This window comes from Vigna unguiculata, chromosome 6 (genome assembly GCF_037176805.1).
Source record: "Vigna unguiculata cultivar grain cowpea cultivar isolate G323 ecotype 2 chromosome 6, ASM3717680v1, whole genome shotgun sequence".
In the NCBI taxonomy this organism is placed as follows: domain Eukaryota; kingdom Viridiplantae; phylum Streptophyta; class Magnoliopsida; order Fabales; family Fabaceae; genus Vigna; species Vigna unguiculata.
In genome coordinates, this window is record NC_140797.1 from 42655805 (window position 1) to 42798864 (window position 143060).

The window sequence follows — 143060 nt, forward strand, 5'->3', positions numbered from 1 at the left end:
AATACTACCACAAACTGACATATGACACTAGTATTAACACGTGGCACAATTGTAACTTGACACGTAGACAATTTTTTGAAATTAAAAAAATAAATAAAAAAAATCAGGAGCTGACATGTGACATGTACGGTTCAATAACATTAACTATTTAAACACCGTTAGTGAAAAGGACCAAATTAACCATAATTTGACGAAAATGAAGATCTAGTTGAACACAAAACGAAAATAGAGATTAAATTGAATAAAAACAATAAAAATAGGGATCAAATATATATTTAAGCCTAGTTTTTTTATGGGGTAAATTCTGGTGTCTTATAATAATTCTATAATCATGAATAATTTAAATCAAAATCATAAAAGACTTATTTTTCAATATCATAGCTATCTAATGAAAAAATATTTAATATTAATAAAGAACCTCATCAAATTAAAAATTAGTGAAACAACAAAACAAAGAATAATGGATTGGGTATATACGTCCACCGTTTATCCTCACTAACTTTTTCTTATTTTGGCTTTTGTCCACCTCGCGCGCTAGGTTTCTATCTTATAAGCAACTCCATGGAGCAGTGAGACATCAAGAAGAAACCAAGAAATTGCTTAATTGCAAGACAATGGTGTGAAAATCATAGAAATAAAGACACCAGCACGCCACAATGATTCTGAAGTTGGTACTGCATTTCATCGTTTTGGTAATATGGAGCGTAGGTGTAGAGGTATCAGCACAAGATCACCCATCCGTAGCAAAGCCTGGTTGCGATTCGCAATGTGGAGATGTTCAAATTCCTTTTCCATTTGGAATGAAGAATTCAGAATGCTACGCAGAGAAGTGGTTTGAAATAGAATGCAGAAACAGTGCCACATATCATCAAACACCTTACCTCAAGTCAATAGGAGTGGAAGTGACATCCATTGATGTGGGAGGAGGCACGGTTACTATCAACCATCCCATATACCGTAGTAACTGCGGAACCAAACATTCTCCGCCAGTCAACTACTCGCTCAAAGGAAGCCCTTTCGTGTATTCCCAGAAATACAACAAATTTGTTGCCGCAGGTTGCAATATTATTGGTTATTTGCAGGTAAACGGATCAGAAGGCAGTGGTTGCGTCTCCATCTGCGACCAGGACTACACGGTGGATGATATCGGGAAGACGGACCTTTCAAAGGCCGGTTGTAATGGGAAGTGGTGCTGTGCGAATTCCCTGCCACCGTTTCTAACGGAATACAGGGGTGGAATAAAAGGTTTGAAGGAGAATGAAAGGGGTGATGAATGCAGTTACGCCATGATTCTACAGCAAAATCATAACTTATACCTATACTATTTTACTCATTCTCCCCAATCCTACTTCTTTTCTGTGTCTGGAGCGGTGAAGGATCTAGATTTGGTCCCTGCTGTGCTTGAATGGGAGATTCTCAACGATTTCAGCCTTAAACTTCCTGCTGCAAATCTCTCTCGCTGTTTTGACACTAATATTACTTCTTCACTCCATAAACGTTCAGGCCAGAGATGTTCCTGCACCACCGGTCCGGGTAATGCATACCTTCAAGGAGGTTGTGTAGGTAAATATATAATTAAGGTTAAAATACTATTATTATTACACTTAAAATATAGGTTAAAATATCTTTTTAGTATTAATTTTTGTCAAGTTTTGTCAAATAAGTTCTAATTTTTGTTTTGTGTTCAAATATGTCCTAATTTTTGTCAATTTTGTTCAATTGGATCTTTTTTGCTAACACCGTTTAAATCATTAACGGCCATGAACAGTAACTGCCACGTGTCACTTTGTGGTTTTTTTGAATTTTTTTTAAATGTCCATGTGTCAACCGTGTCAAAGTCAGTGTTCTATATTCAATTAAGTCCCTATATTTGTTATTTTTGTTCAATTTAGTCCCAATTTTTGTTAACATGAACCAATTTGGTCCCTATCCAAATTCAAACCAAATTTAATTTTTATATTAAAATTCAGATTTTTTATTAAATATTTTTATATAATACATTAAAATTCACATCATTATAACTTTGATATAAATATTAAATTTGGTCACATCTTCGATAGGGACAAAATTGGTCAATTTTAAACAAAATTGGGACCAAATTGAACAAAAATAACAAATATAGAAACCAAATTGAATATAGAACATTGACTTTGACACGTGACACACTACTAGGTTGACATGTGAACATTTAAAAAAATTAAAAATTAAAAAAAAAATCACGAAATGATATGTGACCGTCATTGTTCATGTCCGTTAATGATTTAAACTGTGTTAATAGGACTCAATTAAACAAAATTGACAAAAAATTGAAACCTATTTGAAGAAAAAATCAAAATTAGAACTTATATGACAAAACTTGACAAAGATTAAGACCAAAAAGACATGTTAACCTAATATATATATATATATATATATATATATATATATATATATATATATATATATATATATATATATATATATATATATATATATATATATATATATATTTCAGGTGTACCGAATAACATTATTATAAATATTTTAAACTTTATTCCTCACATTTCAGCCCCTTCTTATTCGGACTACAGCATTGAATCAATAAGTCCCGTAACAATATCTGCTGTCATAAAAGGTATGTATGAACTATGAAGTGGTTAATCATTTATATGATTTTTTCTTAATTAGAGACATGGATTATTTTCGTATTAATGATAGGTTTGGTAAAGAAGACAAAACAGTGAAAGGAAAAACCAAAGAGTGAAATAAAATTATAATTTTATTTCAAAATAAAAAATAATATAAAGGTATTATTTATTGTTGATATTTTTATTCTTATTATTATAAAAGGTAAATTTGTTAAGAAAATAGTTATGTCAATAATATAGTCTATTATTGTTGATATTTTTATTCACACTTTCGGTTTTGTTGAGGGAAAGTTTTATTTTTTTATTTCATTTCGTCGTTATTTTTCAACATTTATATATTTTCTTTTATCAAAGCACTCCTTCTTTCTTTTTCTTTCCTTTTTTTCACTTTGTTTTTCTTTCACACTGTATTTAGATCTACAAGTATATTATTCACACGCGGAAGTAAAAATAGAACAAGTATGAAAATCAATCAATTAAAAAACATAAAACAAAAAAAATATTATAACGTTAAAATTTATTCACTAATTTAAAAAATTGTCTTCAAAATATTGTAATAGATTATTATATATAATCGATCATTTGAGAAATAATTATTATTATTTTAATAATTATATCATTAATATATTATAATAAAATGAATAGTTAAAATAATCAATAAAATCAAATAAATTTTATATTTTGTTAATGTACGTTGTACATTATAATAAAATAAATAATTAAAATAATTTAAAACAAAATAAAATAATTTAAAATATGATATCCTATAAATTTAATAACTTTATATTTATTAAAATTTTATAATAATATTTTAATTTAATTTATTTTTTTAAAAATATTATATATATATATATATATATATATAAATTATTTTAGAAATTTATTCCATAAATTATTTTCTATATATATATAAATTTATTTTATCATACTAATTAAATCTATTATAATTTTTTTATTTATTTGCTTTTAATTTTTTTTTTCTTCAATCAACCACTTTCGACCTCTATTTGTTTTCGAGTCCAAACAAAACATAAAAAATGAATACATCGATATATCAAGTTTAATATATGAATAATGTGTACTACCAATCTATTAAAAGATATATTTAATTTATCACTAATTTTAGTAAACTTATTATAACAGGATGACAATCGGGGTGGAACGAGATGAGTTGTTATTTCATATTCATCTTTATAGAAAAATTTGGTTCATTCACATACCTAAACTCAATATGTAGGTATCAAATTTTTATTTTATCTCATCCCCACCAGGTAACAGATATATAATTATATCTGTATCTGTTTTCTTACCAATTCAATATTAATTAATTAATTTTTATAAAATAATAAAAAATTATAGTAAAGGAAATCTAATATTATAAGATATTCAATATTAAGATAAAGTTATTTCATCGATATCAAATATTTAGAAAGAAATTATAATATTATAAATTTCAAATTAGAATACCAAATAAAATCTTATGAGAACCAAAATATTTATTAAATTTACAAAGATCAATGAGACCTAATTGGTAAAATTTAAAAATATTTTTAAAAAAAATATAAAAGGAAAACAAATATTCAAATTAAAATATATTTTAAATGTTTGTATACTTCTATTTTTATATTCTAATGAATATATTCTTTTTATACAGGCTATAATACATCACTTGATCAAAATCACGCAAAAAATAAAGATTAAACTAATAATAATAAAATTTTAAGGCAATTATATTAAAATTTTATATTATAGTAAATAAAATTTATTTATACAATTATAGGGACAAAATTATAATATGATAAAGAGTAAGAAAATAAAAAAATAATTATATAAAACATATCAAAATAGTATTCTACATGATAAAAGAAAACAAAAAAACAAAAAAATTAAAATATTACCATATGTGTGTCTTAGAACGAGTTGGATAATACTCACGTAGTGAGTTGATTTGTCATCCCTAAATATATACATTTAAAGTTATAACTAGACTAAAACTTGAATACCTTTTTTTTTCATTTTTTTTCATTTTATTTTGAATTTAAGGTTCTTCCATATGTATTAAAAAAAATAAAATAGCAAATAACTTAATGAATACATTGTTTACTAAATATCTTACTATTTTATTTATTTATTTATTCTTGGTGTTAGTGTGTATTCAATGGTTTTTCTCACATCCTGCCTGATTTTTTGGTAAAAATAAAAAGATTATATTAGTGCAAATATTTACTTAGGATAATATTGAAATTAAGTCGTACTTATTACATATAAAGAACTAAACTATAGTGAAATAAAAAAATCCTCAAAGAAAACCTACATTACATATAAAAATGAAATTGGTAGTATTTGTTAGTGTGTTGCATTAAGTTTGAAACCATAGTCGAAAATAAATAAAATACAACATAAGCTTTATTTGTTAAAATTGACGTCAAAATTGAATGTGTGGTAAGTAATCATATTCTCCGATCATTTGAAAGGTCATATTTTTAATATTAGTAAATTAAAAGAAAAACAAACACATGAAGTAATTTCATTATATATTGTTGTAGGAAATAAGGTGGTCGAAGACCTTAAATTCACATATTGTAAGCTCCATTAATGTAGTGAGAAAAATTTGTCGATCTTTATATCCTGTATATATGATGAAAAGTCTTATTTTAATGTATTGATGTTGTAAAATATGTAGGACTTTCTACAAGTTTAGGATCCATTATTTTACTCATTGTTTTATGGCGAGTGTTCAAGGCTACAAAATTAATAATAGTACAGAAGTACAGAGAAAAATTGTTCAAAAGAAATGGAGGATTGTTGTTACAACAAATATTGTCTTCTGGTAAAGTTAATGTGGATAAAGTTAAACTCTTTAGCTTAAAAGAATTGGAGATGGCGACGGATAACTTCAATATAAATAGAGTACTCGGAAAAGGAGGTCAAGCTACTGTTTACAAAGGCATGTTGGTAGATGGAACGATTGTTGCAGTGAAAAAATTTAAGATCGAAGGAAAGATCGAAGAATTCATCAATGAATTTGTTATTCTTTCACAAATTAATCATAGAAATGTGGTCAAGTTGTTAGGAAGTTGTTTGGAGACTAAAATTCCTTTGCTTGTTTATGAATTCATTCCTAATGGTAATCTTTTTGAGTACTTGCATCAACAAAATGAAGATTTGCCAATGACATGGGAGATGCGTTTGAGAATTGCCACTGAAGTTGCAGGAGCCTTGTTTTACTTACACTCTGCTGCTTCTCAGCCTATTTATCATAAAGATATCAAGTCAACAAATATACTATTGGATGAAAAGTATAGGGCAAAAGTAGCAGATTTTGGTACATCAAGAGTTATTTCAATTGATGTTACTCACCTTACTACAGTAGTTCAAGGAACATTTGGATACTTGGACCCTGAATTTTTTCGAACTAGTAAATTCACAGAAAAAAGTGATGTCTACAGTTTTGGAGTAGTTCTTGTTGAACTCTTAACGGGACAAAAGCCGATTACCCTTCTAAGTCCAGAGGAAGCCAGAAGTTTAGCTTTATATTTCATTACATGTGTGGAGGAAAATTGTGTGTTTGATATTATTGATGAAAAAGTGATGAAGGAAGGGGAGAGAGATCATATCATGAAAGTTATCAATCTTGCAAGTAGATGTTTAGAGTTAAATGGAAAGAGACGACCAACTATGAAGGAAATCACATTAGAATTAGAAGGTATTCGAAAAGTGGAAAATGTACTTAATGCACAAGAAGGACATAATGAACTTGTTAGAAGTGAAGAGTATCAATCTTGGGATGATAATTCTACTATTTCAGAAATAAGGTCAACTTTTAATCTTAGTAGCGGAACACCGAGCACGGAAGATATTCATATTTTTACCATATAACAATAAGTGTTCTTAATTTTTGTGCTAAATAAAATCATTTTGGTTGAATAATAAGTATATAACCTTCAAAAATTGTAACCATTAAAATGTTGATGGTTATACTTTAACATTGTAATGATAGGTTGCAAATGTGGTTATTGATAATTGTTCATGTGTATATTAGATTATGTATAAAGTATAATACAATTGTAAATATGCACTGATATTTATTTGTAGTTGTTGTATTCATTGGTAAGATGATGAGGCTGTTGAGTTCATAAAGGTATGTAAAGGAATTGAGGGCATTCAACTATTTGATTATGAAGACTATCACATATGGGATATATTCTTGGTGGTTGTGGTTCCCAACATTTTTTTTTTATAGCATAGATGATGTTGCTCATTCCTTTGACTAGAAGGACGTAGTGAACTAAGAGTGGTTAAGGATTGGATTTTACAAAATTTAGTATGAATCCAATCTAGATCCAATAAAATATATTGAATTTAAAATGGTAGATGATTAGATTATATGCCACTTCTTGTTTAAACCAGAGACAATTAGGAACATATTGAGTTTGTTAAACTATTAAATGAATGATACAATCTTCAAGTTGTCCTGTTCTAAAGAGTTAGCTTGCCATACAGATGTACATACTTCCATATACTTGTCCTAAACTTTCTTGCTTTCTCATACAACTTTGTGTTGCAGCAACAACCCTGTTTCTGAGTAATTGCTGGTATTGATCCAAAGTTGAAAGAAGTTCCCCAAAATTTAAAATTGAGCTAAATTAACTCTACTAAATAATAGAACTAAATTATCAAAATATGTTTAAAATAAAATATTATCTTAAAATATAAATTGCTTTATTCAAATATATATATATATATATAATATTTTAATTACACCTCAAATAAACAATTTAAATAAAAAAATTATAAATAATTTAAATATAATGTATTTTAATTTTTTAGAATTATAGACCTTCCTTATCCGAATATAATATATAACCATTCATCTACTTTCCCTTGCATTTATCGTCTTCACATAATTAAATAAATATTTTTGTATTTACTCTGTTTTGAAAAGTCAGATGAGATGCTCTGAGACCTTTCGTGGAAGCTGCGATATAAAGTGAATCAGAGCTCATGCACTCAATCAAAGCAAAAGTCGGGAGTGCCATTTTCGCTTTAAATATAGAATTCGACGTAGATTTTGGAGTCAACCAACGCGTATGGTTATTTTCCAACCACGACTTCAAATGCACTAGAATGCAAGTTCACACTGAACAGATAATTTTGTTGTTAGATAGCACATGGAACAACATTCACACTATAATACAAATTCTCAAATTAAATCAGGTTAATGATGATACCACATGTACATTCTCAAATTAGTTTTATCTGATAAATGGTTGGTATCTTATATAATTCTATAATTATGAATAATTTAAATTAAAATTATAAAAGACATATTTTTCAATATAATAATTGCTATCCTAGTAAAAAATAATTAATTTTATAAAGAACCTCAACAAATTTAAAATTTAATCAAACAACTATTTTTTTTATTTAAGATTTAATAACATACGGATTGGGTTTGTTGGGTTCACCTTTCTCTTCACTGTCTTTTTCATATTTTGGTTTTTCTACCTCACGCGCTCTGTTTCTATCTTATTTGCAACACTCCATGGAGCAGTGAGTCATTAAGAAGAAACAAAGAAATTGCTTAACTGTCATGTGAAAATCATAATATAAACACCCATCTTGGTAGAAGCTGGAGGCCTGCAAACACCCCTCTTGAATCTTGAACCAGCCAACAAACGACGATGATTCTGAAATTGGTAAACCATTTCATGATTTTGATAATATGGTTTATACATGTAGAGGTATCTGCACAAGATGACCTACATGTAGCAAAGCCTGGCTGTGATTCGCAGTGTGGAGATCTTCAAATTCCCTTTCCCTTTGGAATGAAGAGTTCAGAATGCTACGCAGGGAAATGGTTTGAAATAGAATGCAGAAACACTTCCACATATCAAGCACCTTACCTCAAGTCAATAGGAGGGGAAGTAACATCCATTGATGTGGAAGGAGGCACGGTTACTATCAACAATCCCATTAACCGTAATAACTGCGGAACCAAACATTCTCCGGCGGTGAACCAGTCGTTGGAAGGAAGCCCTTTTGTGTATTCGCAGGAACACAACAAATTTGTTGCCGCAGGTTGCAATATTATTGTTTTTTTGCAGGTAAATGGGACAGAAAGTAGTGGTTGTGTGTCGATCTGCGACGAGGACTTGAAGGTGGATGATATTGGAAAAATGGAGCTTAAAAACAGTGATTGTAATGGGAAGAACTGCTGTCAGAATTCCCTGCCACCGTATCTTAAGGAATACAGCACCCAAGTAAAAGGTTTGAAGGAGAATGTAACGGATGGTGAGTGCAGTTACGCCATGGTTATACAGCAAAATCTGAACTCATTCGACTACCTAAGCTATCCTTACTATGCTCCCAAAAGCTACTATTTTCCTGTGGATGGTGAGATGAAGAATTTAGATGTGGTCCCTGTGGTGCTTGAATGGGAGATTGTGAACAATATGAACCTTAATCTCCCAACACTTTCTCAGTGTTATGACACTAATGTTACTTCTTCACGGTATAAACGCTCAGGTCAGAGATGTTCCTGCTTAGGCGGTTCCGGTTTCGGTTCCAACCCCTACCTTGAGGGAGGTTGTTCGGGTAAATATATAATTTCAACCCTACTTAATTATTATTATTATTATTATACTTATTACTTTACTAGTTAAAAAGTTTCTTTTTTGTATCATAAACCACTAGGCCTCTAAGGCTCTAATTTTCTTTTACATGCTTAAAAGCCAAAATGAAAACAATAATTTTAAAAAAATATATAAGATTACTAAAACAATCTTAATTTTCTTTATATATATTTCCTGGTTCCGACATATTTATATAAAATTTACTATCTTATTTAAATTAAAGACATTTTGAGAATAAAAATTTAATATTTATTTAAAATTGAGAATATCATAGTTAAAATATCTGAGAATATCCATATATTCTAAAAAAATTATAAGAAAACGAACCAGCCATTTTCTTTTTTAAGTAATATATAATCATGCTGTAGTTAATTCAAAAAATTACAACTCGTTTTCTTTCTTTTTTCTTTTCATTTTTATCCTATTTCTTACATTTTTTACTGAATAACATTATATAAATATTTTAAACTTTATTTTTCACATTTCAGCCGATTATTCGGTCTACCAGAATTCGCCAAGTCACCTAACAATATCCGTCATAAAAGGTATGTATGAAGTATGAAGTTGTTTATAATTTATATGATTCTTTTCTTAATTAGGAATATTGATTATCTTTACATTTATAATAATGATGGGTTTGGTACATAAGTGAAAGAAAAAAAAGAGAGTGATAGAATATGTTTGAAAAGATATATATGATAAAAAAATAGAAACAAAGATTTTATGTTAAAAAATAAAAAATAATACAAGAGTATTCTTTATTATTAATATTTTGACACTTATTAAATGAGTTAAACCCAATCCGAACGTAATTATTACCAAGCTCAAGAAATTTGAGTATGACTTAACCCAGACGGATGGGTTAACAATGACTCAATTAAAAAAAAATTACAACTTTTTTTCTTCTTTAATCAAACATTATTTTTAATATGTATCAAAATTCAAAAAGTCAAAGCCTTTTTTTTTTTTTGCATTTTAGACATCAAATAAATCATTCATCTCAAAAACTAATTCATAATTTTAATTAAATTCTAAATAATTTAAAAAATTATGGGTAAGATGATGTGATATTAGAATTTATGGGAGGTGCGAGAAGTGCAAAGGTAAGTGTAGGAAAATGAAGTCAATTAAGGGAGATATGTGTTCTTTTCTTTTTTATGTTCAGGTTAACTTACCAACTCGGCTCACCGTTCAACTTGGGTGAATCCAATTTTTAGTGGCCAGACTCATATTTAATTCATTTTGATAACTCTAGCTCTCATTACATACAATATATTATAATAATTTGCATTTGATATATATATATATATATATATATATATATATATATATATATATATATGTATATATATAGGGTTAAATATGCTTTTGGTCTCTCAAGTTTTAGTGAAATTTGAAATTAGTTTCTCATCAAAAATTTTGACCAATTTAATCTTTTATCTTTATAAATGTGTGGATTTAGTCCTTTTAATCAAATTTTGTTAAGTTTATTTAAAGTTTGAACGCGTTTTATGATAATATTTGAATTAGTATTGAAGCAAAAATGGATCAAACGATGTAAACAATTCAAATACTATCATAAAATGCACTTAAATTGTTAGATAAACTTAACAAAATCTGGTTAAAAGGACTAAATTCACACATATCTAAAGATGAAGGACTAAATTGGTCAAAAGTTTCGAAGAGACTAATTTCAAACTTCACTTAAACTTAAGGGACAAAAACATATTTAACCCATATATATATATATATATATATATATATATATATATATATATATATATATATGTATATATATGTATATATATATATATATATATATATGTATATATATGTATATATATATACATATATATACATATATATATATATACATATATATACATATATATATACATATATATATATATATATACATATATATATATATATATATATATATTTTGTCAAATACAAAAATAATTTCTTCCTCATTGAGTATTATATATGTCATCAATAAATCACAAGTTACATGCAATAATCCTTGATTCTACCCAACCTCAAACACAAGCAGTAGATTATGGTCATTAATTCTTCGCTCTATTTTCTACCTCACATAGCTTACCTTAAAGTATAACTACATAATTATCTAATAACATTTCAATTTCATTTTGATAGAAGTTAGAAACACACAACAAAAATGGATTAACTTTCATTTGAGAAAAAGATTCTTACTTGAGTGGAAATAGACTCAAGATTGTTTTTTTACTTTATTTTGGCTAAAAAAAAAAACTCTCGCTTGATTTTGTCTAAGGGAAAGTTGTATGGCTAACACTCTCGCTTGAGTGAAAAACTCACCACCTCAGGTCACATTATCACCATCACATTTTCACAGCAAAAATACTTCGCATGAGCGAAAATTTCACCACTTTGGGACATTTTGCATTGAAATATTTTTCGCTTCAACAAATAAGACTTTGCTTGAGCAAAAAAGACTTTACTTGAACATAAATTGGCTCGAGACAAACCCTCCAGGGAGGAAACATGAATTTTTACCCCAACAAGGAAGTTTGCTACTCCTTGTATCATCAACAAACGATTAAACAATTGCTTAAACATAAAAAATAGTACAAAATCATGGTTTCAAACAAACATTACATGTTACAATTACTACAACAATTGCATATCATACATTCTAGTTATTATTTTTAAATGTTAAAATAGTTTGAGTTGTATAGATTCATTTATATATATGAATGAAAGACTATAAGATTTTTCCGTGTGTTAGTTTAATCTTAATTGTTAGGCTTTATAAATGTTTGAATACTTATTTTAAAGTATTGATGTTTTAAAATATGTAGGAATTTCTATAAGCTTTGGATCTATCATTTTACTTCTGATTTTATGGTGGGTGTTCAAGGTTACAAAAAAAACCATAGTGAAGAAATGGAGAGAAAAATTCTTCAAAAAAAATGGTGGATTATTGTTACAACAAAGATTGTCCTCTGGTGAAATAAATGTGGATAAAGTTAAACTCTTCAGCTTAAAAGAATTGCAGAAGGCCACTGATAACTTCAATGCAAATAGAGTACTTGGAAAAGGCGGTCAAGCTACTGTTTATAAAGGCATGTTAATAGATGGAACGATTATTGCAGTGAAAAAATTTAAGGTCCAAGGAAAGATTGAAGAATTTATTAATGAATTCGTCATCCTTTCACAAATTAACCACAGGAACGTGGTTAAGTTGTTAGGAAGTTGTTTGGAGACTAAAATTCCTTTGCTTGTCTATGAATTCATTCCTAATGGTAATCTTTTTGAGTACTTGCATCAACAAAATGAGGATCTGCCAATGACATGGGAGATGCGTTTGAGAATTGCCACTGAAGTTGCAGGAGCCTTGTTTTACTTGCACTCTGCTGCTTCTCAGCCTATTTATCATAAAGATATCAAGTCAACAAATATACTATTGGATGAAAAGTATAGGGCAAAAGTAGCAGACTTTGGTACATCAAGAATGATTTCTATTGATGTTACTCACCTTACTACAGTAGTTCAAGGAACATTTGGATACTTGGACCCTGAATTTTTTCAAACTAGTCAATTCACAGAAAAAAGTGATGTCTACAGCTTTGGAGTTGTTCTTGTTGAACTTTTAACTGGGCAAAAGCCAATAACCCTCCTAAGTCAAGAGGAAGCCAAAAGTTTAGCTTCATATTTCATCATGTGTGTGGAGGAAAATTGTGTGTTTGATATTATTGATGAAAGAGTGATGAAAGAAGGGGAAAAAGATCATATTATGAAAGTTGTCAACCTTGCAAGTCAATGTTTAAAGCTGAATGGAAAGAGGCGACCAACTATGAGAGAAATCACCTTGGAATTAGAGGGTATTCGAAAATTGGTAAAGGAGTCTAATGCACAAGAGTTACATAATGAGTTTGTTAGAAGCGAAGACTATCAATCTTGGGATGATAATTCTATTATATCAGAAATAATATCAACTTTTGATCTAAGTAGCAGAACAACAATCTTGAAAGATGTTCACATTGTTACCATATGATCAGTAAGTATTCTTATTTTTGTGTTAAGTAAAGTACCGAAAAACAGAACAGAAAAAAAAAACACACTCCTAATTTTAAGGTTTTGTTTGTACTATAAAATTGTGTATGTAACATATATTTTTGTATGTATTATAATGTTTTATTTTTGTATGTATTATAATGTTTTGTACGTAATATATATTTTTTTACATTTAAAATTACATACATAATATATGTAAATATTGTTTTTATTATAAAAAATAGTTATAAAATCTAAATGACAAAATAATAAAATGATTTTCAGAGTATAATCTATTTGATATATAATAGATAAAATATTAAAAAATTATAATAATTCATATATTTATTTATATCATGAATAAAGACATTTACTATTACAACAGAATACATCAAAATCATAGTTTTTTTAACAAAATCTAATCGATAATCTCTATCCCAATCAACCCAGTAATACACAAAATCTTACTAACATAGTACGTACCCAAATATAAACCTGAACCCATAGGATATGCTCCCTCTCCTCTGTCCTTCCAAATCCAATCAACGTCGCTATAAAGCTTTTTTTTTTTTTTCCTATTTGTCTTATAGTCAATTGAGGATAAAATATACTCATTCAATAGAATAAGTACAAGAGTACACGTAAAACTTATTGTTGTCCTAATTATATTTTTGTTAGTCATTTTGTAATTTTTAATGCATATAAATAAATCATATTCAATCTTTAAGCAAGTCACATTAGAACTAGAATGTATTCGAAAATTAGATGAAAAATGTAATGCATAATAAAAACATGATGAACGTGTTAAAAGTGATGATTATCAATCTGAGACGATACTTATACCATCTTAGAAATCAGGTCATTGATGGGTTATGTTTAATATATTATGGGTTATATTCATAGTCATGGCATGGTTATGGTCATTGAGAGATTGTGATCGGCATATATGGTTATATGACTTTAGTTTTACACATATAAAATCTTAGACACTACTTTTACACCAAAACCTTAAGGCAATGTTGTTATGAATCTTTATTCTTATATAGTGTTTAATTTTGTCTTTTCTATCCAATGTGGAACATTGACTTACATTTAGACTATTTCCAACAGTGGCATTGATGTGAAAATGATAGTAATATAAACACCCATCTTGGTATGAAGTTGGATCCATTTCATCTGCCAGCCAACAAACGACGATGATTCTGAATTGGTACTGCATTTTATCGTTTTGGTAATATGGAGAGTAGGTGTAGAGGTATCAGCACAAGATTACCCATCCGTAGCAAAGCCTGGTTGCGATTCGCGATGTGGAGATCTTCTAATTCCCTTTCCGTTTGGAATGAAGAGTTCGGAATGCTACGCAGAGAAGTGGTTTGAAATAGAATGCAGAAACACTTCCAAATATCAAGCACCATACCTCAAATCAATAGGAATGGGAGTGACATCCATTGATATCGAAGGAGGCACGGTTACTATCAACCATCCCGTTTACCGTAATAACTGCGGAACCAAACATTCTCCGCCGGTCAACCTCACGCTGGAAGGAAGCCCTTTCGTATATTCCCAGGAACAGAACAAATTTGTTGCCGCAGGTTGCAATATTATTGCTTTTTTGCAGGAAAATGGGACAGAACGTAGTGGTTGTGTGTCGTGTTAGAATTAATTGACGAATTAATTCTATTAGTGACTCATTTGAAATATTATGATGGGCCCAATTGTGATTTAATAAAATATAAAGATTTATTGGTTATTATTATGGAATTGATTATTATTATTGTGATTTAATAAAATATAAAGACTTATTGATGGACGTTGATTTAAAAAAGGAATTGGGGTTCTGTCTCTGGCCATAAGGTTCTTTTTCACTGTAACCCATCAAGAACGTGTGAGAAGAGAAAGAAAGGCAAAGAGATAGATTGGGAAGCGGTGGTTGAAAGCACACAAGATTACAAATTGAAGAATGCATATTCACAGGATCTCTCATGGATCAAGGTTAATGCTTTATCATGATTTATCGTGTGAGAATTATAAATCTTAAAGATCCTTAATTAGTTTTACATGTGATATCAGAGCCTGATTGTAGGATTTATGATTCTCCTATTATGTGATGTTTCTCTTTATGATGTTTTCTCCTAATTTAATTTTATGAATGATGATATTACTATTAAAATATTGTATCCACTGCTGCCATTTATCAGTATGCGTGCTTTACTGTAATGGTTTTTATCTTATTTTTGGCATTGAATAAAAAAAAAAAACCCTGTTACGTATGAAAGTGGTTGTTACGTGTGAAAGTCTTATCTTTCATTGATTGAAATGTTGTGTGAACGTGTACGAGTTGGATTTTTACGTGGATTGCAAACCGCTGATTGCAAGCTTCCATGAGGTGTGCGGTTGTGAATTTAAAAGTTATTTTCACTTTTACGTTTTGAGTTTTGAAATCCTATTAAGTTAATTGAATTTGAGAGCAATATTTTTATTAGTTTATGTCACCAATAAAATTAATATTAATTATTTTATTTATATAAATAATTAATTATTTTATTTTATTTTGCAATAATATTTATGTTTGTTATTGTTAAATTAAAACTAATGAGTATGCTATATAAAGTTTATAGCAATTAAATGTGTATTTATTTATTTGAAATTAAGTATGATAAATTTTGCTAGTCACCAAAGTGGCCAAAATTTTAAAGTTTATATGATTTCAAATTATTAATGTTTTTTATTTTAATTACCCATAGTATGGATGCTAAATTATGAATAATTAAATTTATGGGTTAATTAAAATTCATTAATTATAAGACATTTAAGGATCGCCCAAAGGTTGATTAATTGTTCTCATAATTAATGAACATGATTGTAGATAATTTTGTATGCGTCACTAGTTTTATTTATATACCCAAAGGTAGTAGGTGATTCTAGTTGATACATATTTTAATTATCAATAATGTTATAATATGATTAGCATCATTATGCTTATGTTTGTATATTAGTGGATCTCCCAAAGGAGAACATTAGTATGCATAGAATGATTGTTTATATCTGAATCTGTTTTTACGTTTAGTTTTATGACTCAAAGCATTAATGTTAGGCATGTGTTAATTGCAGTCTCTGTTCCGGTATCTTTACACGCGCTTGCTTCGTCTGTTCCAGTCTTTAATGGGTTGAATTTCCCTGACTGGAGTGAGCAAGTCCAATTTCACTTAGGTGTGTTGGATCTTGATCTAGCTCTTCTAGTTGAAAAGCCGTGCTATCACGGATGCTAGTAGCAATGAAGAGAAAACCCATTATAAAGTCTGGGTAAGATCAAACAGACTTAGCTTAATGTTTATGAGAATGAGCATAGCAAGTAATATAAAGTCAGCTCTTCCCAAAACTGATGACGCAAAAGAATTTATGAAATTTGTGGAAGAGCGCTCCCAAACTGCTGATAAGTCTCTCGCTGGGACCCTGATGAGTACGTTGACCACTATGAAGTTTGACGGTTCGCGTACTATGCATGAGCATGTGATCGAGATGCAAATATCGCAGCAAGACTTAAGTCTTTAGGAATGGTAGTGGATGAAGGTTTTCTCGTGTAGTTCATTCTGAACTCATTACCGTCTGAGTATGGTCCGTTCCAGATGAACTACAACACCATGAAAGACAAATGGAATGTACATGAATTGCACAGTATGCTAGTTCAGGAGGAGACCCGACTGAAGAACTTAGGAAGCCACTCTATTCAATATGTGAAGAATCAAGGAGCTGTTGGAAAGAAAGTTGCTAAGAAACATGGAAAGGGTAAAGGACCACTGAAGATTGACGAGTCCTCAACCAAAATCCAGAAGAAAAATGACAAATGTCATTTCTGCGGGAAGTCTGGACATTTCCAGAAGGACTGCATAAAGCGTAAGGCTTGGTTCGAAAAGAAAGGTGAGCATAATGCTTATGTATGTTTTGAATCAAACTTAACTGAAGTTCCCCATAATACGTGGTGGATTGATTCTGGATGTACGACTCATGTTTCTAATGTGATGCAGGGATTTCTTACAACCCGAACCATAAACCCAAATGAGAAGTTTGTCTTCATGGGCAATAAAGAGAAAGTTCCAGTGGAAGCGGTCGGGACTTATCGTCTAATCCTCGACACTGGATATCACTTAGACCTTATGGATACTTTTTATGTACCTAGTATCACTAGGAATTTAATTTCTTTGTCTAAGCTTGATATTGTTGGATATTCTTTTAAGTTTGGGAATGGTTGTTTCAGTTTGTTTAAGCGTACTTTTATGATTGGATCTGGTACACTTTATGATGGTTTATATAAATTGAATTTGGATAATTTATATGCTGAAACTCTTATGACTGTGCATCACAATGTTGGCACTAAACGTAGTTTAGTGGATGAACGATCTGCTTTCTTGTGGCATAAACGTTTGGGACATATTTCCAAAGAAAGAATGCAAAGATTAGTAAAGAATGAAATCCTTCCGGATTTAGGTTTTACTGATCTGAATGTGTGTGTGGATTGTATTAAAGGCAAACAAACTAAACACACAAAGAAAGGAGCCACGAGAAGCACTCAGCTTCTTGAAATCATACACACCGATATATGTGGTCCGTTTGATGTAAATTCTTTCAATAAAGAGAAGTATTTCATCACCTTTATTGATGATTTTTCGCGTTATGGACGTGTCTATCTACTGCATGAGAAATCTCAGTCAGTAAATGCCTTGGAAGTTTATATAAATGAAGTGGAAAGGCAATTAGACAGAAAGGTGAAAATCGTAAGGTCTGATAGAGGTGGTGAGTATTATGGAAGATATGATGAAAGTGGACAACACCCTGGTCCGTTTGCTAAGTTCCTTGAGAAACGTGGTATTTGTGCTCAATACACAATGTCAGGCACACCACAACAAAATGGTGTATCAGAAAGGCGTAATCGAACCTTAATGGATATGGTTAGGAGTATGTTAAGTAATTCATGTTTACCCGTATCATTGTGGATGTATGCTTTAAAGACTGCCATGTATTTGTTGAACAGGGTTCCTAGTAAAGCTGTTCAAAAGACTCCTTTTGAGTTATGGACGAATAGGAAACTCAGTTTGAGACACCTGCATGTTTGGGGTTGTCAGGCAGAAGTAAGAATATACAATCCGCAAGAAAAGAAACTGGATGAAAGAACAATCAGTGGATTTTTCATTGGTTATCCAGAAAAATCAAAGGGGTATATGTTTTACTGTCCTACCCATAGTACAAGAATCGTTGAAACTGGAAATGCTCGGTTCATTGAAAATGGCGAAACCAATGGGAGTGAAGCTTCACGAAATGTGGAGATTAAGGAAGTTAGAGTACAAGTTCCTATAACTAGTACTTCTTTATCGAGAGTTGTTGTTCCACATGTTGTAGAAACTCACAACAATCAAGAAGAACAACAAATTAATGATCCCGAGGTTAACAATGAACCAATAGTAGAACAACCACAAGAAATAGTATTAAGAAGATCTCACAGAGATAGAAAGTCTGCTATTTCGAATGATTATGTGGTTTATCTACAAGAGTCAGAAAATGACTTAAGTATTGATAATGATCCAATTTCTTTTTCAGAAGCCATTAATGGTGATAATTCTGATAAGTGGTTAGATGCCATGAAAGATGAGCTTAAATCAATGGCACATAATGACGTATGGGACCTTGTGGAATTGCCAGAAGGATGCAAGAGAGTTGGGTGTAAATGGGTCTTTAAGACTAAGCGTGACTCTCAAGGCAATATTGAACGTTACAAGGCCCGTCTTGTTGCCAAAGGTTTTACTCAGAAAGATGGCATTGACTATAAGGAAACATTTTCGCCTGTTTCTAAGAAAGATTCTTTTAGAATTATCATGGCATTAGTAGCTCATTATGATCTTGAGTTGCATCAAATGGATGTTAAAACTGCTTTTCTGAATGGGGATTTAGAAGAGGATGTCTATATGGACCAACCGGTGGGGTTCGCTGAAGAAGGAAAGGAGCACATGGTGTGTAAACTTAAGAGATCGATATATGGACTTAAACAAGCTTCTCGGCAATGGTATCTTAAGTTCAATGATACTATTGTGTCCTTTGGATTTAAGGAAAACACCGTTGATCGGTGTATATATCTGAAGGTCAGTGGGAGTAAGTTTATATTTCTGATTCTGTATGTTGATGATATCTTGCTTGCGACTAATGATCTTGGTCTATTAAGTGAGACTAAGATGTTTCTCTCTAATAACTTTGAAATGAAAGATATGGGTGAGGCATACTATGTGATAGGAATATAAATATTCCGTGACAGATCACAAGGACTGTTAGGTTTGTCTCAGAATGCATATATTAATAAAGTTTTAGAGAGATTCAGAATGGATAAATGTTCAGCACCTCCTGTTCCAATACAGAAAGGAGACAAGTTTAGTCTCATGCAATGTCCAAAGAATGATTTGGAACGGAAACAGATGGAAAATATCCCTTATGCATCTGTTGTTGGGAGTTTGATGTATGCTCAAACCTGTACGAGGCCAGATATTAGCTTTGCAGTTGGTATGCTTGGTAGATACCAAAGTAATCCAGGTCTGGAGCATTGGAAAGCTGCAAAGAAAGTTTTAAGATACCTACAAGGAACAAAGAATCACATGCTTACTTATAGAAAATCTGATCACCTTGAGGTGATAGGTTATACAGATTCAGACATTGCCGGTTGTGTGGATACAAGAAAGTCTACATTTGGTTATGTGTATCTTTTAGCCGGAGGAGCGATTTCATGGAAAAGTGCGAAGCAGTCTGTCATTGTTGCATCCACCATGGAAGCTGAATTTGTGGCATGCTTTGAGGCCACAGTTCAGGCTAATTGGTTGCAGAACTTTATTTCAGGACTTGGAGTAGTCGACAGTATTTCCAAGCCGCTGAAAATTTATTGTGATAATTCTGCAGCAGTCTTCTTTTCTAAAAACGACAAGTATTCTAAAGGTGCTAAACATATGGAGTTGAAATACTTTGTCGTTAAAGAAGAAGTTCAGAAACGTAAAGTGTCAATAGAACATATTAGCACAGATCTTATGATTGCTGACCCTTTAACAAAAGGGTTACCGCCCAAATTGTATGCTGGTCATGTAAAGAATATGGGCATTATGTCTACTAGTGAATGTTAAATGTTGAATGTTAATGTTTTGAATGTTTATGTGACACTTTGAGCTCCCTAATGTATAAATTTCTGAAATCTGTGTTTTCTTCTTTATATTTATGCATGCAAATTATGATGAAGAAAACAAATTATGTTATGTTATTGTTTTGTAAAATGACATTATGTTTGAACCCATTATGGACTTCTCGTTTTTAAGGTCATATTAAGGAGAAAGGGATGATATAGTAGTACATGGAAGGGATCATGTCGATCAAATGATGTGTGACCGCCATGACTCTTATTATTTCTGTATCTTTAATTATGAATAATGATGAAACCAATTTATGCAAGGTCTTTTATTGCGCATTATGTTTATGTATTAAATCACATAATGTTATGACATCATATAAGTCAAGTGGGAGAATGTTAGAATTAATTGACGAATTAATTCTATTAGTGACTCATTTGAAATATTATGATGGGCCCAATTGTGATTTAATAAAATATAAAGACTTATTGGTTATTATTATGGGAAGTGATAATAAAATAAAGATAAAGATAAAATAAAAACCAACTTGATGGACGTTGGTTTAAAAAAGGAATTGGGGTTCTGTCTCTGGCCATAAGGTTCTTTTTCACTGTAACCCATCAAGAACGTGTGAGAAGAGAAAGAAAGGCAAAGAGATAGATTGGGAAGCGGTGGTTGAAGAGCACACAAGATTACAAATTGAAGAACGCATATTCACAGGATCTCTCATGGATCAAGGTTAGTGCTTTATCATGATTTATCGTGTGAGAATTATAAATCTTAAAGATCCTTAATTAGTTTTACATGTTGATCTGCGTCGAGGACTTGAAGGTGGATGATATCGGGACGCTGGAGCTTGAAAACAATTGTAATGGGAAGTCCTGCTGCCAGAATTCCCTGCCACCGTATCTTAAGGAATATAGCACTAAAGTAAAAGGTTTGAAGGAGAAGGAAAGGGATGATGAGTGCAGTTACGCCATGGTTGTACAGCAATATGTAACCCAAAACCCATCCTACTCCTGGTCAGATTGTCCTTATTGTCCTTATTATCCTTATGTGAATGGAGCGGTGAAGGATTTACATTTGGTCCCTGCTGTGCTTGAATGGGAGATTCTAAACAATTTCAGCCTTAAACTTCCTGCGGCAGATCGCTCTGAGTGTTTTGACACTAATATTACTTCTTCACTCTATAAACGTTCAGGCCAGAGATGTTCTTGCTTAAGCGGTCCCGGTAATCCCTATGTTGAGGGAGGTTGTTCAAGTAAGTATATAATTTCAACCCTACCTATTTATTCGGAGAGCGTTAAATTTTTTATAACTTTTTCTTATAATATAATATATTATTTTTTAAGTGATTTTGAAATATTAAAAATAAATAATAAATAATAAATAATTATTTAAAAATTATCATCTAAAATTATAAAAGAAAATTATCAAAATTTATTAGTCAAAAATTATTTTTCTATTTCTTTTATTATAACACTATTATTTACTGCAGTTAAAAAGCTTCTTCTTTTGTATGAGAACAATATTTCATTAAAAAAATATAATTATCAAAATATTGTGGCTAAACGTAAAATATTGTAAGGAGATAAAACAGAACAACAATTAGAAAAGTTAATATTCTTTTATATAACAAAATATATATATATATATATATATATATATATATATATATATATATATATCTTGAAATCTATACTATTATATAAAGACTTTTATTTAAATTTATTTTTTTTAAATAAATTAACTCTATAATATAATAAAGAGAAGAGAACACTCATACATACTAGTATTAAATATTATGAATGTATTTTCTTTTGGAAAATTATCTTTCACAAAAATATTTTAGACAAACGTAATAAGGATCTCGTAAATAGAATTAAAATAAATTAATATTTTATTTTTTATCAAAATAAAATAATAAAATAATATTTTTTATTTAAATAGATAATTTGGCAAAGTTTAATCATTACTATTTATTTTTTTAAAACGGCTGTTATTTGCTGTTTTTTTATTTATCTTTTATTATCATTATTATTAGACCTTTTATCAGCATTTCCACTGGATAAGATTATTTTAAATATTCTAAACTTCTTCTATTTTCAGAAAATCATTCAGATTCGTACAATCATTCACAATCAGACAGTCCTTCACATTCAGACTACTGGGATAGGCATAAAGAAACAATAATTTGATGTCATTAAAGGTATGCATGATGGTGACGGATTCACTTATTTATTTTATCATAACTTTGCTCAATTTCTAACTGATTATTTTGTATGGAGCGTAATACTTTAACTTTTTTTTCTTTTTTATCCACTTTTAATCTACCACTTCAATTACTATTAGATCATCACATCATATTATTAAATAAAATAAGAAAAAACATCTAATAATAATTAAAATAATAAGTTAAAAGTGTGTAAAAAAAATGGATTAAAATATATTTTTTATTTTTTATATTTTTCTAAAGTTGATCATTCATACATGAAAATAAATAAATTATATAAATATTTTTGAAAAAAATAAGTCACTAAATCTGTTTTTATAAACTATGAAGTGGTTAATAATTTATATGATTATTTTCTTAGGAACATTGATTATCTTCTCCGTTTGGTAAAGAAGACAAAACAGAGGGAAAACAAAATTAAATACATGAGAAAAAAAAAATAAAAAACAGAGAATTTTCATTAAAAATTTATATAAAGCTATTCTTTATTACAAAACATTTTTATTTTTATTATTATAAAAAGTCAATTTGTTAAGAAAAAAATTATGTCAATAATATAGTCTATTATATATATATATATATATATATATATATATATATATATATATATATATATATATATATATATTATTTAACTAATATTTCACACTTTTTTCTTTTTTTCGGTAAAATTTACTTTTATTTCATTTCATATTTTTTTATCAGCACTTCACTTCATCATTATTTTTCAATTTTTATTTTAATTTCGTTTATCAAATCATCCTTTCTCTTATTTGCATCTTTTTTTTTCAATTTATTTTACTTTAATACTATATTTGGATCTATAAGTATATTATTCCCACGGAAGTAAATATACAAAAAAGTGTAAAAATCAATAAATATAAAAATATAAAACACAAAAATATTTATAATGTTAAACTTTATTGATTAATATAACAAATTTGTCATGAAAATAAAGTAATAGATTATACTAATATAATTGATTGTGTTATGAATAATAATTATTATTTTAATAATGAAATTGTTAATATATTATGTTATAAAAAACGAATGGTTAAAATAAAAAATTGAAATAATCAATAAAATCAAATAAATTTAATATTTTATATATTCTGTGTAAATAATTTTTTAATATATTTTTACTTTGAAATATACTTTTTATTAGAGTTTTGTAATAATATTTTATTTTAATTTATATTTTCGGAAGATATTTGATTATATTAAATTACTTTTAAAATTTTATTCTATAAATCATTTTTTAAATATATTTTTATATAACAATAGTTATTTTTCATATTAATCAAATTTATTATAAACTCTCAACTTATTTACTTTTACTTTTTTCTCTAATTAAAACAATATTGTTTTGTATTTTTTATTTTTCATTGCATATAAAATAGATATTGGTAAAAGTTTAACGTTATTTAAGAATAAAGTGTGCTTTCATTATCTAATAAAAATATATATTTAATTTATCATTAAATGTAATAAACTTATTAGCTGAAATGCATATTCATTTAAAGTTATATCTAGATTAAAATTGAATACTCATTTTATTTTATTTTTATGATTTAAGGTTTTTTCATGCGTATTAAGAAAGAATGAAATAACATTTAATTATAATTTTATTTATTTATTCTTAGTGTATTCAAGGGTTTTTCTTACATTCAACTTGATTGGTTTTTGTTCTCGTTGATTTTTCTAACCGATATAAAACATCTTCATTGTACTGGGAAGGTTAAAAAAAGAAATTAAATTATCAAAGGAAAACTAATCCAAATCAAGATAAAGCACCAAGCAATCAGGACCATTACACCTCTGTCGTAGAACAATAAGAAAAAAAAAAAAAAACAAGTAACTTGCCCGCTTCTTTGGCATAGAAAAGTCAAAAAATGATTTCCTAGCTCCTTTTGGGTTAAAACACCATAATCATCCAACTTCCAATCAGTAATATCAGTTGTGTTGTTGCAAGGTGGCTTTAAAAGAGGAAAATGAACAAAGCCTATAGAGAATTTAAATATTTTTGCACAAATGTAAAACAATAAAAATATAAAGGTAAAAGAAAACATGCACAAAACTTATTGATTCACCTTTAAGGACTATGTCCAATCTCATAAGTAACACGTTTAAGATATTCACTAATCAAATATCTCAATTTGATCACAATATGAGTATAGTAGTCTCTCCAAACATTACAAGTATCAACCGCTCCAAATATCATGAGTGTCAACCTTTCTAAATATAACCTTCTCAATATTTCCTTGAAATTAAGAACTCCCAAATGGAATAATAAGAAACATTCTCAAAGTAAGAGAGTACAATCAAAGAGCACGGGGTAAAACTTCACTTTGTGAAGAATATTACAATGATTAATCTCTCTACCTATTTCCCTCAATTATCTTTTTTGTAGATTTGACTCTAGTAATTTTAGCATTAGTGTATGTTGTTCATTCTCTTTGTGTTCGTTTAACCTAAATTGTTTAAAATGCTCAAAGTTACGAGTTATTTTAATGTATTGATGTGATAAAATTTATAGGAGTTTTTGGGAGCTTGGGATCTATCATTTTACTCTTTATTTTATGGCGAGTATTCAAAGTTACAAAAGAATTCGTGGAGAAGGAATATAGAAAAAGATTCTTCAAAAGAAATGGAGGTTTATTGCTACAACAAATTTTATCTTCTAATAAAGCTAGTGTAGATAAAGTCAAGCTCTTTAGCTTAATGGAATTGGAAAAGGCCACTAATGACTTCAATACTAATAGAGTACTCGGAAAAGGAGGTCAAGCTACTGTTTACAAAGGCATGTTAATAGACGGAACAATTATTGCAGTGAAAAAATTTAAAGTCCAAGGAAGGATTGAAGAATTCATCAATGAATTTGTCATCCTTTCACAAATTAACCATAGAAATGTGGTCAAGTTGTTAGGAAGTTGTTTGGAGACTAAGATTCCATTGCTTGTTTATGAATTCATTCCTAATGGTAACCTTTTTGAGTTCTTGCATCAACAAAATGAGGATTTGCCATTGACATGGGACATGCATTTGAGAATTGCCGCTGAAGTTGCCGGAGCCTTATTTTACTTGCATTCTGCTGCTTCTCAGCCTATTTATCATAAAGATATCAAGTCAACAAACATACTATTGGATGAAAAGTATAGGGCAAAAGTAGCAGACTTTGGTACATCAAGAATGATCTCCATGGATGTCACTCACCTTACTACAGTAGTTCAAGGAACATTTGGATACTTGGACCCTGAATTTTTTCAAACTAGTCAATTCACAGAAAAAAGTGATGTCTACAGTTTTGGAGTAGTTCTTGTTGAACTCTTAACAGGGCAAAAACCAATAACCCTCCTAACTCCAGAGGAAGCCAAAAGCTTAGCTTCATATTTCATCAAATGTGTTGAAGAAAATTGTGTGTTTGATATTATTGATGAAAGAGTGATGAAGGAAGGGAAAAAAGATCGTATCATGGAAGTTGTCAATCTTGCAAGTAGATGTTTAAAGTTGAATGGAAAGAGACGACCAACTATGAAAGAACTCACATTAGAATTAGAAGTTATCCGAAAATTAGAAAAAAAGTCCAATGCAGAAGAAGATCATAATGAACTTGTTATAAGTGAAGATTATCAATATTGGGATGATAATTCTACTATCTTAGAAATTAAGTCAGTTTTTGATCTAAGTAGTAGAACACCAATCTTAGAAGATATTCATAGTCATACCATATAAGAGGTAAGTACTCCTTATTTTCGTATTAAATAAAATCATTTTGGTTAAGTAACAAGTAACCTTCAACGTTTTGAAGCATTAAAATTTTGAAGGTTATATACTTGAACATTGTAATGATATGTTGTCCAATGTGGTTATTGAGAAGTATTTATGTGTATATTAGGTTGTATATGATGTAAATCACAATTGCATGTATGCAATAATGTTTGTTTGAGGTTGTTATGTTCATTGGTCATATAGTAAGGATATTAAGTTCATGAAGGTTTGTAAAGGAAATTAGGGAGTTTGACTCTTTGATTATGGAGACTATGATGTGTATGGAAGGATGTAACAAACATCCTTACTCATTTGTCGTTCTAGCTGTGAGAAGGTTTCTTCATTTCTTGTTGGAATTTACAAGTTTCTTCCTTCCTTTGACTATAGGTATTGTTTTTCTTTTTTTTTATATATATCTTTTTAATGTAGAATTATGATATATGGACAATTTATTATTTTCATATTTATATATTTGTGAAATTACAATATGCTCTTCATTATTATATAATGATATTCGAAGAGGAAAGACAGAACAAATTATTAATTTATATATTTTTTGTAGATGGAAAGGAAATTAATAATTTTATATATTTTGTAGATGGAAAAGGAAAGGTTTGTGGTTAAACGAAGTGATTGTGTGGTGGTTGTTCTTACAAGTTCTGTTGATTTAGGGGAGATGAAGTTTGGTAAGAGTGATTATGAATTCATAAATCAAAATAGCTTTCGAGAAAAAATCTATATTTGTCACACTTTGATTAGTATCTATACGAGAGAAGTGGGAATGCTTTGGTAAGGCTTGTACTTCTTTGGTGTCATGACTCATGAGGGAGATAAAAGAAAGAGTTGTCACAATAAAGTGTGATTACATTAGATCTAACACATTTTTTTATTTCCTTTCTTGAAAAAGAAAACAAAATTATACATGTTTTACTAAATTGAAAATTTTAAAAACTAATTATTTAAAATAATATATACAAAACGCTTCCTTAGCTCCATAAGCACATAAAATAAAATTTACACTCATTTAACTCTAATTTTCTAATATTTACCTTCAAATTTCAATAACATGAGAGAAAAAGGGTATTAGAAACTTTTTTTACAATGTTATTCTCATCGAATAATTTAACTGTTCATTATATTGGATGTTTTTCAATTATGTTTTCCTTATTTATAAATGTTATTGGTTCTCAGGTAAGAGAAAGAAAATAATGCCTAAAAAAATAAGAAGGTTGATTTAATGGTAAAAATTAAAAAGAATGGTGAAAAAGGTTGTCCGTTCAACACTCCACAAATATTTGGAAGAGGTTGTGATCACAGATGAAAATTATACTTACAATAATATGTTTTGCTTGGTTTGAACAACTGTCATCCATTCTTGGTGTGTTATCCTTATCAAGAATTCACGTTCTTGTTTTTCATTGTCATTGAACAACATACATCCATATTTACTTCTAGCATATTAACCGAAACTCGCTCTGGCCACAAGCCAATCAAAAAACCCGCCTAAAGGTAAGGTTAATGCGCGTGCCTTCAGCTTTTGCACGCTTGGGCACAGAGTGAATCCAATCTCTTTGGGTGTGACCTCTCATTACCAAAAGTGATCCATGCTTAAGTCTAAATGTATGCTGATCAGCGTCATGGCCACCCTTCTTTAATCTCTTGCTGGCAGGTTCATCACTTCCATCTGAAGATCCACAACAAATGATAACAAGTTCAGGCACACACAGGAAGAAAGACAGAAACTCTGAAAGTGTAGTATAACTCTAACAACAAAAGAATTCATACCACATGATTTTTTACATGGCTTCTTCTTCAGAACAAAGTCACGTTCACATCCAAAAGTTAGAGACGCAATTTCAGGAGTTGGTCCATAAAGCTTCTCATCATCAGAATGCCAACCAACATAGTCATTACCACCATTGTACCTATTTAAGAGCAAGCTATTAAAACTACTTCCAGGAAGAGCTTTATGGACCTTCAGAAGTAAGCAGAAAGAAACATTAAGTAACACAACAAACATTGGCCAGAAAGACATAAGTCAAATATATTGTCATTAATAGCAGAATAGATGGAGAACAACGTTGATTGAAAAACATTCTTACAGCATCCAACATGTCTTTAAGTGGTGGATAATCATCCCAAGAATATGCATGCGGCTGATATCCACTGTAAGTCAACTCCGTCAAACCTTGAGTTGCAACATAACATGTGTCTCGAGGCTGTAGAGAATTACATTACATTACATGGCATTAGGATCTTTTGGTTCATCTATCCTATCCATATACAAGAGAGTAATCTCTAAGTTATGATTCGTCTTATGTCAGGACTTAAGAACAAGTGAGAAGAACTCAACCCCAAAAACTACTTCCTTAGATGCAAGAGTCTCAAGGTTTAAGTACCACATCAAATAGTTCATCCTATTCAATATGAGACTCCTAACATCTTCACTCTTCGGTTACAAGAATGTGTATGAGGGAATTCATTGGTTGAAATCATTTGTATATCCCATATTAACATTGAGATTGAAGCCAAATAGTAAGTACATGATCAGGGAACTTGAAATTGCATTTGGTATACCTTTTGGAAAAATATTTGTTTTGTAAAAAGGTTAGGCTAATAAAATTGAGTGTGTTTGTAATTTCTTCAAATTCATTTTGGAGTATTTTGATGATTATACTCTGAAGCAGTAAACTTAGTGTAAATTTCTTCAATTCAATCTAATAACTACTTGTTATCACTTCTAATGAACCCGACATCTGGAGACCAAATCAATTTTACGCTAAACAATAAGACATATTTTCTTACTACGATCATGTATGGTGAGAAGCAAAGGTGATTTTGATGCTTTCCACCTCAAAATCATAGGTTCTACATAAATTCAAGGTTTAGTCACTCATGTGAACTTATAGTTACAAAAACGGTCCCTTTAGATACTTAATTTTCTTTCTTTTAACCTCTGCAGCATCACTAAAAGAGATTCAAAATTGTACGAGCAGAAATTAAATATGTGGTGTTGCCATCAATAGGGATTAAAAAGAAAAGATTTTGAAACTATTATACCAAATCAGAAAGTTAAACCTATATAAAAAAAATGAACATTGGTTACATTTGCTGCCTAAGAACAGGGGCATATTTTCAAACTAAATTGATAGTTAATAGCTTCTTCATTTTTATTGTAAAGGATAAACAACAAAAGATGGGATTTTTGTGGAATCCGATGTTCCAGGACGGGTAGAATTGGAAAGAAATGTGGGGATGATATGAACCTGAAGGAAGGATTTTCCGAAGACGCGAATGGTGGGTCTGGTCCATGGAATGTGTTTGTCGAGGTATTGGAACCATTTCCATGACTGATCGGAGGGTATTAACCTCTGAATGTATACGACGTCGCTTCCATTTCCGAGATCCACCATTTCCCTTTTCACACTCTCCTTAGGGTTCTCATTGGGCACCGCCTTCAGCTTCAACACATTCATCGTTGAGCGCAAAATGTTCACAGACTCTTCGCATTCTAATTGATAGAATAGAATTGCAAACTGTGTTGGTAAATTGCGTATTTATACTTCCTTAGTTACCAACACTTCTTTTTGGCGGTGGGAATGTATTTATGTATATTAATTATTTTTCTTTCTGATTTTTTGACTTCTGTACCAAATTTTTTATAACGAAAATGACAAGTGACAAATATAATAAGTGACAAATATAATGTATTTTTAAATGTATTAAAATTTGAATAATATATAAGATATATTAAAGTATAAATATAAATATAATGAAAATGTTTAATTATTAATTTATAAACAAATTTTTCATTCTTAAAGTTTTTCTTAATTTTGTGAATTTATTAAAATTTTTTAATTTATTAAATATTGAAAATTTTATCATAATTTAAAAAAAAAAAAGTAGATTGGTTCGCAAGCCCGCACTTATATGGGACGGGCCAGATTTTTCAGTCCCTGTTAAAAATGTGGAATGAATTAGCCAAACTCACATTTTACAAGTCAAGTGCGAGCAGGACCGTCCGTATTATTATCCCTACTTCTTTTGTTATTATTTAAGCATAATTCTAAACATGTTTCTAATTATTTTATTTTAAATTAATTTTAATATATTATCTTTTTAGTTTTTATGCATTATGTTTATAAAAAAAAATTATCTTGAGTGTAGTACTCCAATATTTATAAAGAAGATAATTTTTTTATACACAAATTTTATTTTCATTTTATCTTTCATAATTTAATTATTAACTATTTTTTAAAAAATATAATTTTTAAGTGATTCTTTTAAAAAGTAATCACTATTTTTGAAATATTTGATATAAAATTGTCACAAGATTTTCACTTTCTTTTATTTTCTGTTATATTTGTAATCGTTAACAGTATTTCTTATTATTTGCCGTTGTTTTTCTCTTATATATCAATTTAATTAATTTACAGATGTTTAAAAAAATATTTGTATTATTTATAAACGTAGTCTAAAAAATATATTTTTAGTACATTAAGTCTCTCTCCCTCTATATATATGTATGAGGAGATTTTAAATATTTTCTAACATTTCTATTATTCGTAGAAATATATGAAAAAGTATAAAGTACGAAGGAAACTTATTAGTTAAGAAATTACACTAGCATTTTAGAGAATAAATTATTCACAGAAGTACACGGGATAATATCTTTTTAAACATTGAATAGAGAATATATTAAGAGTGAGATTGGGTAATAAAAAGGATGAAATATATAAAATGGGACCATAAAAATGTATTAGGAGAACAACACCAATGAGATCTGAGCCTAATTACATAAGACACTAACATCACTCTCAACCCAAAACCTTAAGACAATGGATTTATGGGTCTTGATTTTTATATAGTGCTCTACTTTCTCATTTCTGGTCAATATGGGACTTAGACTCACACTTGGATTCCTAACAATCTCCCCCTCAAGAACCACATTAGTATTAACCATCGGCTCTGATACCACTTGTTAGATTTTACAGAGGGAGTTTCACTGGGAAGAACAACACTAATGAGATCTGAGCCTAACTACATAAAACACTGACACCACTCTCAACCCAAAACCTTAAGACAATGGGTTTATGGATCTTGATTTTTAGACTCACATGAATGTGTTTATAGAATTTTTCACTCTATTTCACATGAATGTTTTTATGTTTTAATTTAAATCAAATAGTTTTTTTACTATAGTATTCGAATGTAGAGCACTTAATGAAGAAAAAAGTAAGTTTTAATGTACAAACATACTTATTAGATACTTTTTGGTAGAGATAATAATTATAAGATTTGACCTCGAATAAACCACTAGGCTGATCTAGGTTAATTAAAAAAATGGTATCAACATTATTCTTTATTCTTCATAAATGCAAGGAACTTTTACATCAAGAACAATGCTATCATCAAATATAATTTCATTTTCTTTCTACTTCTTAATATATGATCATTTTCAGTATGCTAACTAGTAATCTTCAAAACTGGTTGAATAAAAGCACAAATAGAAAGATCACTATTATTGCTATATAATTACAAAAGAGGTTGATAATATTGTCTTAGTTAACCAATAATGAAATTTTGTTAGCAAAACATTTTCATGTTTTGGCTAAACAAGTCTGCATCTTGATTCTTTATTCCTGAAACTGTTCTTCACAGTCATCTGAGTACTCTTATGGATTAAAAAAATGAAATCTGACCCCAGAAAACTCTCTTACTGTCTGTACTGTTACTGCTACTGGAATTCACAGCTAAATTATGATCCTTTGATTATTGAATAGTCTATTATCACATGTATAAGAGGATGCAGAAACTAGTAAGCAGAACCAACTTCTCTTTTCTTAACTTCACTGAAAATCAATACAATAATACATCAAAACTCACGGAATACCCAATGAATGATCATTGCTAAAATAAGGGCTAGTTTCTACTTTTGGGGGTAGGGTATGTAATACATGGTAACAAACTTAGCACACCATAAAGCAGAAGCCATAAATCACCACATGTTGATTTGAAAATGCAGCTTCTAGAGGCTTTTATCTATCAATGACATCTTTTTTTTTTTTCATTTTTGGGTAGAAATTCATCTATGCAGAAGTTAATCAAAAGCAAGACTCAGCTACACACAAAATGTTACAATTGTGATCTGGTTAGAGATTTTCACTTCGAACAATTGCAATTTCTGCACTATGTTTTAGGAGTAATAGGTGTGGCCAGCTTGATGATCAATTCTAGTTCCCCAGACTCTACTCCACGAAGCCTTAACCAAACATTCTGCACAACCTCACCATTAACACAATTGATGCTGCTTTCACGGACAAGACAGTTTTCAGTATCAGGTATGACCTTCCTTAAGGTTGTCTCACCAGAGGACACTCGTAAGATGTCTCTTAATCTGGCTGCAGACACTAAGGGTTGAAGGTTGAGGAAAGCATTTCCCATTTTGTCATCAGCCTTCAACAGATCTTTATCAAACACTTCCTATAAAAAAAAGGAAAAAGCAAATCAGTTATACAATAACAAAAGCTAATAAACAGTAGTGCGCTGTATTCAAAGATGATAAAATATGTCTTAGATTCTTATCTTTGGTCAAAATTTATTTTAGAAACGATCTTGGTTTTCATGATGTCCTTAATCCATAATATGGGACATTATACCAGAACAAGGACAAAATTTGCCAATACAATGACAGAACAAAAATCGTTGTTTATAAAGTATAGAACTAAAGCTATATTTAGCCAAAATCTGCTGTTTGAAAAACATTACCAGAAAAATCACCAATGTATTTCACAGACACTCACTAGAGTATCTTCCTTGCAAAATAGACTACAAACTAGAGATTGAAGAAAAGAAGAATGAAGGGGTATACTCAATGTTATGGAACTTACCAAATTCAGAACTCCCAAGGGTTCTGTAAGAGTGAAATTAAGCTCTTCATTCCAAACAGGATTCAAGCAGCTGTTAATTACCTTGGTCTTTGCAGTCTGGTATAGTTTAGTAACATTTTGGGGTTAAATATGGTACATAATTTAATGTTGACAGAAACAAGCTGAAAATGAAACTGACATGTCAATCCTATTTACCTGGTTCCCTAGTTTCAGCACAACATAGGGATCACTGGTCTTGAAATCACGGATCACCAACCTTTTCCCTTGCACAACAATGACTTTTAGCAGCCCCAATTGTTCACTCATCATTTATACTCCTGCAAACAAGTTAAAACATTAATCAGAGAAGGTCTAAACCAAAGTACAAAGTATGCAGTTTCAATACTCATCATTCATTTAGGAAACAAAAACCAGAAAATGGTGGAAAATACTTCCCTTTTACAAAGAATTGCAACTTATCAACCCCAAGACAAAAATAGAAACACGTTAGTCTCATTTTTCTTTTAACCCAAATAGCCAAAAGGAAAAAGATAGAAGGGAAAAGTTAAAAAAATGAAAGTCTGATTTTTCTTTTTCCTTTCTGTTAGTAAGTTTTTTGCAGCAAAATTACCAGGAAAAGAAATCCAACGTAAGCATAATGAGAAATGAACCCAACAGAAGAATAGAATAAACCAAGTTGAAGAAGGGGGCTTTGTGGATAGAAAAATAGTTACTTTACTTCCTTTTTCTGGAAGAAAGATACTTTTCTTACCTACCCATATCAAAAGTTGAGTTTTTTCAAGTATCTAAATATTCCAAATTTGCTGTAGTAATAATAAAAGCATTTTGAGAGCAGAGAAGGAGAAGTACCGACAACAAAAACTAACAGTAACAGATCATTGAACCGAATGAGAAAAAGCAAGCGAGGAATGAAGGGTGAATTCCTCAGTAAATCCCCATTAAACAAAAGAAAGAATCATAGGAGAAGGATCCCGATCTCAAAGCCAAGTGAAGTGGGTTTGGCATTTGGCTCACTGATCCAACTCACACAAAAGAAAAAGGAAAAGGATGTATCCCTTTGGGGGAGTCAAAAGCAGAAAACAAAAGAAAGAAAGACATGAATGATGTTGGAACTTACCAATGGATAAGTGTGTGTGTGTGTGTGAGGTGGTTTGGTTTGGGAAGTGTGTTAATATATTATTTGTGTGTTGTGTTGGTGTGATTTGTGAATGAGCAAAAAGAGAAGATGATGAGACTTAAAGACAGTGGAACAACCTCTTCACCGGTAGCTACAGGTGGGTTAATGAGAAGGGTATCTGAAGACAGGAAAATGTGAGAATCACACCTGTCGGTCAAAGGATATGATTACGCATTATTAAAAGATCCACTGTGTTGGCCGCAGGATTGACCAGGCCTGGTCTTCTTCTTATATCCCACTTTCAAACTTTAGTAGATTTAAGAATTTTTTTAGTTTTAATGTTTTCTATTTTGTCCTCACCTCAAACATTTATGTGAGACTCCTCCTGACATATCTTTGGAGACAAAAGTACAAAAATTATTTTAAAATTTCAATTAAACCTACAAATCTTATGATGTATTTAAAACGTTTAAATTTAAAGAGTGATATTATAATACAACACGATTTCCCATGTTTTAGTTTTATTTAATTGTTAGGAAAGTATACTGTAGAAGTGCGTGCGCGTTTGTGACTTGGTTCAGTGCTGACTCTGACCACGCTCTCTTATTTCTTTCTTTACGTTACTCACTCGGACACTCTCAACGCGTGCGCCACAATGCTTGCTTTTCGCACAGTTCATTCATACTCTTCTCGATGATCCTTTGCCACCGTCACCATTAAACAAATCAAATTATAAATTACGCAACTTATCACGCATACCACCACCCTCTATTCTTCTTCTGTGAGAATTTCAACCATTTTTTTTAATGGTGTTTTACCAATACCATGTAACCTTAACCGAGTCCTAGTATTTTTTTAATAACATGAGTAGAAAGGTTATGGAAAGGGATGCGATACTTAGCGGTTTCCGAGTTTAAAAGTGAGTATAGACAATTTCAAAACTCGTTAGAGTGATGATGCCACTGCGTGTGATCAATGAAAAGAAATTATTAAGTAATTCGACATTTCTATACTAAGTATTATTATTATTATTTTAAATTAAAAATATTGCTTAAAAGTTAGTTGAAACCATTCCAAAACTATCTTCTTTGTTTTTCAAAAAGTGACTTAAGTTTTCGATATACAAGTAAAATCTCACTTTTCATTCGAAATATTATCATGCGAAAGATGTAAATAACATAAATCATTCATAGCCTCGAGATTTACTTACGCAAAACGGTACCTAGATTTACTAAACAGTGAGCATGGAAAACATATGATCAAAGGTATATTGTCAAACAAAACAGATACATACATTGCATCATAAGCCAAAATACCAAGTTAAGTCGGTGTGGGTGTGAAACTGGTTTCAGTTCACAAAATAAAAAACCGCAGGTTCATAAACCATGTGCAACAAAAACAAGAAGAGCGCAAGATTAGATAATCTCTGTGACGGATGCTAAGACTACATAAGTATGAAGAAACTAGAGTTACAAATACAATTATCCCCACGTATAGCTGTACATGTTGGCCCACTCAATGAAAAATCAATTGTGTTGGAGGGATGGAAACATCCTCATGAATCATATGCTAAACCTATCACCTACACTAATAATAAAAGGTCATTTAGCATAACATAGCCCTAAGAAACCCTAAAACACCACCTTTTTTTGTTTCTTTTTTCTAAACGTGGGGATGACAACTGTTATATTACATCTACAAGTGGATGCAAGAAACGCATAGAATATCTATTAGTGTGTCAATAAAATGGCAGTCATCATCCACACCTATACTTGCACTGAAACACACTAAATGCTGCCACAGTACTACTGCCACTGAAATGTTCAGAGATTTGTGCTACAACTGACAAACTGCTCACCGTTTTTGCCCTGAGCTTTTCTTTCCCGAAGGACGCCTCCATTTGCTCTGCATAAGCCATTCTTAGTGATTAGCTTAAAAATAAAATGTGCAAGATTTTTATCAGGTGAATAAAACTAGGCGCGGCAATTCTACAAAGGATGAGTAATTTACCAGGGGCTCGTCATCAGAAACTTCAGCGATTTTGGCACTATCAGGACTCGCTGACTCTATAGGTGATTTTTCCACTTCTCTAGGACTACTTTCCCCATTGCTGTCATTTTGGTTCCCTTCAGAACCTGATTCTTCTCCAATATCATTTTCTCTCAAAGCTCCTCTTGATTCATTGGCATCTATCTCTTTTGAACTACTTTCTGCACCATTATTTGGATCTCCTTGTGGGACACTCTCTTTAGAAAGCCTCCCAACATATTCCTGCTTCTCTTGATCTGATTCTTTCTTATTACTTGAGCTCTTCTCTTTCTTGGGTTTCTTTCCACGTAAAACTGATTTTGGTTTCTTGCTAATTTTCTTCCTTTTAGTTATTATTACACCAGATCCTTCGGCCTGTTCCGCTTCAGAACCACCTAGAATAGAAAATCAAACAAAATTTATAAAGAGAGCAGACAATTAATTATATTCATAGTTTGAAACTCCAAGCATAATAGTCATTTCCCAAGGTAATTGGAAAATTAAGAATTAAACATTTCACAAAAACAAGAATTCTCACAGATCATATCACATGATACATAGGTTAAGAATATTTAAGTTAAAATCTATTTTAGATTCAAAATCCCAAAGCAAAAAAAAATGAATGCAACTTAAGACTACGTTAAGAATATAAAACGGAAAGCTTTTATTAGGAAAGAAAAAGTTTATTACACAGTTAAATGAATTTGGTTGATTTAACAAAATTCATAACTAAATGAATTTGGTTACTAACATCTTCCGAGCTTTGTTCCTCTTAATCATCAAAGTGCCTAGACAAAGATTAGCTACTTCAAGTCAAAAAACATTATTTTACGAATTACAGATTTCTTTTCATGGGTACGTACGATAGATAAGAGGGAGAATCCCTGGCCAGACATTAAATTACTGTCTTGTGATCTGGTGGTAACAGGTTCTAGTCGAAGGAATAGACTCTTACAAGGGTAAGGCTGTTTTCATTTTGAGCCTTCCCTGACTTCCAAAATGTTGGGAGCATCGTGTACTAGGCTTCCCCTTTCTGGGTATAGCGGATAAAAGATAATGAGTTTTCACAAACTCCGCTGCATTCACAACACAATTATTTTCCTAACCGACAAAGATTGCTGTATCATTTGATCGGAATTAGGTAGAACACATTTCCTTTTGAGATCAAGACTGTCTATTATCTGAATGAATCTAAACCCAGATAGTTGACCCGTATTTTTTAAAGGAAATTATGAAATTATTATTATAGTAACAGACAGCAGTTGGTCAACAGCAAGCATACCACCTAGGTAAGACATGTAAACATGTTTAACATACCAATCACCTAATTCTACAGAAAACAGATGATTTAGAGCAAGCATGAAGATATATAACCTGCTAGGGGATGAGAGAGTAGTAGTTAAGTTTATATTGTATAAATGTTTTTTTAATTTCACAAAGTTGCATTGAAACAGAACTACCGGGTTTCTGCAGGTCCTGAAGCGTTAAATCCAGATCCAGTACACAAATATCACATCTAATCAATCAGGTGATGTAAAGGAAAAAAATATGTGCATCAAACCTTCTACATTGCATTACCTGAGTTAATCTCAGCTTTAGATATAACAGTATCTTCAGGGTTTGTTAACTCAGAGCTCTCTTTAGCATCCTCACGATGGAAATCAATTTTTGAGGCACCCTTTTGTCCATGTTTTACTTGCTTGCTAGGAGATTTACCATTAACTCTAAACAGCATACGATACAAGTTATAATGATAGAACATTTAATAAAATCACAAATGTACAATAGAATCTCATTTTTCTACTAACATTTGTTTTGTCTTTTTACTTTCTGAAGTACTAGAACTTCTCTGCTTCTTCCCAGTAGACCTATAAAATAATTGAGAAAAATAACCCACAAAAGATGGCAGCACATTCAGAATGGGATACAAGACGTCCAATGAAACTAGAAAAAATAAAACACGACACACTTCAATTCAATTTTTCCAAAATAGTGGAAATTTTTATATTGAGATTTACAGTGAAACATATTCCTCCAAATAACATTAAACTAAAACTAATTTGTAAAAGGGATACTTACACTTCGCGGGAAGATATAGTTTTTGACAGTTTTGGCTTCTGGAAAAAACAATGTAAAATTGTATCAAACTTCAAAGATATTTGATATCTTAGGGGAAACAGAAGAACAGCAGAAATGTCAGAGAAAGAATGAAGGCAAATGGAAAAATGGAGACCTTATTAGGTTTGCCACCCTTGTCAACAAGCTCCCATCGCTCCTTTTCCAAACTGAGCACTTCTACATCCCCATCTTCATATAATATCTTCCACATGACATGCCACAGCACAATAATGTCAGAATTGTAAATTATAGGCAGAATATTTGCACCAATTCAGAATGTAAGCTTACCACATGTTTCCTCTTTGAAGAATCATAAGACTTAACAGTGCCTTCATAAAATCTGCAGTATATCAATACATCAACATGAAACTTTAATTAGAAATCCTAGGAAGACGATAAGACATTGGGAATTTAAAAAATTTGTTTCTAGGATCAAACTAAAGAAAACATACAAAAAACAGATTAGATGTTATAAAGCAGTACACGGATAATTAATCGACAGCCAGTCAGAAATATTTAAAAGCAATTAATCTGTACAGAAGCAATCTGAAAAACTTGATAACTAGGCAAAGTAATAAAAGTGCAGTAAAAAGAAGTTAAACCCGTGAGTCATCTTTGGAGGATGTTGTCAAAAAGCTTTAGACATAACTAACAATGTATATACAATTTTTTTTCACATTTGTCTTAGATTGATAAAAACGGTGGCATCAATATACCATTTTACTACTACGACTGATCTCTCAAGATTTAATTTAAGAACTTACTTCTTATCCAAAGGCCACCAAACTTTAATTCTGCAGCCAATTAGATCTTCAGCGTCACTTTCACCTTCCTTTGTTGTGCACTATAGGAAAAAAATCAAATCAAATTAAACTAATATCCAAGAGACTCACGGGAACACACATTATAGCATGGCATAGACACACTACTTGAAAACAACAACATTGACAGCAATAGAGGTGGAGAAATTTACCTTAGCCAATCCTCCAATACTTTTTCTTTTCAGCTTTTTAGCAGATCCTGTGGATGACTTGAATTTGTCACCTTTAGACTTGTCAGTTGGCTTTGAATTATCAGGACTCTGCAAGAGGAAGCAAATAAACAAAAGTCTGCAACATGATAAATTCAACTTTAAGATCCTATAGTAGTACAAATCTGTCTGACACTAAGATTTTACCTTCAAATCATGCTCTTTAGATTTGTCATCATGATAGCTCTTGGGAGCCTTAGCTTTTGCTTGTATTGACGGCTCATTGCCTTTAACCTTTTTTCTCTTAATTGCTTTGCTATCTGTATCGGGGTTAAATTCTGCACCCGATAGCAACTTCACTCTAGAAGAGTCTTCCCCTGAACCTCTCGGTGGAGCCTTTGATGGGGTACTACTCGACCTTGATTTTCCATGGGTAAAGGAAGACCGTTTACGTTTAGGCACTGGAACCGGGGTTAAGTCTTCTCCTTTTCGCTTTTTAATTGTTGCCCGCTCTGGATCCTTCTGCAACTTCTTACTCAATGAATTTTCATGACCGTTACTAGATTCAAAATTAGTGGATAATCCCAAGTTATCTATGTTAATTTGTCTGACCACATTTAGGATATCGATATCGTTTTCAGCCTTTTTTGTTTCAGCTGGCACAGCCTTTTTCTTTTCAGCTGGCACAGCCTTTTTCTTTTCAGCTAGCACAGCCTTTTTCTTTTTAACTCTTTTGCCCTTGGTTCCCTGAGATTTTATGTCCTTTATTATTTTTCCAAGGGACATTTCTTTTCCATCTTTTTCACCGTCCTTGGAAGTGTCATCCTCAGCTAATTGAGATGAAACCTGACATATGGAAGAAACACTGTCACTTAATAAGACATCAGAAGCACTAAAAGTTTCTTTTTAACATTACCACTTGCACCAAACATACCATTTCTAATTCAAGTGATTCAAAGTGAGCCAAGACACTTTCATCAGCCAACCAGGATTTCTCTTTGCTCACCTGCCAAATGAAATTACACTAATAACCGTTTCTTTTTAATTAATAGAAATAAACCAAGATCTTACATATATTTTCAAATCGGTCAATGAAATACAAATTCGTGTTCCATGTACAATGTTAGAATCTTATACATATTTTAGAATCCTGTAGATATAATAATTGATGAGATTAGGAACAAAAAGATTGATTCTACATTTATGCTATTAGCCTAAAATAAGGTAATTAAATATTCTGTAATTACGATCACTCTGGTATAAATTGAATAGCTCTGTTGTGGTGTAGACACACATAATTGACCATATGCCTTTTTGGTTTCTCTTATCTCGACATACAATATAAAGCTTATAAAAACCTCTTACAAAATAAACCTTAAATCTCAATCTCACAAAAATTGACCTATAAGGTGAGATTTGCATCCATATATACTATAATTTGGTCACATATTTAGTCGATTTGAGATCTCTAATATAACTACATTTACGTTCCATCAAACAATAAGATGTTATCAGCTATGTAATCACAGGGAAGTGCCTTCTAAATGGAGGAAATGTATACATCAAATCTCTAGCATCACAAAAGACAAAAGTTTAATTAAATAAAAAGATCAAGCAAGTACCTTGTGCTAGGCACAAATAACAACAAAACTTACAACTTAAAACACAGACATTCAAAATGTTTTACAAAGATTAAAAGCTAATGAGGTTATATGATGCAAGCAATTGGCAATAGCAATGTTACAAATCAATCTCATTTAACAAAAGTATCTTTAAGAATTATCAACTATTTGGGATGCATTTTGTAACACTTGCCAATTTAGCATACCAGAAGGAAACTGTAAAATTTGACAAGAAAGAAGAATACCATGGGGCCACTTTCCTTCTCACATGCTTTGTATAGCATTGGTGGTAGAGAAACTGAATGAGACAACGCTTGTAAATCAACATCCTTCGCTACTAGACGATTAGTAATTGCTAACCCAAGGTCACATATGGCGTGCGAATTCTGGCCATTCATTGATCACAAATGTAAGATTACAGTCTCATTACCTTGACATTAGCAATTTTTATCTATATTGTGAAAAAAGATAATTTAGCCTCAACCTTTGATTTTGATGCATCAACCACATCTTCGGATTGCTTAATACTCCAAAAGATAGAAGTAATGGTAGATATAATTTCCTTCTCATTGTTAATAGCTACTTCTGACTTGACGTCATCATCTCTTTGCACTAGCATTGATAGTATCAAGTGTAGCTGCCTGAAAATTCAGGACAGAATGAAAATTCTGTAAGAATGAGAGTTCTCTACATGTCCCATATTTTGAAATTGTATAAACCAAATTAGTAAGTAGATAAATTGAAGTGTTACAGCCAAACAAAAAAGCTATTCATACAGACCGAACATGTTGAGGGCGTTCAAACTGGGCAAATATTTTATAAATTAACACAGGGAACTCATGATTTACTGCACGCTCAAAAGTGAGATTTAAAATTATTCCAAACTATGATTTATCTGAGTTTTTCCATAAACTGCAACAAAAACAAACTTTCAAGGAAAGTATGTTATATTATTTTAATCTGCATACAACTCCAATAAGCATTATTAGTAATACAAATCATAACATCAGTATACAGCACACTAAGGGTGCGTTTGGGACAGCCACAAAAAAATTCAATAATTGATAATAACTATAATCGACTATTGTTATAATCAATTTTTTCTTTGGACAAGTTTGCTTAAAAGTTTATTTTTAAGATAATTAATCTTGCTTGGATGCAACAAAAAAAATCAGCTATTAAAATGAAGAAAAAAAAAACATGAATGAAATTGAAAGAGAAAAATAATTTCTGGAAAATAATAAATACGCTACAATTTTCAAAATCATAAAACCATCTTATTTTTTTGGAAAGAAAAAAAAAACAAAACTACAATTTAAGCTATTAACATACAGCTGAAATATGAAAGCAAAGTCAACCTACCCTACCCACCCCCACAGCCGAGGTGAAGAAACAAACATGATTATTTCTAAAAATTAAGTAGTCCCAAAACATAGGCTAAATATTTTTCCAAAGTGATTTAGGTCTAACTTAACCTTAAACAAGCTTGTAAAACAGGGACTACCCTCATTTATACACTGTATTTTGACATATCTCTAGTTAATATGGGACTTGGGTTTTTCCCTATACACCCTCTCACGTCCAGCATTACTGGGCTTGGTATATGGATAAAGCTGAAGATCTCACATTGACTAGAAATATGACTAAACTATAATACATAATTGAGTGCAAACCTCATCTTACAAACCAGTTTTATGAGGTTGAACTGGACTTAAAGTCTGTTTTCTAAGATGTATCAAAGTTTATCCTAACACATTTGTGGAGCCTATCACACCACCCACTATCAAACCACCCACAAATATTTAGCATACCATGTTCTAGATGTCCAATCCAAGACGTGTTAGAAATCTCACATTAACTAGAGATATAATCAAATTATAATATATAAGTGAGTCCAAACTTCACCTTGCAAACCTGTTTTGTAAGGTTGAATCAAACTTAAAGTTTACTTTCTAAGAGATAACAAGGTGAGTGGCCCTTTCAATAGATCTTGGATAAAATTTGATATCATCTTATAATGTAGTTTAGGTCTAAATTTATCCTACAAAACTGGCTAGCAAGAGAAGAATTGTCCTCACTTATTGACACTACCTCTAGTTAATGTACGACTTAGGTTTTCTCCGATAAATACGTATCCAGTTCAGATATGTCGAACATGGATGAAATAGTACCTGTATAGATTATCGTATGCTTCAACAGTCTTACAGTCATCAATATTGGGGCAGGATATGTTAGCAAGGGCATGAACTAGGTATGCAAGGATGTATTCAGGGTAAGTTGTCAAGGAATTTGCATCTGATTGTCCAGAAAGCTGCCAAGCCCTGGTTTGGTGATGCATGTGAATAATGTCATTCAGGTTCTGCTTGTCCTGCATTAACAAGCACAAGTCATCATTAAGACAAAATTGACATCAAAGCAAGTAAATATTGCAATTGCAAAAAGGAATGAGTCAAACAAAATATTACCTCTGCAAACTCCTCTGGCTTGGAATCCTTGGATCCAAATATGTTGAATATAAAAGCACATGCATATTTGGTATCTAAAAGGTTGTCCTTTATATATTGATGAACTTTGCTTAAGAAAACCTTCTTAGCTTGAGGGAAGCCAATCTATCAGACCGAAAAGAAGATAGAGAAGCAGTTATTTATACATTGAAATGAAATTTTCAACAAACCAATTCAGCCTACATTTAATTTTGTCTTGGCAATAAATGTGGAGAACAAATCAAAATGCTACATAAGATATTAACTATACAGAAGGAAGAACATACCTCTGTTACTCTTAGAGTTAAGTGGAAAATATCAACAGGTATCTTGTGATCCCAGAGCCTTGATAAACGAAGGACTGCCTTTGCAGAAGCAAGCCGCAAATGGGCCTTATCAACTGAGCTGCAAGAGGGCATAAATGAGAACGAAGTGGCATCTAAGCCACAGAACCATTTGAAATGAAAAAGAGAAAAACTGAAAATTCTCAGATAAGTTAACCAAAACATCTAGCTCTGTGAAGCTGATATACCTTGACTGTAGTTCCTTTGATATTTCACCATAAGACAGTATGTTTCTCAGGATACCCAGAAGACCATCTATACCAGGACGAACATGAGCATCTTTGGCTGGCAAGTAGCTTTTCACTAGGGTTTTGATGCCATATATCTGCAGTAAAGAAAGAAGGAAAAAAGGGTCAATATGAAAACCTACTAGAACTATCCAATGAATCAAATTATAGAATACAGATACCATCCAAAGCATCTAAAGAATCAGAATAGAATATCGTCCTACCTTCAAAACACAAAGATCGCTTCTATCGTCCCAAGATATTCTTGAGTGATCTTCTTTCTGAAACCATGATAAAAGCATTTAAATAGAAACTAATTACTTCCATAATTTTATTTTAAAGGAGCACACATGGAATTTGAAAGGCTTACACTATCACTTTTCAGAATCTTGTTGATTATAAATGCTTCAATTTCACTTTCTCTAGTTTCGAATACAGGCATTGCAGTCTGTGCTATACACCCCAGAGACTGTAATACTGCAGGTAGATGTGTTTTCTCTTCCAGCATATCTACAAGTCTCTGCATATAAGGTGAGAACAATCAAAATATATAAAAAATCACAAATACAGGGAAAATGACCTACTTCCTTTGAGACCCAAATTACTTTACACCCTTCTTTGTTGGAAAACTACCTCTAACTCCCATACTTTAAATATTGTTCTAGAACTTCGACACCTTCACTTTCTAAAAAATCACACATAGACACCCCTTACTTTCTATGTACAGACCATATAGACCCCTTTAAAAATGACAAAGCCCAGGAGCTAGGTGTAATTTTTCAAACAAGAAGGGTTTACATGTAATTAACACTAATTGGAGGTCAGCATAATTATCCTGTAACAAATAATTTAAATAAACCTTGTACAGAACAGAAAGAGACTTGAGGCCATCGTCCTTTGTAATTGCAGCCAGAGCGTGAACAGCATACTTGGCTTGTATTTGACTTCCTTCTAAACATAATCTCTCCAACATAAGGTCTACAGAACTGCTTGAAACAAGGAGCAATAGGAATGTTATAAATGAAAATGGATATAAAAGAGTCATCAAATTTAACAGTATAGTCTCCCAATAAGGTCTACAAAATTGCATGGTACAAGGAATAATAAGAATATTATAAAAGAAAGTGGATCTAAGAGTTATAAAATTAAAAGTGACACCTTGATGTAACTGCGAGCTGTTCACGAATAGTACCACCAGCCTTTGCCAAAACATTCAGAACACCCTCTTTAATCATATCACTATTATCCTTAAGTAAATTCACCAGCTCCACCTCAGTGCCACTAAAAAGATATGGACAGAATCTAGAAATTATCTGCATCTCATCATTAGTCAACCAGAAAGTTAGTGTTAGAGATATGATTTGATTAGAAAACGAGATTCCAGTATTTTAATTTTCCTGTCCAAGATGACTGAAAACATGATATTGCTTGATGACAAAATCATGCAAGCATAAGAAATAATAGAAAGGGGCACAGCGAAAACACAAGCATCCAAACTGACAACGCTGTTTTAAAATATTGATAAATCATTATTCGGACTTCTAACAGCTTATGTATAAGAGATGAATATGCTTCTTGATGCCTCTATAAAAAGACGCACAAACCTTGCCACACCATTCCCACAATCTAAATTCTAATCATAAAGTATTCGTTTCTTCACCAGTTTGAGCTTAAAGGGATTCTATATGTGAAACTATGTTAGAAATATCAAGAAACTTAAGTTCCAGGGCTGAAGTAATCATCCACTGGCAAATACATAAAGCTTTGCAATCTGGAAAAGCTATATAAAAGTTTAGGATTTATTTCTTTGCCACCCCTACCCTCCCTACTGCAATGAACTAAAGTGAAAATTGTTTAGCATATCCAATACACAATATAAATATCGAAAAAACAAGTGCAAAAAGTCAATAAACCTAGAAAGGGCATATTCTTACCACTAGTATGTTCATACAATATTGTACATGCTGATCATTCTCTGAGGATTTATTTGTGATGATTTCTGAAAGAACAGCCTTCACATGCTCCTTGTTGAAAAGTAAATAGGAACACTTTATATAAAGGGTATTCAGAAATTCATAGAGCTCATGATTTTCACCGAGTATTTTAAGGAAATGATCCTGGAGATAAAAAGCAAATAAATAGCTATCATCAGTAAATAACAAACTACAAATTACAGTTCCTTTCTTTCTATTATAGAAAAATAAATAAATAAAAGAGCAGTTAGTCCAAACCATAATGAGATATTACCATTTGGATGTTCAAATACTACTCTCCTAAGTCCTAATAGACTCCCAAAGTTAAGAGCTCATTGAAATTACAATCTATGTAGTTCATCCAATTGGCCCCTTCTTAAAAAAGTTCATACAAGTAACAGAAACAAAGTTATAGAGACACGGTGAAATGCATTAGCAACAAGTTCTGAAGCTTATAAATCTATCCCACAGGATTTGGGTCAAAGACAAATTCCCATGCAGTTGCAGCTATAACTACCCCAATCAGTATGTCTAAACCATATCTACAAGTTTTAGATTATATTACCCTATATTCACGAGTTTGATGGAAGCTAGTATTTGGATCAACAAGATCTGTCAAAATTTTCCAGAGATTAGGATCTTGTAATTGATCAAGAATCTGGAAACTCTCTTCTGCCTTTGTTGGGTCAGCAAATGAACGAGACATTACACGGAAACAGAACACGATCTTTTTTTGGACCTCAGGAATGTCTTTCCCCTGCATTTAAATGAGATCAAGCCCATTTTCACATCAAATATCCTCTGAAAGTTCATCTTTCCAACATCCACAGTAACATACCTGATTAGTCTGCCTCAGAGCTAAATACTTCCGCATTTCTTCCTGTAATCTGGTACCAAGTTGCACCATGAAAAGTAAAAATTTGAGACACCAGGCGGAATATAAGCCATTCAGTGGTAAAAAAAATGTACCTTTGTTTTTGTTCAAGTATCTTTTCAAGAGCCTTGGCCTCCACTTTATCAAATCTAGAGAAAATCCCAACCCAATGTTTAACTATATCATTGATTGAAAAATCTGATGGAAACAAGGATTCACAAAGAATTGACTCAATTATATCCCATCTGCAGAATGAAAAGTTAACAAAAGAAATATCAATAACTAACATTTTATTCCTAAGGCAAAAAAATAACAAGAAAATTAAAGCATATGGAAAAGAAAGAAACAAGCTTAGAGGCTACAATAGTTTAGACAACCATAACTTTCCAGTTTGTAAAAGTATGTTGATACTGGAAGAAAAAATATCAGAAGCAGAAAAATACATAAATCAAAGCAATGAACAACTGGAAAGTCATTGATCTAGTACACCAAAGCCTTTCTGAATGATAGGTTATCTATAAGGAGGGGCCATTTGAAATTTTACAACTATTTCAATCTTGATATTCTCTAGATAAAAATAGAGATTTTAAATTTCATGCACAGTCATTGTACAATATTTTGCACCATAAACCAATATTTTATTAGTAGCCTGTTTAATGAGTTTGACTATGTTAAGAATTGCTAGAGAAGTTAAAGTTATTAATGACTTACAATTTTATTTTATTTTTTTGTAAGCAAACTTACAAAAAATTGTTATATGGGTAGTGAATCAAAATTAAATTAAAAAATGTATTCATAAAGAAAAACATAGCATGCTAATACTAACAAAAACATATATTAAAAATGATCTTCAGTTATTTACTCCAAGATACTCATATCTAAAAATGATCTTCACCATGTAAGAAAAGAAGCTGCCATTAGTGGTGTTACAACCAGTTTTAAAAGACTTCTACTTTCTCAATAATCTGAGGTGTTAGCTAAAGAGTATGTAGCTTCAGATGAAGAGTGCATTCAAACTTACAACTAGAAATTAATTTTAAGAAACTAATTGGTCTGTCCTTATTCTATTCTCAATAACAGTAGTGGATTGTGCTCCCATTAACATCATATGAAAATGTAAAAAGCCTTCATACAAAAAATAAATAAATTACCACAAGGCAAATAATGACAGAGATATAACATAACCAAATATCTTATGCAGCATCAGTGTTTCACCTGAAATCTTTGTCATAGAAACATCGAATGATCTTCCCTGGAATCCAGTCATATTCACTGGGATTAGCTGTGTTGGAACTATTCTCACAAAAAACTCGATATATCTCAGTCAATCTTTCCATAGTATACTTTTTAACAAGTAGCTGGAAATGTAAAGCCAGACAAGGATTTAGATGTGGTAAGTTAAATAATCAGAATTTAGAGAGAATGTTAGGCAATGGGTAATTTAGATCAGAGAGGTATACATACAGATTTATCACAAAGCCTCTCAGCGACAAGTTTCACAGTTTCATGAGGGACTGCATTTAGGGTATGGCATGCTACATCACAGATAACACCCACAACTTGCTTTCGAAATTCATCATCAGAATCCAGCAGTCGATCAGAAAGGGCAGCTAAAAAGGTGTACCCAAATGAATTTAGAAGATATAAAAAAAAATATAAAAATCTGGGACTGAATATCTTGTACATGCATCCAATGGACTCACAGATAATTTGAGGAGCTTCAGCCCTTAAAGGATTTGACAGCAGACAACTCTTTACATGCTCAAGGACAGACATGCGAACCACAAAATCTCTATCAGTCAATCTCTTTAAAAACTCTGAAAATGTAGTCTGAAGTGCTTCAGCAATGGAGGATCCAGGAAGAGCAATTATATCCCCAACCAAGTTCACTGCTTTCAAACGAGTTTCCAGCTTGTCAGTCTGCAAATGTTCAATTACAAATGAGAATCCGGCATCAAATGTGAATATCAGTCAAAAGTATAACAATCTATGACACACTAAATTTGATAGGGAATAAAAAGATGCAAAAGAGACTCTTAGCAATGGTGAGATCTTTTTCCTAGTCCTGTTCGTTTTCATTCAAACAATAAAATCACCCCTTTCCATTCTCTGTTTTCTGTCTTGGGTTCTTGTCAGAAACTCAAATTCTAAAGCACAGCTATTTACAAAGCATAACATGATATCATTAAATTTACATAATGAAACTTCTTTACAGTAGCATCAAGGTCGTTTTAATGGAAATAATTTAGAAACCACGTAGAGCATCACAAAAATCAATAAATCAGTATTCACCATTAGCTCTCTTGTGACATAAGGAAAAACTTCATATAGGATCTGAGGAGCCCAGCAATAGAGATCATAGATAACTTCATGGTATTGAACTTGACTGTTCATTTCCTGGCTGTCTTCTGATATGAATGATAGTAAAAATTGTTGGATACTCGGTTCAAGTTTTTCCATGCATTGCTGTATGATATTCATGGAAAGCTTCCTCGCAGCTCCAGAAACATCCTGGAATAAACAAAATTCAGACAATCATGTTCACTATATAGTATTAAAGATGATACATAAGACAACATTCATTCTCTAAGTGCATCAGCTACTTCCTATAACAGGAAAAGAAATTATATAAGAAAAAGTACTCACTCTTTTGTCACGGCCTAGTGTAGACAGTAGAATAGACAAAAGATCCGGATGTACATCCTCACTTTCTTCTAAAAGAACAGCCATTATAGTTTGCATGGATGACAGAACATTCTCTGGATGATCATCTCTGTGCATGAAATAAAGTACACAGGTATCATTCATTGATCTAAAGAGAATTTTTAATCAAGAAAAGTACTATGGAAATGTGACATTTGAAAAGTACTACTTAAGAACTTCAAAGTTAACATCACACAACACAGAAGTACTACTCAATAAATATGCTTGATAAATCAAAATTAGACAATACAAAGAATTGGTAGAATAATTAGTAATAGATAAAAAAACAGTCATCATCAAATAAAGAAGCAATCAATCTAAGTACACAAATACTAGTGTTATACATAGCATAGTTGTAGGTAATATCCCACATAAAATATCCCAATGTAATGTAAAATATCCCACAGCAAGCAATAGAATGAGAGATATTAGTTTCACTACTTCAGAATTACAATATTTGCTTCTCCATTCCAAAACATCACATTCAAAGTATACAAATATTTCAGTTTCTGCATATCTAATCATCTTAAATTCATTTTCTCTTTTCTTTTATCAGAAATAGAACAGAACCTTTCAGGGAAATATAACTCTTTGTAATGAGCTCACACCTTCAACTAAGTAAAAGACTTTGTGATTGTTAGATATTCTTTAGATATTGTTTGATATTGTTAAGATATTGTTAGATATTTTTAATCACAATATCAAACAATATCTTCTATTTACTCTATTTATTTTTAGTTACTCTTTTTAGTAGTACATCTCTCTATTATAAATAGATTACTCTATGTGTGATTTATACACAAAGGAGATTAATCTCAAACTCTATTTTCTCTATATTCAACAGTGATAAACCAACCTGGCAACTGCAAAGAAAGTACTGAACATTTCATTCACTAGATCATCACATTCAAGATCCAGCATTACAACACAGGATCTATATTTTGCCAGAGTCTCCAGTATAGCAACTCTCCGATCAAAGGATGGGCCACTTGTATCACTCAGACCACTAAAAGTGCCCACAATCAACTGAAATATATCCTGCAAAGTGATATAATGATGATTAGGATGAAGGAGACTATGTTCCCAACTACATTTGCCTTCTTGTTTGACTAAAAGTAAAGGGGTACTTCAAATTATTTTTTCAGATAACCAGAATAAATGAAAGATACCTTTAGAACATCATCACTGTAAGGAGCTTCAGGTGCGGTGATTCGAGTAATCTCACAAACACATATTGCAACTAGAAGCTTGACATCACTATCCTCGTGTTTTAGCAGTTCTGGCTTAACAATTGCATTAAAAAAGGGCTTCATTGACTCCAATGCCGAAGCTGATGGTGATTGATCCAAGTCAGTAAGGCATGATGCAGCTTGCTGCAGATAGAACCACATTTTGTTTAGGGAGGTTAGTAGTTGCCAATAAAAAAATATTGCTTTTGGAAAAGCAAATTTTAATGCAGCACAGCAGTAACATAAGTAAAGAATAATGGAAATTTGCAGCACACATTTGATCATTTTGGCCTGCATTATATGCCTGTGAACTAGTTTTAATTGTCAAGAGAAAACTTGATTTTCTGTTTTTTTTTTGGTGATACCACACATTCATTATGCCGTAGGAAAATAGAAAATCCATAACATAGAGATACTATGACCCACTGAGAAGTCCATACTTTTCAACACCTTACAGTAATGTTGATCAGAAAGAAAGAAATTTCTATAAAAACTTAAAAAAAACGTATTATTTGTTATGATTAGAGAGTAGATCCAGAATTAGAAGAGTAGCTTGGTAAGAAAGAATTGGATTGAGACTGTGTCATATGTCCATAAGACCTACCTAAAGTGAGCCTTAATACGTTTGTTAACTTTCTCTCTTCACGTTGTGATTGCTTTATCAACAAGGACCTAGGATTTTGAGACTAAACTACTATTACTAGTCACTAACCATATGGTTACCAACTAACAGGAACAGCACACACATTGAACCACATCAAGCCTTATCCATATACTGCCTTAAAAGGATCCTCAGGTTTTTCCAAGAAGATAACATTTAAGGAACTACAGATCTAATAGCCTTCCTAAGCAAAACACCGAATTTACTGCCATCATGTTGTGTTGGGAACCAGTCAATATGTTTGATACAGTACATGTAAACTAGTTAGATCTTAAGATTGATACTAATATCATTCAGCAAGTGTGATGCTACATCTTCCTAATTCAATGCTTTAGGTGAGGGAGGAGGGTATCCTTCTTAATTTATCTCATACTCCAACTCTAGTAAACAACACTTTCAACCTTAAATACACTTGAAATGGAACTTCAACCATAATTCATTCATACATGCCAAATTCCATCACGTTAATTAGAATAAACCAGGCCTCAGTAAAGTAAGCAATTTGAATAAGTATCTTCGTTTTAACTTCTAATCCCACCATCTTGGTGAAAATTTGCATATTCAGTAGCTTCATCTTTTTCCACTAATCCATCCAAAATATCCACAGATTTATTAAACTTATCTACAGCACAAGACAAAACCAACTTAACAAACACAGAAAATAGACCTAAAGCCCCTTCAAAAACCATTCACAAACTAACCGGACTCAAAAGCCACTCTAGAAACACGCTTCAAATAACCAAAGTCCTACATAAAACACACTCAATCTCCCAATTGTTCCTCTCAATTTCAAAAGACCAACTACCAAAACCCAAATCCTCAACTAATTACAAACCACCTACACGAAGAACCACAAAAACGGAGACCTATACACGCATTTGAACTCAATTCACTCGTTCAAACAGACAAATCAACTTAACCGAGAATACGTGTCACAGTTTTCCTGACCTGAACTCCCCAAACAGAAAATAACGAACATAACTAACCACAAAAAACAAAAAAGAGTTCGAAATTTCCGTAAAAAAAACGAAATTCTCGAAGCTGGCCTAAACCAATTTCGAAACGAAGCAGCGAGAAACTCGGAGACACACACCTGCAAGAGCTCGATGAGAGCGTCATGGGAGGAGGGAAGAGATTCGAGCTTGGATCCCAGCTCCTCGAGCAGAAGGTGTGGCTTCTGAGCCATGTTACGCAAAACGACGTCGTTTCAGCTACTAGCGTGCAGTTTCATAGAGTTTGGACTAGGCTAAGAGCCGAGGGAAGAAGAAGAAAGTGAAGGAAGCAGTGTGAAAATAAGAAAAAGAGAAGGGTTTGCCCCGCTTCTCTCTCTATCTTGTTTTTGTGTTGCGTTGTGAAGTTCGATTTTCGAACAGCGAAGCCAAATCCAAATCTAAGCCAAACTTCACGCGCTGACTTTTTTACCTTTTTGTTTTGCAGTTGTGACCTCTGATTTTACTCGTATTTCCGAAACCTCCCGTTTCTGCCCCGCGCGTCTTGCAATTGCGCCCCTCTCATAATTGGTCTTCTTTGAGAAAGTACGTAAATAACACAAGGGACAATTTTAATGAAGTTAACCTTTTTTTTCCGAAATAGAAGTGTGATTGAGAAGTAGTGTTTTTAGTTGCCGTCACTCGCATACTGTACTCAGTTTTCGGAACATGCATTTATCAGACAATGTTAAACCGTGAACAATCTTAATTACTGCGAAAACCTTTTTAAAAATATTGCTGTCAAAATACCACGAATCTTCTTTTAAATTTTTAAATTTATTTTTTTTAAAACTAAACATTTAAGAAATTGCATTTTTGTTAAATGAATAAAGATGTAAAATCTAAGCTTGGGATTGTGTTTAGATTTTTTCTGAAAAACACATTTTTTAGCAAAAATAAATTTCTTCCCACTTTATTTATGACACTTTTAGTGTTTATGAAAAACTTTTGACAAATAAATTATACAAAATTCTGAGTTATGAATTCCTTTCGAGGTTTCTTCGTACACTTTTCGAATTTATAACTCTCTTAATATGTTAATGTCTAAATCTCCTTCAATTTCTCTCGTAACAAAGTCTACATCTTTTGTCATCCCCGTAGAAATTGTTTGGGTAACTATTGAAATTAAGACGAATCATCTCCAAACACACAATTCTAAATATATAATGCCATATGTACTAATTTATAATATTTAAAGAGTTTATTTGAGATTTCCTAAAAAAAAAACATTTAATTTCTTTAACAAAAAAAAACACTGCACTTTTTAAATGTTTATTGAAAGTTTTTTGAAAAGTAAAAGTCAATAATAGCTTGAAAACACATTTGTGATGATTTTATATAATTAGGAGGTGATTATTTATTGTTGAGAAGAGTAAGTCCGTCCTCACATTTGAAGATGATTTGTGTTGATTTCCTATAACGTACACATGACATTACCAATTTATCCTTTTTTTTTTCTCAAGCCAATGCATGTACAAAGATTCTATGCATAAATATAACCTGTGTCCTTGCTGTAACTTTATAATTAGTAATGACAAAATTAATTAATTTATAATATTACTAATTTTAGTTCAATATTTATTTAAAATTATATTTTTATTAACTTTAAATTAATTTTATCTAAATAAATTTTATTTTCTATTATTTTAATTATATGGGTAAAAGAGTAGTAGTCTTAAATTTTAATCTATTGATATTTTTTTTTAATCTGTTATATTCATGGAATCGTTTACAAACTTTTATAAAACTTCTCTTTAATAATAACAAAAAAAAAATCATAATTTTTTTTATAAAATAAAATGAAAACTAGATTGATGACAAATGAAAAGAGTGGAAAATCATATTCAATAAACTCAATAAATATTAAAATCAAAATACCAATTTATTATTTAATAAAATGTTAAAAAGACATGTTACTTTTTTTTTTAATATTAGGAGTGACAAACGAAACATTATTCGGTAGATAATACAATAGACAAATTATTTTTAACTCATAAGCTTGTTTTGCCAAACCAAGTTAAATCTTTCGATCCATTTGTAGAATTTTTTAATTTTAAATAAAAATATTTTACCGTGCTAGTTTTTTATATTTATACATATATATTATAATTTAAATATGAATACTTCATAATTAAAGTTTTAAAATTAAGTATAATAAAATAATTTAATATATAAAATATAAAATAATGATAATAATTTAATTAATTTAATTTAAAATAATAAAAATTTATAAATTAACAAGAAAAGTTAAAACGTTCATTCATTATTAGAAGTGATAAAATGGGTTGGACTTGACGGAGTTTAGGCTATTCAAAATGGGACAAGTCAGGTTGAAAATTTCAAGCTCATCAATTTGATGAATCAAAATACAGGTCAGTCATGTCTGGATAGTTGACCTATTTCTTTTAAATTAAAAATTAAAAATTAATTTAAAAAATTATTTTGTCTACATTACTTATTTATATTATTTAAATGTGTAAATATATAATAGTATTTTAATTTAAATCATTAACACTTACCAATTAAGTTTCAATTATTAGTTATAATAGAGTAATTTAATATGTAAAATTTAATAATTATTTTAATTTATCTAATTAAAAATATTAATTAATCAATTAAAAAATATTTTATATGACTAAATATGTTTTTAATATTTATTTACATGCATATACAAAACACTTTAAAAAATAAAAAAAAATAGAAAACAAATTAAATAAAAAAGTGACAGACCATCCTGTATGGACTAGGTTATTACCAATAATTCAATTTTGTACGAGTAAGCTCAACCCATTAACCTAACTTGTTTTTTATGAACCAATGACAAGTTAAGTTGAAACAAGTAGAACTCATTCGTTTTGTAATTCTTATTCATCATTCATTTACAACCAATCAAGATATCTTCATCCCGTTTTCATCCATCCTTTAGGTTGTGTTCCTACGGGATAGTGGATATAGGAGAGAGTGGAAATATGAATTTGTGTAGATTTAAGTAGATGATTTTTTGTGTTTTTTTTTAGTGGATTTAGAGAATATAGTAAATGGATTTGGAAATAAATTTTATGAAAGTTAGTGAGAGATTTTATTAATGTGATAGATAAAATAAAAAATTATAGTAGATAAAATTTGATAATTACTAAAATACCCTTAATATAAAAATATATTAAATAATTTTTAAATTAGTTAAAAATATTACATTTTAAAAACAATCATTTACATAACTAATAAAGATTAATACACAAATAAATAATTATATTATTATAATTACTTTTAAATAATTATTATTATTTAAAATTAGTAGTTAATAACTAATATTATTATTATTATATATATTATTTATTATATATATTATTAATAATTTATTAAACATATATTATTAATTATTATATATAAATTATTATTTATTATTATAAATATACATTATTAATTTTAATAATTATTATATATAAATATATTATTTATTATTGTTACTTTATTATATATATAGACGTAACGGTTCCATAACATATATTATATATGTTATGTAACCGGTTATATATATATATATATATATATATATATATATATATATATATATATATATATATATATAAAATAAAATAATAATAATAATAATAATAATATGTTTTTTAATTATAATTTAAGAATAATATAATTTGTAATTATTAATATTTAAATATTATGAAAGAAAAAAATATAAGAGATGGTTAAAATGGTAAAGTTAACTATTATTTTTGTAAATCTTTGTACGGATGGTGATTTTATTCAATTCCTCAAATTTGTCGTGTATATGTTTCTAACTCAGTATAATTGAATATGAAAAGTAACGAGAATTCATCTATACAAATCAGTGAATTTGTAAAATCAGTGCAAACGAACACTATCTTAGAGTTGATTAAACAAACTCTTTTTACTTCCTTTAAAAATTATATTTAATGCTGGGAAATAATATTTATATTCATTATTTTCTAAGTTGATTATAATTTATTGAAAGAACATTTTTGCTCACATACAACTCTTTGATTTCTTAGGTTTCGAATTTCTGCATTTTACCATTTTTAAACTAGCTTTCTTATTTGAAAGTCCGTTCCTCAAACTATTTCTTAAACCATTGCTTTGCTTAGAATATATCATCAGTGTAAAATTACGTATTTACGGTGTCTTTTTCAAAATGGTTATTAATAATAGTTGTTGAAACTAGTGTGGTGATATTTTAAAATAAATTGATAAACAATATTTTTTCTCTCCAAAAATTGTTGTAACCTCCGAGTATTTTTACTTTTTGACGGTTGCATGTTTTATTCAAACATTTTAGTGCTTTCCAGGAATTCTTGCACTCTTTGAACATTTTTGTTGTCTGAAAGTCAATTTCAAGCATTTTTCTTATAGCAGTTACAGTGTATTCCAAGAAAAGTATGAATTTAAATTATAGTTCGAATTGTTGCTGTCTAATTTAATGTCCATCATATTCTTTTGAAAAGAAAAATTCTACATTTATTTTTATAGTTATTTATCGCTAATATTATAATTAGTCAATAATATTTTAAATAACATAATATCATATTTAAATTATTGTTTTAATTAATTACAGTATACATACACACACTTATATATAAATAATAAATCAAGTACTGTTTATAAGAGTACAATTGATAATAAAATATATAAAAATTATAAAAAGAAACTCATCATTAATTATTATAGTATTAACACAGGCGCTATCGCGATTGTGTGTATGTATTTTTTAGAATGCGTGATATTATATTAGTAGGTAATAATATTATAATGTTATTAAGTTAATATATATTTTAAAATTATATTTATTAAAAATAAAGTGAAATATATCAGAACAGATAAAGGAATAACCATTGATAGATAAAGAAGAAGAGAAAAAGCAGAGACATCTGATTTTATAAAAAATTTGTAAAAGTAACAGTCAATTTTTTTAAATTTAATAAATTATTATATTTAAAGGGTAAAATCGGTATTTTGAAAAGTGGACAAAAAAAGGGGAATCCCCTTGTATATTGTTATAGATAAAGGTTCATGAAAATATTTATTTTAACAATTAATTTAACACAATTTTTAATAATATCTACTTTTTTATTAATCATCACAATGTCTAATTTACATTTATTTACATCATAAAAATATCTATTTTTTTAATTTTTTATTATCATAATATATATATATATATATATATATATATATATATATAAATTACTAATTAATATTAACAAATTTTCGAAAACCCTTACAAAGCAAGTGTATTAACTCAAAGACAGTTTATTATTTTCGAAAGAAGTAAAACTACGAACAAATAACTGACCAAATTAAAGGGAGCAGTTCCGCCGAGAGCGTCTCCAACAAATCCCTAATCCAAACAATGCCGGAATCACCTGGCGGCGGAGACGCCGACGCTCCACCGCAGACAACGGAATTGGAAAGGCCTCAAACTGACGAAAACGCCGCCGGAAAAACCGACGCGGATCCTCCGGTGCTCTCGAAGAACGCACAGAAGAAGCTAGCCAAGCAGCAGAGGTTCGAGGCGAAAAAGGCGGAGAAGAAAGCCGCAGCGAAGGAGCAGAAGCGAAGAGACGTAGAGAGAAAGCGCAAGGAGTGGGAAGAGAGCCTCGCCGGCGTCTCCGAAGAGGAGAGAGCGAAGCTGTTGGAGTCTCGAAAGACCCTCCGCAAGGAGAGAATGGAGAAGAGGTCACTGGAGAAAGAGACCAAGAGAGAGAGACTAACTGTAGCGAGAGAACAAGGTCAAAACGTCGTCGTCGATCTCCAGTTTTCTCACCTCATGAACCCTAACGAAATCCACAGCCTCGTTCAGCAGGTTCGTTCCACAACTCAAAATACTCGATTTCACCTTGAGAAGGTTTGAATAAACAATTCGTAATCACATTGTGAAGGTTTTTAGACTCTCTGCGGCTGCAATAGCGGTGCATTTATCCGTCATTTCTCGCAATAACAACGATAGGTAGTCGCAACTGCAATGTAGATACTGTTTGAATAAGCTTCTGTCTGTAACAGGAAGAAATTGAAATTAAACTTTGCATAAATCCGTAATAAGCTAAGAAAATAGAGCTTCTAGAAAATAGTTTAAGCATGAGTATTTTCTTCTTTTTTTTTTTCCTTCGTAGAGGTTTGCGTAAACAGAATCTCAAGCTGAACTTTGTAGTTTTGACTAAGGCGTGTTTGGATGAGCTTTTTCAACAGAATTAGAAGAAACAAAATAAGCTGAATAAAATGAAATTGGTGTCCTCAACTTAAAATTAGTTTGTAGACAAGGTACTAATTTGGATAAACTCTCTCATATGTCTTCAATCTTTTTTTTTTAACTTTTGCGTAAACTAATTTTAATCTGTGAAGAAGATAATTTTATTTTTATTGAAAATTTTCTCTCTTATATAAGTCCTTATGATTCTTAACGAATAATGGATCTGTTAATGGTGCTGTTATTGAACTTACAGGTTATGTATTGTTATGCTGTGAATGGAAGGTGCGCTTCCCCTGCGCATCTTTGGCTCACTGGCTGCGACGGGGAAATGGATAGTGCATTGAAGCGGATTCCGGGGTTTGATAAATGGATAATTGAGAAGGAGAACAGGTCTTACATTGAAGCCTTGTGTGATCGAAAGGAGGATTTGGTTTATCTCACTGCGGATTCAGAAATTGTTCTTGAAGAACTTGATTTGAAGAAGATTTATATTATTGGCGGGTTGGTGGATAGGAACCGGTGGAAGGGCATAACGTTGAAGAAAGCACAAGAGCAAGGAATACAAACGGCTAAACTCCCCATAGGAAATTTCATGAAGATGTCTAGCTCTCAGGTATTATTCTTCTCATGGTAAATAGTAAATACTATACCATTTCGCTTTGAGAATGATAACTTCTGTTGCTTTAGTTCCTGAAAGCTTTTGTTCTGTGAATCTCTACGAATTAGTCTTTGGGGATGAGATTAATATCTTAGTCATTTAACTGGGTAGATTACACCTGTTAATAGGTTGAGGTTTTGGGTAGTAATTTATGAGACATTATATATAGCATAGAAAGGGATTTTCTATGATTAGAATCAATAGACATCTTATGGCATTGCACTTTGTTTTTCTTTACTTTCCCTCTGTTGAGTTGATCCTGATGTTTGGGTGGGATCTTTTACCCGGCATAGTCTTCTAATATCAGACAAGTGACAACACTGTAGTCTTCTACTTAGAATATGCAAATTTCCTTTTGTATGATAATTCATCTTATTTCTCGGACGAGCCTTCAGGTTCTTACTGTGAATCAAGTGGTAGAAATATTACTCAAGTTCTTGGAGACAAGGGACTGGAAAACATCTTTCTTTGCCGTTATCCCTCAACGGAAAAGATGTCAATCCGATTCAGAAGGAAATGCAGAAGACACGGTAGAGGAAGAACAGGAACTAAACGATGGTCTAACGGCAAGTAAAAAAAAATGTGTTGAGGAGTTCCCTTCTATAAGTTAGAATTGTCTCTGGCTCAAAGCATCCTTACGAACCTGTTGATCTTCTTCTGGAAAGCCAACATCAAAAACAGAAACTTCAAATCAGAGCTTCACATGCAATCTTAATACTGACAGGGATTTGGCATAATTTTTGTATGCCTTGTAACGATCTGTAACTAGTATCCCCGATGATGTTGAAATGGAATGATTCTTTTTGAATGTTGCTCCTAGGGTTTTGGATTCATTCACAATTATATTTACATTCCTTTTTTTTACCACGTCACTTGTTCTCTCCTTTACTCCTTTCATCTCTCGGGTTACACTCGTTCGTTATAACTTTTGGAAACACATTCAACATTCGACGGCTGAGTAATGTTTTATTTTTTACATATGGCAATTTAAGGTTCGAATGTGATTATATGTGGAACCTTATTTTCGGTAAAAGATGTGTCTTTAAATATCTATTACATATTAAGGAAAGAAGATACCATCAAAATTATTATACTATCCATTTTCTTTTATTGATAAGTGTCACAAAATTTATTTTTTTCGTCATTTTAAAATTGTATAACAAAAAGATCCTAATTTAAATCCTATAAAAACTAATTAAAAACTAATTTATTTTTATTTTTTCATTTATTTACGATTTCAAATATAATACTAATTATAAGTAATATTATTATTTGTAATATTTTTATAATTATTATTAGTATTTGTAATATTTTTATAAGTATTATTATTATTTATAATTATTAATAATATTATTGTTATAAATATTATTTGTAGTGACAATAGTAAAATTATAAACAATATTAATATTATAATAATAATAATAATAATTATTATTATTATTATTATATTATGTTATTATTATATATTATTATCATTGGTATTATTAACATTATTATTATATATTATTATTATGAGTAAAGAAGTAATTAGAAAAAATATTAACTATAATATACACGAAAATTAATACTTAAGTTAGTAGTGAAATTATTAGTATTATTACTATTATATTATGTTATTATGAAAATTATTAACATTATTAGTAATAGTAAAATTATTACTGTTATTATTATTGTTATTAATATTATAAGTATATTATTAATCATATTAATATATTATATATTAATATTATAATTATATATGATTGTTGTTATTATCAAATTTATTGATAATATTAGTAGTAGTAAAAATATTAGTATAGTATTACTTATAATATCAATATATAATATATTAATCTTTTTATATATTATGAAAACAAAAAACTAGAAAAATTTATTATTATTAATAACATTATTATTAATATTATTATTTTTATTATTATTTATTGTTATTAGTACTATACTTATCGTAAATAATATTAATATTATTACTATTATTTCAATTTTGACACAAGATTATATTTTAATTATTTACATTTTTATTATTTGGATTGTAGTATTTAGATACACATTTTACTCTTATATACTACGAGATTATATTTTAATTACTTGCATATTTATTTCTTTTGTTGGTGGTTTGTCTTTTCATTTGAATAATTAGTTGAATTTGAAAAAGTAGTAAATAAATTTATTTTTATTTTTTCATTTATTTACGATTTCAATTATAATATTAATTATAAGTAATATTATTATTTATAATATTTTTATAAATATTATTATTATTTGTAATTATCAATAATATTATTATTATAAATATTATTTGTAATGATAGTAGTAAAATTATAACCAATATTAATATTATAATAATTATTATTATTTTTATTATTATATGTTACTATTATATATTATTATTATCGGTATTATTAACATTATTATTATATATTATTATTATTATCAGTATAGAAGTAATTAAAAAAATTATTAACTATAATATACGAAAATTAATACTTAAATTAGTAGTGAAATTATTAGTATTACTATTAGTATTATTACTATTATATTTTGTTATTGTGAAAATTATTAACATTATTAGTAATAGTAAAATTATTAGTGTTATTATGAGTGTTATTATTATTATTAGTATTATTAACCATATTAATATATAATATATTATTATTATGATTATATTTGATTGTTGTTATTATTAAATTTATTGATAATATTAGTAGTAGTAAAAATTTTAGTATAGTATTACTTATAATATCAACATATAATGTATTAATCTTTTTATATATTATGAAAAAAAAACTAGAAAAATTTATTATTATTAATAACATTATTATTATTAGTTTTAATGATATTATTATTAATAAAATTAGGGTTAAATATGTTTTTGGTCCCTCATGTTTCAGCGAAATTTGGAATTAGTCCCTCATCAAAACTTTTGACCAATTTAGTCATTCATCTTTCAAAATGCGTGAATTTAGTCCTTTTAACCAAATTTCGTTAAGTTTATCTGACGTTTCGAGTGCATTTCATGATAGTATTTAAGTTAACATTGAAGCAAAAATGTGTCAAACAGTATAAATAATTTAAATACTATCATGAAATGCGCTTGAAATGTCAGATAAACTTAACAAAATTTGGTTAAAAGGACTAAATTCACGCATTTTGGAGGATGAAGGACTAAATTGGTCAAAAGTTTTGATGAGGGACTAAACCCAAATTTCGCTTAAACTTGAGGGACCAAAAACATATTTAACCCATAAAATTATTACTATTATTTACTGTTATTAGTACTATACTTATCATAAATAATATTTGTATTATTGTTATTATTTCAATTTTGAAACAAGATTATATTTTAATTACTTACATTTTTATTATTTGAATTATAATAGTTAGATACACATTTTACTTTTATAAACTATGAAATTATATTTTAATTACTCGTATTTTTATTTGCTTAGTTGTTGGTTTGTCTTTACATTTGAGTAATTAGTTGAATCCAAACAAGTAGTTACTAAAATTAGTAAAATAATAAAACTAAAATGTATTTTTTTATTACAAATAATCATTTAAGTTTAAAAAATAATAATTAGTATTAGTATTAATATTAATATAATTATTATTATTATTATTTGTATTTTTATTTTAAATAATATTAGTGTTATTATTATTATACTAATATCAATCTTAGTGTTATTATTTGAATTATAGTATTTAGATACACATTTTATTTGTATTTACTATGGATTATATATTAATTACTTGCATTTTTATTGATTTTGTTTTTGATTTATCTTTACATCCAAGTAATTAGCTGAATTAAAAAAAGTAGTTACTAAAATTAATAAAATAATAGAACTAAAGAGTATTTTTTTTATTATCAATAATCATTTAAATTTAAAAAATAATAATTAAGAGAATATAATTATAAAAACAAAATAGGAGATCATGTATCTCTATATACGTAGTTGTGTATTATTATTATTATTATTATCAATACGGGATATTATTATTATAGGTAGACACCCATCTTATTTTTACTTATTATAGGATCATGTTTCAATTACTTGCACTTTTTTGTTCGTTTTGTTGTTGATTTATCATTACATCGGAGTAATTAAATAAAAAAAATAGGTACTAAAATTAGTAAAATAATAAAACTGAAAACATAATTTTTTTTATTATAAATAATTAGTTAAATTTAAAAAATAATAATTACAAGGATAAAATTGTAAAAACAAAAGAAGACACCAAAGATATATATCTTTTCATATATATATATATATATAGTTGTTCTATTATTATTATTATTATTATTATTATTATTATTATTATTATTATTATTATTTGTATCATTACGGATAATAATCTAGAGTATTAGTATTATTTTATTATTATTATTATTATTATTATTATTATTATTAAGATTATAGTTAGACATATAATTTACTTTTATTTATCTAGCATCATATTTCAATTATTTGAATTTTTTATTTATTTTGTTGTTGATATATCTCTTTATATAGTTATAGATTATTGTTGTTAACATTAACATCAGTATTAATATTCACATTAATATTCTTTTTAACATAAATTCATAATTATTGTTGACAAAAAGAATAACAAACTTTGACAAAGGTAAAAAATATATCTTTAGAATATTAAATATATCTTAAAATTCGACAGGAAATTACTAAATTTTCTACTGATTTTCATTTTATTTTTTTCACATGATTTTCATGCAAAAATCATTAGAAAATTATTTATTATTTAATTTTATTTTATTCAAAGTTTTAATTCACAACAAATTTATATTCTTTTAAAATTTTTCTATAAATTATATTTGTTAAAAGGTTACCATAATTATAATATCAACAATATTTTAATACATGGAAAAATAAATATTCTCTTAAAAAATTTTATTTAAAAATTAATTACACATTTTTTTATAAATAATAAATATAATATCAATTATATTATTAAAAAAAACAAAATAAAAAAAGACTTGTGCGTATGCACGGGTCAGAGACTAGTTGTTAGATATTGTTAATCATAATATCAAATAATATCTTCTATTTATATTATTTATTTTTAGTTACTCTTTTTAGTTGTATCTCTCTATTATAAATAGATTATCTTATGTGTGGTTTATACACCAGGAAGATTAATTTCAAATCTTATTTTCTCTATATTCAATATGGTATAAGAGTCCTAAACGATTCATGATTGAAAAGAGATTTTTGCAGTAGTTTCTTTTTCCTGAATCTTTATCCTTACGTCCTAAGTCTTTTTTGTAATTTTTTGGGTTTCTCCTTATTGCAATTTTGTTTTCTACTTTGAGGCGTTGGATGATTAGGCTTTATTCTACCTCCCTTTATGAATTCTTCCGCTTCTTTTACTACTTTCACTTCTGTTAGTGTCGTGTCTGATCCTTCTGTCCACACTAACTATGTTAATTTGCACTTATCTATTGACAAGTTAATTGGCCCTAATTATGCCACATGGTCATCAGACGTTAGATTATGGCTTAAGAGTCAGAAGTATCTTGATCATCTTGCCCCGAAAGCACCTACTCTAACTCCTGCTGAGGATGATCGTTGGGACATAATTGATGCTCAATTATGTGTGGTTCTCAAGGATACTCTTGATCCTTCTTTAAAGCAGGATTTTTGTTCCTACGAAACATGTGCTCAAATATGGGAGCATGCCAAGTTATTATACACCAATGATACTCAACGTCTCTATGGTGTATGTTCTGAATTTGCAGATCTTATTGCCTCTAAACATCAAGACTCTATGACTGATTATATTGGCAAAATTCATGTTCTTTTTCATGAGTTCAATGAGTTATTGCCTCCTTCCCCTGACCCTGCCACAGAGATCACGCAACGATCAAAGTTCTTCATGTTAGGGGCATTACACGGACTTGCTGATAAATATTCACATATTCGTGATCAGATTTTGGATTCCTCGGTTGTCCCCACCTTGACTTCAATCCACTCTACTCTTTTGCGTGTACCAGAAAAATCCAACACTGATGCACCTGCTCTTGTTGATGATTCTTCTGCATTGGCATATCACCATGATGACCGGACTCGTCCTCGCAAACTAAGAAAAGGACGTCCTAAGTGTAAACATTGTGGCAAACTAGGTCACAAGATTGACAAGTGTTATGCATTACATGAGTGTGAACATTGTGGCAAGTCAGGTCACAAGATTGACAAGTGTTATGCATTACATGATCGCCCTCCTCGATTTGCTGTCGTTGTTCAAACAAATCTTTTTCCACCTTCGTCTGCTGTGGATCCTCCTTCTTCTGTTTCATCCGATACATCTGCTATGTTCAACAAATTTCTCAAATTGTATAAGGATCAACAGACATTCCTCTAGTTCCATTGCGTCTGGCGCGCACAGGTGCATATTTTGCTTGGCAGACCCAATCTTCTTCTCGTGGTCCTAGGATTTTAAAAAATAATCTCAAACACGATTTTCTCTGTATATTTCAACAATTATAACATAGAATATTTATGGAAATTATTAAAGAGTATCAACAATTATTAAAGTATATCTCATTAATCATAAAAAAATTCGCACAAACATTGAATCTTAAAACGGTACCTGTTAGAAAATAGTAGTTACTATATATATGATTATAATAAGGAAAATAATTTTTTTGACAAAATTAACAAAGTTTCTTTCAATAAAATTAAATAGATTAATTTGTTATTTTTTAATCAAAATAAAATAATAAAATAGTATTTTTTATATTTAATTAGAAAGTTTGTCAAAAAGATTTTGTGAAATTATCATTCTCTGTAGAATAAATGTATAACCAATTTAAGTTAATGGTCCTTCCCCTCTTTCACATATACATATAATCCCATGCATTCGATCCATATCAATCAATTTTAATTAGAGTTGATAAACAGAAAAAAAAAAAAGGTTTCGCCTTTTTCAATTGTTTCCTTTCGTACAATTTTTTTGTTATAGCGTTACCTCAGACCAAATAACTATATAACAAAAACAAATTTACTATGTAAGTGCAGTGTCTCCTGTAGAAAACAAAAGTATAGACGAGCTTGGAAGGAGATGCGTCACGACAGATGCGGAGAGAACAGAGTTTTTGCAATGGTGTTCATGTTGTTGCCGTTAGTATTCTCAGTATTCATGTTCCCTAACTTGATGGCTGCAGAAGATCAAGGAGTAGCGTTTGCCATGAAAAATCGGTGAAGTTGTGAAAGATGAAATAATTTTGAAATTCAATAAATTCCAAATTCCAAACTTTATCGTGTCATGTACGTATGCTAATTACGTTTAAATCACTCCTAAATATAATTTATATTTATGGAGAATATTAGGGAATATTATAAATTATTAAGGATATTTCATTAATCATAAAAAAAAAAATTGAACAAACATTGAATCTTAAAATTTTAGATTGAGTCATAGTAATTTTAAAACTGCCATCAATTGTTAATACTATCTAACATCTCAATATTTTTCTTTCTTCGTGATAAAATACATTCATCTATTAATTAAAATTGAGGGAAGATATGAATCTTGTTTTAGAATGATAGTTGCATATCGTTATGTCTTGGTAAATTTATAGAGGTTGATAACATATTAAATTTTATAATATTTTATAATAAATATGTGCTTAAGTCCGGATTTTGATCTCAAGACTTACTTGTGGATTTATGAAATTTGAAAAGTCATATTACAATATAAAATATTAGAAGTCATATAATTACATAATGAAATATGATTAGTGTTGATAATTTTAGAGATTGTGAAAAGATATGACATATAAGATATATAATAGACATCGTATATATGTTATTAGAGAATCTTGTTTATTTTATTTTATTCATATACTTTTTTTTTCTCTGTTTTATATATTTATCTTAGAATTTTCTCTTTCTAAATACGGATTTAGACGAAAATAGATTTAAATGAGTAAGGACTTAAGTGAAGGTTAGTTGTACACTATTTCTAGTACAAAAATATTATTATGATGGGTTCATAATTTTAAAAAATATTAATATTCATATATATATATATATATATATATATAATTTTTTTTAATATCTCAATTCATAAAAAAATTTGGAGTCAGTTATACAATCACACTCTTTAAATTTGCACCTAGAAGTAATGTTGTATGAGATTTATAATTAATTGTTATTAGCATTTTATACAATGAGCCCAGCAAATAATAAATATTTATCTTTTGCACTAAAATTTATAATAAAAACACATTTTTAATATATAAAGTATATATGGCATAATTAAAATTTAAAGTAATAAGTAAACTCTTTCGAGTTTACAAATTTTATCTTAGATTCAAGATAAAAAAAAAAGGTTTATATCACGATATAAGTTATTTGTAGTAACTATTAATAATTTTCCTTTAAATATGTGTTATTGAAATTCAATTCAAAAATACAAAAAATATAATAATCAAAGATAATAACTTCTAAATTCAAAACAATTATTTTAAAATTTTTAAAAGCATTTGTTAAAAACGATTATTCTTGCTTTATATATATGTAAAATAAAATATATAAAAATAACGTGATCAACAACTCTTAAAAAATAAACAAAATTTTTTCCGTTGGAAGCACTAAATTTTTTTCCATTTTATTTATTATGGAATTAGTAATTAAGCTTTTAATATTGGCATAGAAATGTATAGTGGAGAGTTGAGACTGTTAGTCGCATCCCTTCATAGCAAACACCAAACATTGCAATGGCATCGCCAACCGCTCTTATCATCTCATCTTTTACCCAATCGCCACCACCAATAAACTTCATCTCTCAAACTCTATATATAGGTCACAACACGCAAACTTTGCGTACACTGTTACGTTGTTTCTTTTGATTTCACCAACCTTATTTGAGAACATAGTCTGCAGAGGAGTTTGTGTTGTTTTTTGAGAGGAAAATGAAGCAACCTGAAGTATGGGGTCATGGTTCAGTTCTGATATTTCTGATCATTGTTGGCATTCTTCTGGTTGGTCCACTTGTGATGGGTACTCCTACACCACCAGGAATTCCTTTGCTTATGCTGTTTCCAATCCTTATTATAGCCCTTTTCATATTTCTTGTGGTCACCTCCAACTGAGTACTACTGCATCATCATGCCTCCAACTGCGTAATCTTTTGTGTGCTTGAAGACATTTGTTCCGTTCCATACTAAGTGCATATATAGTTACTTTTCTGTCGATTAGTTTTCTGGTGTACGTGCTTCTTTTCTTAATTTACTCATGTTTGTATCATTTTCTGTATTTTGTTTAGTGTATAATTAAATGAACCTTTTTATCTAAATTCTGATAGATTTTCAATTTAATACCCTCGTTGGTTTTATTGTGGTGGCAATCATTCTACGTGCAGTTCCACGAGAGGAACCAAGCCCTAGAAAGATTTTTCATCCCCGTTTGAATTTGATCTTTTTTACCTATCTTCGGTTTTATCATTCTAATTGCATATAAATGTAAGAGAGATAGGGATGAGGATGGTTCGAGGAAAACAAAAGATGAAATTGAGAAAATGATAAGTAGGAAAAATCAGTTATTTTTATTATGAGTAGGAAAAAGTAAGAACAAAAGCTTTGTGGTTGGTTTTCTGCATTTGATAATAATACTCTGAGATTACGAGAACCACGCTGGTTAGGAAGAAACAGCAAAGAGACATTTAACAATGTTTATTTTGAGTTCCCCTTTTTTGTTTACTTAATTAAATCTAATTATACAAGACAAAATTTTTGTTTTCCAATTCTATTTTCTTGAGGACAATAATATTATAATTTTCATTTTTTCTACTTTCATTATTTTACTTTCTGACGAACATGACTTAATGTGAATTATTAATCAATGTACTGTTAACTGTTATCTTTTTTCTTGAAAGAATTAATGATTCACACTAAATCATCTCAGAAATAAAAAATGAGAGTAAAAAAATGCCATGAAAATGATAATATAATTTTTCTTTCTATAATGAGTTGTCCTGGAGTTCATCTTGTTTTGAGAATAATAGTATTGTACGTTTATTTTTGTTTATTTTAAAAAATATATAACAGGATTTCCCCTGATTTTGAGGTCTAATTTCCACAGCATAAAGTAAATAATTTAAAAAAAATCTAAAAAAATTGCAACAAGTAAATGATTATTGTAAATGATTATTAATAAATTAATTTTTTCTCGAAATTGAGTGTTTCAAATGTTTTTCTTTTATTTTCTTTTAATAAGTATTTATTTTTCTTAAAATTTTGTGTTTCAAAGCGGTTGATTGTGTGTATAATTCCTTCACCATATGTTTGGTAAAATGGGCTGGCTTGGTACAAGCCCTCTATGTTTTTTGTTTTGTTTTATTTATTATTGGGCCTAAACAGTCTTTAAATTTCTAACTCCACCTCACGTTCTTCCGCAATATTTCCAATGTAACCGTTTTCATTTCAAAATCCATTCCAAAATTAAAGAAGATGGTTCAAGAAATTTAAAGTGTAAAAAAAACATACTGCTTAATGTTATTAGTAGTAGGACTAGGAACCTAAAATTTTTAGATTACTTAGACGGCTTACTAAATAAATAAAATAACAATTTTAAATCATTGTTTTTCGTCTACACTATAAGAAAAATCTTTAATTAACAACCGGTGACAGAAAATTTTTAGTTATTATAATCATCAATTTAGATATCAATTTACAAAATAAAAAATTATTAATTACTAAAATAGTCACCATTATGAATACAAAATTATAATTTGTTTCTAAAATTTAACTATCAAGCTTTTTGATTATCAAATGAATTAGTTTATAAATAGGTCACTGACTACTAAGGTTTTGGCTATTAAAGAATTTTATTTCTAAATTAGTCTCACCAATTTAACAACTAATTATAATATTTTATTCATAATATTGACTATTTTAATAACTAATAATCTTTTATTTTATAAATTGATATCTAAATTATAGTATTATAATAATTAAAATTAGTTATTATTTAAAAATTTTCTTCATATTAATAAATTGCATTCTCTATTTCTATAACTTGTTTAATTATTACATTTTTTATTATAAAAAGTAGTGAGTTACAGGGCACTCACCCACAGAAGAAAAAAAAAACTTTCATTCTCTACCACTCTTACTCTTTCCCGATCACATCACAACCATTCCATAGTTTCTTAGATTCCCCGCCTCACAAAACTCACCAAACAAAAATTTCATATACCACTTACACTATCAAGACATGCCATTATATTGAGAAAAATATATCGAGGGCCAGTTTAATCATTTCATATATACATTCAAAATTAAATCATGACATATGTATAACTTTTTAATAATTCTCGGTACCTTTCTACTATTTTTCACTTGCATCTCTCTCTTATGTCAAATAAAAAAAAATATTTAAAAATATTACAAACCGATAATATTAAATTTGAATTTAAAAACTAACACTTCATATCTCTTATCTTATCATTATTTTCATTCTAATACAAGTCTCATCTACCAACCTTAGATATATTTTGGAGTATCAATTACTTTACATCGTGATTATATTATACAAGATCTTCTCCTTAATTCTCGTATGATGCATTTGTCTCTATATTTAGAATTATTAATATAAAATTTTGTGAAATTCTCTAAATTAATAAGCACATCTTTAGCAGTATAGGAAAGTGAGAAAAGAAGAGTGGAAAATCAGTTATTGCAACAAAGGAAAGTAACTGTATTTAACAAAAGAAGAGAAAGAAAGATAGCATGGAGGAAGAAGATAAGAGTCTCCAACTCCATAACAACAACAACAACAACAACATAACTTTGAGCAAGATAGCTCAGTATTATTTATGTATTCCTGTGAACCTTTATTATATAGTATATCCATGTAAGTATTATGCAGTAACTTTGAGCAAGCACCTTGGTACAGAATCAGTTGTTATCGCAACTGAAGGTCTGGTTATTATGACCACATTCGTTTAATAGTAGCACCACCTGAGCGTTAAGATCTACGGGTATACCTACCACCACGGTTCTGGCTATGGCGCAAATACACACAGTGCCATTAGCCTCCACAAGACCACGAACCACGGGGCAGCACTCGTTTGTCTCACCCGAACTCAAAACGTTAGCGCACAAACCCACCTCTGGACACTCTTGTGCTTGTGGTGGTGGTGGTGGTGGTGGTGGTGAGTGTTCTTGTGCTGGTGGTGGTGGTGGTGACGGTGGTGGTGGTGAGGGGTGTTCTTGTGGTGGTGGTGATGGGTGTTCTTGTGGTGGTGGTGGTGGTGGTGATGTATAAGTATGGGTGTGGGAGCTAGCCATGGAAAACAGAAAAAGGATGAGGCTGAGGAGAAGGGCAACGGATGCAATACTCTTGGAACCCATTTTCCGAATACTTTCTTTCTCTTGCTTTTGCTTGTTGTAGAAATCTGAACTTCGCAACACATTTATATAGGCCAAGGAGATCTCTTACTTTCCCACCCAAATGAGTTAATTTATGAAATTATTTAATTAATTGACTTGACTTAGACACACATATATGTAGCTCTAAATATCAAATTTGTTACCACCATATGAAACAAGACAACTGTAACTTCTTTACTTTAACGGACCATGGACCATGCTTATCCTGGGAAAACCGGTGTGCTTATTTTTTTTTTTGGTTAAATATGTATTTTTTTCTAAATTTCAATAAAAATAAAAATTAATCTTTTTATTTTTTATTTTTTTAATTTAGTTTTCAATTTTAAAATGTCAAAATTTAAATTTATTTAACATTTCAAATGTCAAATAAATTTAATAAAATTTAGTTAAAAATAATTAAATTCATACACCTTTAAAGTCGAGAGATTAAACTTAATCAAAGTTTAAAAAATAGACTAAATACTAAAATTATATTTCATATTTTTTTTATTAATGTAATTATATTGGGAGAAAATAGAAATTTTATAAAATATTTAATATGTACACTATCTTTCTGCATATTATAGTTCATTATTCTAATTCTCAAATTTGAATTAGTTAAAATAAGGAGGATACGAGGCAAAATACCTCCAGATTAAAGTAAAATATTTAATGCTCTCCTTAACAATAATCTTTTATATGAAAATATGATTAATCATCATATAATATAGTTTTTTCATTTTTAATTATATTTTTATTTACAAAATTCAAATATACACTTGAAATATCTAATCGTAATCCACTCGAACAAAGAATATATATGATATTCTGATTGAAGTTTGAATTTATAACTAATTCTACGTTTACGTATGGGACCATGATGATACGTTAATTAATAAGTTTTGCAAGTAATATAGTAATTTAAAGTTTGATTAATTTAGGCCAGGTTGAGAAAAAGAACAATGAAAAAAGTTATTGTTCCAAATATATTGATACAACTGTATTTCAGCAAAAATAATTTAATCAAATTTGCATAAATCAATACTATGATTGGATTTCGTTGTTAAAATTTTAATTTCCAAAATATAAATTACAAAATAAAGCAAATAGTCTTACTTTCTTGCAGTTAAACCTAAAAATCTATAATTTTGAAAATTTTAAATAAATCCCTACACATTAACCATGAATTGGTAACTCTGCCGAATCATATATGTTTTCATCGGAAACTGTAAGGAGTGTTTAAGATGAATTATTTTTTCTAAGAATCGCAATAATTATATTATTATACTTTAATATTACTTTTTACAAATATTTTTTAATTTTTTATATGATTACTCTTTGATATAAAATTATAAATTGTAGATATGATGTGACCCTTCAATTACGTTTTTATTTACTTTTTTAAAATTTTCTCTCGTTTGTTATGTTGAGTGTAATGTGAATAGGATTTTTTTATGGTAATTCCTGTTAAGAGTAGTAGAAGAAAATACATGAAAGGGTTTTTTTTTTTTTTTTTATCTTAATATTATTCAGTCATGCAGGTTGAGATTCTTGATGCTATTTGTTATTGAGGTGACCAGGGATGTCAACGAGGCAGGTAGAGTACTGGTAATAACTTTCATGTACTTTATTCATCGGATAAATATTTATTCCGTACCTGTATCTATATTTATACAAGTACCCGCATACTTTTTTAATATTCACGGATATTCATGGGTATCCGCGAATATTTATGAAAGAAAATTTTAATATTTAATAGCAAATTTTAACCATAAATTCAAATAAAAATACAATACATAATATTTATAAATTTCAAACAAAGTAAAAATGATTCATTTAAATAGTGTTGGATGGCAATTTACAAATAACTGGAGATTTTTCAAAACCAATTGATAAAAAAATAATTCATTCAAAATCAATATGTTAATATTTCAATAATTTTTTTTTATAATTTAAATTAGAGTATAACGGGTATGAATATCCACGAGTACGGATATTATGATACCGGTAGTATGCACACCGTTAACAAGCGGGTATAAAAAATACTCGTACCCGTTATCTGTGAATATCCATTTTCAATATTTATTTCCTATCCGTTGTAGATTTTGTCCGTATATACTCGTGGATACAGATTTTTTTGACATTCCTAGTGGTCAAATATTAAAACCTTTTATTGTTGGAAATAAATTTTATAGTGAAATTTCTTTTAAAAACCCTAATATTATTCTTTAGTGTTATAATAATAGATGGAATTGCTGCGTTGACATAATTAAATATTTGTATTTTAACTTTTTCCATATTTTTAGAAGAGGATAAATGTGCAGATAATTTAGTCAATTTGGAAACCAATATGAAGCAAGATTCTCATCAATTAATTTGCCTTCTTTATTACACATGACTGTTTTTAAGAATAAGTATGGGTTAAGTGAATATAGATTATTTAATAGATATCTCCATGACGCATTTTATTTTTTAGATATTATGACTCATTTTTATCGGAATATCATATTAATGATGTTATTTTGAATGATTTTTTTTCCTACAAGAAACTAACACTTTTAATTATAAAGACCTTATATTCAAAGTATTTTTGCATACATATCTCTTCAAAATTTATATTAAATATAGTTAATATTTTAATTAATTAATTATTTAATAAATATTAATTTAGTTTCTTTTATTTCTAGTTGATGTTTAAAATTTTCAATAAAAATAAGAGACTTATATGTATTTTTTTTTAAATAACATGACGTGTAAGAAACGCATAAAATTAAAAGAAGATATAATATAAAGATTTGTCCACAAAAATAAGATAAATATATGCATATTTTGAATAAATAACAAGTATCGTCGTATTAAAAATGTATAAAATAAGAATATAAAATTTATTTTTAAAAATAAAAAATAGTTTACGTAAGCATAATTACATTTATCTCCTTAATAAACAAGTTTTGTTTATCTTCTAAGAGCAATTGATTACTAAAAGTTTACGCACCATTCTCAGATTTTATTTTTAAGAATATTATTTATATGATTATCCCATAAAAATAAAGAGAAGTATATGCATTTATTTTCCAAATAACAAGTACTACGAGTAAACGAATAAAATTAAAAAGATAAACAGACATATTTTTAATAAAATTCATGTATAATAAATGTTAACTAACTAAAATAAAGTTAATATAAAATGAATTTTAATTAATATTTATTTTTTATATTTACTGTATAAAATACTATATAATTCTACAATATTAAAAGAATTACAATACCTGCCATAGGCGAATTATATTTAAATTGCATTTTCTTAAAAAAATTTATTGAAATGCATAAAGACTTTGTGATATGATAACGACTGCCAGAAACCATTTAAATTATGTTGTCTCTTCATCTTTTATGATATCATGCGGAACCCTAGTGTTTGACTAATTGTTTTAATTAAGTGTCCATTAATGCAATTTTTTTAACATAGAAAATATAACATTCAACACAATTAATATATTTCTAGTGTAATTTTTTTTAAATGATAATTATTTTCTTGTTCTTTTATACATTTGTAAACTAAACTTATCATATTATTTTTTTTTTTTTGAAAAAAATCATTTCATTTCGTTTATCTATTTAGAGCTTCAGCCTATTATGGATTATATATTTTAAAATATATCGTTAATTGATAAATATCATTGTAAATAAGAGATAAATCATTATATAAGTCATTAGAAATTTGAAAATATTTTGTAATGCAAGAATATGAATTATATATTAATATAATAGATACACCAAATGCATATTTAGCCTTTTTTTTTCTTATTCCATGTAACAAATCGACGTGTAATAAATGAGATAAGCGTAATTTTATGTGAAAATATAACTAGTACAATGAATGTTAACTAATTTAAAAAAGGTTAATATAACTGTAGATTTATAAAATAATGACAGAATTGATTTAAAATACTTGATTTTGGATGATTATGTTTCATATTTCTTCCTTGCAATATTTTAAGGGAAAGCATGAGATGGATTATGATGTCAAAGGCTACAAAAATTCAAGCCGGGTTCACCTTTTATCTAAAAAATCTTCATAATAATTTACTTTATATATATATATATATATATATATATATATATATATATATATTCACATTTTTTATTTTTTATTTTTCATAAGTTAAGATTAATAAAAAATAAAAAAATTATTAAAATAGTTTTTAAATGTAAAATTAAAAAAATAAAATATATAAATAAAATAAATTTTTAAAATAATGATTAAAGACAAAAGGTTTTCAAAATAATGTTTAAAGATAAATTATTTATAAAATAATAATTAAAAATAAAATTGAAATAAAAAAATACAAAAAATTATCATCTTATATATTGTTATAAATACTATATATATATATATATATATATATATATATATATATACTTTTTATATTTGTTGTACATTTAACATATCAAACGTAATTATGAAAAATATAAATTACATCTATTAAAATATCTAACATAAGTTTATATTTATGTTAACAGAAAAATGTTCTTTAAAAAATACTAAATTTAACAATATATGATAGAAAAGAGAAAAGAAAAAAGGAGAGAAAATTCATTTAAACTTTTTTTCTTTTAGTTTGAGTGACTTAATCTTTGCACCGCACTACTAAATTAAAAAAAAGAAATCTCAATCCAAACCTTCATAAAAAAATTATTTCGAAATTTCTTTCATTTCAACATCAAACTACAATTTAAATAATAAAATCCATGTTGATTGATCAACTAGATAAATGCTTAAATGATAATAATTATTATATTTGTCCGGTCTAATAAATATGTCAAATAATATGATGCACCACAATCCTATACAAACACATCTTATCACATTCTATACTTAATTAAATAATTAAATACATAAAATAATAACTTAAATCTCACATAATATTTCCATATTTCATAATTAAGTAAATAATTAAAATAAATAAAAAAACATTTATTTTAAATCAATTAATTTATTATTACATCATATATGAAAATTAAATAAAATACTTAATTTAAATAAATCCACATTCTCAAACAAGTCATCTTTCTGTATTTTCTTTATTCTAATTTTTTCTAGATCTTACAAACTCTACTAAATTCGGCTAGCGCCAACTCGGTTATACTTTGACCAATTTTTTTTGTCGATGTTAACTCGACCAAATTTTGCCAAAATTTTTTCGATATTGACTCGACCAAATTTTGCCAAATTTCGGTCGAGGTCAATTCGGCCAAATTCGGCCAACTTTCAGACAGAGTCATCTCGGTCGAATTTATCTTGGCATCGACTAAGTCATATTTGACCAAAATTTCGGTCAAGGTTGATTCAATCGAATTCGGGCAGGGTTGACTCTGTCTCATTTGACCATATTTTGACCAAGGTCAACTAATCGATCCTGCTCCCTCTGAATCAAGTCAAGTCGACCCTGGCCAAAATTTGGTCGTACATGACTAAGACAACCACAACTGAATTTCGGTCGAGTTCGCCCCGACCGAATTTGGTTGAGTTGGCTCTAGCCAAATATTTGGTAGAACTTAGTTGAATTCGGTTGAGTCGGTTCTAACCGAAATTTGGTCGAATTCGACCATGTCAATTCATACTAAATTTCAATCAAGTCCACCCCAACTAAAATTTGACCTAATTCGACCGAGTAAGTCCTGGTCGATTATTAACCAAGTCGACCTCGACCTTTTTTCATCTTGAACAATGAGAAATTTCATAAATGGTGGAATTTCAATTTCTTTTTTTAGTGAATTTTAAATTTTACTATTTTAATTATTTGAAATATTTTCTTAAAATTCATCAATTTTAATTTTCTCGTAATCTCTTCATCCAAATAAGTCATTTCACTTCAAAAAATTTCAAAAATTTAAAATAAATAAATTACTCTCTTAAAAAATTTCAAAAAATAAATAAATAAATCTATCTCTATATTTTAATCCTCATGAACATGAAGGTCTGTCAAAATCATCTTGCCACAAAAAGACTTACTTCAAGTCTCCGATAATACTTTTATATTTACATTTAGTTACCACTTGAACATTACCTTCAAAACTAGTTAGCATTCAAGTGATATATGAAAGGAAAAAACATCAAAAAGAGCATATTGCAGCTGTCATTTCTCAAATAAATAATAATAATAATATGAAATCTTAGAAACATATATGAAGTCGTCGAAACAACCATATGTAAACAATAGAATTAAATGTCAGGGATCTTAAATAAAAAAAAATTAAATGCTCAAAAATACGTAATATTGTATTAAATGCACACATTAAAAACCTGAGTTCATTGTACTCTTCAAATTTATTTTAACTTTAAAATATTAGTCAAACGATAGTTAGGCATAAACATAATTTATAATAGAATATTTTTTCACTTGCCTGAGATGAGAACATGTCCAAGTGAGTACCGCGTAGTAAGTAGTGTAGTTATGTATTATTTATCCCGTTCAGAAAAAAATTAAGAATATATATATATATATATATATATATATATATATATATATATTTTTTTTTTTTGACGGAACATCACATGGTATATTATTTATATTAAGTTTATATTATGAAAAATAATAATAAAAAATTTAATGGAAATATTGATTTATAAAATAGGTTAGAATTTTGTTTTTGCTATAAGTTATTATGAAAGTGTGTAAAGAGAAAAAAAACGAAAAGATAGATTGAGAGACAAGAGGTTAGAGAACACATAGATTAAAATTAAAATATACATTTTTGCATGATCTCTCACATATCAAGATTAGTATCTTATAATGATTTATGTATGTTAGATTTATGATTCTTCTTAGGATATTTATTCAAATTAGTATAAACCCTAATTATGAATTTAAATATTCTTTGATGAGATCGGTATGAACCTTAATTATAATTTTTATCAAATTAGTATAACCCTTAATTATGAAATTTAAGAATTTTGTGTCTTTTTGCCTATGGTAAATTTTTTAAAGTTTTGAATTTATATAGGAGAGGTGATAAATTTATATTAGAAAGATTGTGATAAAGAATAAAAAAATTGATTCTTTTTTTGAAGGAGAAGGTTTGTGATAAAGATGAAAAAAAATTACATCTACGTTAACTAAACTTGAGAAATTGCATGAGAACCATTCAAGACAATGAAAAACAAATCTCTAAAGTTCTTAAAGTTTCATATAATGAATTTAAAAATTCATTAGAACGCGATCCGGAAAAAAACGTCCTCAAATCATGATATCATAATGAATGATAATATGTTTTTGAATTCTACTAGTATGTGTGCTTGTTTTAAGCATAAGAAATGGATAAAGAAAATGAAGATATTTTTTTTAACTAAAAAAATGGAAACACATCGTGTCTACTTTTATCTTATGACCAGAAAAAAATAAAAACAAAAAGATCATTATTATTACTAGCATAAACACAAGCGCTATCGCGCCTGTGTGTATGCATTTTTTGAATATGCATGATATTATATTAGTAATGGATGATATTGTAATTTTTTTAAGTTAATAAATAAAATAAAATTATATTTATAAAAAATAAAGTGAAATGTATGAAGAAAATAATTATTGATGAATAGGAGTAAAAAGAATAAGAAAATAAGTAAATAGTTTTATAAAAAATTGTAAAAGTAACCATTAATTTTTAAAAATTTAACAAATAATTACATAGTAAAGGGTAAAATTGAAATTATGAAATGAAAACACAAAAGAGGAAATCCTCTTTATATATAGTTATAGATTATTAGAATAATGTTATTGAATTTAGAAAAAGATACATATAAAATTTAAGGAGTAAAATCGATAATAAAATTTGTATTCAAAAACAATTACAAGTAGTTCCGGAAAATAATTTTCTTTTTATATATAATTAGTGAAAACTTATAATACATTGATACTTCAATTTAAGTTAAGTATTTTTGTTATATATATATATATATATATATATATATATATATTATGATATTTTATGATAGTTTATCGATATTTATATATAAAGTATATAAAAGTATATAATATATAAAAATGTAGTAGTTTTATAATGACAATAATTTATAATTTTTTATTTTAATAACATTTAATACATGTGATTTTAATTTGGATTCACACAATGACAATAATACATTTATCATGTTTTTTAAGAATTTTTGTACAATTTTTAATATGTATATATCACGTACTGTATTCAATTATTTTCAAAATAAATGTAACAACGTATTATACGTGTCATATCCTATACATTATATTGTATTCGTGTATCATAAATAAAAACACATATGCTACACTACGCATGCATACTCACTTTTTCTAACTTTAAAAATAACTATAACTACTTAAATTTTATTGTAAATATTTAAAAATTACTATAACTACTTAAATTTTATTGTAAATATTTATTTATTTATTTTATAGATATTTTGTTTTATTAAATATACTTTTAATAAAACAATTACTTAAAAGATAAAATAATTGTTTTAATTTAAAAAAGTAAAAAAATTATTTTAATTTAAAAACGATTATTTATTAAATGATAACATTGGAAAAAAAAACATGAACATCAAAATGGATATCCTATATAAGTATAAATTATAAATTATAAATATGTGTGTTTTATAATAACCTGTTTCGAAAATTATATATATATATATATATATATATATATATATATTTTGTGGTATTTTTTATTCTACATTTGTATGTACGTTATAACTATAATTATTTAAAATTATTCTTTGAAACACAAGTAATGTGGTTATCTTAAAGTATGATTTAAATAAAAATGTTAGTATAAATAAAATTAATTTTACTCGAAATTAAATTTAAATAAATTATATTGTAAAATATAAATTTAAATAAAGTTAATATATCTAAAAATAAGTTTAATTTATTGAATTTACATAAAAAAATATACAAAAATTAAACTGCAAATAAATTTATAATTATTAGTGTTTTTTTATCTATCATTTTATTTTTCTCACTTTATTTAAAATAATTATTTAAATTAAAATTCTCAAAAATATTAGGTATTGACAAGTTTATTGAGATAAGTTCATTAAGTATATTTTAAAAGTTGAATCTTCTATCACAATCTTTTCGTAAAAATGTTTCGGAGGAATGAAAAATAAAAATATATTTAAATTATTCTTTGAATCGACTCCTAAAAAATAAAAAGTACTGCGTTTACCAACACATATTAATATTCATAAACTTATATGTGTACTAACATGAAATAAAAATATAACAGATAAATAATAAGAAATAACGATAGCGTGTGCTACATAACTTCTTTTTATCTACAAGGTTTTCTTGATACTAGATCATTTTTAAGGATTCGGCTAACCTACTTAAAGGTTTGAAAAATCTAACAAAATGGTTTGGCATATTTAAGTTTTCGGGTGGACTAATGAACTAAGTTTAATTTTTAGATAAAATAGATATTTAGTCTCTATTTTTCTTTCATTTTTATCGATTCAATTTAAACCTTTTTAATAAAGTTTCAAATTTTGTCAATTTCATCCAATTTAATAATTTTGTTGTTGTTATCTAAATAATTAACATATGTTACATCTGAGTTATTATTTTTTTTATAAGTTTCGTTTTCAATTTTTTTTAATTAAAAAAATGTTTGTGTCAAGTTATTATCATATAACTATCATATAACGTGTTAATGTTAATTATCGATATTTTATATTTAATTTGATCTATATATTTATTATTATCATTTTTTTCAATTCAGTTTATTTTTTTAAATTAAATAATTTTGTCTGTTTTCAAATAATGACGTTTTTCGATCACAGAAAGGAATGAGAATGTTTTGAGGAAAACAGATATGAAATTGAGAAAATTATAAGTAGGAAAAAACAGTAATTTTCTCATCTATGTTTTCATTTTATTATGGGTAGGAAAATGAAGAACGAAAGCTTTATGGTTGGTCTTCTGCATTTGATAATAGATACTCTCATATTACGGGAACGACACTGGTTAGGAAGAAACAGCAAAGAGACATTTAACAAGTTTATTTTGACTTACCCTTTTTTGTTTACAATATGATATCCAACTTGTTATATTAGTCGAAACATATTTTATTATCTTACCATCACTAATAACATAAAAGTTGGTGGTTAAAAAAAAGTAGACTGCATTGATACAAATTAATAAATTTAGATATTAATTAATACAAATTTAAAAGCAGGTGTCATCTTAAAAATTTTGTATTAAATTGAATATGTTTCGACTAATTAATTCTTCATTTATTTTAATTAGTTAAATAACGAATGATCTAACAAAAGACACAATTTTTTGTTTTCTAATTCTGTTTTCTATAATTGAATTGACGAAGGGTTGATCTTGTTTTTAGAATAATAATGCACTCTTACGTTTATTGAATGAAGTACAATAACAAAATGTGCTGAATTTGTTATAGTATTTGATGAATTTTATTCGTGATGGTCTGATATCAGTTATTTTGTTTATTTATTTATTTTTAAAATGACAGGACTTCCCTTATTTTTGTGTGCAATGATTTAAAAGATTTTTCTCAAGAAAAATGCAAGAAGTATATGAAATTAATAAATAAATTATTAATAATTTTTTTTTTCTCGAAATTGAGTTAGTGAAACTGAGTATGAAACGCAGCTAGGACTCTTATTGAACGAAAGACACAAAGATGTGGCAGTGCAGTAAGATGTTTTTCTTTTATTTTCTTGTAATACGTATTTATTTCTCTCAGAATTCTACCTTCATTCTTTCTATTGTTTCAAAGTTGTTGATTGTGTTCATCATTCTTTCTCCTTATGTTTGGAAAATGGGCTGGTTTGGTAGTACAAGCCCTTTATGTTTTTTTTTTTTTTACTTTTCTTTAAACATTTACTATTGGGCCTAATCAGCCTTTAAATTTCTTACGCCACCCCCACGTTCTTCTGTAATGAACATTCCCAAATGTAACCGTTTTCATTTCAAAATGTCCTAAAGAAAATGAAATTTGGGGTCAAAATATTAATTTCGTTTATAAGGACAAAAATGAAATTAAAAACACAAATCCCTTAAACTAATTAAAGAAAATGAAAAAAATGATTTTAAAGATAAATTTGTATCTCTCTTAGATCGGTGTTTCTCACGGTTGATTTAAGAGTTTTTGTTTTTCAAAATCTCTTTTTGGTTTAAGTGTGAGTCTAAGTCTTATATTGATTAGAAATAGAAAAATATAGCCCTATACAAGGATGAAAATTCATAAACTCATTGTCTTAAGGTTTTTTGTTGAGAGCGATGTCAATTCCTTATGTGATTGGACTCAGGTCTTATTGGTGTTGTATCTTCTCGGAATTAATCAGCTCAAACGAGTGTAGTATGGTCCTCTTATCAAAAGTTTACCTAGCATGGATTCCAGGTAAACTTGTCCCGTTAAAAAGAACGACGATACGGAAAAAGAGTACTCGTGACTTTCACCGGGAAAGGAGTGTATGCAAAAGATTTGTGAATTTAAGTCCATAGGTTTTAGGTTGAAAATGATTTCGATCTCTAACATTTTTTAGTATATACAAATTAATATATAAAGAATAATAATTTTGTGTTTTATCACCCAAAATATTTACTCAAGATTGACCACTATTTTATATTTATTTTCAAATATGATAGTTCACTATAATTACAAATTTAAAGATTAATAAAACTGATACATTGCAAAGCTAAAATAAGTTTTCTTATTTTTTTAAGTTCAATTTCTTCTAAGCTCGCATTTTTTTTATAGCATTGCGTTCTTTGATGTTAGGGCTGTAAGTTCATATTTTACTCCATTATTTTTTTCTGGAGAATAAATTAGCGTTGAAGTAGATCATAATGTTAAGTTCCTTTGAGCATTTTAAATAACATAAAAAGCGAAAATATTACTTTAATTTAGAAATTTAAAAAAATAATGTTAGCAAACTAATATTGGCAAGGATATATATATATATATATATATATATATATATATATATATATATATATATATATATATATATATATATATACCAACCAATTTAATATTTAAAAGTCGTTGATGGAATACACATTTTAAATTATTTTAATTGGTCCCAATTAATGTAACGAAATAATATTCATGGAAGAACGACAAATTATAAATATCAAAACAATTTCACTACTTTATTCAATTATAATTATAATTTATTTTTTTAATTATGAAAAATTTAAGAATATAACAATTAAAATCATTTAATTATTATAATTATAAAAGTTTTTTTAATTTATTATTAAATTTATTTAAAATTTGTAAAACTTATTTATTCTTATGTGCTGAAGTAAAATATTTAATAATATATAAAATGATTAATCATTACTTTATAAACAAATATAACAACTTAAATATATTTAATAATAAAATATTATTAGTTAAATTTACAAAATAAAACATCTAATTATATTCTTATAAAAATATATTTATTTTATATTTTTTAATCCCGTATATTCCACGGATTAGAATACTAGTTTATATATATATATATATATATATATATATATATATATATATATATATTTTTTTTTTTTTTTTTTGTTATTAAAATTTTGAGTATTAAATAAATTAATTTATAAATTGGTCATTAAACATTAACTACCAATATTTTAATTATCAAATAAATTAGTTTTTAAAATTAATTTATTATGAAAATTTTGTTTATGTTTTGAGCGGATCTATTAGAAAAATAATATATTTATAATATTATATTGTGTTAGAAAAAGTATTATATAAAGAGATAAGACGTTGTATTGTTATAATTATTTTAAATAAATATAACATTGAATCAAATCTGGAGTATGCAAAGCCTATGGTCCGAGTCCCACAACTTTTTCCATAAAAAGTCAAGTTAAAAGAAAATTTATAAATTATTAGTAATATTGATATTATCATTAATTTTATATAAAAAATAAATCAATATTCTTAACTTGTCTTCTTTAATTGATTGAGCATAAACTAATTTCTTACATGGTAGTTATTTTACTTTATTTTATTTTCTTACAAAAATAATTATTTTAATTTGGAACAATAATACTTAGACAACTCATCTAAATATACAGTTAGATGTTAACTTCATTTAATTTATCAATCATACATTTATATTATTATAATATAGTTGTTAAAGAGTTGTTTTAGCTTTAACTTACAGAACCTTGATAATGTTTGATAATGTTTAAAATGATTTTACTTTTCCCTGACATAACTGAATGTATAAACTATAGAAGTCGTTAAAGTAAATTTAATTTTTCGTATATAGTAAAATATTGAATCTCTCTGATTTCATCTTCGTACAACTTTTGATAGTCAAACTAATAGCATTTTAAATACAATTATCCCACACTTTTAAAAATAAAATCATGAAATTTTAAAAATAGATAATACTTTGAATATCACGTTTTTTAAGTGAACAAAATAAATAAATAAATAAATAAATAAATAAATAAATATATATATATATATATATATATATATATATATATATATATATTAATCACGAGTATTTGAAAATATTTGTAAATAAATTTGTTAATATAAATAAGTCAGGAAGAAAAGAGTCTCCATTACAATAAAAGAAGAAGAAAACAGCAACAACATAGGTGGGTGTGGTGAGTAGGTATTACTTATTTATGGGTGTGAAGGTTTATTGAGTTGGTAGTACATATATATATATATTATGCAATAAGTTTGAGGAAGCAGGGTGGTGCAGAATGAGTTGTTAATTGCAAATGAAGGTCTGATTGTGTTTACATACGTCCAAAATTAGCTTGATCTTAATGTCAAGATCAACGGGAATTCCTATGAGTTGGGTTCTGGCTATGTCGCAAACGCAGAGAGTGGCATTAGCCTGCAGAAGATCACCAACGAGGGTGCAGCACAAAGTGTCAAAGTTCAAGTAGAGTTGGCCCATGTTGAAAGTTGAGCCAAAATGGCTTGGAATCAGATTGAAATGAATCAATCTTATTGAAAGTCGAGACGAGTTAACCTGGACTAAAAGTGGAATCCATTTGATCCAGATCGAATATTTTGGAGTTGAGTCAAACCAAAAGTCAAGTTAACTCAATTCAAGGTTAACTCAATTCAAGGTCAAAGATAAAGTTGAGTTTACCTTAAAATAAAAATTAAATTGTTTTATTCAAATAAAAAATTAAAATTTAATATATTTCAATTACTAAATTTAAACAAATTATTTAAAAAATAAAGAGAATCCAATTGTAAGTAATTCAAATATTATGTATTTCAATTTTTTAAAATTATTAAAATTTCTCGTCCGAACACAAACACAATATTAATGATTAAACTCATTAACTTTTAATTTCAAAGTTTATGGAACGTAACTCAATTATATAGTTAATGTATAATAAAAGTACGATATTTTAAATAATTTTAAAATAACAAATGGTATAATTTTATATCCTGTCATACGAGCATTTTGTGTAATTATAAAACTTAATAATCATTAAAAATATTTAATGCGGTATTTTTTAGTTAAGAATTGATCTATTTTTAGATGACATAACTCGATAACTCAACCTAACTCAATAACTATCTGATATAGTTAGGTAAGGGAGTTCAATAATAAAGCGGCAAATTCACCCTAATACTATTAAAGAAAACTAAGATCTATCTTAAAATAGGTAGAGAAAATATATCAAACGTTTATTTGGACAAACTTTTTCAAAAAAAGTTTTGGGAGAAAAAAAGTAAAAGATATTTTTTATAACTTACATATAAATTATGTTATAAAAGCTCTTATATAGGTTCTATGTCTTTTTATTTTTTAATTTGCTAATAAATTAATTTTAATTTATTGAGATTTTTTTTTTAAGTTTTCGTAAAGAATATATATATATATATATATATATATATATATATATATATATATATATATATATATATATATATATCATAAAATAGTAAATTCCTTACTTAAATAATTTTGACTTGTTTAAGAAATTAAAAGTTCAAGTGGAATCTAATACTTGTTTAGGCTCAACCGGATCATTTAAAAATCAAACTTAGTTCATTAGTCCGCCTAAAAGGTAGAAATATACCAAACCATTTTGTTAGATTTTTCAAACCTTTAAGTAGGTTAGCCGAAGCCTTAAAAATTATTTAGAAAAAAACCATGTAGATAAAATGAAGTTATGTGGCACCAACTATTGCTCTTTCTTATTATTTATCTATTATAGTTTAATTTTATGTTAATATACATATAGTTTAGTATTTGTACACATCTAAAAATATCAGTGTGTTATTTAGCATTTAATATTCTTATATTGTTTACTAGTCTTGATAAAAAGTAATTTAAATCTATTTTTATTTTTCTCTCTTTCGAAACATTTTAAAGATAAAACCATGACATAAAATCTATAACTTTCAAAATAGACTTTAATAATATGGAGTTGTGAATACTTATTATTTTTGTTGTTTTATTCAAATTATTATTTTTTAAATAAAGTGAAAAAAGTAAAATTATAGATAAAGAAAACTCTAATAATTATAAAACTTTTAAGGTTTAATTTATAGATTTTTTTATTATTTAAATTTATGAAATTAAAGTTATTTTTAGATATATTAATTTGATTTAAATATTTATTTTACGATACGACTTATTTGAATTTAATTTTGAGTAAATTAATTTTACTTATACTTACATTTTATTTAAATTATACTTTAATATAACAAAACTGTTCTTGTTTCAAAAAATAATTTTTAAATAATAATAGTTATAACTTAAAAAAAAAGAATAAAAATATCCACAATATATAATTTTTGAATCTATCAAAATTTACATATTGGCCTGATCATCCTCTGACTTAAAAAGTCAAGAGTTAATATTGCAGGTTGGAGTGCTGGTTTTGTAAATGCTTTTATCTTCTTTATGCATCTTGTAAAAGTTTTAAACTTTTTCTTTCATAAATAAGTTTGGCAAAAGAACTTATTTGTAAATCTCATTATTATTTTTTTAAGTTGTCTTTGTTTTGTTGAGTTTGAGTGATTAGAAGAGTAGAAATTTTTGTTGTACTTTTCATTCTACTAATTAATATATATATATATATATATATATATATATATATATATATATATATATATATATATATATATATATATTCCTGAACGGGACAAATAATAGATAATTATTACGCGTGTTCATTTGGACATATTCTCATCTCATCTCAAGGTAAGAGAAAAATCATTCTATTATGAATTATACCTAATTATTGTTTGACTAATATTTTAAAGCTAAAATAAATTTGAAGTCTACAAAATTCAGGTTTTTAATGTGAGCATTTAATACTTTATTTCTTATTTTTAGTATTTAAAATATTTTTATTTATTTTTTATTCAAGATCCCTCACATTTAATTTTATTGTTTACATGTTTACTTACTTGTTTTTTGACGCCTTCATATCTTATTTTAAGATTTCAGATTAAATATTTTTTATTATTTGAGAAATGACAGGTTCAATTTGTTAGTTTTTGTTGTAGGTGATATCAATTGTCCTATAATAAAGAATAAGTGGATCGGATTATAATCAAATTATGGCATTTGGGAAAAAAAAGTTGTACCCTGATTATAATTATAGTTTTTGATTTAATGGTGAACGCTCGATCCTAATAATTAGTATTAGAATCAAAGTCACATATAATATATAATATAATGAGATTTTTAATTGTCTGAGAGAGATGGCTGTAGAATTAATCAATAGAGTTAATATCTTCTTTTGGCCCATTATCACTGAGGTGATAAAGTAGTGATTTGGAATGAGATATTTAAACTTAGTAAGTCACTATTAAGCAAAAAGAAAAATGTTAAATGAATTCTCTGTTGTTCGTAAGATATTGTTAAACCATTGAAATGAGATTCAAGCCATACGCTACATATCTCAAATTATGTATATTATCACTCAAACAACATTTTCCTGATGCAAAAATGAAGAAATTTGCTAATTATGTTTTATAGTTTTCAAATTGAATGTTGACATGTATTATTCATAATTATGATGTGTGTTATTTCATATATATATATATATATATATATATATATATAATATTTTTAGTCTTTAACTTTATTAAAAAAAATCACTACACAATTTTTCTTCTTCCTTCTAATTAGTTTATTTTATATATGTGAAATTCATTTACATCTTCAAGATACTTTTCTTCTTATCATAATCTCCAATGGTGTATTAGATGGAAGGAAATTGAAAGAAAGGTGATAAGTTCGACTCCTACTAACAATTTAGTGAAATAAGATTGGTTTGGTGGATTCAGAAAAGAGGGTGAGAGAGGTCTTAGATTCAACTCCTTACACTGACCAAAAACTAATAACTAACATTTGTTGATAAGAAGGAATCAATCACCGTTAATGAAATAATTTCTATGTCTCAATTTGAATATTTTCTACTCATTTTTAATATATTTTTTCATATAAAAATATTTGACTTTCAATTTAAAGTGTTCAATTGCATAAATTCATTTATTAGGTAATATAAAAAACTTATATTTTTTGCTCTCTTTGATTTTTTATATTTGTTTCATTTGAACAACTTTTGATTTACTAAAATAATTTTTATTATCTTTAAAAGTTGGATCAAAAGTTTTTCATTTTATGACAACCTTAATCATACATTTATGTTTTCTTTTGTCTATCAAGATTGTCTAGCTTTTGAATGAAAATTTGCAAATTTAGTTAGTGATATTTAGGAATGATAAATAAACTTGTCTCCATGTATATTATTCAAACCCGTTACTGTTTTGACGAGGAATCTCTACATTAATTGGATACGGGCATTAGTACGAATAATATCCATTTTTTTAGTTAGTTATGAATATGTATATATCATCTCGCCTTCATTCTCATAATACTCATTCATATTTAAATTACTCTAATACTCTTCATTTATTAAATAACTTTATACACTAGCTAGTAATATATGTACACAAGGTAATATCTACAATTATATTGTAAATATGGGTTGCATAGATATAATACCGGTTATATTTTCTTTAAAGTTTACATTTATCTTCTCAATCCTTTATCTTTTACATGTCAATTTGTAATATACAAAAGAAAAAAAAAACATTTTATCTATTTATTACTAATATTAGAAAAAACACAAAGTGTTGTTATGCATGTGTGTTCAAAATTTTATTATAGATAATTTTTATTTATTTTTTATATGATTTTAGTTTATTTAATTTTAAAAAAATCACACACAAGGTAATATGTACAATTATATTGTAAATATGGATTGAGTAGATTATATTGTCTTTAAAGTTTAATTTATCTTCTCAGTCCTTTTATTTTTTTACACGTCGATTTGTTATGTAGAAAAAAAATATGCATTTAAAATAACATTTATCAATTAACGATATATTTTAAAATATATAATCCATAATAGGCCGAAGCTATAAATTAAATGAAAAGTTTTTTTTTAAAAAATAATTATATAATAAGTTTAGTTTACAAAGTAGTAATTAAAGAACAACAAATAATTTTCTTCTAAAAAATTACTGTAGAAATATATTAATTGTATTGAATGGTATATTATCTATATATGTTAACAAAATTGCATTAATGGACAGTTAATTAAAACAATTAGTCAAGCACTATTAGTTAAAGATTGTGCCTAATAGGGTTCGGCATGATATCATAAAAGATGAAGGCAGCATAATTTAAATGAGTTTAGCAGACGTTATCACAAAGTCTTTATGCATTTCAATAAAAATATTTTAAGAAATGCAATATAAATATAATTCGCCTATAGCAAGTATTTTAATTTTTTTAATATTTCAAAACTATATAGTATTTTATACAGTAAATATAAACAATAAATATTAATTGAGATTTATTTTACATTAACTTTATTTAAGTAACTTAACATTTATTAATTATAGATGGATTTTATTAAAAAAAAAAAGGGTCTATTTATCTTCTTAATTTTATTCGTTTCTTACACGTAGATACTTATTATTTAGAAAATAAATACATATATTATTTTAATTGGATAATCATATAAATAATATTCTAAAAAATAAAATCCTTGTTGCAAGGTGCGTAAAAGTTTAGTAACCAATTGCTCTTAGATTAACAAAACTTAAGTGTAATATCAAGGAGATCAATTTAATCACCCTTACGTAAACACTTTTTTATTTTTTAAAATAAATTTTTTATTCTTAATTTCTTAATTTTATACATTTTTAATACGACGATACTTGTTATTTATAAAAAAAATGCATATATTTATCTTATTTTTGTGGACAAATCCTTGGTCAGTACTTTGTTATTTTAAAAAAAATACATATATGTTTCTTATTTTTATTGAAAATTTTAAATATTAAAGGAAAAATAAAAGAAAGAAAAATAGTATTTAATTTAATAAGTAACTAATTAAAATATTAATTATATTTAATATAAAATATTAAGAGATATGTATACAGAAATACTTTCATTAAGGTCTTTATAATTGAAAGTGTTAGTTTGTTGTAGGAAAAAAAATCGTTCAAAATAACATCATTAATATGATATTCCGATCAAATTGATTCATAATATCTCAAATTATGCTTCATGGAGATATCTATTAAATGATCTATATTCACTTAACCCATACTTATTATTAAAAACAGTGACGTGTAATAAAGAAGGGAAATTATAAATTAATTGGTTTCCGAATTGGCTAAATTATCTGCACATTTATCTTTTTTTCTAAAAATGAGGTAAAAGTTAAAATTCAAACATATAGTTATGTTAATGCAGCAATTCCATCTATTATTATAACACTAAAGAACAATATTAGAGTTTTTAAAAGAAAATTCACTATAAAATTTTATTTCCAACAATAAAAAGTTTTAATATGTGACTACAATCACCTCAATAACAAACATAACATCAACAATCTCAACCTTCCAAACTGTATTAATATTAACATAAAAAAGAAAAAACATTTCATATATTCCCTTTTATTACTTTTAACAGGAATTACCATGAAAAAAATCCTATTCACATTACACTCAACATAACAAACGGGAGAATTTTTTTTTAAATAAAGTAAATCAAAAATTCTAATTTTATCAAAGAGTAATCATATAAAAAAATAATTAAAAAATATTTTGTAAAAAGTAATATTAAGTATATTAATATGATTAGTCCGATTCTTTATATATATATATATATATATATATATATATATATATATATATATATATATATATATATATATATATATATATATATATATGATTCCGTACGGTCAACAATATTAATGAAAAATTAAATATTTAATGGTAAGAAATTTTTTATTAGACATGAGAACATGCCAGTATATATTATTTAAAAGTAAAAAATAATTTATCTAAAATATTTCACAAGACTTCAAGAATTCGTGGGAAGGTCATGGTTAACGAGTAGGGATTTACAAATTTCCAAATTATAAAAGATTTTTAAGCTGGTTGTACTGCAAGACTTGATTGAAAAACTACAAAATTATCTAAGGACGTATAATTTATCTTCCTTTAATGTATAATATGACTATAAGTTTTTTCTTTATTTTTTAAATTATATTTCGGAAATTAAAATTTTTATAACCAAATTCAATTATAGTATTGATTTATGCAACTTTGATTAAATTATTTTGTTGAAGTTATCAATATATTTGGAACAATATCTTCTCCATTTATTTTTTCTCAAAGTAGCCTAAATTAATCAAACTTTGAATTATTATATTAATTATGTGAAGGAACAAGCCCTCCCTTTGAGTATTAGCAGAGTTTTCTCTTTAAGTCTATTTATATAATATCATTAAAGTTCATAATTCTTTTGAAGTCTAGATCTTATGTCACAATTTTGTTTTTAAATGCGTCTCATAGAGTTAAAAGAAGAATATATATTTAAATTATTATTGATCTCGATTTTTAAACAATATAAAATTATTAAATGTATAAAAATAAGTATTGCAATCGAGAACTAAGGAAGTTTTTCTTATATACATATCCCTATAGGTATTATAATATATCTTTAGAATATTTAAAAAAAATGTCTTTCCATATAATAATTTATTATCATATTTCTAATATATCTTCAAGATATTATGATATAATATCTCGTGATATAATTATAATTGATTATCTAATACCTCTAAGATATAATAATATTTAATTATCATCAAGTAACAAATTGATTTTATATATTTGTTTACACATCTCCTATGAGGCCTATAAATACAATCCTACCAGCAAGAAAATAGGTTCAACTATGAGAATCAATTCTTACACTCATATCTATTATTTATTATATATTATATAGATCATTATTTTCTTACTCACTTAAGTATCTAAATACAGTGGCGGATCTTGATCAAGAGAGTTGGAGGGGCCAAAATAATATGATTATTTGATTTTGATTGAATCATTAGTATAATGTTTCAAAATATGTGAAGAAGTAGAATTTATGTTGTTTTTCATCTTCAGGTAGTTTTTCTTTTATTTCTTTTAAAAAAACATTTATTATTTTATTCTTCATCAATATATTTTTTTTAAAATATATTAAAAAATAATTTGTTATAATCTAATAAAAAATTGAGAGACATAATTATTAAAAGAGAAATATATGATAGTCAAGTCACAATTAAAAATCGGTTATGAAAAAAATATAATACATTATTTTTTACTTATATAATAATAAAAAATGAATATACAAGATACTCATGAGATAAAAAAAATAATTTTAATAACTATTAAACTAATATTTCATTATCAAGTAAGACAAGAGAATTACATCTTGTTATTCGAAGAAGAAAAGAAACAAATAAGAAATAAGAGCAAAAATAATGAATATATATCTAACTTTATGTTTTCTTCAAAAAAAATATATTTGAGAGTGAAAAACTAAAAAGGCAATGAGAAAGAAAATAAAAATATCTTATTAAATATTTTGTTTAGTTACTCTTTTGGTTACTATTTCCAAAAATAGGAAGGTCTTCTCGTTTGTTTTAGTTTCAATTTGATTTCAATTGTTTAGTCACAATTTGATATTTTTAGATGAAAATATAGATAAAAAAAGTAATTAACATAAATATTTTTATTCTTTGTTATATTTGATTTTATGTTTTATTACTTATTAATATTAAATATTTTACTTTATAAGAAATAAAAAAATATAATTTAATTTTCTTCAATTTTTAAAATACACTATCTATAATTTAATTTTTTTTCAAAATTATTAAAAATTTTAAAAAAGATATATATAATTTAAAAAAATCAAAAATATTCGGAGGCCAAGGCCCTCCCAACTTCATAGAAACTCCGCCACTGTTTAAATATCTTATCAACTCATTAAGAGATGACAACTTAGTTCTCATAATTTAATAGTCCAACTTAAAGACTTCCTAACAATTTCGAAAAGAGCATATATGATTTGGTATATTTACGAAGTTGTGATTAATGTGTAGGGATTTATTTATAATTTTCAAAATTATAAAGATTTTTAAACTGGTTTAACGGCAAGACTTAAAAGAGTGAGACTAAAAGTTTTTTGGTTTATGATCTAATTTATATATTTGAAATTAAAATTTTAATAACTAAATTGAATTATAATATATTAATTTATGCAAACTTGATTAAATTATTTTTATCGACATACAGGTGTATCAATATATTCGGAACAATAGCTTTTTTCCATTGTTGAGATTTTGATATAAAAGATTATTATCAAGGAGAGCATTGAATATATTTTGGTTTAATGTGGAGCTTTATTTGGCTGATATCCACTTTATTTGAACTAACTGAAATGTGAGAAATGTGCAGAAGGAAAGTGTATTGGATATTGTGAAGTGTTTGATACTGTTTATGAGAATATTTTATAAAATATTACTTGTCTCCCAATGTAATAAATTGAATAAGAAATGAAGCAGGAAAATAGTGGTGAATCATTTCCCAGGGTAAGCAATATTATTGGAGAGAATTAATGCATGGTCCATGGTCCATTAAAGTAAATAAATTAGAGCTGTGTTGTTTCATAATTTGGTGGTAACAAGTGGAATATTTAGAGGTAGATATGTGTGCCTAAGATTCAAGTCAATTAATTTAATAATTTGAGAAATGAAGTGAGTGTTGGGCTATATAAATGCGTTGCAAAGTAGAGATTTGTAGCAGAAGCAAGAGAAGTGAGTGAGATTAAAGGTTAATCGGAAGAGAGTATTTGGAAAAGGAAAATGGGTTCCAAGAGTATGATTGCATGGGTTAGCTTTCTCCTTTTTATGTTTTCCATGGTTAGGTCGGAGACCCTTAGTCTTGCACCAGAGACACCACCATCACCACCATCACCGCCACGAGAGTGTCCAGAGCTGGGTTTGTGCGTTGACGTTTTGCGTTTGGGTGAGAGAGGGAGCCCTGAAAACGGGTGCTGCACCCTCGTTGGTGATCTTCTGCAGGCTAATGCCACTCTCTGCGTTTGCGACATAGCCAGAACCCAACTCATAGGAATTCCCGTTGATCTTGACATTAAGATCAAGCTAATTTTGGACGTATGTAAACACAATCAGACCTTCATTTGCAATTAACAACTCATTCTGCACCACCCTGCTTCCTCAAACTTATTGCATAATATATATATATATGTACTACCAACTCAATAAACCTTCACACCCATAAATAAGTAATACCTACTCACCACACCCACCTATGTTGTTGCTGTTTTCTTCTTCTTTTATTGTAATGGAGACTCTTTTCTTCCTCCACGCATCTTTCTTTCTCATATCTTTTCTTATATACAATATTGCACACTTCCTTTCTTGCAACAACTCATCATTCATTCCACTCTTCTCTCCATGCATCTCTTAAATATTTTAATAATTTGCTCGTTAATTTAGACAATTTCATAACATATTTATATTAATAATTCAAAATAAATATAAACAAATGTATTTCAAGACGATGACTAAGTAGAAGATGTTGTATAAAGTATTTGTTACTCGAAAAAAATATCTAAATTGCTATGAAGCTCGGTACATAAGAATGAATATATATAATCATAAGGCATGTCACGTAACTTGTTAAGACTATATCTTAGTTTTTAAATTCAAATTTAATATTATCGCTTTGTAATATTTATATATAACTTTTTATCTCTTTATTAGTGAACGTGCTTGATTAATATAAACTTTTTTAAATGATTAACTTGTCATCCTTTTATTGTGTTATAAATGGAAATAAGTTAAGCAAGTAATGTGAGTGGGTATGATTAGAAGTATATGGAACTATTAAAATTCTATTATATTTAAAGATGGGTGAGAAAATTTTTGAGATAACACAGTTAAAAATTTGGACATGGTTGAAAAACAGTATATCAAAGACAAATTTTTCATACTCTAATTGATGTTTATGTCTAAATCGTGCATTCAATATGTCCTACATTAGTTTAGAAATAAGATAAAAACAAGGGTTTCATATGCTATAATGTTATTATCTTTCATTGCAATCTTCTTATTTTTATCACCTATATTATGTTGTTATTTTGTGGTTAAGGTTTTTAGGCAAATTTATTGCAAATGAAATAACTATGTCTTGGAATTATAAAAAACAAGCTACTTTGAAAAAGAAATTATTATTATCTAACTCTAGTAGAAATGTTGATTTAAGGGAGTATGCTAAGCAAACAAATTTCAACCATTGTTGCGGGTATCAACCCAATTATTATTTTTTATTTGGTACAATTCTAAACTTAGGTTATAAATATATTGCAAATAGTGTTATTTTAAAATTATTACAAAAAAAAACAATTAAAATTGTTGATGATAAGTATGAATTTAATTTCACCTAGTAATTGAATTTCTCATCATTTCTTTTCGTTGAAAAGATATTTTATTTTGGCTTAATTATCATTTTGGTCCACTACTTTGTTAGTGTGATTATTTTGATTCCTTTATTATTTTTTGGTTTAATTTGGTCCTCTAATTCTTTAAAGAGGTTCGATTTGGTCCCTGTTATTAGGTTGACGTCAACACCGTTTTCGTACATGCCACGTCTCATTTTGTGGAATTTTTAATTTTTTTAATTTTTTTAATTTTTTAATTGTGGCACGTGTCAAACTAACATGGATTGTTTTCAATTTAGTGTCTCTATTTACAATTTTGATTCAATTTAGTCTCCCAATTTTTTAAAATATTCAATTTTGTTCTCTCTAGTTTGAAACCAAATTAGTAATTAAGTTTAATTAAAACTTATATATACATATTAAAATAATTTTTATTATATTTATAGATCAAATTACTCCATCTAACTACTCCATCTAACTATTGTAATGATAATTTATAAAGTTTAAGGTTATAATTACTATTCAATTTATGGGTTTATATGAATGCGAGCAAAGTGGAATATTACTTTCTTCTGGATATTTTTACTTGAAAATTATTTATATAATTCTATTATTTGAAGACTCATTTTTTATCACATAATAAAGAATATATTAGTTGTAAAAAATATTTAGTGTGCTTTAACATTTTCACACGCCTAAAATTTATGATTTATTTATTTTTAAATAAATTTTGATAATCATATAGTAATTTCTTTTGCCACTATTGTCCAGACATGTCATTTGTTTATTTCATTAATTGTGGTGAATTGGAGGAAAGTCATTATGGATAGATAAGCTAATTTTTCAAATCTCATTAACTGTATTTTCAACCCAATAAGATTAAACTTAATTCTGTGAGATGTCATAAATTTAGGTTGATTTGAGGAAAATCGTTACGGATACGGAACCACCTCTTCTAAATCTATTGATACATCTGTATATTCAACAAAATAGGATTATGCATTATGTGGGAGAAAAAGAAAAAACAATTTCATGTAACTTCATATTGAAGTTTAATTTAAGTCATTAACTTTTTATTGTAAATTTACGATGGAATGAAATGTATGTTTATCATAAAAAATATTTATCTTTCAATTAAATTTTGATAAAGATATTATATATCTTCTGATTTTATTTATATTAATAGAGATATCATATATTTGATTCATTCTTTATTATTATTATTATTATTATTATCAAATGTTTTGTTTTATTATGTTTTATTTTTCTTTTTGTATGATGAGACATTGTACTCTATATATTGAACCAACAAGGTTATAATAAATTAGTATACAATCTCTCTTTGAATTATTTGTAAGCTTAACAAGTTTCTATATGGTTTAAAACAAGTCAATCGTAATTGGAATAAAAAATTAACTTCAGAGCTACTTCTTATTGGCTACACACAAAACTCAGCTGACCACTCTCTCTTTATGAAGTATGCCTTTGTTATTATTATTTGACTGGTTGATGTCCATGATGTGGTTCTCACTAGTAATAACATTGTTGAAATTAATGCTGTAAAAGGTCATCTTCATTCTAGATTTCATATTAAAGATCTTGACTCTCTCAAATATTTTTTGGGCCTTAAAGTTACTCGCTCTCTTGACTGATTAGTTTTGAACCAAAGAAATATTATTTGGACCTGATTTTAGAGGCAGAGATGTCAACACCATCTGATCCTTCTATCAAATTTCATGTCGACGAGGAAGCTCTTCTACCAAATCCTTCTTCCTCTCGGCGTTTGATTGAAGGATTACTTTACTTGACTAACACCAAGCTTGATATTAGTTTTGTTGTTCAACAACTCAGTCAAATTTGTTTATTTTCTGTGTGAACCACATGTGCAACATGCTTTACGGATCATTCAGTACTTAAAACATGCTCCTTACTATGACCTTTTGTATAAATTCAACACCTCTCTTAAAATTTAGGCGTTTTTTGATTTTGATTGGACAACATATGCCACTACTCAACGCTTTATTTCTAAATATTGTGTTTTCTTATGCACCTCTTTGGTTGTTTGGAAGTATAAGAAATAAAGCACCGTTTCACGATCTTCTTTTGAGGTAGAGTATCGCGCCTTGACATCCCTGGTATGTGAACTACAATGGATTCAATACATTCTTCAAGATTTGCATTTTTTTGTTCCCACTCCCTACACTGCCTTTTGTGACAACAATTCCGCTATTCACATTGTCAAGAATCCCGCTTTTCATGAGAGAACCAAGCATATAGAACTTGATTGTCGCATTATTCGATAAAAACTGGTTGATGACCTTATCCACCTTCTCCATGTTCCTTATACAAATTAACTTGCTGATATGTTTACTGAGTCATTACATCCTTATGTTTTTTGAGTTGCTGCTTCCATGTTGGGATTTTACAATCTTCATGTTCACCTTGAGAGGGAGTGATAAAAATATTATATATTTTCTACTTTTACTTATATTATCATATATTTTTTTTATTCTCTATTATTATTATTATTATTATCAAATATTTTATTTTATTAGAATTGATTTTTTCGTTTGTATGATGAGACATTATATCCTATATGTTAAACAAAGTTTTAATAAATAAATAAACAATTTTTTTTGTGATTATTTTCACCAAACACCTTGTGTACATATTGTACACATCATTTTTTCTTCCTGACTTATTCATATTAACAAATTTATTTACAAATATTTCCAAATACTCGTGATTAATATATTTATATATATGTTTATTTATTTATTTTGTTCACTTAAAAAAACGTGATATTCAAAGTATTATCTATTTTTAAAATTTCATGATTTTATTTTTATAAGTGTGGGATAATTGTATTTAAAATGCCATTAGTTTGACTATTAAACTACCTAAGATTGTCGGGTGTACTTGTAACGTCCCATTTAATTATTAAACGAAATTAAAGGAAACGTCACGTGATAACAACATAACAATGCAGTCCTGGGGTTCTCAACCTCACCCCTACAAAACTAGGCACACCACGATGCCAACAAAAGCAGGATAGCTGTTTAACTAAAAATTTACAATCTAATAACCACGAATACAGGGGCCATAGCCCTAAAGAAACATGAAAGAAAGACGTTCAAGATCTAGCCCAGATGGCTAAGTAGCGGAGTCGTCATTCCCTGGTTGACCACGAGAGCCTCGCCCATCTGCTCCCATCAACCAAGTTGATGATCATCGCAAGAAAGAACAGCCACATACATCACAACCATGCAACAAAACGGGTAAGCTAGAGCCAACAACATATTCAACATGCAATCAAATATATTTTCATCATCTCATCCACATAGCAACCAAACATGTTATGACTCCTCATTCAATACACTACGACTCGACTCATCCGGATACATATAACTCGGTCGGATTCAGCGGATGCTTGCACTTGTGGTGGATACCTCTGCTCGACCCTGAGCTGCTCGATCCTGAGCCATGTGTTACCAGTGTTACGATGAATCAAAATCTCTCCCACCATAAGGTTAGCCCTTAATGAGTTTCAGGCCTCCTGCTACTCCCACCACCAGAGTCAGTCCGCTCTAAGTGAGACTAACTGGCTCCTCGGAGCGTCAGGATGCAACCTTACCTTGAATCCTTACCTAGTTATACAGATGGGGCACCACCATGAACACCCACTAACAGGGGTCATGGGATTACGTTCCGACCACTGAAGCACGACCCTGGGAATCTCACCTAGAGATCCCAAGGACTTACGCACTGACACGGACCAAGCTTTCTAAAATCAATCAAACAGATTCGGCATGCTTACACACAATATACTTTTACATACACATCTCATACAATTTCTCACTGTTCACGTCTTTCGTATTCCCCACCAAATCTTACCAACTCGTTATTCTCGAGCCCAGAATATGGAGCTCCGTCTCATACCACTACCATGTCACATTGATGCCAACCCTTTCATATCTCATGTTGAACTCATACCAACTCGTCATTTCAATTTCGTGAAGCATCTCATACAATCATCATGCTCACATCACGTTAAAGCCCACAAATCATAACTCATACATCACCTCATTCACAAAGGCCATCCAGTTCATAAACTTAAAAGAATACTCATACAAGCAGGTTATCCACTTTTGAAACCCAAGAAAATATCAATACCCACAACTTTCTCGCCCAGCATCTCGCTCAGGCAGAAGGGTCTCGCCCAGGCGAGGAGGACTCTCGCTCAGGCGAGCTCCCTTTGCCTAGGCGAGAGCTCGACCTCCAGAATTAGAACCCTGCGCGCGTTCTCGCTTAGGCGAGATCCTCCTCGCCTAAGCGAGACACTCGCTCGCCCAAAAATGCAGTAGGTCGCCTGGGCGACCCTTCGTGGAGAAATACACTTACAAATCCCTATTAATCTCGCCTAGGCGAGGCAGGCTCGCTTGGGCGAGTTTAACAGACTTCGCCACTGTTCCTCGCTGCTATTAACACAGTTCATGCTCAAACACCACACAAATCATGCCATACAATCACAACCACCTATAAGCACAAAAACATCACAGAGCACTACCAAACCACTATCATTTCACTAGACAAAAGAGTTCTAGCTTCCCTTACCTGGAATAAGCTAGCGAACGACCCAACACGCCCTCGATACCGAACGCACGAGCACAACAACTCAAGGAGCGAACGAAGAAATGGAGTAGAGCACAGCTTCGAGCTAGTTTGAAGATGGCGAAAAACCTAACCCTAGCAGAGCTCTTTGTGAGAAGGAGAAAGGGTTGACGGCTGTTGCGTTTCTGTGAGAGTGAAAGTGAGAGTGGAATTAGGGCAGACCTTAGGACCTTATACGTTGGGCCGGCCTTAGGCCCACTTACAAGGGTGGCCCACTAACTTTAGGGCAGAAAAGTTAACAGATTTTAAATGGGCCTTACAGTACTAAATCAAAAGTTGTACGAAGATGAAATCAGAGAGATTCAATATTTTAGTCATGTATATACGAAAAATTAAATTTACTTTAACGACTTCTATAGTTTATACATTCAGTTATGTCAGGGAAAAATAAAAACATTTTAAACATTATCAAGGTTCTGTAAGTTAAAGCTAAAACAACTCTTTAACAACTATATTATAATAATATAAATGTATGATTGATAAATTAAATGAAGTTAACATCTAACTGTATATTTAGATGAGTTGTCTAAGTATTATTGTTCCAAATTAAAATAATTATTTTTGTAAGAAAATAAAATAAAGTAAAATAACTACCATGTAAGAAATTAGTTTATGCTCAATCAATTAAAGAAGACAATTTAAGAATATTGATTTATTTTTTATATAAAATTAATGATAATATCAATATTACTAATAATTTATAAATTTTCTTTTAACTTGACTTTTTATGGAAAAAGTTGTGGGACTCGGACCATAGGCTTTGCATACTCCAGATTTGATTCAATGTTATATTTATTTAAAATAATTATAACAATACAACGTCTTATCTCTTTATATAATACTTTTTCTAACACAATATAATATTATAAATATATTATTTTTCTAATAGATCCGCTCAAAACATAAACAAAATTTTCATAATAAATTAATTTTAAAAACTAATTTATTTGATAATTAAAATATTGGTAGTTAATGTTTAATGATCAATTTATAAATTAATTTATTTAATACTTAAAATTTTAGTGACCAAAATATATATATATATATATATATATATATATATATATATAAAATCTAGTATTCTAATCCGTGGAATATACGGGATTAAAAAATATAAAATAAATATATTTTTATAAGAATATAATTAGATGTTTTATTTTGTAAATTTAACTAATAATATTTTATTATTAAATATATTTAAGTTGTTATATTATTTTATAAAGTAATGATTAATCATTTTATATATTATTAAATATTTTACTTCAGCACATAAGAATAAATAAATTTTACAAATTTTAAATAAATTTAATAATAAATTAAAAAAACTTTTATAATTATAATAATTAAATGATTTTAATTGTTATATTCTTAAATTTTTCATAATTAAAAAAATAAATTATAATTATAATTGAATAAAGTAGTGAAATTGTTTTGATATTTATAATTTGTCGTTCTTCCATGAATATTATTTCGTTACATTAATTGGGACCAATTAAAATAATTTAAAATGTGTATTCCATCAACGACTTTTAAATATTAAATTGGTTGGTATATATATATATATATATATATATATATATATATATATATATATATATATATATAAAACAAAAATATTATGTATGCGTAAAGACATCAATAAGGACTTTTTAATTTTTTTTAATTGATGAGTTAGTCAACAATTATGCAAACTTCCATGTGAATGTGAAGTACACCCCAAATGTATTACTTTCTAGATATTCTTCACACCAGTCTATTCTGGCCCATATATATATATATATATCCTTGCCAATATTAGTTTGCTAACATTATTTTTTTAAATTTCTAAATTAAAGTAATATTTTCGCTTTTTATGTTATTTAAAATGCTCAAAGGAACTTAACATTATGATCTACTTCAACGCTAATTTATTCTCCAGAAAAAAATAATGGAGTAAAATATGAACTTACAGCCCTAACATCAAAGAACGCAATGCTATAAAAAAAATGCGAGCTTAGAAGAAATTGAACTTAAAAAAATAAGAAAACTTATTTTAGCTTTGCAATGTATCAGTTTTATTAATCTTTAAATTTGTAATTATAGTGAACTATCATATTTGAAAATAAATATAAAATAGTGGTCAATCTTGAGTAAATATTTTGGGTGATAAAACACAAAATTATTATTCTTTATATATTAATTTGTATATACTAAAAAATGTTAGAGATCGAAATCATTTTCAACCTAAAACCTATGGACTTAAATTCACAAGTCTTTTGCATACACTCCTTTCCCAGTGAAAGTCACGAGTACTCTTTTTCCGTATCGTCGTTCTTTTTAATGGGACAAGTTTACCTGGAATCCATGCTAGGTAAACTTTTGATAAGAGGACCATACTACACTCGTTTGAGCTGATTAATTCCGAGAAGATACAACACCAATAAGACCTGAGTCCAATCACATAAGGAATTGACATCGCTCTCAACAAAAAACCTTAAGACAATGAGTTTATGAATTTTCATCCTTGTATAGGGCTATATTTTTCTATTTCTAATCAATATAAGACTTAGACTCACACTTAAATCAAAAAGAGATTTTGAAAAACAAAAACTCTTAAATCAACCGTGAGAAACACCGATCTAAGAGAGATACAAATTTATCTTTAAAATCATTTTTCTCATTTTCTTTAATTAGTTTAAGGGATTTGTGTTTTTAATTTCATTTTTGTCCTTATAAACGAAATTAATATTTTGACCCCAAATTCATTAAGATAAAATTGTTAGAGTTAATAATCTCATTTAAGATTATCCACTTTAAAACTTGAAAATCGATCATGATTTTATTGTTAAGAGAAATCAACAGAAAAGACTAATTATATTTAAATTACCATTATAGTTTTGACATAAAATTATTAGGTATACTAAATCAAAAGTTTTATAAAGATGAAATGAAAGAGATTCGATATTTTATTCATGTATATAGGAAAAATCAAATTTACTTTAACGACTTCTATAGTTTATAACATTCAGTTATGTTAGGGAAAAATAAAAACATTGTAAACATTACCAAGGTTCTGTAAGTTAAAAATATTAACAGCTAAAGCCACTCTTTAACAACTATATTATAATAATATAAATGTATGATTGATAAATTAAATGTAATTAACCTCTAATTGTATATTTAAATGAGTTGTCTAAATATTATCGTTCTAAATTAAAATAATTACTTTTGTAAGAAAAATAAAATAAAGTAAAATAACTACCATGTAAGAAACTAGTTTATGCTCAAGCAATAATAATTAAGGAAGACAAGTTAGAATATTGATTTATTTTTTAATATAAAGTTAATAATAATATAATAATATAATAATATTTAGAAATGTTTCATTTAACATGTTCTTTTTACGAAAAACTTTGTGGGACTCGGACCAAATGCTTTGCATTCTTCAGATTTGATTCAATGTTATGTTTATTTTTAATATAAATATTGTAAACATTACCAAGGTTCTGTAAGTTAAAAATATTAACGGCTAAAGCCACTCTTTAACAACTATATTATAATAATATAAATGTATGATTGATAAATTAAATGTAATTAACCTCTAATTGTATATTTAAATGAGTTGTCTAAATATTATCGTTCTAAATTAAAATAATTACTTTTGTAAGAAAAATAAAATAAAGTAAAATAACTACCATGTAAGAAACTAGTTTATGCTCAATCAATAATAATTAAGGAAGACAAGTTAGAATATTGATTTATTTTTTAATATAAAGTTAATAATAATATAATAATATTTAGAAATGTTTCTTTTAACATGTTTTTTTACGAAAAAGGTTGTGGAACTCGGACCAAATGCTTTGCATTCTTCAGATTTGATTCAATGTTATGTTTATTTTTAATATAAATAATATTTTTAACCCAATCTTACATTATATTTATATTAATTTTCTAAATAGCCCTCTCAAAACATAAACAAATTTGTGCGTTCTTCTCATCCACCTAATGTACTTTCATGCTCGATTAATCGAAAGAACCAAATTGAAAGAACAACTTTTTGTTTAGGTCAAAAGATCCAAACTGATTTTCCTTTTTCATTCAATGGATAGATAATCTAAACTGATTTTAATTTGTCATCACTAGATATATTAATAAGCAGTTTAATATAACCTTGAACCAGTTCATGAATGAACAAAGAACTGTCATACGATGAACAAAGTCATCCACAAGAACAAGAAGAGCACAAGGTAATACAAACATTAATTTATTGGTAATAATATTATAGTGCCCACAGGCATGTACATGTAGCAGACACGATCCTTAACTTAAACAAGGAAAAAGGAAAATGTTAGGAAAATAAGAGAATGTGTTGTTATGGTGGGCAAATGAAGGTGGTGGGTTGGCGTCCACAGGTGTTTAATAGAATGTTGATGAGAAGGTCTAGGTTGACCTTGATAATTCCGAGGTCGAGCTTGAGAACGGCGCAGAGGCAGACGACGGCGTCAAGGTCAATGAGACCACCGAGGAGGGGGCAGCATTTGGGGTCTGGTTTAAAAGGGGCGTGCAAAATGCTGGCGCAAACATGCAATTCCGGGCACTTAACCGGTGGTGGTGATGAGACACACTTAGGAGGGTTGTCGCAGCTAAGCGCTGAGAAGAGAAGGAGGTTGAGGGAGAGAAGAAAGGCAACACTCTTTGAACCCATCTTCTCTTTGGTTTAATTGCTAAACAAGTTCTATTGTTTGTTCGTGAAAGTACCTCAAATTTCACACACAATTTATAGCCAAAGAATCTCATGTTTTTTCCATACTTAACTAGTTCCGAGACCTTTACCTACTACCCATGAGTCGTTTTTTTTAATATTTTATTTAATATTTTGATTAGAATATAAATATATAACTATTATTATTATATTTGAATGGAGTATTTGTATCTTGTGTTATGATTATTTATAATTTGTAAATATGATAACGGAATAAAAGGGTTAATAATATGAAAAATAAATTAAATAATTAATAAAGATTATTGAATACGTGAAATATATAGTTATAAATAGATTAGTGTATATTAGAATGTGTAATTGTAGCCATTAAAAGGGAACTATATAGAAGAGTGGCTACAATGATAAACAATATCACACCTTCATGTTGTCTATTTTTTCTACGAAAAAACAACAAAAACTCTGCTAACTATGTTCTCAAAGAAGGTTGGTGAAATGAAAAGAAATAAGCAATGGTGTATGTATTGTGTCTTTGTGTTATAGGCCATATAGTTTGAAATAAGGTGAAGTTTATTGGTGGTGATCGGCGAAAAGATGAGATAATAATATTTTACACTAACACAAAAATTGTCATCCACTTATTTTAAGAATCAGACGTAAAAAATGCATGAAGAAATTTTGTAATTATAACTTGTTTTTGTTGAAACACAAAATAATATTATTTGGAAACTTTCTATGTCGGTCAAGATATGTAAGTTTGGACTAATGATATTTTTGGACTAATGATATTTTTGTTTCATGATCTTAAGGCAGGTGCATGATTTCAAGTGTACGAGTTAATCTATAAATTTGGAATTGAGCCTAGATTATTTTATGTTAAAAATTATACATGTGATGAATTGATAATGCCTTTTATATAGTGAAATGTGTAACTTAGAAGGTAGTTATGTTATATTACGTGTTAGTATAAAATATTATTAGTTTATCCTGTGTTTTCTGTATTGTTTATGTTCACCCACCTATACTGATCGTATGTTATAGGTTAGAAGATGATAGTACGGGTGAGAGTTCTCAAGTGGGACTGTATATGTATATTTACTCTTATGTTTTTATGTAAAATTTTATTGAATAATGATATTTTGATTAAGTTCTATTAATTCATTTTTAACCCACCACTTCAATTATCTTTCAATTATTTATTTTAATTTTTTGTAATGGTGTGATGTGATCATTTAAGGGTAATTGGAGTGGTGAATCAAAATACCATTATTCAATTTTATTATATATATAACTTTTGAGAAATATTCTAATACATATATATCATATGCTGCGTAGTTATTTAATTTAATATCAAATTTGAAATGCTCTGAATTAATAGAATAATTATACTAATTTAAAATGTTACATAAATTAAAATAATTATTTTTTTAAGAAAGATGAAATAAAGTAAAATAACTATGTAAGAAATAGAGTTTGTCGTCCCTGAATAATAATTAAGGGAGACAAATTAAAAGTATTAATTTATTTATTATATAAAATTAATAACAATAAATAATTTATAAAATTTTCTTTTAACATGTTTTTCTTATGAAAAAAAGGTTGTGGAACTCCACCATTGGTCATGCTTTTCATTCTTCAAATTTGATTCTATGTTGCATTCGTTTAAATAATTATATTAACAATACAACTTCTTATCTCTTTATAAATAATACTTTTTCTAACGCAATATTATATTATATTTATATTATTTTTCTAAACAGACCCACTCAAAACATAAACAAATTTGAGCCTTCTTCTCATCACAAAATCTACTTTCATGCTCTCCGATTACCTCTCCGCGATTAGGCCGAAAATCAAATCGAAAAGAATAACTTTTGTTTTGGCCAAAAGATCCAACCTGATTTTCCCTTTTTCATTTAAGAGAAGATAATCCAAACTGATTTTAGTTTATCATTACTAGATAAATTAATAAGCAATTTAATACATAGAAAGTGAAAACACAAGGAGAATATAAAGGTGGAACACTATTTTTGAGTCGTTATATTATATGAATGAGTTCTTTAAATATAAATATGAAGTGGCTTACCAAAAAGTATTTGAATGTCGTCTTGGTAGTATTATTTATAGTACTCATGTTAATATAAATTAACTATATTATTATTATTATTTTTAGTGTTTTGGACTATGGAGTTACAACATAATAGTAACCAAATGTAAATTAGCTACATCACTATTCTTTTTAGTGTTACTGTAACTATTATGGACTATTATTTTTAGTGTTCTATAACTCGTAAGAAGGTTAGAACATTCCCAATATCCTATTATATTTATTTAATTTTTGTTGCTGGTAAAATAAAAATATAAGGTGAAAAGAAAGAGAGACAAGCAAAGCAATCTAATATAACCTTGAACCAGTTCATGAATGAGCAAGGACTGTGAGAGGATGAACAAAGATAAGAAAGATTTAAGTTAAGATCCTCATCCACAAGAACAACAAGAGCACAAGGTAACAAACAGTTAATTTATTGGTAATAATATTATATAGTGCCCACAGGCATATACATGTAGCAGGCACAATCCTTAACTTAAAAGAAGGAAAATGTTAGGAAATAAGAGAACATGGGAGACATGTTGTGTTATTACGGTGGGCAAGTGTAGGTGGTGGGTTGGCGTCCACAGGTGTTTAAGAGAAGGTTGACGAGAAGGTCTAGGTTAACCTTGAGAATTCCGAGGTCGAGCTTGAGAGCGGCGCAGAGGCACACTGCGGCTTCAAGGTCAATAAGACCAGCGATGAGGGGGCAGCAATTGGGGTCAGGTTTAAAAGGGGGCACCAAAATGCCGGCGCAAACATGCAATCCCGGGCAGTTTGGTGGAGTTGCAGTGGTTAGGGTGTTGCTGCTGACCATGGAGAAGAAAAGGAGGTTAAGGGAAAGGAAAAATGCAACACTTTTTGAACCCATCTCTTCTCTTAGGTTTAATTGGTGAACAAGTGCTCTTGCTTGTTTGTTTGTGCAGGTAGCTTCAATTTCAGACACTATTTATAGGCAAAGATTGTGATGTTTTTTCATCTCTGATTTCTGGATATGAGATGTGGGGTTGAGTTTATTATGTTTTATTGATTAAATGAGTTTTATTTATTATTTTTTTCTTTTGTTTTCAAAATAATATAGTATTTTGAATTTTTTTATATAAATTATTCATTATTTTCTATGTAACTAGCATTAGTAATTTTATTTCTTCAACAAAAATATATCTAGATAGATGCAGTGTCTCTATTTCACTGTCAATCTTAAGATAAGTTTTTTTTTAACACTTTTAGTGTCATATTTTAATTAAACAATCACATATACAATTTTTATAATTATATTGTAGTACACATTCTTTTTTATAATTATCTTTAATATTATCTTTTATTTGACAGTTTTTTTATTTAATAAAAGTATACTTACCTTTATTGTAATTTTTAGTTAAATATTTTTAATAAATTAAATAATATCTTTTATTTAATGAAATATGTAATTACATAATTCGTTTCCCATATAATAGTCAAAATTCTTTTAGAATTATATATACTTTTTAAACTGCATTAAATAAATTGAAAAAAAAATCATTTGTTTTTACTAATGTTCTATAATAAAAAATGGTTTATCTTTTTGTAATGGGATATATTTTCTTAAGTTCCCTTTAGTTTAATTTGTAATTAGCCAATTTTATTTTATTAATGAATATTATTTATTTAATAGAAGACTGTTATGAAATAAAGCGAATAACATAGAGAATGACGACAGATAATAGAGAAGAGAAGAAACAAGAGAGACTATAGAATGAGAGAATAGGGAGCAACTCATCTATGTCTTATTATTGATAGGAAGAGTCCTATTTATAGATACAATATGTAATCCATAAAGGAAACAAATCAACTTAGTTAATACAAATATCTACCATAAAGAGTAATGAATCATATGAGTAAATGTATCAAATCAATGGACAATCATTAATTCATAACACTCCCCCTTGAGTGTCCATTGATAAAGAATGTGCCTCGTTAAAACCTTACTAGGAAAAACCCTTTGGGATAAAAAAACCTAGTGAAGGAAAAAGAGTACAACATTCTGTATTCTTTAATACAATATTGTTTATCACATATTCTATTTCTCCCCCTCATGTAAACTTACATCATTAAGGTGACAGAGTCCGAATTTGTGAGTCATTTGCTCAAAAGTTTTTCTTGGCAAAAACTTTACAAATAGACTTGTCATATTTTCAGATGAACGAATTTTTGGATATCTATATCATCCTTTCAATTGAACAATATACTATTGTCTTCATATATGGTTGTTGATTCCATCTTTCTCGGGGATAGTCACAAGTTTCTTGCACATGTTAAATTATAAACCTTAACCAAACATATTCACAACTTTCCTCGTAATTTTGTATGATTAGACGATGTTGCTACTATGGTTTGTTTCATATACCTTAATGAAACCATTGTGCTACCACATTTGAACAAACATCTTGTTTGTGATCAACCATTGTGACATTGTAAGAATATGTAAAATAACATGCATATCCATAACCCATTGGTCTGAATTTGAATCATTTGGATGGAATATATTCGTAGTACCCTTAAAGTAACGAAGTATATGTTTTACTCCAAACCATTTTCTTCTTGTAGTTGAAGAACTATATCTTGCTTAACAAATTTATAGCAAATGCAATATTAGATCGAGTATAATTCGCAAGATACATTAGTGTTTCTATGACACTAAGATATGGTGCTTCTAGACCAAAAAGATTTTCATCATTTTCTTGAGGTCTAAGAAGAGTCTTTATCAACATCTAACGACCTCACAACTATTGGAGTGCATAATGAACATGACTTGTCCATTTAGAACATTTTAAGTACCTTAATCATATAAGCCTCTTGACGTATAAAAATACTTTTATTTAAATACTCAATTTCTAATTTCAAACAAGATTTTGCCCTTCAAAGATCATTAATCTCAAATTCTTTCAATTGCCTTGTGAGCTTATTAGTAGTTTCAACGACGTTTATGTCATCTACATAAACAATAATTATGGCAAATTCATTATTTGGATCTTTTCATATAAATACAAGACCAAATAGGATCATTTTTTATATCCTTCTTTTAATAAGTACTCAATAAGACGGTTATGCCACACACGTCTTGATTTCTTTAATCAATAAAAGAGCATGTTCAATTTTATTGAATAACCCTATTAAGAATTTGTCTTGTTGGGCAAATAAAATCCTTCAGGGATTTTCATATAAATATGATTCTCAAAAGAATCGTACGAATAGGTTGTAACATCATCCATTAGATGTAAATGCAAACCTTGTTGTGCAACTAGGATAATCGAATATTGCAATGTTGTTGCATCCAATACTAGTGAATATGTTTTTTCACAAATCAATACAAGGTTTTGTGAACAACCTTGAGCAACCAATTGTGCTTTGTATCTAACAATTTCATCATTCTTAATTTGATTTTTGCGCAAAAATTCATATGTACCCAACGGGTTTCATAACTTCAGGTGTGCGAACTATATGTTCAAAAACCTTTCGTTTAGCAAACAAATATAATTATGCTTCTTTGCATATTTTCATTTTGGCCAATCTTTTCTTTGCCGACAATCTTCAATGATCATTGCTTATTGATCCTCATTGTCATTCATAGCATTCATCGCTATGTTATAAGTAAAAGTTTCGTCAATGTTAACTTTATTTTGGTTCCATATTATATGATTGATGACATAATTTATTGAGATCTCATCATTTTCAACCATTTCAGGTACCTGAGGTTCTTCTGGAACCGAACCATTAATTATGTCAAATGAATCTTTTTGGGATTTCAACCTTTTCGATTAGGTCATTTTGCATATTAGCTCCCTTTCTCATTCTAAGAGTTTTTATCTTTGGAACCAATAGGTCTACCACGCTTCAAACGTGTCCACATGAGTTTTTCAACCCTTTTTTTTTTTTCGCATCATAATAACTGATCATGTCAAACAAGGTAATCATTTTGATTTGTAAACTTCTGGTTTACCATGACATGCATTTTAATTGTACTAATAAACTTGTAGTACAAACTATAAGAGAATGTTGATAATTTCTCCAATACACTTTCTTTTTCAACTCAATCATAGAGATATAAAGATATTTCATATCTTTTTCATTGTTTGTCTCAATATAATATCCATTCAGACAAATATCATTGAAACTTAATAAGTTTCTATTCAACTTCTTGGTAGAAGTATAGTAGCTCTTTTAGAGTCTTCAAATATATTTGTAGTACTATAAATAATACTAACATCGATGTCTCACATTATCAAACAAGAGAAAAATTTATTACTCTTGAGAATTGTATAAGTTGTTGCACTATCAATAAGACGCATATCTTTTGGTACTAGTGCAAAACATTCGTTTTTCATATAAACGTAAATATCAATATGAGATTTTTTTTTTAACACTCTCATAATCAATTAGGTGATCAATGCTTTCATTTGCTTTAGCAAAGAAAATAACAATATTAAGATGAGTAGCATCCATATGGCCATAATCAAAATCACCATCTTCATAAGTAAAATATGTTTCTATGTTTTTCTCATTATTTGTAAGATGCTTTGGTGTACAATAAGTACAACTCAAATGGCCTTTACCACCATAATGATAATATATACTTTCATCTTTTTGTCAGCATTTTCACATTTTTCTTTACCCTTTTTCACATTATTGTGTCACTTCTGGTGACAAAATGTGTCTTTGAAATTTTCTTTATAACCATGTCCATAATCAATATCATGATCACGATCATGAAAATATAAATCAAATGTTGCGGCATTCACTTCTGGGAATGGAGCAGAACCAATTTGGACAGGTTTCTTGATTTTCTATCAAAAGCTCATTGCTTTGTTCAGCCATACAAAGGCATGAAGTAATGAAATAAATTCATATATTTATTGCTGCATTCACTTCTGGGAATGAAGCATATTAGGCGGATCTCATGATTTTTCATCAAAATCTTTATTGCTTTGTCCAGCCAGCCATACATAGACATGAAATAAATCCATAATATTTGTGAAATCTCTTTTCACAATATTTTTGTCGCATGAGCAAATTAATTGCTTAGATGCTTTATTTCTTTATTCAATGGTATCCCAATATCAATTGCATATAAATGTATTTCAACATTTAAAATTCCAATATAAGGAATTCTTCCTTGTAATATCAAGAGTCACAAATCCAAATTTTACAACTTTTCGCGTGTTTAGAACTAGCATATAACATAATAATATTAATAATAATAATAATCACCGTCATAATAAAAATGAAAATAATAAGATGAAGATGAAAATTGATAAAGTTAAATAATTCTTATCACAAGAGGAAGAATATAAGGTAAAATTATAATTTGAGAAAAGATTAGAAAAAGCCTGGATTGAGACACGCATAACACTGTCGTTATAGAGAAAAAACTTCCACTAGTCCTCAATTGGTTGGAGCATGGTGCTGATAACGTGTTATGAAATAAAGCGAATAACATAGAGAATGACGACAGATAATAGAGAAGAGAAGAAACAAGAGAGACTATAGAATGAGAGAATAGGGAGCAACTCATCTATGTCTTATTATTGATAGGAAGAGTCCTATTTATAGATACAATATGTAATCCATAAAGGAAACAAATCAACTTAGTTAATACAAATATCTACCATAAAGAGTAATGAATCATATGAGTAAATGTATCAAATCAATGGACAATCATTAATTCATAACAAAGACATAATTTTACAATTTTCAACTCAAATATAACTGCCTAACTTACTCATTAAAACATACTTAATCAGGTTTTAAATGTTATTTATAAATTTAAGTATTTTAATTAAGTATTTATTAAATTCTTTTGCATATTAGGTATTTAAAATTTTTTAATTAAATGTTTATTATTTTATTTTTTTATTAATTAGGTGTGTATTACCTCTAACTTATCGACAAAGTTAAAGATAAAAAAAAAAAAAAGATGACAATAAAAATAATAATCACATCACTTAAATAATAAAAAAAAATTAAATGACAATCACTTGAATAGAAACAAAAAATTTAACCAAAAAAAAGGAAATACATGAGTTGCTTAAAATTTAAATAATATATACTGGAGTTGCTTAAATTATAAATATTTGTGTTATTAAAATATTATTTATTTTAACATGATTTTATTAAAATCAAATATAATATATATATTATTTTCTTAATTGTAAAAAAATTATATTTATGTGATTTAGATTAAAATAATATTTTTATTCACTATTACACATCGTTTTAGAGATAGATTTATAACTTTTAATTTAACGTAAATACTTTAATATTTTTTATTATTTATTACTACGAAGATGCTTTTAAAATAGAAAAAAAATTGTGGTTAAGAAATTAGATTAAATTTAATATCATTTTTAATGAGGAGGTGTTATGAGATGTAATTTTTAAACATATATCCTAAATATAACAATTCACAGTTAATATATTATAAAATAATAATAATAACAATAATAATAATAATAATAATTATTATTATTATTATTATTATTATTATATTATAACTGTATCAACTTGTCAAAAGTTAAGATATAAAGATAACTTAGAAGTTAACGGTAGTTTTAATCAATAGTGAATTAATTAAATACTTTTCAAAGAACATTAAAGTATTATTTTGAGCAAGTAATTAAGACTGAATTTTTTGTTTCAATATAAACTGTTTTAAAGGTTTTTGATTTACTAATAATTGTTCTTAAAAACTTTTGGAGGAAGAGTTGCTTTTAAGATAATATATTTTTATTTTTATAATTTATGGTTTTACTTAAGATTTAATCTTAAATTAATTTTATATTATGTTAGTATTATCTAATAGAGAGTTTTTATAAAGTATTTTATGGTGTAACGAATATATATTCTAAATTATATTGGAGAACAATTAAATGTAGTGTAAAATCTTAAATTTAGCATTTCTTACTAATAATGTATTATGAATAAACTATAAAATTCAACGGATTAATTTTGTATTTTAGCCGTTATTATATTATTTGTGATTAAAACAATTAATAACATTTAATAAATAAAAAATAATAATTAATACAATAAATTATTGAAAAAAGTCGTATGAAAGAGTAACAAGAAGATCTCAAAACAATGTCTTACAATTTGGGGTGGAAAAAACCCGCAATATTAAATAAATTTTGGATAGACGATTTATAAGATTTTTTATGGGCAAAAAATCTTATTATAAGCATGACACATTATTTTCTACTTCTTCTTTTTTCTATTGGCGAGAAAATCCTTAATCAATTTTTTTACAAATAATAATATTTCATAAACAATATAATTTTGTAATTAATTCAATTTATCACAAAAAAAATATATTTTAAAAATAAAATATTAATATACAATGCAAATTTTAGTCTCCAGTGGTAATCAATATATAAAATATTAATATACAATGCAAATTTTAGTCTGCTGCATCATCATATAGATAGGAGGAATTATATTATTGTCTTTTATATTTTTTCTTTTTACTATATATTGTTTTATGTATAAGTTGAGAAATTTCAATTATCGTTGTTTAATGTATTTATTTTTGTGAATAAAAAATATATTAATTATTTTTATTATAAGTTTACAATTTTTTCTACCTACAAAACTAATTATTAACATTTACGTTTTTTGTAGTTTTTAAAACTTATGTTTAGTTAGATTTCTTTGTAACTGTATATTTTTATTATATGTACTTTTATCATTTTAAAAAACATATGATATTAATGTATATATAATTTTTAGATGTACGCTAAGCTTATGATCCTATCTCGGTCCACTGTTTTAGCCTGATTCCGTCCTTACGTGAGAACTAATTTTAGTACAGTAAATATATTTCTTCTAAGAAGATAGAGTCTAAAAGATAAAATATTATATTTCATAATTATACATATAAATTAGTTTTTTATCTATTAGTTATTCATTGGCTTAATATTATTATTTAATTTTTATATTTGTAATAATAATTCAATGATTTTATTTGTTTATTTTTTCCTCAATATAATTTTTTATATTTAAAAAAAAAAACTCAATTCGTTCTTTGTCATTAAATCAACATTCACTAATTTTAGAAAAATATAAGAATTACATTGAATAAAAAATAAATATAAGAAAATATTAAATAATTTTTTTTTTAAATCAATGCTAATTTATATAGTGAGAAAATCAATGCTAATTTATATTATCCAAAGTTATGATATAATTGTAACCTTAATTAGGAGAATATTATTATTAGATATATCATTAGATAATTGATAATTAAAATGAACAAACATATATAAGATCTTCCATGAGAATTATCATAGTTAAACTTTTAAAATATATTTAAAATTTTATCGACTAAGAAGATTCATATATAGAAAAATTATACACCTAAATAATAACTATTTAAGTTTTGATTAAAGAATTAGTTTATAAATTAATTTTTAATTATAAAATTAATCATTATTTAATAATTATGTTTTACTGGGATGCATCGCCAGATGCCAACAAATCTTGCGACATGACATTGCTTCGTGATGACCTTTAAAATAATATAAAGGCTTAATTAGTCGAATAGTATCCGTTTTTATTCGAAAGTTTCAATTTTGTATCAGTTCTTAAAAAAGTTTCAATTTTATCTTAATTTTTGAAAAAATTGTTTCAATTAGGTCTCATTCAAAAAAAAAATAACGCCATTAATGGCGTGCCCGTGTTAGCCTCTGATTTTTTTCATTTTTTTAATTTGTAATTTTTTTAATTTTTTTAAATGCTACGTGTCAAATTCTTTGTGTGACACGTGGCATTGCCACATGGCAAGGTACTGTCATGTGTCAGTGTCTTGTCAAGTGTCATCGTCTTGATTTCAATTTAGTCCCCATATGTGTCTATTTATTTCAATTTAGTACTCACTCTATTTGTTTCAATTTAGTTCAAATATTTATTTAAATAGAGAAATATTGTATCTCTTTGAAGACAAAATTTATTATTTATATAAATGTTATATTGATATTTGTTACTAAAAAAGACTTACAAAATTAAGTATTGATATTTATATTAAAGTTTAGTTGTGGATTAATAATTAAGAAAAAAAATATAATATGTTATGACATCATTTTTAATATAAATATGAGTAATTAATTTTGTAAGTCATTTTTAATAACAAATATTAATATAACATTTATATAAATAATAAATTTAGTCTTAAGGAAGACACAATATTTTTCTACTTTGTAAAAAAATATTCGGACAAGATTGAAACAAATAAAGTGGAAACTAAATTAAAACAAATATGGGTACTAAATTGAAACAAATAGACACAACGTGACACTGACAATGTCACAAACCAAGGATTTGACACGTTACAATATTTTTTAATTAAAAAAAATTAAAAAATGAACAAAACCAAATGCTTACACGTGGCACACCGTTAACCGCGTTAATATTTCTTTTTTTTGAAAGGGACTTACTTAAATCATATTTTCAAAAATTGATACGAAATTAAAACTTTTTTTAAAAATGGGTAGAGAACTGAAACTTCCAAACAAAAGCGGGTACTATTCGACTAATTAAGCCTAATATAAAATATACGAGTGGAATTTCTATGGGACAGCTGCACTTTGAACATAATTCACTTGAAACGTAATATGAACAACTTTAATTAAGATAAATTCATGTTTGAACAAACTTTAGTTTATATATTGATCATTTAAATTATATAAAAATAATATTTTTGAAAATATCTATAAAAACTAATTTTATTATGTTGTTTAAACTAATTCATCTGATATTTAGTGAAAATAGAAAAAGATCCGATCCTTACTTCTTTTTTTTGTCATATTATTGTTTAAGTAAAAGATTTTTCGAATAAATAAAAATAATGTTAAAAATTTCCTTGATTTTAGTCTTGTTCCAAACACACAAAAGATTTTTCTCTCAAATAAATAAATAATAATACTACAACTTAATTCGGATTCTCTCTAAATTTTATTTGAGGAATATATTTTTGCTAAAAAAAATAATTTTTTCTTCTACTATCTTTAATTTATTGAATGTGAGTATTTTTATAAATACAAATTGAATGATAATTCTTATATATGGTTGATTTTTTTTTTTTTTTGTTTACTTGTTTTGTATTGTATTAAATGTCAATATTAAGATTGATGGAATTTGAATATTAGTGATGAAATTTAAGTTTTGAGTATCGACATCTATCTATCACTGTACAACATTCAAGTTTTTAATAATAACACTTCTTTAAAAAAAAAAACCCAAATCTTATCTATCACTATTATCGGACAAAACTTTGAAACAGTTAAAACATTGATAGAATATATGTCATCCGAATAAAATATACGACACTAGATAGTTACTTTAACATTGTCATATAGATCGCTTATCTTACTGAAATATTTCACACTCCAGTTCCCATTTCATGTTTAGGACGGAAAGCAAATTATAACGAAAACATTATGTTCAAAAGATGCAAACTGATTTTAATATCATTACTTGAACAAATCAACGCCTTTTCTACTTTCCACCCACCCTGTACTCAAAGAGAATACAAAATCCAAAAGAAATACAAGCATACAAAATTGTAATGTATGACCGATCGACATTCTAGCTAGACCATCGATAAGACAACTCAAGGATAAGCGGTCGAAGACCGTCCGTTACAGGCGGACGATCTCTTGGATTGTTGATGTTGCAATATCTCCCTAGTGGTTTAAGAGAGCTCACGACCGAATGGCTTCCACCGTTCATTCCAATTCAACTTTGTCGTCATATCAGGAGGAACTCTGTCAGGACGCACGGCCCTCCGATCACGCGGTCGCACCAAAACTAAATTGGTAAGTTAAAGTAAATTAAAATAATATAAGTCAGTAATCAAGTTTAAAAAGCAATTGGACTATGATTAAAAAAACCTTAATCACGGACCATGTCAAAAACTATAAATAGGAGTCCAAGGTAAATTGTTGAAGACTTTTACTTCACATTTATTACAACGTTAATTGCACTTACTCGAAGGGACTTAACCTGACTTAAACATCAGAGACATATAGACAGTTACTCTAATCGTCTGAACAACCAAGCGGTGAAAGTCAGAAGAAATTGTACGGAAGAAAGAAGGAGAGATTGAACGGTGGAAAGTTGTACACAAAAACTTTAAAAACAAATTGAGTCTTGAAAATAGGTGCTTAGTCCCTAAACGGAAAACAAATTTAATAACCATGACTCAGTTCTCATCATGTTTCAGTAGCAACACGATAAACAAAGAAAGCGAGGAGGAAGATAAAACCCTCGTTCACAAGAACAAAGAGCACAAGTTATACCAAACATTCATTTATTGCTATAATATTATTACAGTGTCCACAACATGAAGCAGACACTAATAGTAATAACATCCTTAACTTATAAAACACGGGAAAACAAAGAGAAGGGTGTAGGAAGTAACAGAACATCTTGTGTTTATTTGCAAGTGTAGGTTGTCTGTTTGCGTCCGCAGGCGTTTAATAGAAGGTTGACGAGAAGGTCTAGGTTAACGGTGATTATTCCCCCGACGTTGAGCTTGAGAACAGCGCAGAGACACACGGCGGCATCAAGGTCAACAAGACCACTGATGAGGGGACAGCAATTACGGTCAGGTTGATAAGGTGGCTGCAAAATGTTGGCGCAAACTTGCACTGCCGGGCACTTAATCGGTTTGTTGTGATGGGCGATTTGGGCGTTGCAGCTCACCATGGAAAACAAAAGCAGGTTCAGAGAGAGCATAAGGGCAACGGGGGCAACACTCTTCGAACCCATTTTCCAAACAACTACAGTCACCAGTTTCTCTTGAAGGTTCTCAATACCTCAACAAAGTGTTCTTGCTGGTCAAAGGTTGTTGAAATTTGCCACAATTTATAGAGAGAAGATGTGTGGTTTTTTTCTTCTTTTCACATGCTTAGTTTCGGATATTAATGATGGCCAAACTTTATGCCTTGGACCCTTGATCGGTAACTGATGAAGTTTACACTACTCACGCAAACCTACATAAATTTCTCAAAACAATATTAAAATTTGTATGCTTTTATGTTATTTGTGTATTTCGTTTTTTACTGTTTTTTTTTTTAATTTCTTAAGTTGGAGGACGACACATCTTTACACGTAATTGAAAACGTACGCATTACCTCTTTTCCAAAATCGTACTATTTCCGTAATTTTGGTGTTGCTCAAGATTGTTCTGGGTAAATTTATATACGGAATATTTTTTTCTATAATAATATTCTTTTAAAGTTTCCTGTTTTATCTTTTTTTTATAATAATATCTGCATATATGTAATATAAGATTATATTAAAAAAAATAAGAACATAAACAATAAAAGAGTAATTAAAAATGTACTAAATTTTGAAAATTACACTTCAATAAAAATGGATTAAGTAAGTGTCAAGTACTAATATTTTCAATTTACTTCTTATTAAATTTATTTAGTATATTGAGTGTTTAAAATTTGTATACTTTTAAATTGAATATTTCTTCTATAATATTTTTTGTTAATTGAATGGTTTGAGTGTTATATTGTTTCATTATCTTGTTTGTTTGTCTTCACATATTAAAAATGAGAGGTTTTGGCAATAAGTATAGAATGACATTACATACTTTTATTTAATACGTGTTGGATAATCGAGAATGATAATGATAGAGACACTCCATTAATTATTTATGAGAATAATAAGAGTCACTTATAATTTTATATTAATTATAATATCGTTTTATATTAATTACAAAATATTACAATTCTTAAACCATGACTACAAGTAAACAAATTACTGAAAAAATAATATAATGATCACATTACTAACTTAAAGAAAAAATTAAACGAAAATGACTTAGTAAGAATATATAAATATTTTGAATACTTAATAAAAAAATAATAATAAAACTTAATTAAAAATATAATAAGCGCTTCAAACTTAGTTAATCCTATAAATATTTCCAAAATATGACCGCTAAAACGAAAGAGAAAGAATATATATATATATATATATATATATATATATATATACACACGCGTGTGGTTAAGAGTAACTAATGTAGTCTCGCTTTATATCGAAAAGATACAAAAAAGTAACAAAGAGGTCAAGGATAGTTTTTGATTCAATACAAGTTAATTAAATATTTTTAATCACTGTGCCAGAGCATTCAAACAATATTTTAGGAACTAGAGTTTTGTATTAAATGATAATATTTATTATTAGAAATCTTAGTATTTTATGAAGATACACGATAGAGGGATCAATGTTAAATCATAGTATAAATAACTACAAATATTAAAATATAATAAGAAATTAGTCAAATTCATATATACAATACCAATTTAAATAATTAATTTATAAATCTTTCTTTTCATATGATATAATTGAAGGAAATTAGTCCCGAAAACCGAATAATAGTACTAGTTGGTATTAGAAAAATAGTTTAATTAATTGGATAATACTCACTCTCATTTAGATGTGTCAGTTTGGTATCTGCTTTTAAAAAAATGTCAATTGAGTCTCAATTTTTGAAAAAAGTGTCTCAATTAGATTATTTTTTAAAAAAATTATTAACACGGTTAACTTTATTCATAACTTTTACCACTAAATCTTAATATTAATATCAATATTTAATTTTGTAAATCATTTTAAATATCAATATTGTTAACTGCGTTAATAATTTTTGTTTGAAAAAGACTCAATTGACACGATTTTAAGAACGAATGCTGAACTGACACATCCGAACAAAAGTGGGTACCATCCGACTAATTAAACATAAAAAAATTAATTATATACAACCTAAACTTGGACAAAGGTGCTCCTATTATAGTGTATGTTTGGAATTCAAGTTTCCTTCAATTCCTGCAACGACTTTGAAAAAGGAAACCTAAAAGTATGTATGCTGTTGCTTTGAATGTAACAGTCCTCCCAACTTTCAAGATTTTTTAATTCAAATTTTATATCTTAAACGTGAAAACAAACACACACCCATAGAGCGTGTTTGGGAGTGCTTTTGAAAAATTGATTTTGGAAGAATCATTTCTGGTGACGCAGAATTAGCTTCTATTTGAATGTGAATTTTTCAATTTAAAATCATGTTTAAAACTAAATCTAACATGATTTTGTGTTGGAAAAGCAATTACACGTCAATGAGACGTGAAATCAAACACACTAGTAGTCTCTGAATTTCGGACGTGGTTATAAAAATAGAGAAACTTGAAAAATGAATTTTTGATTACTAAATTTTAATAATTTTCTCTTATCATTTTAGGTGTTCTTTTCTAAGTGGTTTTTCATTTTCTTTTTCTTATTCTCAATATTCAAAAATCACTTAAAAGACAACACATTATTTTGTAAGATAAAGTGGTCAAAATATTGTCAAAATATTAATGGTCTCTGGATAACGAATGATTAATTTGAGCTTATATTTTAAATATAGAGATGGAGTCAAAAAAAATTAAATTATTACTACAAATATAAGTTTCTTCTTCTAGTTACAACAGTTAAAATCGTAATAAGTTGAGTTTAATTGAAATTTGAGAGTTTGCATATGAAAAGATAAACATGTCCTGAATGATTTTGTACACTCAACGCTAATTAAGTACATTGAGAGTTTCAGTACGAGACGATAAACAAAGATAGCGAGAGCAAGATAAATTAGATCCCTTGAAAGGAGAACAACATCACAATTGTATTTGCTGAATTTACCTCTTTATTAGCATTGTCCGATTACATAAATTTCATGATACTATTCTAGTGTCAACTGCCATATGAAACGCAGAAGACACTCATCAACCTTAAATTCAGAAGAAACATGGTAACCAACAGCATGATGAAGGAGAGACATGCACATATGTATGTTCTCAGTCAGATATGCAATGGTAGGTGTGGTCTTTGCGGTGACAGGCTCTTAATAGAGGGTTCACGAAAACGTCTAGGTCATAATGTTTAATTCCGAAAGTGAGCTTGATAAAGGAGCAGACGCAGACGGCGGCGTCAAGGTCAGTAAGAGCATCGAGGAGAGGGCAGCAATAGGGATCAGGTAGAAAAGGGGGCCCGTAAAAGCGGGTGCAAACCTCCAAGTCCGGGCACGTAGCCGGTGGTGGAGCGGCAGCGCTTAGGGTGTTGCAGCTGACCATGGAAAACAAAAGGAGGTTGAGAGAGAGGAAAAGGGCAATGGATGGGACACGCTTGGAACCCATTTTTAAAACACAATTTCTCTTCAAACCTTATTGCTCTTCTTTGTGTTGGCTAGAGCTCAACTCTGCCTAGGGGTGGGCAAAAAATTTAATTTTCTTGATCCAATCCACTTTTGCTCCAGTCCACTCCATTTATAATCCATTTTATTAAAAATCTAATCCATTTAATGGATATGGATTCCAATCTAATTTACATTTTATATATCTTATGGATTGAATATCCATTTTATAAATCAAGATTTTTAAATATGGATAATCCAAAAAATCCAATCCAAATTTTCAATTTAAATTTTTAGTTGGGTTAGACTAAAGGTTGAGATGAACTGTGTTAAATTCAGACTTGGATGGGCCTTGCTCGACGACCTATACGGATCAAACAGGCCCGACAACCATAAGAGGTTGGGCGGACCTAAAGATATGAATGAGATAGGCGGGCCCGACAAACCGAACGAGTCGATCAGGCCCAATGACCTGATGAGTCACGCGGACCCGAAAACCCGAACGGACCAGGCAGAACCAATGACAAAAACAGGTTAGGCAGCCCAAAGATCCGAACGAGTCGGGCAGGCCCAAAAACCTGAACAGGCCTGACAACCCGAACGGGCCCGAAGACCCGAATGGGCCGGATGACCTGGCAACCCGAACGGGCCCGACGACCCGGATGGGTCTGACGACCCGGATGGGCCTGACGACCCGAACGGGCCCGACAACCCAAACAGGCCCGACGACCCGGACGGGCCCGACGACCCAGATGGGCCTGACGACCCGGATGGGCTTGACGACCCAAAAGAGCCCGACGACCCGTACGGGCCCGAAGACCCGTACGGGCCCGACGACACGGATGGGTCTGATGACCTACACGGGCCTTACGACCCGGATGGGCACGACGACAAGAACGGGCCGGACGACCCGAATAGGCTCGACGATCTGGACGGACATGACAACTTGGACGACCCTGACGGGCCTGGCGACCCGGATGAGCCTGACGACCTATACGGGCCTTACGACCCGGATGGCACGATGACACGAACGAGCCCTACGACCCGGACAGGCCCTACGACCTAGACGGGCTCGTCGTCCCGGACGGGCCCTACGACCCGGATGGGCCCGACGACTCAAACGGGCCTGATGACCTTGACGTACCTGACGACCCAGACGGGCCCCACGATTTGAACGTGCCCGACTACCCGATTGGGCCCGACTATTTGGACTTTTCCGTCCGGGTCGTCTGGCCCGTCTGGGTCGTTGGGCCCATTCGGGTCGTCCGGCATGTTCGTGTCGTCGAACCTGTTTGTGTTTTCAGGCCCGTTCGGGTTGTCGAGCCCGTTCGAGTCATCGGACCCGTCTGGGTCGTTCGAGTCGTCGGGCCCGTCTGGATCGTCTGGGTTGTCGGGTCCGTCCGGATCGTCGATCTCATCCGAGTCATTCGGGCCTTAATGACACAAGTTTTAAGAAATTCAATTTAAACTTCTTTTATTAAAAATGAATTCTGGATTTTAAATTTGATCCAAATATTTGGATTGGATTTAAATCTTGATCCAAATATTTGGATCTGGATTCTAAAAAAATCCAAACTACTTTTGCTAAAAAAATTGATTTGGGTCAAAAATCTAATCCAATTATTTGGATATAAAATGGATATGGATTGGATCATTAAATATCCAATCCATGCCCACCCCTAACTCTGCCACACAATTTATACCTGCTGTCCACAACACAACAAATTACTTACAACTATTCCATTCTCATGCACTAAAACAAAAATATTATTTTTTAAATGTCCTCCTCATCATGTAAAATAATATATATATATATATATATATATATATATATATATATATATTAAAGTTACACTGTTACGAGATAAATGTAATTAATTAAAATTAGTTTCTATAAATTTTATACAAAGGGACGGAAGTTCTTATGCTGACTCTCCAAAAAAAGTTTATACAAAGAAAAATTAAAATATAAATAAACCATTTGTTTTAAAATTTATTAAATTTTATGTATTTGACTCACTCAAATTCATATATATTTATAAAAGAAAATTTTGACGCTTTTATACAAATTTCATATCTTTTAGGGTTGAATGTGTTTTTAGTTCTTCAAGTTTTAATGAATTTTGGAATTAGTCCCTCTTTAAAATTTTATACCAATTTAGTCTTTCATTTTTAGAAATGTGTAAATTTAGTCCTTTTTACCAACTTTTGTTAAGTTTATTTGACATTTTAAATGCATTTTATGATAATATTTGAGTTAACATTGAATCGAAAATATGTCAAACGGTGTAAACAATTCAAATACTATCACGAAATACGCTTGAAATGTCAAATAAACTTAACAAAATTTGGTTAAAAGAACTAAATTCACGTATTGTTAAAGATGAATGACTAAATTAGTCAAAAATTTTGAAGAGAGATTAATTCTAAATTTTAATAAATTTGAGGACCAAAAACATATTTAGCCCTATCTTTTATATTTACGTGATTAAACATAGATTGACTAAATTTTAATTAGCATTTGATTAGGTTTACTTCAAAATGCGTGTTCTCGAGCAGAAACGATGCTGATCGTTAATTAAATTTTAATTTTTTATGACTATAGCCATTGTTAATTGAGAGTGATAAATTGTACATGAGAAATAGTCCGAAATGTAGCTGTTGTAAGAAAAAAAATCTTAAATGCATGATCTGTAAAAAAAACAAAAATCATAAATGTAGCAGTAAGTAATAATGTAGGAGTATTTATGAAAATATATGATTGAACGCATTGTTTAGTTTTGTATATTAATTATTACCCTTTTTTATATATAAACTCTCCGTTTTTTGATGTGTCTTCATTCTAATAATAATAAACGTTACTTTTTATTTGTATCTTTTAAGAATATTTTTTGTTGTTGTTTCTATTAAAAGTTTGTATGTTTTGCTTAATGAGTTTAGGATATGAATGGTCAAAGTTTATGCCTTAAACTTCAGTTTAATTGATTAAACTTCAGTTTAATTGATTTGGTAACCAACTTTAACCCAATCACGTAAACTGTTAATATCATTCTCAAAAGCAAAATTTTAGACAATAAATGTATGGGTTTTATTTTTGTTCAATTTTATATTTTTATTCAATATTGAATGTGAAACTTACACTTATATTTGTATTTTGAACAAAAATTAATTAGTTTGTTGTTTTTAAGAAGTCAATTTGTTTCTTAAATAGATGGTTTCTTAACATTTACTTAAGTACATTACATGTACTTAAAAAGGTATATATTACCTCTTTTCCAAAAGAAATAAGAATATAAATAATAAAAGAGTAAGTAAAAATGCATTGAATTTTCAAAATTACAGATCAATAAAAGTAAAAACATTTCAAAAATATGACCGTTAACATGAAATAGAAAGTATAGTCTCTTTCAGGTTTTTTTCATTAGAAAAAATAGTATTTTCAGTTTTTTATTAGAAAAAAAATAGTATTTTCAGTTTTTTTTTTTTGTAATTGTTAAGGTATTTTTTTTTAATTTATATATATCTTCCCATATGATTAAGAGTTAATATTGTCTCACTCATATCGAAAAGATATTAAAAAAATAGTTAAGAAGTCAAGGATAGTTTTGATTAAATAAAAATTAATTAAACCTTTTTAATCAATTTGCCAAAGTATTTATATTTATAAATTAGACTTGAGTGGAAGTTTTAAACGTAATATTTATAAATTAGTCTACTAAATAAATAAATATTAATTTATAATAATAATTAATGTTAGAGACGAATTTATACTTTAATTTACAAATTAATTATAATTTTATAATAAATATCAAAAACTATTTAGATACAATGAGTTTTAAAATGGTATCTAAAAAATTTAGTCATTATAATTATTAATTATTTTTTATCTTTGAATTATTATTTTCTGATTTTTTTTGCAGTGATAAAATCTCGACAAGTAACAACATTGAGTTGTGTTTTCTTTTTGTAATTCGAAAACCTATTGTCTCATTTTAGTTTGTCATATTATAGAATAAGTGAAATTACGAGTATCAATTTGTTATAGTTGAATGTATCTTGAACATGGATGTCAATGGTGTGGGTAGTAGCTTCCCGTATCCTACTTACTAAATAAATATTCGTCATGTATCTATATTTATCTGAGTATCCGTTATGTGAGTATCTGCCTATTTTTTTCATATTCGTGGGTATCTACGGATACCCGCGGGTATTTACAAAATTATTTAAAAAACAAATATTTAATCATAATTCAAATAAAATAAAATACATCATTGTCATAAATTTTAAATAAAGTTCAAATCAACTCAAGTTCATACAAGTTCAAATAATTATAAAAATAAATATAAAATGATGTTCAACACGATAAAAATTCTTTAATTAGTGCTTTGATCAACAAGTTCACTCTCTCCAATTGATTCCTGAAAAATAAAGAAAATAAACAAATAATAAACCTCAACTGCCACGTGTCAAGCATTCTTATTTTGATTTCATCATTTGACAACAAGCATACCTTAAACGACAATGGCTATATATGGTTTGATGTATATGCTCAATTTCAAAGAAAGGAGAGAGAAAAATGTCAAGGGGTGTACCTGGAAGAAGACAATATATCAATACTTGAAGCTGGAAGAATGAAGACAGAAGACAAGATGTGCAACTTAGAAAAAATTAGGTCAGAATGATTTTTACTAATATATATATATATATATATATATATATATATATATATATATGAGGGTATTTTTATGAATTAAAATTTAGCGGATACGGATATCCACGGATACGAATACTATGATACACATACCCGCTCTGTTAACATACAAGTATCAAAACTACTTGTACCCGTGGATATCCATTTTTAATATTCGTTTTCCACCTATTACAGATTTTATTCGTAGATATCCACAGACACAAATATTTTTGACTTGAAGAGGTTAATGCATATCGTTATGTTTAACCTATTTTAACTTCAAAACACATCACGTGTTCCAAGTAATTCAGATGAAATTTGGAGGACAACAAATTTGTCATTTTAATCAAGTTAAACTAATACAATTTTCTTAGAGTTATTCTCGTCGTATCTAAATGGAAAGATACTACAAATTCTAAAAAATTTAGAAAGAATGATCGGTAATTTACTTAGAAAACTTTTCTCAATGTAGTTGTATACGTGAAGAACATGATACATATATTCAAGCTTCAGAAACACAAATATTATAGAATATTGTAGTTCACATTTTGTCAACGGGGGATTGGTATATGATAGGGAAGAAGTTGGAGAAAATATTATATTTACCATTTTCATAAAACTCTTTTTAAATGTTTAATCAAAAACTAGTATTTGATCTATTAGAAACATTAAAAATTTATTCATGTCGGGAATCTAAGTGTGAGTCTAAATCTTGAGTAAAAATGAGAAAATTGAATATCATATAAGGATCAATGCCCATAAACTTATTGTCTTAAGATTTTGGATTAAGAATTGTGTCAATGCTTTATATGTGGATTGGACTCATGCTCATTAGTGTTATTTTTCTCCTATATCAAAAGTATTCTTGATAGTAAATCCGTGTCCCGTTAGAAAAAACTATAGTGAGCATGAAAATTTTTTTAACTAAAAATATCATCCTCTAGTAAATAACTTGTCAACACAATAATATAAAAGTAATTAAATAAAAAATATCAAATATATTTCTTTCGGATTTTTTAAAATTATTATTCACTTAATATAATCAACTATATTTTTTAACAAAATTACACGTACTATTAATATAAAATAATATATTTTTTTATAAAAGAACTTAAGTTTAAATGAATCATAAATTAATTTATATAACAGTTTGAACGCAGAAGTATTTGCTGAATTTGTGTATTTATTAGCATTGAGTGAGTACATAAATTTCATGATACTGCATATAGAACGCAGAAGACACTCTCATTAACCTTAAATTCAGAAAAAAAGAGAGCAAGAAACATAGTAACCCAACAGCATATGATGAAGGAATCTCATTCGAATTTGCAATGGTTGGTGGTCTCTTTGCGGGCACAGGCTCTTAATAGAGCGTTGACGAGAATGTCTTGGTAAATGGTAGATCCGAAGGTGAGATTCACAAAGGAGCAGATGCAGACGGCGGCATCATTGTCGGTAAGACCACCGAGGAGAGGGCAGCAATTGGGGTCAGGTTTAAAAGGGGGCGCGAAAGCGCTCTTGCAAATCTTCATGTCCGGGCACTTAGCCGGTGCTGGAGTGTTGCAGCTCACCATGGAAAACAAAAGGACGTTTAGAGACAGAAATAGGGCAATGGATGGAACACTCTTGGAACCCATTTTCAAAACACAATTTTTGCTCTTCTTCTGTTGTTGCCTACACCTCAACTCTGCAACACAATTTATAGCTGCTCCACAACACAACAAATTACTTACAACTATTCCATTCTAATGCACTTAAACAACAATATCTACAATAATTAAAGAAAATAATATTCTACTTAAATCATCAAAATGTCCATCCTATTCACCTCACACATGCCGGCTATTGCAATTCTGTAGCTTACAAGAGTTCTGATATTAGAGGGATTATATTTATTTTATATTTATTGTCATAATTATAATAATAATAATAATTATTATTGTTATGAACAATAATTATTATTATCATTAATATTATCAATTATAATTATTTTTATTATTATACTACTATTATAACTATAATTATTATATTATTATTATTATAATTATTATCATACCTAATTTAAAAATTTGACATTCCAAAAATATTATATCATTAATACTATAATTATTATAATAATTATTGTCTTTAATATTATTATTATCCACAATAATTATTATTATTATTATTATTATCCACTATAATTATTATCATCATTATTAATATTAATTATAAGCATTGTTATCATTATTAACTATAATTATTCTTATTATTATATTATTATTATTATTTTATTATTAACTATAATTATTACTATATTATTGTTATATCGACTATAACAATTATAGCTATTATAATGATAATAATAATAATAATTATTATTATTATTTTACGATTAAAATAGTTATTATAATAATAATAATTATTATTATTATTATTATAATTAAAAGTTAAAATTATTAGTATAGTTATTATTTTTATTATTATGCTTACATTTTACTTTTGTTTCTTAGAAATCATCTTTCAATTATTTGTTCGTCTTATTTATTTTATTAAAACTGAAAAATAATTTTTTTATTATGAATAATTATTTAAATTTAAAATATAATAACTAAGAGGATAAAATTATAAGATCAAAAGAGGACACCAAATATATTTGTCTCTTTATATATGTTGTTGTATTATTATTATTATTATTATTATTATTATTATCATTATCACTATCACTAAGATATTATTATAGTGATATTATTATTATTATTATTATTATTATTACCACTACGAGATATTATTATAGTGTTATTATTATAATAATAATAATTATTATTATTATTATAGTCAGAGACAGGTTTTATTTTTATTTACACTACATATTTCAATTACTTACAATTTTTTATTTGTTTTGTTATTGATGTATATTTTTATATATAATTATAAATTATTATTGTAACATTAACCTTAGTATTAGCATTAACATTAATATTTATAGCATAAACATATTATTTTATTATTATCATCATTAATTTGTTATTATTGGTATCACTATTAATTTTACTACTTATTATTACTATTTGTGTTATTATTAAACTTTTTTTTAATTATAAAAATATTATATACTACATATTTTTCTAAATAGATTTTTAATATTTGTTAAATTTATTTAAATAATTATAGTAGCAATTATATTATTATTCAAAAAAAATTGAAATAAATAAAAACAAAAAAAAAACATATGCACATATATTAAGCTATTATAATTATTTAGTAAAATTAATTAACTATACTATGATGTGACATTAATTTTATTTATTATATTTAAAACTAAAATTATTATATCTTATTTAAATTTACTACTTCATTATTTTAATAATAACAAATACAACAATATAACTTAATTTTTATAATATTTCATTACATAATACTTTTATTATTTTATAATTTTTATATACAAAATAAATAAAATACAACCCGTGTACTAGTTTTTGTTTTTAAATGTCCTCCTCATACAAAATAATATATATATATATATATATATATATATATATATATATATATATATATATATTGTGATGCTATATTAACAAATATAATTAAATTTACAGAGTTATGAGATAGATGTAGTTAATTAAACTTAGTTTCTACAAAACATGCAAGGGAACTATGATTTTTTTTTTTCAGTCCGTGGCGAGGGACGAGCTTCTTTAGCCTTCAGGGCTGAATTTCCAATTTTTTTTTATGCAAAGAAAAATTAAAATATTAACAAAAAAAATTATTTTTTAAATTTTATGTATTTGACTTATTCAAAGTCATATATATTTATAAAAGAAAATTTTTGACACTCTTATACAAAGTTCATATCTTTTATATTTACTTAAATATATATATATATATATATATATATATATATATATATATATATATATATATATATATATATATAATCAATTTCACTTAACATTTGATTAGCTTTACTCGAAAATGGGTGTTCTCGTGTCATGCGGAAATGATGATGATCCTTAATTAATTTTAATTTGTTATGACTAAAGCCGTTGTTTATTGAGAGTAAAAAATTGTACATGAGAATTAATCCTAAATGTAGCAGTTGTAAGAAATAAATCTTAAATGCATGATGTGTAAAAAGAATTATTAAATGTAGCAATATATAATAATATAATAGTATTTATGAAAATATATAATTGAATTCATTGTTTAGTGTTGTATATTAATTATTACATTTTTTATATATACAAACTCTCCGTTCTTTTTAATGTGTCTTCTTTCTAATAATTGTACACGTTACTTAAAATTTTAAGAATATATGTGTTATTGTTGGTAAGATTTTCAATTATCTTTATTTGTTTTATTTTATTATCAGAGATTATATACAGTTATGTATACATGATTTATTCTATTTATATACATATGATAAAAGGATGTATTCAATTATTTATTTATTTATTAGTCATCAAATTTTTTTATCATGAAGTTAAGCAATTGGGTAGCACGGAGGCTTATAACCTTAAAATTATGAATTTAAATTTTGTTTCCACATCTTTTTATTTTTATATTTAATTATTATTTATTGGTTTTCTATAAAATCTTGACAAGTAATAATATTGAATTTTGTTTATTTGTTTTGTCATTTGAAAATTTTGTTGTCTCATTTTAAATCATGAGAAAATATTTTAATTATTAAAATAACTTAATTACAAGAATAATTTTGTACGTTTTTGTATTATTTTAGAAATAATAACGTAATTGTAGGGATTGTATATATTAAGTATAGATACTCTCTCATGTATATATTTTGGTTATTCTTTTCAATAAAATACAACACATAATTCTTTTTATTTGTTTCCTTTACATGGTACTAGGAGTAGGAAGAATCCTTTGTTCAATCATTCATTTTTTACTATTTTCTTATCTTTATTTTCATGACTAACAACCGAAAAGAACCAAATTTCAATAGTTCTTATTCTCTCTATCATTCTGACCATCCTGGAATGGTCCTTGTTTGAAAACCTTTAGATGAAGATAACTTCTCGACTTGGCTAAGAGTCATGGTCATCTCTTTAAATGCAAAATTTAAATTAGGTTTTGTTGATGGAACTCCCAAGACACCGTCTGCGAAAGACAAACCAGAAGAATATAAAGCATGGAAAAAAATGCAACAATATAGTATTATCTTGGATCTTTAATTCTTTAACACCTAATATTATAAATAGTGTTATAATAATAATACTAATAATTATAATAAAAATGAAAACAATAATATTAATAAATAATAAAAATAATAATGCTAATAAATAATAATAATAATAATGTTAATAAAATAATAATACTAATAATTATAATTCTAATAATAATAAAATTACAAAAATGTGTGCTGAGTGACATGTTCAGATGAATTAGTAAGGGTATTAACCGGATGGTATTTGCATAAATTAAAAAATTGGTAGAGCTATTTCAGACAAAATGGTAAATGAGAGGTGTGGAATGATAAAAAAATCATAAAAATAGATATGTGTCAATATTTAATGATAGATATTTATGGATTTTTTATATACTAAATTTTCAAATATAGTTAATAGATTAACAGAAGTTAATAGATTAGTAGATTTTCCGATATGAATAGATTCAAAATCAATTTCTACCTTGTAAGCCTTCTTTTATGAGTCTTAGAGTTTTTGGGCCTGGCCTTTTCGGAGGCCCAAGGCCCTGTCCTACAGAAGGGCACCCTACCCTACCAGTCCCCTCTCATTTCTCACTTACCTCTGTTTCAGAAAAACAGTGAGCCTTGGTCTCTCTTGCAGCAGCTCTCTTCTTCCTCTCCAAACTCCAGCCAAGTGCTCTGCTAGGGCACGTATCACCTCCCATCTTCCAAGCTAGCCTAAGCCATTCGGTACTCTAGCTCACTTCCTTGGTTCTGGAACTTCCATTTTCGTAGAGTTGCGGGTCTGTTGTTTTTGGTGCTCAAACGAAGGTAAGGGAAGCTAGATTCATCTGTTTTAAGTTGCCCTTGGCTGTTTTTGGTCGTTTTCGTGTTTATATGCATGTATGATGTGTTTCATTGAGAGAAATGGAGTTGCATGTGTGTTTGGGTGTGGATCCGAGCTGGTTCCGCCATTGCATGTGGTTGGACAGTGGCGAACTCTGCTATTTTCGCCCAAGCGAGCTTGTCTCGCCTAGGCGAGAGTACCAGAGAGCTACCTGCCATGAGAACTCGCCTAGGCGACCCTTTTTCGTCTTGAGCGACGCATAGTCTCGCTCAGGCGAGAAGGCCTCGCCTGAGCGAGATCCCGTGAATCCACCACTGTCGCGCGTCTCGCTTAAGCGAGAGTCCGCTGTGTTCTGTGAGGACAGCATCTCGCCTGAGCGAGAATTCGTGTGGAGACCCCTTTGGCTTATCTCGCTTAGGCGAGAATCCACTGCATCTGGAAGGTCAGCGCCTCGCCTGAGCGAGTGTGCGAGTGGGGTTCATGTTTCCTTGGCTGCTAAATGATTTATTGCATGCATTGTTTTGATTATTCCTCTTGATATATGATATGAATGAATGTGCTTGGGTGTTTGGACTTTATGAACGAAATTGGCATGCTTGGTATGGGATTGATCATGGAGTTGTGGTTTCGTGATGTTTTAACATGAGAACTGTATGTATGAGATCAAGTGGTGGTTGTGGTGTGAGAAACATGATTTTGATGGTGTGATAGGCGTAATTCCATGAGTCCCATGGGGAGACTTTATGGTGGCGTGTAGTGTATATATTAAGATAAGGATTCAAGTAAGGATCGCATCCCGAAACTCTAAAAGGTCAGTGAGTCTCAAGTAGAGCAAACTGACCCAAGTGGTGAGAGTAGCGGGAGGCCCTAGTCTCTGGCAGGATAATGGCCTTAGACGCTTAAAGGCTAACCTCGTGAGTGGTAGGGTGAAACCCATTGGCAATGGCTCTGCAGAGCAGTAGAGGCCACCACGAGTGCAGGCATCCAGTGAATCCGATCTTAATATATGTATCCGGATAATTGAGTCATAGTGTCTTGTTTGTCTGCTATAACATGATGTTCTGTGTTAGTGTGTTGCATGTTAAGGAATGTTTAAGTACTTGTTTGTTGTAGCATGATAAGATCAAATTGCACTAGCTTACCCTTGCATTTCTGTTTGTGTCCTATTGTATGTTCTCTTTTGCGATGATCACCTTCTGGTGGGAGCAGATGAGAGGGAGGTTCGAGATGGATCCGGGAGACGCAGCGGTGCGGCTTAGATCTCCTTGCTTGGCTGTCTTAGGAGTAGTTCGTGGCCATGAGGCCTTTTTGTATTAGTTGCCTTGAGGGCAACCCTTTTGCAAGACTCTTACACTTTTAGATTGTGTTTTCTTATGGCATGGTTGTATGCCTATGAACTCCTTTTGGTACTTCCGGATGACTGTAATAGTTATCTTTCCTACGCTTTATATCTTTCTGAGTGCTTCTTGTTATCATGATCTTGTGACGTTTTATTTAGTAGTTTAATCTTATTAAAATGGGATGTCACATACCTCACTGTAAAAAAATAAAAGTAAAAATTTAGGGAACTATGTAGATGTAAAAGAGTTTGCAAATCTATTTTCACTTAAAGTATGAATGAATTGGATACATGAATGGTGTTGGACTAATTTATTAAAGTTGTTGTTACTCAGTGCTATGTGTAGTCAAAAAATTATGTTTTATAATACTTTTGTTACTTGAGTGATGAGATTGAAAAATTATGAAATTATATTTATAAATTTATAAATTTATATGTTATGACAACTAATTAAGTGATATGACAAATAGTTACATATAATCTGTTAAGAGAAATATTAAAAGTATAGAATTGAAAAATATAACTTTTTTAGTACTCAATATATTATAAAAAGTTTAACAGGGATTCATCTGAAAATTTCAAAATTTACCAAGCTTAAAAATTAATTAAAACTAATAATAATAATAATAATAATAATAATAATAATAATAATAATACAATTCATATTTTATATTTCAAAAAAAGTAAAATTAAAATAAATTACATTTTTGTTAAACATGATAACTATTTTTAAATGTTGCCATGTTTTAAAAAAATTATCAAACGACTTTTAACTTAAAAGGGCATAATAGCTGTAAATAAATACAAATTAACAAAAAAATTAACTTTTTTTTTTATAAAATTCTTTCTTATTTCACTCTACTTTTTTATTTAAAAAAATTATTTTGTTCTTAATTTTATGTCCCTTTCCGTCTCCCTTCAGAAATTACTGTGAATTTTATCCATTTTTTATAAACTTTTTGCTAGCTGACAGAGTTCTTTAAATTATCTTGGTTTTTATTTGTCATTGCATTTTCAACTGGGCCATTCAAACCCATAATATTTTCCTTTTTTATCTGAGCCATCTAATGGCCCATCCCCAAAAAATTGAATAATCAAATAATTGAATAATAAGTAAGAATTTTACTTCCTGCACCTCAACAATTTCTTCATGGGCCCACTGAAACTTCCAAAATGACCATTTTGTTCTCTAGACAATTTTTTTTTTTTTTTAACATAAGCTTTCCCAAACAAGTTTTTCAAAATTTTCAAGGGGGCTTCTCCCTGCACCCCAAAACATTTCTCCTGTACTCCCAAAATTTTTTTTGTTTCCAATTTTACCCTTAAATGAAGAAAGAGAAAACACAGTAAAAAAAAATTAACTGCACTCTTACACCCAGTCAACACGAATCTGCTTTTGTTGTAGGCCTCTGCACCCCCAAAAAATGCCAAAACGGATGACAGAATCCGCTTCAAGATTTTAAATATATTTTTTAATTTTTGTTTTGTTTATTTATTATGTTTTCATATATTTTAATATATATCTAAAAATAAAGTAATATATATATATATATATATATATATATAATTTGATTTGTAAATAACTTTTTGAAAAATAAATGTAATTATAAAAATAAATAAAACTAAATGATAATTAAACTTTAAATTAGATAAAAGAACGAAATTCCAAATCCGTTTCTGTTTTTTCTTTTCAATGAAACGGAACGTGGAATCCGTTTCGCACAGAGCTGAAACGGAATTCCAAATCCGTTTTTATTTTTTTTTTAACAAAACGGATTGTGGAATCCGTTTCGTGTTTATGTTTTTCGTGCTGAAACGGAATATGTATTCCGTTTGGTGTTTTTTTTGGTTTTTTTGAAACCCGTTTTAGCTTGTTTTAAACTGGTTGGAGAGGTGGAGCGTGTTTTAAAGTGGTTGGACAGGTGGAGAGAAGAGTATTAATGATTGAATTTGAATTGGTAAAGGAACACAGCCTAAGGGAAGAGTGAGGTGTGTGCATGATTGATGGGCCATGGGAGAGAGAGATTTGGGAGACGGAAGACACATTCCGTTTCATTTTTTTAACTTTTAGCAAAACAGATTGTGTAATCCGTGTGGGAGGAAGGTGAAATGGAATCCATTTTGGTGGTTTTCTTGGTTTTTTAGAGTGTGAGATTCGTTTACGTAATTAATGTAATTAAGGAGTGAGTGTTGGAGTGTGAAATGAAAAAAAAAAAAAATACTTAGAGTGATATAAAGGAGAAAGAAGACACTACCTGATAAGAGGGCTAGATACACCAAAAACACCAAAAACAAATGTATTCTTGACTTACAACATCCCCACAACCACCTACGAACATGAGTAATAAACATATATATATATATATATATATATATATAATTTTGTAATGGGTGCAAAAATGATAATTTATAGGAAATGGAATACAGAAACCGTTTCAAAACGTTATGAAACGGATTCTGTATTCCGTTTCAGAAAAAAATTTGCAATTTTTTTATGAAACGGAATACAGAATCCGTTTCATAACGTTTTGAAACGGATTCTGTATTCCGTTTCAAAAAAATTTGCAATTTTTTTTATGAAACGGAATACAGAATCCGTTTCAAAACGTTATGAAACGGATTCTGTATTCCGTTTCATAAAAAAAATTGCAAATTCTTTTGAAATGGAATACAAAATCCGTTTCAAAACAATTTTTTTTATGAAACGGAATACAGAATCCGTTTCATAACGTTTTGAAACGGATTTTGTATTCCGTTTCATAAAAAAAATTGCAAATTTTTTTGAAACGGAATACAGAATCCGTTTCAAAACAATTTTTTTATGAAACGGAATACAAAATCCGTTTCATAACGTTTTGAAACGGATTCTGTATTCCGTTTCATAAAAAAATTGCAAATTTTTTTGAAACGGAATACAGAATTCGTTTTAAAACATTTTTTTTTATGAAACGGAATACAGAATCCGTTTCATAACGTTTTGAAACGGATTCTGTATTCCGTTTCATAAAAAAAATTGCAAATTTTTTTGAAACGCAATACAGAATCCGTTTCAAAACGTTATGAAACTAATTCGGTATTCCATTTCCCATACAGCTCTCACGACCACGAACCACACAAACCACAATGAAACTGAGCAAAAATTTTAATGAAAGCTGGATGATGGAGAAGAAACAGAGTAGAAGAATACTAAATAGTAACGTATAATAACGTTTTGGGGGGTGCAGGGACGTTGACGCAGTAAATGAAATTTACTGCGTCCGTAGCCACTTTCACCCATTCTCACAGTATATTAAATAAGGGCATAAACATAAATTTTGGGGGTACAGAAGATTTCTTGGAGGTGCAGGGAGAAGGGAGAAGAGAAGACGCCAATTTTCAAATCAATATTGTCGGAATGAAATAATTGAATAATAAGTAAGGATTTTACTTCTTGCACCTCCACAATTTCTTGGTGCACCCAATAAAACTTTCAAAATGACCATTTTGCTCTCTAAAAAAGTGACTTCCGGATTACAGAAAGTTTTTGAAACAACTATTTTCAGAATTTTTAGATCAACATCTTTGGAATGATTTTTTCAAAACAAAATTTCCAAAATTTGATTTCTGAAATATATGAAATATGTTTAGAAATAAAATTTTCAAAAATAACTTTTCAGAACTCATAGAATTCTTTTTTGGAATTAATTTTCAAGATCACCCATACATGAAACATGTTCCAGAAAGTGTTTCGAAACACTTTAAATATGTTCCGGAAAAAACTATCTGCAATGAGTTTTTTCTTTTTTTTTCTACATTTTTCTCTCTTGTTCTTCCTGTGCAATGTTCTCCATCTCTTCATCTTCCTTTACAATGGTAGTGGTAAAAGTAGTGACAATGGTAGCGTGGCGTGGTGCAATGATGAAGGGTGTTTAAGACTTTTCAAAGTATTATGGAGGATGCGGCTAGTAATTGTTGGAGTGCAGGAAGCTATAATCAATAAGTAAAAGTGATTTGGACCTCATGTCCATTTAAATTATAAAGTCTAGTCCAGTTTACGTCTTTGATCCATAAATAATAAAAATTCCCGAATTATATATTAAAATAAGTCAAAATAAAAGAAAATAAATAAATAAAAATGTAAAAAACCCATGTTTTTCACATGTAGTTTTGCCTCTTCAGATATGTTACAAACATTCATCCCACTAATATATATGAGTTTTTAAAGGATAAGTTTTAAAAGAATAAATCATAGAAAGTTCATAAATAAAGTATGTGTTTCATTCATAATTCTATCTTTTAAAATTTATTTTCTCTAACTTTTTCTAATCATCTAAAATAATTACAATTTTGTTGTCTTGTCATATCACGTTGTCATAGATGTATTCCATAAAATAAATTGTGAGATGATGAGATTTTTTTTTTCTCTTTGTTATTTACATTATCCAAAAGGCTTCATGAACCTAACAGAGGTTTAAGTTAACACTTTTTGGTATACAATTAAATTGGCTTATATACATAGAAATGTGGATTTGTAAGAGATTATAATTGTGATGATCCAGGGAAAGTGAGCCACAATTGATGAATACAAATTGGATGATAGTAGTTTGTTGTGTTTAGGTTTCAATAAGGGTAGTATAAAAATGTTTTTTTTCAAAATAATTAATTCAAACTGTGAAGGATATGATTTTGAAAATAGATAGAGATATCTCAAATTTATTCAACTAATGTGACGTTAAACCAATCAAAGAGTAAAATTTAATAAAGCATATGAATAGTAGGATAAAAAACAATGCACCTAACTTATACTTTTTCAACTACTCGCCGCAACTTGTTTCTGGTTTTCATCCTGTTGTATCTTATCAGTTAGATAAATATCTGTTTCGTATCCGTATTTATATCTATATGGGTATCCGTTATGTGAGTACCTGTATATTTTTTAATATCACGGATACCTACGAGATCTATAAAAGAAATATTTAATATTTAACAACATATTTTAACTATAAATTCAAATAAAAATATAATGTATAACATTCATAAATTTGAAATAAGTGCAAATTATCCATTTAAATAATGTTGAATGACAATTTATAAAGAAATAGAGATTTTTTAAAACCAATTGATAAAAAAAATAATTCATTCAAAATCAATGCGTTAATATTTTAATCATGTTTTTTTTTTCATTTTTAAATTTAGATTGGAGTATAGCGGATACGGATATCCACGGATACGGATACTATGATACCTGTATCGCTATGTTAATATTCAGGTATAAAAAATACTCGTACCCGTTATCCACGGATATCTATTTATAATATCTATTTTCAATCTGTTACGAGTTTTATCCATATACTTGCATGTATGAATTTTTTTGACATTCCTAATGTTTACATTATTATTATTATTATTATTATTATTATTATTATTATTATTATTATTATTATTATTATTATTATTATTATTATTATTATTATTATTATTATTATTATTATTACTATTACAGTATAATAATACTCTTGGATTAAATCTATTCAATTTTATTCTACAAAATTGATAATGATTAACCAGGCTTGATAATAGTTAATATAATTTTAATTTTAAATAACTGGAAAAATAATACATTTTATTAAAATATATTTAAAATTGTTATAGTTATAATTATTTTATTAACTTATTTTTCTAAATATTAAAAAGGTGAGCTATCTATTAATAATAAAATAAAATAAAGTAGATATATGTTAACAACATGTTATATATTGAGAGCATTAAATTTTAATTTTATTAAAAATACATTAATAAAATTGCATTAAATAAAATATGTAGTCAAACATTATTCAGTAAAAACATGCGTTAGCATGTTAGGGTTTGGCATAATAACATAAATTATGGAAGGTCAACAAAACGTAATTTAAATGCAATTGCCGTCGCAGGCAAGTCTAATACTTTCATTAATATATATTCATGGAATACATACATTTAACAATTATAATGTATCCCCTCATAGCAAGTATTTTAATTTTACTGTAGTATTTTAAATCTATTTCATATTTTCTACATTAAAAGTAATTTTTTTTTATAAAAATAGATAATTATATATGTCATCGACCAATATTAATAAACTTGCTCTTGTTTAAAAAAAAAATAAATCTTCTTTAGTTATATATTTGTTATAAAGTAAGAAAATTATAAAGTAAAAAAAAATGTGTTTGTGTGAAGTCAATTTTGTAATAAGAAATGTGTAGGTTAAATTCAAGTGAATTAATGTAATTACCCTAATTAAAAGTTATTTACAGTTTATATACTAGTTAAATAGTATTCATTCTTTATGACGGAAAAAAGAATATCTTACTTTTGGGAATAATGTGAATAATAATTGAATTAAATATGTTTTCGTTTCTAAAACTCATAAAAAATTATATTTGTAATATTAAAAACACTTTTGATATATTATTTGTTGAGAAAGAGGTCTACATTATTTTCATAAAATACATATACTAAATACTTTATAATTTAAAGTATTTAGTATATGTGTTTAATAACTTTAAAAATAGTATACATATTTTATAATAGTTTAAAGATAAATAATGTGTTTAACTCGTAAACATTTAAATTTATCATATAAAGATACAAAATAGAAAAAGAAGTTAAAGTTCTAATGTTTTAAGGTCATTCTAAAAATTCCATTTATCTTCAAAGTTTACAAGAATGTATAATAATATTTGAAATATGGCATATATTATCATAATCATGACATTGCCAGGCATCAATTTCCAATATAAATATTTAAGTGTTATATCTAGGTTAAAGTTTGAATCTAAGCAGCATAACCTTTTCGTAACTTTACGTGGTTCGAAAACAAAGTATTATAAAAGTCTTCTATAGAAAATATATAAAAGTTGGTTTTTCTTTTTCATTAACACAAAATAAAATTTAATGTTTCTTGAACATCCGACGTCGTAGCGAGACATTAAATTAATGTTTATTGTTTTTATATAGACTTCAATTTATGGGTTATTTTTTGAAATTTTATGTCAACATTTTTCTCTATTGAAACCATGGAAAATTGATACACAATTTAATAATATATTACAAACAAATTTAATTTTTTTTTAAGTAATATGAGTATCTCAAATAAAGCTATAAAATTTTAAAAAATTGAATACAATACTAAGCAATTTTTTAATTTAGATTAAGAATTGAAAAATACTTATTTACTTTTAAAATTATATTTCAATTTAAAACTCATTCTATACTGTAAATTTAAAGTTTAATGAGTACATTTTTTAATTATATGAATTCAATATTATTTTCGGGCATTGAATCTATATGTAATTTTTTTAAGTTTTAGAAAATATTTTAGAACATAACCTATTTCTCCATATAAATTTACACAAAATAATCTTAATTAGTCCAATGCTGAATGCGATTCTGAATAATATAGTTGTTTGGCCAAACTTAAGTTTCACAGTATATACTTACTAAAAGACTGTCATGTAAATCATGTTTATTTGGTAATTTGTGAACCCAAATACACCCATAACTTATTATCATGCCATTTATATGCTCTAAAATAATATTTCAGCTAACTAAAATATAATCAATGAAAGGCAACAACAATGT

The 143060-nt window shown here is 28.1% G+C and overlaps 10 protein-coding genes and 2 pseudogenes across 13 annotated transcripts; 5 read left to right on the forward strand and 7 right to left on the reverse strand.

The window, feature by feature from the left end:
* The first annotated feature begins 552 nt into the window (after nt 1–552).
* On the forward strand, nt 553–6506 carry LOC114188576 (wall-associated receptor kinase-like 1). The gene is made up of 3 exons (XM_085674525.1): nt 553–1557; nt 2549–2614; nt 5311–6506. The coding sequence occupies exons 1-3, from the start codon at nt 657–659 to the stop codon at nt 6504–6506; spliced, it is 2163 nt and encodes a 720-aa protein (XP_085530651.1). The 5' UTR covers nt 553–656.
* A 1588-nt stretch (nt 6507–8094) lies between these two features.
* On the forward strand, nt 8095–13449 carry LOC114188577 (wall-associated receptor kinase-like 1). Its single transcript, XM_085674526.1, has 3 exons — nt 8095–9224; nt 9751–9807; nt 12103–13449. Exons 1-3 carry the CDS (start codon nt 8312–8314, stop codon nt 13296–13298), a joined length of 2166 nt encoding a protein of 721 aa, XP_085530652.1. The 5' UTR covers nt 8095–8311; the 3' UTR covers nt 13299–13449.
* A 753-nt stretch (nt 13450–14202) lies between these two features.
* Nucleotides 14203–26627, forward strand: LOC114188578 (wall-associated receptor kinase-like 22). The gene is made up of 5 exons (XM_085675131.1): nt 14203–14246; nt 14459–14949; nt 16805–16830; nt 21280–21709; nt 25194–26627. The coding sequence occupies exons 1-5, from the start codon at nt 14203–14205 to the stop codon at nt 26411–26413; spliced, it is 2211 nt and encodes a 736-aa protein (XP_085531257.1). The 3' UTR covers nt 26414–26627.
* A 1114-nt stretch (nt 26628–27741) lies between these two features.
* ALKBH2 (oxidoreductase, 2OG-Fe(II) oxygenase family protein) lies at nt 27742–30044 on the reverse strand. The gene is made up of 4 exons (XM_028075592.2): nt 29716–30044; nt 28552–28668; nt 28235–28424; nt 27742–28133 (listed from the first exon to the last, which is right to left on the reverse strand). Exons 1-4 carry the CDS (start codon nt 29923–29925, stop codon nt 27940–27942), a joined length of 711 nt encoding a protein of 236 aa, XP_027931393.2. The 5' UTR covers nt 29926–30044; the 3' UTR covers nt 27742–27939.
* Nucleotides 30045–32545: 2501 nt separating this feature from the next.
* LOC114188265 (Calcium-dependent lipid-binding (CaLB domain) family protein) lies at nt 32546–34604 on the reverse strand. 4 transcript variants are annotated; one of them, XM_085674862.1, is made up of 5 exons: nt 34457–34519; nt 33729–33793; nt 33535–33656; nt 33340–33435; nt 32546–32932 (listed from the first exon to the last, which is right to left on the reverse strand). In XM_085674862.1, exons 3-5 carry the CDS (start codon nt 33646–33648, stop codon nt 32639–32641), a joined length of 504 nt encoding a protein of 167 aa, XP_085530988.1. In that variant the 5' UTR covers nt 33649–33656; nt 33729–33793; nt 34457–34519; the 3' UTR covers nt 32546–32638. The 4 variants fall into 4 exon arrangements, with proteins under 4 accessions (XP_085530988.1, XP_027932652.2, XP_027932654.2 ...); XM_028076851.2 differs by lacking the exon at nt 33729–33793 and having other exon boundaries at nt 34457–34604; XM_028076853.2 differs by lacking the exon at nt 33729–33793 and having other exon boundaries at nt 34189–34542.
* Nucleotides 34605–35844: 1240 nt separating this feature from the next.
* Nucleotides 35845–53063, reverse strand: LOC114189183 (sister chromatid cohesion protein PDS5 homolog A-like). Its single transcript, XM_028077889.2, has 33 exons — nt 52782–53063; nt 50968–51171; nt 50655–50836; nt 49742–49868; nt 49388–49606; nt 48799–49015; nt 48560–48705; nt 48311–48453; nt 47191–47340; nt 47060–47108; nt 46787–46978; nt 46183–46365; nt 45407–45561; nt 45108–45234; nt 44619–44768; nt 44473–44529; nt 44210–44346; nt 43965–44082; nt 43660–43803; nt 43366–43562; nt 41679–41835; nt 41440–41580; nt 40507–40578; nt 39780–40418; nt 39576–39683; nt 39367–39446; nt 38891–38942; nt 38718–38804; nt 38564–38601; nt 38293–38352; nt 38063–38208; nt 36467–36879; nt 35845–36361 (listed from the first exon to the last, which is right to left on the reverse strand). Exons 1-33 carry the CDS (start codon nt 52872–52874, stop codon nt 36311–36313), a joined length of 5034 nt encoding a protein of 1677 aa, XP_027933690.2. The 5' UTR covers nt 52875–53063; the 3' UTR covers nt 35845–36310.
* Nucleotides 53064–57971: 4908 nt separating this feature from the next.
* Nucleotides 57972–60419, forward strand: TRM10 (tRNA (guanine(9)-N1)-methyltransferase-like protein). The gene is made up of 3 exons (XM_028074619.2): nt 57972–58513; nt 59151–59510; nt 59951–60419. Exons 1-3 carry the CDS (start codon nt 58061–58063, stop codon nt 60164–60166), a joined length of 1029 nt encoding a protein of 342 aa, XP_027930420.2. The 5' UTR covers nt 57972–58060; the 3' UTR covers nt 60167–60419.
* An 8043-nt stretch (nt 60420–68462) lies between these two features.
* Nucleotides 68463–68664, forward strand: LOC114188579 (uncharacterized). Its single transcript, XM_028077150.2, has one exon. It carries the CDS (start codon nt 68485–68487, stop codon nt 68662–68664), a length of 180 nt encoding a protein of 59 aa, XP_027932951.2. The 5' UTR covers nt 68463–68484.
* A 37021-nt stretch (nt 68665–105685) lies between these two features.
* Nucleotides 105686–106196, reverse strand: LOC114188581 (hydrophobic seed protein pseudogene; annotated as a pseudogene).
* Nucleotides 106197–108579: 2383 nt separating this feature from the next.
* Nucleotides 108580–109151, reverse strand: LOC114188582 (hydrophobic seed protein-like). Its single transcript, XM_028077153.2, has one exon. It carries the CDS (start codon nt 109115–109117, stop codon nt 108797–108799), a length of 321 nt encoding a protein of 106 aa, XP_027932954.1. The 5' UTR covers nt 109118–109151; the 3' UTR covers nt 108580–108796.
* A 10416-nt stretch (nt 109152–119567) lies between these two features.
* Nucleotides 119568–120151, reverse strand: LOC114188583 (putative lipid-binding protein AIR1B pseudogene; annotated as a pseudogene).
* A 2968-nt stretch (nt 120152–123119) lies between these two features.
* On the reverse strand, nt 123120–123458 carry LOC146885906 (putative lipid-binding protein AIR1B). The gene has a single exon (XM_085675132.1). It carries the CDS (start codon nt 123456–123458, stop codon nt 123120–123122), a length of 339 nt encoding a protein of 112 aa, XP_085531258.1.
* Between the last annotated feature and the right edge of the window lie 19602 nt (nt 123459–143060).

What these genes read in the sequence shown, in the direction of transcription:
- LOC114188579 (XM_028077150.2), top strand. Translation starts at nt 68,485, where the DNA reads ATGAAGCAACCTGAAGTATGGGGTCATGGTTCAGTTCTGATATTTCTG.
- LOC114189183 (XM_028077889.2), bottom strand. Translation starts at nt 52,874, where the DNA reads ATGGCTCAGAAGCCACACCTTCTGCTCGAGGAGCTGGGATCCAAGCTC. An exon ending in CACTAGGCCGTGACAAAAGA is followed by an intron (nt 49,607 to 49,741) that starts GTGAGTACTTTT and finishes TGTTTATTCCAG; the next exon opens with GATGTTTCTGGAGCTGCGAG. An exon ending in TGAAGCTCCTCAAATTATCT is followed by an intron (nt 48,706 to 48,798) that starts GTGAGTCCATTG and finishes ACACCTTTTTAG; the next exon opens with CTGCCCTTTCTGATCGACTG.
- LOC114188582 (XM_028077153.2), bottom strand. Translation starts at nt 109,117, where the DNA reads ATGGGTTCAAAAAGTGTTGCATTTTTCCTTTCCCTTAACCTCCTTTTC.
- LOC114188265 (XM_028076851.2), bottom strand. Translation starts at nt 33,648, where the DNA reads ATGATGAGTGAACAATTGGGGCTGCTAAAAGTCATTGTTGTGCAAGGG. An exon ending in TGCTGAAACTAGGGAACCAG is followed by an intron (nt 33,436 to 33,534) that starts GTAAATAGGATT and finishes AAACTATACCAG; the next exon opens with ACTGCAAAGACCAAGGTAAT. An exon ending in CCTTGGGAGTTCTGAATTTG is followed by an intron (nt 32,933 to 33,339) that starts GTAAGTTCCATA and finishes TTTTTTTTATAG; the next exon opens with GAAGTGTTTGATAAAGATCT.
- LOC114188576 (XM_085674525.1), top strand. Translation starts at nt 657, where the DNA reads ATGATTCTGAAGTTGGTACTGCATTTCATCGTTTTGGTAATATGGAGC. An exon ending in TGCATACCTTCAAGGAGGTT is followed by an intron (nt 1,558 to 2,548) that starts GTGTAGGTAAAT and finishes CTCACATTTCAG; the next exon opens with CCCCTTCTTATTCGGACTAC. An exon ending in AATATCTGCTGTCATAAAAG is followed by an intron (nt 2,615 to 5,310) that starts GTATGTATGAAC and finishes TAAAATATGTAG; the next exon opens with GACTTTCTACAAGTTTAGGA.
- LOC146885906 (XM_085675132.1), bottom strand. Translation starts at nt 123,458, where the DNA reads ATGGGTTCCAAGCGTGTCCCATCCATTGCCCTTTTCCTCTCTCTCAAC.
- LOC114188577 (XM_085674526.1), top strand. Translation starts at nt 8,312, where the DNA reads ATGATTCTGAAATTGGTAAACCATTTCATGATTTTGATAATATGGTTT. An exon ending in CCTTGAGGGAGGTTGTTCGG is followed by an intron (nt 9,225 to 9,750) that starts GTAAATATATAA and finishes TTCACATTTCAG; the next exon opens with CCGATTATTCGGTCTACCAG. An exon ending in AACAATATCCGTCATAAAAG is followed by an intron (nt 9,808 to 12,102) that starts GTATGTATGAAG and finishes TAAAATATGTAG; the next exon opens with GAATTTCTATAAGCTTTGGA.
- LOC114188578 (XM_085675131.1), top strand. Translation starts at nt 14,203, where the DNA reads ATGGCATGGTTATGGTCATTGAGAGATTGTGATCGGCATATATG. An exon ending in ACGTAGTGGTTGTGTGTCGT is followed by an intron (nt 14,950 to 16,804) that starts GTTAGAATTAAT and finishes ACTATGCATGAG; the next exon opens with CATGTGATCGAGATGCAAAT. An exon ending in ATCGAGATGCAAATATCGCA is followed by an intron (nt 16,831 to 21,279) that starts GCAAGACTTAAG and finishes GAGGACTTGAAG; the next exon opens with GTGGATGATATCGGGACGCT.
- TRM10 (XM_028074619.2), top strand. Translation starts at nt 58,061, where the DNA reads ATGCCGGAATCACCTGGCGGCGGAGACGCCGACGCTCCACCGCAGACA. An exon ending in TCCACAGCCTCGTTCAGCAG is followed by an intron (nt 58,514 to 59,150) that starts GTTCGTTCCACA and finishes TTGAACTTACAG; the next exon opens with GTTATGTATTGTTATGCTGT. An exon ending in TGAAGATGTCTAGCTCTCAG is followed by an intron (nt 59,511 to 59,950) that starts GTATTATTCTTC and finishes ACGAGCCTTCAG; the next exon opens with GTTCTTACTGTGAATCAAGT.
- ALKBH2 (XM_028075592.2), bottom strand. Translation starts at nt 29,925, where the DNA reads ATGAATGTGTTGAAGCTGAAGGCGGTGCCCAATGAGAACCCTAAGGAG. An exon ending in TTAAAGACATGTTGGATGCT is followed by an intron (nt 28,425 to 28,551) that starts GTAAGAATGTTT and finishes TTACTTCTGAAG; the next exon opens with GTCCATAAAGCTCTTCCTGG. An exon ending in GCCATGTAAAAAATCATGTG is followed by an intron (nt 28,134 to 28,234) that starts GTATGAATTCTT and finishes GTGGATCTTCAG; the next exon opens with ATGGAAGTGATGAACCTGCC.